This window comes from Nerophis lumbriciformis, linkage group LG30, assembly GCF_033978685.3.
Source record: "Nerophis lumbriciformis linkage group LG30, RoL_Nlum_v2.1, whole genome shotgun sequence".
NCBI lineage: Eukaryota > Metazoa > Chordata > Actinopteri > Syngnathiformes > Syngnathidae > Nerophis > Nerophis lumbriciformis.
The window spans coordinates 3,311,778-3,455,956 of NC_084577.2; the positions used below are offsets into that span (position 1 = coordinate 3,311,778).

Below are 144,179 nucleotides of genomic sequence, written 5' to 3' on the forward strand. Positions count from 1 at the left end.
TGTAATGGTGGTTCTTTGGTGAAAGTGTTGCATAGATTGTGTTTTACAGATCATCTTCAAGCCGCTTTCTGAGCATCTCTTAAGGATGCGCTGTTTTGTGGGCGGTCTTATTTACGTGGCTAGCCTTTCGACAGCGTCTTCTCCCCGTCATCTTTGTTGTAGCGGTGTAGCGTGCAAGGACAAGAGTGGAAGAAGTGTAAAAAGATGGAGCTAACTGTTTTAAATGACATTTAGACTTTACTTAAATCAATAACGGAGCAGCATCTCCTCATCCGTGGCTATGTATCATGTTGTATGCATGCATGTTCGAAATAAACTCAACTTAATAATGCAACATCAACTCCGGAAATGTGTCCCGTGACAAAACCGTCCGACCGGAACCCTCTAATAACTAAGGTCCTTTGGGTGAATTACAAACTACAGTTTTTAGCGCTTTTATAGCGAGTTTACTGACAGATATGAGTAAGAACTTTACGCTACTTTATATTAGAAATGGCAACAGCGGAAGATGAATGCCACATAACAAGAAGATAGAGAAAAAGAAGAAGCTTATGACTACGGCGTCGGCACGGACTACAATGGCGGATGCACTGTGGAGACTGCCAAACACCAGGACGCTGAGAAGGCTTCTGTGCTCAAGAAAAAAAGGGTAGGGACGGCGTGGCGCAGTGGAAGAGTGGCCGTGCGCGACCCGAGGGTCCCTGGTTCAATCCCCACCTAGTACCAACCTCGTCATGTCCGTTGTGTCCTGAGCAAGACACTTCACCCTTGCTCCTGATGGGTGCTGGTTAGCGCCTTGCATGGCAGCTCCCTCCATCAGTGTGTGAATGTGTGTGTGAATGGGTAAATGTGGAAGTAGTGTCAAAGCGCTTTGAGTACCTTGAAGGTAGAAAAGCGCTATACAAGTACAACCCATTATTTATTTAACAAAAGGCGGGGGCGGGGAGAATAAATGTAGGGGGTTAATCATTCTCCCGGTTGGGGTACTTTTCATCAGGTATATCATTGCACTAGTTTTGTCCAACACTGGTTGCCTGATCTTCTCTTCTCTTTGTGTTTTTCATTGGGGGTATCGTAACCCTTATGTGGGGGGCATTCGGGTGCTACACCTTGCCCAAGGGTGACCCGGAACTATGTAAGGCAGGGGCGTTCAACTCCCTGAGGCTTAATACAAGCCCACATATTGGAGGGCCATCCAATCTCTGTACAACCAAAGCGAGAGTTGTGTCCGGGTGCTTGGATGTAAGTCGGATCCGTTTCCAGTGGGGGTTGGTCTCCGCCAGGGCTGCGCTCTGTCACCTATCCTGTTTGTGATTTTCATGGACAGGATTTCTAGGCAGAGTCGTGGCCATGGCGGAGAGGGTATACGTCTCGGGGGGCTAAAGGTTGCATCACTGCTGTTTGCAGATGATGTGGTCCTGATGGCACCTTCGGTTCGTGACCTTCAGCTCTCACTGGATCGGTTCGCAGAACGAGTGTTCAGCGGCTGGAATGAGGATGAGCATCTCCAAATCTGAGGCCATGGTTCTCAGCAGGAAACCGATGGATTGTACAGTCCAGGTAGAGGACGAGACTCTGTACCAGGTGGAGGAGTTTAAGTATCTTGGGGTCTTGTTCACGAGTGAGGGAAAGATGGAGAAGGAAATCAGCCGGAGAATCGCAGCAGCTGGGGCAGTTTTGCAGCCTCTCTGCCGCACTGTTGTGACGAAACGAGAGCTGAGGCAGAAGGCAAAGCTCTCGGTCTACCGAGCTATCTACATTCCTACTCTCACCTATGGTCATGAAGTGTGGGTCATGACCGAAAGAATAAGATCGCGGATACAAGTGGCCAAAATGAGTTTCCTCAGAAGGGTGGCTGGCATCTCCCTTAGAGATAGGGTGAGAAGTTCAGTCATCCGAGAGAGACTCGGAGTAGAGCCGCTGCTCCTTCGCTTGGAAAGGAGCCAGCTTAGGTGGTTCGGGCATCTCGTGCGGATGCCTCACGAGCGTCTCCCTAGGGAGGTCCTCGTTGCATGTCTCACTGGGAGGAGACCCCGCGGCAGGACCAGATGGGGGGGGATTACATCTCCTCTCTGGCCTGGGAACGCTTCGGGATTCTCCAGGAGGAAGTCGCTAATGTTGCTCTGGAGAGGGAAGTCTGAGGGTCTCTGCTGTAGCTGTTGTCCCCGCGACCCGATTCCGGATAAGCGGTTGAAGATGGATGGATGGATGGTTGCCTGATAACAGACATCAATCAGTCCACACAGTCTATACATCAAGCATTCTGTTAGAGAGTGCGCATCTTACCGCCCGACAGCGCCCCATGCAGAGGTAGAGTGAGCTCAGGTTCAAGCTGCTGCATTTATGGCCCAGGCTGATCAGAACCTAGGTGTCTTCCATTAGTGAGGAAACACAGCTGTCATCATCTCGAGCTGATTGAGGGGGAATGCAGGTAGGTACCGCCCCTCAACCACTCTGCCTAAAGCCACATGTCTGCTGAGCTGAACCTGGGCACACCTCTTACCTCCGATAGGATGCTGGTCAGCCCGGCACCATAGAGATATGCAGATCCCAAATATATACACATACAAATACAAATCAGCAGGTACCAGAAGGTAACAAAAGTTGATTTTGCATAATATTGCGAAAGAAAACGCCAGATAATATGTCTAATAGGTGCTATTTGCGGTTCTTATACACACGCCATAATATAACTTGTATGTTTAATGCGCCGACAATCCAGCAAGCAGTGCGGCTTCATAACTTACCGAAGTCGTACTAAAAATATTTTGACAGATTTTTGAGCGCCATGTGTAATGTTCTATATTCTCAATGGAACATTTAAAGTTTTGGTGTTTACTGGCGTCATCTTACAGTTTACACGTACAGTACCTCTTATGTATGACTGCCATCTACTGGTCACACTTATCATTACACAAAAACCATCCATCCATCTTCTTCCGCTTATCAGAGGTCGGGTCGCGGGGGCAGCAGCCTAAGCTGAGAAGTCCAGACTTCCCTCTCCCCAGCCACTTCGTCCAGCTCTTCCCGGGCGATCCCGAGGCGTTCCCAGGCCAGCCGGGAGACATAGTCTTCCCAACGTGTCCTGGGTCTTCCCTGTGGCCTCTTACCGGTCGGACGTGCCCTAAACACCTCCCTAGGGAGGCGTTCGGGTGGAATCCTGACCAGATGCCTGAACCACCTCATCTGGCTCCTCTCGATGTGGAGGAGCAGAGGCTTTACTTTGAGTTCCTCCCGGATGGCAGAGCTTACGATGTACCAAATAAAATTGCTTCGAGGTCGGTAAGCACAACCAGAATTATGCCCTACATTAAGCTCACTGGGTTATAAGGCGCACTGTCGATTTTTGAGAAAATGAAAGGATTTTAAGTGCGCCTTATAGTCCGAAAAATACGGTGCATTATTATTATTACAATACTTCATAAAACTACTGTTGCTGTTAGTAGTACAGTCTATTGTATTGTTTTTAAATACCATGTTCTTTATCTAAAAGTTAGTTGTCCTTTTTAAAATGGTGCAGTTTTTTTCCAAATAGTGATTGTATTCATGTATGTTTTAACCCACATTAGAGCTAAATCGTCAACACATATTTGTTGTTATTTCTAAGGCTGCTGTTACATACGACAAGGGGGAAGGATACGGCACGACTAGCTCAATGGGTTTCATTTGAGCTTGATGAGTATGTAGGGTGTGTATGCTACAATGCGTGTGGATGCAAGGCTATAAGTGGAAGTTAACCAAATATGAATTACCACAGGTTGTTGTAAGTGCGTGTTGGTTGTGGCAGCAAACAAGTCCAGAGGGGCTGATCCGAGCGAGGTCCGTGGGGCAGGAGAGAGGCGTCCAGAAGTCCAGGTCCGAGCGCGGGGGGTCGAGGATCGAGGAAGGCAGTCAGAGTCCAGGGTAAAACAACGGAAGACTCGGGAAGGAAGGTACACAAAGGGTTCCCGCATGGATCCTTGGGTCCACTGGTCCTTTATACAGCTCCCTCTCATCAGGTCCAGGTGCGCAGATTGCTGATCGCCCACAGCCTTGCCAGCATGCGGGCGTGACGCGGCTGTGCGCACGTCCCGAGGCGCGGCAAGCAGAGCACAAAGATGAGGGCGCATTGGAATGCGCCCTGGCCGTGACAGCTGCCAAATTATTATTTTTTCCTTAGTCTTAATTATGAGATATCTCATGATGTCGACTTCTTATTACGTAATTTTGACTTTTCACCTTTTAATTTCGATTTACTAATTTATAATTATGACCTTTTTATTAATCTCATAATTAGGACTTTTTATCTCGTAATTTTTAATTCCTAGCTCACAGTTATAACTTCTTATCTCCCAATTTTGACTTTCAATCTCATAATTACCTGTATGACATTGTATTTCATGACTTTAAATTCTTATTTCATAAATTAAACGTTCTTAGTTCTAATTTCGATTTTCAATCGCAAAATTATGACTTTCTCCCTCATGATTTCGACTTTTTGTGTCAATATTTCGACTCTTATTTCCACTTTGTATCTCATAATTTCAACTTCATAGCTTATAATTATTACTTTCATTTCACTGAAATTAATATTATACACAACATCATCACATCCTAAAATACATGGGAATATTTTTATTAAATAATTATTTGAATATTATTTTATTATTTTAAAAATGTGTTTTCTTATTGTATTATTTAATTTGCTGATCAATATCAAATCAAATATAATTTAAATAAATATTTCGAGTAGGGGTTAAAGTATTTCTACTCCTTTTGAGATATGATCAATTGTGCAAGTGTAATCATATCCCAATATTTGTACACAACTGCAATTTTACTGTCAGAATTGTTTAATTTTGTTGGACTGACAGGCTGTGTTATCCCGATTGCGGGAGCACCAAGGTGGCGGAACAAAGAGACGCTGCAGGCTTACACACACATGCAAAATACAGCCACATAAAATACACTCCGCACACACACGTACCCCCCCCACACACACACACACATCCCTCGCCTCCGTCACTTCACCCCCCGCGATATGGCAGAAAACAGAGCCGCGCCCCTGGTGGCAGCTGCCCGCCTCCTTCCACCTCCATGCAAGTCTTGTGTGGTATGTCTTATTATGTAAGTATATGTGCTTTGCTTGAGGTTTTTTCCTGGTCTCAAACTAAGCCCCTCCCCTTTTTTTATCCTCCTGTACCCCCCCATATGTACTATTTTCACTACCTTTTTTAAGGGGCGCCGCCCATGTGGTGATCCAATCAGAGTTCCCGTTCTGTCCACCCTGTAAATTTGTCTGTTCTCAGACGAGTTTGTACTGAAAGTGTAATTTTATTGCATTTTTTAAGAGCAATGACAAAAACGTTGCATCAATGCAATGTCGTCTACGAACATTTTTAAATATTTTACTTAAATGCGCGTCATTTATTTGCACACAACTTGTTAACATTTTTATCGAAAGTTCTTTCAGGCTGTATTTTGGAGTAAAAGTTGCTACTTAGCGAGCACACCAGTTGACGTCTCCTCACATTGATCTGATAACTTATCACACAAAATATCTTGTATGGTCCAAAATAGATTGCATGATTAATTTAAATGTGCTCATGAATGTATGTATCGGACACCTCGGTCTCCTTGGACGCATCCTCGCTTATCCATGCAGACTTGACACTGCCTGAGAGTTAGTGGGCGGCCGAGGGTGGAGTCGGCTCTCTTGGTTGCTTTGTTGGGTCTGCTCCTTTCTCAGGCCATGCTCCCCCCACCCCAGCAGACGATGGCGTGGAACACCGCAGAGGGCACCGCAGTGTATATGTTTTTTTTTTTTTTGTTTTTTTTTGTTTTACTTTTGTAGCTGTATGTGAAAATGGCTGGTTGCATCAGCTCTGCTCTTTTAATGTATTTAATGTCCTTGGATTTATTTGATCTTTGATGTTTCCCTCTTACACACTTGCTTATGTGTGCTATGGCTATGAGGTGTTTTTCCCTTGGCCTCAGTCTGGACCCCCTCTCCAGGGGCCCAGGCTTAGACTGATTTTTTTTTTTCCAGCCGTAGTTATTTCTCTTTAGCATTCAGAGTCTAGTACTAGTACTTTAAACATAAACCTGCATGTGTGTATGAAAAATATGCTATGTAGTTTAAAAACAATAGAACCTATTGGCTAAATGTCTTTTTTTTATTCCAAACAGCCTTTAAAACAGAAAAGATAAGCTAAGAATTTCGGAAAAGTTCATATCAAATATCAATTACAAAAATTATCTGGTTTGAAGTGCAAGCAATCCATCGCTTGCACTTCCACATGGTGAAAAATCTACTCCCAAGTGGGCCAGACTGGTAAAATCACGGCACGATAACTTACAGATAAAGACAACTTCAGATTGTTTTCTTTGCTTAAAAAACACATTCTGAAAATGTACAAATCATAATTGCGGTTAATAATTTATTTGTCGTTATTTATATTTTCTGAATAAATTATGTGATAATGTTCATCAGTCAACTCATTGGTGTTAATTTTCAATCTATTAAGATAAAAAAAAATATATCAAAATCAAATTACAGGATGTTATTTATGTAGTTTGATAATTTGCCTTGACTAAAATACTAACATCATGTGGTTTATTTTGTACTAATGTAGCATAATTTACAAAGATAGAAATAATTGCTATTGCGACATAAAGTGGACACATTTAGAGCAGCTGTTTCTTTCATTCAAAAATTCCAGGTTAAATTTTATACTTAGCAAACTCATACCGCGGGCCTGATTCGGCCCCTGGGCCGTACATTTAACACCCCTGCATTAAAAGCCTATCTAATAACTCTGACTGCAAAGCTTCTTGGGGTTTGTCCTCAGACTGCTTCAACCTTTGCTCAGGTTCTTGGTCAGGTCTCGGGGAAAAAGTTGTTTCTTACTTTTTCAACGATGAGGTAAAAGATGTGATCAATATGTGGAAGAATTTCATAAATGTTGTAAACACACGTGCGTCCATCACAACTGCCACCTGATCTGCTGGCTTCCTGCCAATCAGTGCATTTTCATTTTCAGAACACTTGACAAGAGGGTCAACACTTGAGATGACGACTTTGTCTGCCTCCTTTGCACAAAGACGCTGATTTTTTCCAGTGACGACTTCCTGCAAACATAGTATGGCAGGACGTGTGCAAATCTGCAATTACTACTTAAAAGATAATAATTCACGATCTGTTAGGTACGGCGGGGGAAGGAGACGACGCCGCGACAGGGATTAGTTCAACAGGTTTATTGAACTTAATTATGTGTTGGAGTGTGTATGTTACTGCTAGTGTGTGGTGTAAGCTGACGTGACGAATTAACAACGTAAATGTTACCAGAGGGTGTTGTTCGTGCGTGTTGGATGAATTGTCCACAAATCCAGAGGGGCAAGGCAAAAAGGAAGTCCGTGAGAAAGCAAGAGGTTGAGGGCTGGAGAGAGGCGTCGAGGTACGTGTCCGAGCGGGGGTCGAGGATCGAGAGAAGCAGTCCAAAGTCCGGAGGGAAGTCCAAGGAAATGAGGCGCACAGCTCGATCACTGGATACGGAGGGAACACTGATGGGAACACAGAGGACATATAAGACACGGGCAGAGGGATAGCACAGAGGAGGGAAGCCAGAGACGGGATGCTTACTACGAGGATTGAACTACGTTCCGGCACTGGATCTTCGGGTTCGCTGGTCTTTATGTCGTCTGCCCTCATCAGATCCAGGTGCGCGGAATGATGATTGCCTGCAGCCTTGCAGGCGCGTGGCCGCGATGCAGGAAGAGCGAGCAGGGGCCAGACTACACTTTATTCACCTAAACACGTGACACATCGACTAACTAATAATAAGAGGGACAAGCGGTAGAAAATGGATGGGTAGATGAATTATAACCATAAGCTGTAAAGATGTGATGTTTAGGAACGAATCGAGTCTTTTGAACAGCTCTTTTAAGTGAACAATGAGAACCGATTCCAAGTTGTGTGTTTGGGAGCAGATTTTTTTTATACACATGCAAATTTAGCGTCTGCAATTTCCCACTGTGCACATGTGTGCCATCTGACTGGCAACGGAATTAAAATGAGTCAGTTTAAAAAAACAGCAACAACCTTTTATTAAAAAATAAATAAATAAATAAATATATATATATATATATATATATATATGTATATATATATATATATATATATATATATATATATATATATGAAATACTTGACTTGGTGAATTCTAGCTGTAAATATACTCCTCCCCTCTTAACCACGTCCCCAACCACGCCCCCGCCCCACCTCCCGAAATCGGAGGTCTCAAGGTTGGCAAGTATGACTTACTACTAAAAGACAAGTTGTCTTGTATGCAGGGGCGCCGCTAGGGATTTTGGGCCCCATGAAAAGAATCTTTACAGGGCCCCCAACACAGTGTCATTATTTTTTTTGTATTATAATTTCATCATCATTAGGGGCCTCTCTGGGCCCCCCTCCATCATGGGCCCCTAGAATCCGTCTCCTTCACCCCCCCTTTTTCGGAGCCCCTGCTTGTATGTTCACTATTTTATTTAAGGACAAACTTAAGAAACATATGTTTAATGTACCCTAAGATTTTTTTGTTAAAATAAAGCCAATAATGACATTTTTTGTGGTTCCCTTTATTTAGAAATGTACCGTAAAGTACCGAAATACTTTTGGTACCGTACCGGTATCAAAATATTGCTATCGGGACAACACACACCGAGCACCCACCTGGCAGAAATGTAAATCGGCCCCTATGCGCCCTATGGTCCGAAATACACGGTAAGAACTTTTTGAGCGCCTTCAATTTTGTCAAAGTTTGGAGAGGTTTTAGCTTACTCTGTTCCGCTGCATTAGGTTGCCGCCCACTGGGGGCGTGTCTTGTAGTGGGCGTGTTTTGCAGTGTATTAAGTCTGCAGTTAGACCCATTTTCTCACGGGCGCCCTTACCGCCGCTCTCCGTCAAGGTTTTGTTTCATTTTATTTTCCACCGTGGAAACCAAACGAGACAACGGAACAAAGTAGTTCGCCGTTTTCCGTGCGGAAAAGACGTCCAGTTCCTTCAGGTAAGATTTGCCCGCGATGTACGAGTGACGTCAGCGTGTGTGTTCTTTGTAAGTGGGCACGACTGTGTGGATGTGGCATTATGTGTCCAATATTGAGCGGTTGCAACTTTACCGTGCATGACATAATAATGTCTCCAGTTTTATGTTGTGCCGTTTAAAAATGCTGTTTGTGTGTACTTCCACGCAGGATTAGTGCGTGTACCGTTAAGTAGCTAGCCAACATTGTCGCTATGCTCTAGTCTAGACGCGTACACACGAGCACCGGGGCAATGTCCACAGTGGGAACGATTTCAGTCCAGTGTTAGTTAGGAAGGAAAAACACTCTAAAACCACATCAAATATATGACATTGCTTGTCAAACGTCCAATCAAATTGCAATAATTGGTGCATGGTACTGGCCCTCACCTTATACATGAGGCTCCTATCTTGCATAATTGTTGTGTTTGTCAGTGTGAGACTGCTAGAAAGTCATAAATATTCCATGTGTTCTGCATTTCACTTCAGCAATGATGTTTGTTTCATTTGGTGGATTAATTGGCAGTCATCCTGACAACATAACCAATTTTTCCAGACAAAGTATACATTTTTTTTCCCAATAATTGCATTTGACAATACATGGTGTTTACGTGACGTCACACATCCGGGTTATCCCGGGTCATCCGCCATCTTGGGAGGCAAACAAAACACACCTGGCCTAGTTGACACGCTTCACGATTATTGACAATAGCTTCGAGCAAACACTGGTGAAAGGCGCATAATGGTTATTTCCTGTTGGGTGAATGGATGTACAAATCGACGGGATGGATCAGTGCAGCGAGGATTTTTCAGTATTCCTAAAATTAGACACAACGAAGGAGAACAGACAAGGAAAATCAGCGAGGAGAGACGACGCTTGTGGTTGGCAAGCATCAACAGGAAAGAGGAGCCATCTCAACATTCCAAAATATGTTCTGATCACTTTGTAACAGGTAGGATTACGTCTCAATCTGTTTATTAAACATTTTAGAACGATGTATTGTTTATTTTTTTGTCAATTTGCTATTCTCGAAGCCCTTTATGGGATGGACCACGAAAGCGAAAGCCCCCCCCCCCCTCAGGATATATAGCGCCCATCTCAGCCCAGGTTGCTTGTACACGAAATGAGTTGTGTGGTTACATTGCATTTTATTACAATAAATACGAGACAAACGAATAAGTCTATGAGCCTACGTTCCTGGGAACATTACAGAACGATAATGGAATCAGCCGGAGAAAAATCGCAAACGAGTCTTAAACCGAAAAGAAAACTGCAGTCATTCCGTGAAGAATATTCAAAAGCCTATCCGGGAATAATTATTCGTTCCAAAAAGGGTGAAAACTACGTGAATTGCACCTTGTGCAGACAAGATTTTTCGATCGGACACGGAGGAAATAGCGATGTAAAAGACCACGTTGGGACAAAAAAACACAAGTCTAATGCCGTTGCTAGCGATACAAGTGGAAAACTTTCAACGTTGTCATACTCGTGAATTATATTTTATACTCTTCAGTTGGGCATTATCAAAACTAACAAATTGAATAAATTAACAAATTTATCACATATATAAATAAATATAAGTGGATGGGAGAGGACAGGCTTGGGCAGACTCCCCTTATCCTAAGGAGTCCGACGTGTCCTCGCTAAACACATGGTTTTAATGTACGTTATATATACATACCCTGCCCACTACAAGCACTTTCTCGTTTGCAGTCATGCTTTTAACGTCGCTGACCCATCCGTTAATAAACTGGTTGTACGCCTCCAGAGACTTGAATGCCCTCAATTCCTCCATTGTATAGGCACTGGTGTAATTGACGAGGTAGTTCAAAATGTATATGTACGTTATGGCCTGGAGGCATTTGTGGTCATACGTGAAACTTTGTTTCGGCACTTCGTACGGGTCAACGCCTATGCATTGTGTCTTCTGGTTGTATCTTTCCAACGTCTGGTTGTCCAAGCCTTCTTTATACTTCTTTTTTGCTGGTTTCTCGGCCATTATGCATACGTTTGTGAACGGGTTCGTATATATGAATTTGCTGATGTTGTACCGGTGCGCTTGCCTTTCAAAATGGCGGATCGCGCGGAGCATCATGGGAAATCAGTCGGGCGTGAAAACTATGTATACAATTCATCCATGCATCCATTTTCTACCGCTTGTCCCTATCGGGGTCGCTGGGGGTGCCGGAGCCTATCTCAGCTGCACTCGGGCGGTAGGTAGGCGGGATACACCCTGGACATGTCGCCAACTCATCGTTTATTCGGTGACCACAGTTGAGGCGCTAGCTGTCCAAAGTCGGGACCCAGGGTGGACCACTCATCTGTGCATCAGTTGGGGACGTCTCTGCGCTGCTGACTTGCAGGCATGTGATTTTTCCGTCAAAAGTCGGAATTCTGTCTTTTTTAATCTCGAAAAAAAAAAAAAAATTATCTCCCGTTTTCCCGTTTTTTTTCCCGACCCTAAATCAAGATTCGAGACGTAGTTTATATTACGGCGTAGTTGATTGGTCGATATGTTCCTTGTGACCAACCAGAACATCTGTTATGAATGATCCTATTAAGTGTGTTGTCTGTCTAATTATAAATAATGCAGACGAGGCGTGTTAACTGAGTTCTCAACGTTTACTCACAGCGTGCTCATAACCACATTCTAACTGCCAGCATACAACGCTTCTCAGGGCTACCGCGCATGCTCGTAACTATCGTTGCATGCTGGGTAGTGTAGTTGTTATATTTGCTAGCTCATAACAGCACATTGAGAGACACGCTTACGCGCTTAATTCAATACTCGCCGTCATTCCGGGTGGATTGACAAAAGACCTCCAGCCGCTAGATATTGGTGTCAACAGGGCATTCGAAGCTAGACTGCTAACTGCGTGGGAACAATGGATGACGAAGAAGCGCGCGGTGCATGCTGGGATATGTGACGTTTCATTTCCATTTGTGTGTTTATGTAAAGACCCCAAAATGGCTCCTATTAAGTGTGTTGTCTGTCTAATTATAAATAATGCAGACGAGGCGTGTTAACTGAGTTCTCAACGTTTACTCACAGCGTGCTAACTGCCAGCATACAACGCTTCTCAGGGCTACCGCGCATGCTCGTAACTATCGTTGCATGCTGGGTAGTGTAGTTGTTATATTTGCTAGCTCATAACAGCACATTGAGAGACACGCTTACGCGCTTAATTCAATACTCGCCGTCATTCCGGGTGGATTGACAAAAGACCTCCAGCCGCTAGATATTGGTGTCAACAGGGCATTCGAAGCTAGACTGCTAACTGCGTGGGAACAATGGATGACAGAAGGCGAACACACCTTCACTAAGACGAGGAGGCAGCGCCAGACGACGCCAACATCTGCCAGTGAATCGTAAATTTGCCCAACTTTTCACTTCGGACACCGAAGACGAAGGATTTACGAATGAAGAATAACTTCAGAAAGTGAGCGCTATGTTTATTTTGTGTGTTGTGACATTAACGTTCGAGCAACATTATGTTGCTATTGCTCTGCACTATTTTGAATTTTACTATGTTTGTGATTGCACATTTGCGTACATTTTGGGAGTGAACAGAGTTGTTAGAACGCTGGTTTTTAATATATTATTAAAGTTTGACTGACCTATCTGACTGTTTTTTTGACATTCCCTTTAGCGCAGCGTAGGCGCGGCTTATAGTCCGGGGCGGCTTATTGGTGGACAAAGTTATGAAATATGCCATTCATTGAAGGTGCGGCTAATAATCCGGTGCGCCTTATAGTGCGGAAAATACGGTACACATTTTTTTCCAATAATTGCATTTGACAATACAATTCATCCATGCATCCATTTTCTACCGCTTGTCCCTATCGGGGTCGCTGGGGGTGCCGGAGCCTATCTCAGCTGCACTCGGGCGGTAGGTAGGCGGGATACACCCTGGACATGTCGCCAACTCATCGTTTATTCGGTGACCACAGTTGAGGCGCTAGCTGTCCAAAGTCGGGACCCAGGGTGGACCACTCATCTGTGCATCAGTTGGGGACGTCTCTGCGCTGCTGACTTGTAGGCATGTGATTTTTCCGTCAAAAGTCGGAATTCTGTCTTTTTTAATCTCGAAAAAAAAAAAAAAATTATCTCCCGTTTTCCCGTTTTTTTCCCCGACCCTAAATCAAGATTCGAGACGTAGTTTATATTACGGCGTAGTTGATTGGTCGATATGTTCCTTGTGACCAACCAGAACATCTGTTATGAATGATGATGTTAAGAACGTCATCATTCATATAGGTTATTACCGCCATTTTCCATATGTAAACGATGTCGGTTCTCGAGAGAAAGGACGCTTTACGAGTAAAAGAAATTGATAAACATGTCAAAAATAAGTTTCGATGGGACTGGATGGAAAGGGAAATCACTGATATTGTTGGGAAGAAGGAAGTTACGACTTTGTTCGGTGATTTTATTCGGAAAATCGATCGTCCCGGAAAGGTTTTGTGCACGTGGTGTCATGATAATATTGACTATGGATCACAAGGTTTCAAGGCTTTGGAAGTACATGCGAAACGCCAAAAACATATGAAACAACTTGAAGCAAGGTATGTTCTATTAATGATGTTTTCATGTCTTTAAACACTAAAATGTTTTCTTCAAATGGTGCTGTCTTTGTTAATTTTAGCATGTTAAATTGGTGAAAAACCAGGAGCTTCGGGGGGCCTTCGTCCCCCAGATCCCCGGAAATTTTTTCAGTCTTTTTCATTGTGGTCAAATCACATGCCTGGACTTGTCTCCACTCAAGATTATCTCCTGCTGCCCCCACTATAGACTAGACCAGACCTGGGCATTCTGCGACCCGCGGGCCACATCCGTCCCTGTCCGGCCCGCGTGAGGCCAATCATAAATTACAAAATACATTTAAAAAAGTATCTATGTCGAGTGTGCAATACAACGGTGCTGCTTTTGTTTTGAAAAGCGTTATTTGTATTACTTCCGTGTGGACGTACTGTATGCGCGTTCGTGATTGTGAGTGATTGTGAACAGCTGCAATCACAAATTACAAAATAAAGTTGAAAAAACATACATGTCGTGCGCGCAATACAACTGTGCTGCTTTTATTTTGAAAAGTGTTATTTATGGACGTATGTCCGTGTGTAACCTGTGAGTGAAGGTGCACAGCGACAAGTGATGCACGGTTACTCCCGAGACGCTAAAAAGAGAAAAGTTGATAATGAATGGCGTGTTTTCAACAAGACCATGGACTGCCAAGCAACGTTCCTTCTAAGGTGCGCGCCTGCGCAATTGCGCACTGCTCAAGCGTCCTCTGCGCACAGCAAATATATGCCGTGCACCAAATCAAATCCCATCTGAATTTTAAACAATATAAACACATTTATTCTGTATAATGTTGCAATGCAACTCTGAGTGACAGTGACAACAAGCGGCCTAACGGCGTTCGTCAACACCGTTCAATTATTGTAACGTCTATCGAAATGCTTCGAGGCCAGGAATTATATCGATCACTTTATTGAGCAAAACTGTTTATATTCGGCCATAACCACACCAAAAACACGAGTAAAAAACTTCTATCTCGAAAAACTAGTCATTTTCTGCCGTACAAACCAGGCCAAAACCAACTTGTCATGTCACAAACACGCATACTACTAAACCACTGGTGCGTTTATGGCCACACAAAAAGTCGGACAACTCAAACACCACACAAAGTTACACTATGACTCCTCAGTCATACGTGTGCTTATTTTACTGAAATTTATTATTAATGTTAATTAATTTATATTAATCATGGAATGCTGATACGAGAGAAAGTTACAGGAATGCACACTTCATCCTATGCTTACATTTCATTGTGCAACATGAGGATGTTTAAGGGGAACTAAATGTGATCTCTGAAAGGGGTACAAATGATTTCCAAAGTGGTGCTTTTGGTATAAAGTTAAGTTAGGTTAAATGAAAGTTATTATTATTATTATTTATCTTACGGTATATATCAAAAATAATATTGAGCAAAATTTAATTGAAATATTGTCGATGTGGCCCTCCAGCAGTGCTCGGGTTGCTCATGCGGCCCCCGGTAAAAATTAATTGCCCACCCCTGGACTAGACTCTAACACTATTATGTTAGATCCACTATGGACTGGACTCTCACAGTATTATGCTAGATCCACTCGATGTCTATTGTACCGGTCACCTGGGGGGGTGCAGGTCCCCACATCTGCAAGGTTTCTCATTGTCATCCCATTGGGTTGAGTTTTTTCTTGCCCTGATGTGGGGATCTGAGCCGAGGATGCCGTTGTGGCTTGTGCAGCCCTTTGAGACACTCATGATTTAGGGCTATGTAAGTAAACATTGATTGATTGATTGATTGATTATATAGACCTTAAGTCAAGGTAAAAAACATACCAATGCTGACGCTCTGTCCAGTGGTCGTAGCATAGGCAACCATCAGTACAAAGCTGATTGTAGCCGTCACTGACACAGACAAAAACCCTAACCCTGACCCTTATCAACGCTGGCATTGGCAACACGCTGTCTGTTGACCTCTTGCAAACACCGCAACCCAATGGTGAGTGCCTTAGTACCATCATTTCATGGCTATATAACAGTGCAAGCAGGCCATATTGGTAAATTATGACATTGTTCCTCCTCACACAAAAAATGTGGCAAGAGTGTCCCCACTTAATTATCAGATGGGAGATTCTCTGTAGAAAGTAAGCCTATAGACTTCAAGTTGTTTTCCAATCCGCTTTCATTCCCACGGCTTTGGCAGCTTTACACGGGAATCAATTTAGTGGACATTTAAATGCTGACCACACACTTAAGAGAGCCAGACGTTTCTGTTACTGCCCGCAAAAAATCTAAAAATAGATTGTGGGACAAGAAAAAATTAAAAAGTAGCATTCGTGGGAATATGGATTTCTAACCTTTCATTCTGATTTTGCTCCTAAAATAAAGCCATAACAAGTGGATCAAATAGTGACATTTGGGGAAAAGAAACATTGGTGTCAACAGACCATAAACGCCACCATATCAACCATCTGCTCAGCGCATATGTGCGTGTACACTGTATTGCCGGTCTCATGACATGCTAGCTTAGCCGCCACTAAAACAAATAGTTAGTTACCACGGGTTTCATTTCAACAACTAAAGACATGAACTTGATAGTAAATAAACCCACGTTCACACTGCTCGATAATGTGCCCATTCCTGTCGATGGTGTTTTAACATTGAGGATGTGCTGTAATGAAATAAGCAAACATAGTCTGTTGGCGGAAATGCCAAAATGCCACTAAAGAAAAAGATAAAAGCTATCATTGCTGGTCAGCAGACGATTGCAGGTATATTTTGTGCTTCCACTGGTAATGATCAGACTAGCGATAGTATTTCAATGTGGTCTCTGTCTCTTCCTGTCTCCAGTGGTGGCACATCAACACCACACATGTCTGCACTTTTCACATGGCAATTGCATGTTCTTTAACATTTGCACTACTGTTAACAAAACAGGCACAGATATTGCGGTTAAGAATTTATTTTGGTGTTAAAATCAGCACTTCTCTTGATATTTTTCTTTCATTTGAATGTTACCAATTTGTTTAAGTGTTATTTTTGTTGTTACAAATGCTATATTATTAGAATTATGTGCGTCATTCCCCTGTCAACGTTTAATTTAATTTCAGATACATTTTCTGCATAAATTAATCCATCTGTTATAATAACCATATCATACCATACCACTACAAAAGAATTCAATACAACATTTTTCTAAAAAAATAAGAATAAAAGAACTAGAAATAAATACATTATTTTTAAAGAGGCTCAGCTGTTTGCAACTTTCTCTGTTACATTTTTCAAACAAAAACAATGACAAGAACACCACAGGCTAGCTTATGTTACCTTTAGTGGTTTAACAGAACATATTTTTAAATGTGTGTATACTTTACAATTACTAATTATACTGAATAAAAATTGCTCATCGGTTAATGCTTTTCATAGACCACTGTCTCATACACTCGTACACACAGGGAGTGTGTGCACTTACACAAAAACAGTCCAAAAGAAGCAACTAACAATTTGCAGTGATGTTGTTGTTATTATTATTATTATTTTATATATATATATATATATATATATATATATATATATATATATATATATATCCATCCATCCATCTTCTTCCGCTTATCCGAGGTCGGGTCGCGGGGGCAGCAGCCTAAGCAGGGAAGCCCAGACTTCCCTCTCCCCAGCCACTTCGTCCAGCTCTTCCCGGGGGATCCCGAGGCGTTCCCAGGCCAGCCGGGAGACATAGTCTTCCCAACGTGTCCTGGGTCTTCCCCGGGGCCTCCTACCGGTCGGACGTGCCCTAAACACCTCCCGAGGGAGGCGATCGGGTGGCATCCTGACTAGATGCCCGAACCACCACATCTGGCTCCTCTCGATGTGGAGGAGCAGCGGCTTTACTTTGAGCTCCCCGCGGATGACAGAGCTTCTCACCCTATCTCTAAGGGAGAGCCCTGCCACCTGGCGGAGGAAACCCATTTCGGCCGCTTGTACCCGTGATCTTGTCCTTTCGGTCATAACCCAAAGCTCATGACCATAGGTGAGGATGGGAACGTAGATCGACCGGTAAATTGAGAGCTTTGCCTTCCGGCTCAGCTCCTTCTTCACCACAACGGATCGATACAGCGTCCGCATTACTGAAGATGCCGCACCGATCCGCCTGTCGATCTCACGATCCACTCTTCCCTCACTCGTGAACAAGACTCAGAGGTACTTGAACTCCTCCACTTGGGGCAGGGTCTCCTCCCCAACCCGGAGATGGCACTCCACCCTTTTCCGGGCGAGAACCATGGACTCGGACTTGGAGGTGCTGATTCTCATCCCAGTCGCTTCACACTCGGCTGCGAACCGATCCAGTGAGAGCTGAAGATCGAGACAGATGAAGCCATCAGGACCACATCATCTGCAAAAAGCAGAGACCTAATCCTGCAGCCACCAAACCGGATCCCCTCAACGCCTTGACTGCACCTAGAAATTCTGTCCATAAAAGTTAAGAACAGAATCGGTGACAAAGGGCAGCCTTGGCGGAGTCCAACCCTCACTGGAAACGTGTCCGACTTACTGCCGGCAATGCGGACCAAGCTCTGACACTGATCATACAGGGAGCGGACCGCCAAAATCAGACAGTCCGATACCCCATGCTCTCTGAGCACTCCCCACAGGACTTCCCGAGGGACGCGGTCGAATGCCTTCTCCAAGTCCACAAAGCACATGTAGACTGGTTGGGCAAACTCCCATGCACCCTCAAGGACCCTGCCGAGAGTATAGAGCTGGTCCACAGTTCCACGACCGGGACGAAAACCACACTGTTCCTCCTGAATCCGAGGTTCGACTATCCGGCGTAGCCTCCTCTCCAGTACACCTGAATAGACCTTACCGGGAAGGCTGAGGAGTGTGATCCCACAATAGTTAGAACACACCCTCCGGTTCCCCTTCTTAAAGAGAGGAACCACCACCCCGGTCTGCCAATCCAGAGGTACCGCCCCCGATGTCCACGCGATGCTGCAGAGTCTTGTCAACCAAGACAGCCCCACAGCATCCAGAGCCTTAAGGAACTCCGGGCGGCTCTCATCCACCCCCGGGGCCTTGCCACCAAGGAGCTTTTTAACTACCTCAGCAACCTCAGCCCCAGAAATAGAAGAGCCCACCACAGATTCCCCAGGCACTGCTTCCTCATAGGAAGACGTGTTGGTGGGATTGAGGAGGTCTTCGAAGTATTCTCTCCACCGATCCACAACATCCGCAGTCGAGGTCAGCAGAACACCATCCTCACCATACACGGTGTTGATAGTGCACTGCTTCCCCTGCCGGGCCGGAGCAGGAGGGGATAGAAAGAGAAAAAAAAGAAGACAGAGGGGAAAATTGTGGGGACAAGAGGGGGATTAGACAGAGAGACAAAAACAACAACATCATACAACAACAACAACAACAACAACAATAGAGCAACATCAGCAAATATGATGGTAAAAGTAATAGCAAATAAGCAGTTAGCGAAAAATAAAAATTAATACAGAAATGACAATGAGCATTACACTACAAATGGATCAATAGAAATAGCGCTATTGATAAAGAACACTACCAATACTTTACCTTTATTATCAACAATACAATTGTTCAAATGCAACAATACATATACGTAATGATAACTTGAGATACGAAAGAATGCAGAAAAATGGAGGGAGTAGAAAGAAAAGAAACCTACATTAACCTTGTAGATTGTTATAGTAACAATAGGTTAAGCTTTGTCAGTGTGCCATGTGTTATACCCAGTTTACCCTAGGGCAACAACTTTAATATATGTTTGACGAAACGTGATTATGTGCATGAGTGTAAGTATGCATACGCAAAAATCGATTATAAAAATAGTTGGCGATTAATTTAGTCATCGATTCGTAAATAATAGGGTTGTAACGGTACGTGTATTTGTATCGAACCGTTTCGGTACGGGGGTTTCGTTTCGGTGCGGAAGTGCACCGAACGAGTTTCCACACAGACATATTAAGTAGCGTACTGCACGTTGTGTAAACAATACTCAAAATGCCGGACATTTGAGGCATTTAAGAAACTCTGCCCTGACAGCTCCGCAAAAGAGGACATGTGTGGTGAAAAGAGGACGTATGGTCAGTCTATCCTAGCCCGTTAGCTGCTAGCATGATAGCAAAAGAGGACATGTCCGGTGATAGCATGCTAGCAGCGACCGAGCTCGGTCCTGACCATACGTCCTCTTTTCACCGGACATGTCCTCTTTTGCGGGGCTGTCGGACAGTGTTTCTTAAATGCCTGAAATGTCCGGCATTTTGAGTTAGGGTTGCGTGTATTTTCAATGTACGTTCAGGGTTAAGAAGGTTAAAAACACAACAAGTTGTGCGCACAGCAGCATTGGTGAGGGAGGGGGAGAGACAGAGAGAGTTGTGATATATGCGCATGCGTCGTCAGGCTCTGCTTTTCATCCATAGATTTATCGATTTAATGTGTTATTATCTATAGCAGGGGTGTCAAAAGTGTGCATTTTTGTAACATTTTCCTTGTTTTATTTGGCAAGTTGAAAGAGCATGGCGGCAGTATGCTGTTTTTTGTTCCAATAAAATACTGGAAAGGATAGAAATGTAGTTTGTCTCTTTTATCCGATTATTAATCGATTAATCGAAGCAATAATCCACAGATTAATCGATTATCAAATTAATCGTTAGTTGCAGCCCTAATATGTGTGTATATATATATATATATATGTATGTATGTATGTATGTGTGTATATGTGTATATATATATATATATATATATATATATATATATATATATATATGTGTGTTTATATATATATATGTGTATATATAGTGTGTGTGTGTGTATGTGTATGTATATATATATATATATATATATATATATACAGACACATCATATATACATATATATATGATGTGTGTGTGTGTGTGTGTGTATATATATATATATATAGATATAGATAGATAGAGAGAGAGAGGTGTACCGAACGAGTTTCCACACGGACATATTAAGTAGTGTACCGCACGTTGTGTAAACAATGCACACCGAGGCACAACACCCGGCATGCTAGCAGCGACCGGGCTACGACAACATGTAAAAGCCAGATCTGGAAGACCCTCTTGCCTCGTTAAGATCACCCGTTTGGGAACACGTCGGCTTCGCGGTGCGATACAACAATGGAGGACGGAGGTTTGCCGACATTGTTCAGCAGCGGTAGGGTATGCTTCTGACAACACGTCAAACATGCTAACCCATTTGAAGCGTCACCACCCCCAAGTGAACATCGCTTCAACGAAGAGAAAGACGAGCGTCGTGCAAACACCGCATTCAAGCAGCCTCTCCTCGGCGAGTCAGACGGGGCTAAAGCAATAACAAATGGCGTTGGTGTTTTTATAGCAGCAGATTTAAGACCATATTGCATTAAAAACTAGATTTTGACCCACTTCTATGGTGGAAGAACAATGAGCCCATATATCCTCTTACTACCAAGTTAGCCAGGGACTACCTGGAGACATTGTAACTGCAAGCAGGTCTGCTCTTTCTGCAGACAATGTGGATAAACTGATTTTTCTGGCAAAAAACATGAGGATTGAGTGAAAGTCACCAGGGTTAAAGGCAGGGGGGGGGAGAAAAGTTAATCTGAGGCTGAGTTGACTTGAAACTGTTTATGTTGCACTTTTTATATGAGAAGAAAAGTTGTTGCTCAGATTAAATAAAATGACAAATTTGATGTAATCTGAGCAACAACTTGAGGCAGTTTAATGTTGGTTAACGTGGACCCCGACTTAAACAAGTTGAGAAACGTATTGGGGTGTTACCATTTAGTGGTCAATTGTACGGAATATGTACTGTACTGTACAATCTACTAATAAAAGTCTCAATCAATCAATCAATCAATCAAAAAAAGCACTTTATATGTAGAAAGGTTTTGTTAAGAAACAATTCTGAGCCTTATCTTAGTTAGTTTTTATTTTATATATGTTGACCACATTAACCCTGGCAATGGACCCTGTGTGTATATGTATGTTATTGTTATGCTTAGCATTCATGACTGCCTGCTGTTGCACTGATCAGCCTAGTGGTGGCTCACATCCATCACACACAGAGCTATTTCTATTTTTGGGCAGAATAATTATAGTGTTCCCAATGTTAAAAGGATAAAGCCATTGTTTACAAATTTGGTATATAAATAACCAAAACAATTATATTTTGTTGTTTTCTTACTGTACCGAAAATGAACCGAACCGTGACCTCTAAACCGAGGTACGTACCAAACCGAAATGTTTATATAGTATGTATCTATATGTATATGTATGTATATGTATGTATATACATATATGTACATACATATGTATAGCAAGTTAAATTAGTTTTTATTTGTAAAGCTCGGTGTTGCAAAAACCTGCTTGGTGCCGTGTGCAGAACTTAGCACCAGTTGTGTTGGACAAGAAAACAGGAGTGGTGCAGGATTAGTGAAGAGAGTGCCATTCAATGCTTAACCCAGAATTGCACAACAAGCAGAGGGTTGATTCATAACCAACAGAGCAGGTAAAACCATCAATTAAATTAATACAATTAATTAGTTAAATTAAAGTACCAATGATTGTCACACACACTAGGTGTGGTGAAATGTGTCCTCTGCATTTGACCCATCCCCTTGTTCACCTCCTGGGAGGTGAGCAGTGGGCATCAGCGGTGCCGCCCCGGGAATCATTTTTGATGATTTAACCCCCAATTACAACCCTTGATACTGAGTGCCAAGCAGGGAGGTAATGGGTCTCATTATTATAGTCTTTGGTATGACTAGGCTGGGGTTTGAACTCACAACCTACCGATCTCAGGGCGGACACTCTAACCACTAGGCCACTGAGTAGGTGGCCTAGTGTTCTGAAGCAGGGATGCCCGCGTGCCGGATCAGGTTGTGTTAGTTAGTTTACTAAGTTTAAAATTGAGCTGCATTTTTAAATTAACGAAACTGCTGTTCTTAAAGTGTCTATTGGATGCCACAATAGCAGTTATGTTAGGCAAGCAAATAGTTTATATTGGGGTGAGCAGGTATTCCAAGCAATAGGTACACGGTAAAGCAGGGCTGCGACTCCTCCCCCTCGACCTAATGTAAAATAAACAGGAGTAAAATAAACAATTGGTAACCGCACTTAAAATGCTGGATGAGACGCTGCACATACAGTGTTTCCCACACATTAATTTATTTGTGGCGGCCCGCCACGAAAGAATTACGTCCGCCACAAATGGATTTTTCGGCTTTTGACTCGCTCGACCGCTCATAAAAGCAATGGGACTGTCTGTGAATGTTGCTTGTAGTTACACCTCCGGTGCAGTAGGTGGCGGTAGCCTACTATGCATTGTAGCTCCGCCAATAGCGCTTAATTCACCTGGTGGGCCTGAAGAAGAAGAAGAAGAAGAAGAAGAGGGAGGGACGGACGGACGGACGGACGGAATCAAAATACTCGCCGGCTACTTTTCATAATGATGGCGCTTCCTACGTTTCTACCTCAAACGTCCAAAAGCTGCTGAAAGCCTTGATCCAGGATGCCATGGGGAAAAAAACTTAAATGGTGCCTTTTGGCGACAGTTAGCAGCTTGGTGGCTCATAGCCGGCTAGCTAACGCTTGCTAGCGTGGTAGCATTGCTTCATTTTTACAGTTGTTATAGGTAGATAATAGTGATGGGTCCGGCAACACCGATCATTGGTGCATGCGTCGAGCTCATAGAGCGAAACCCTGTGTCGGTGCGCGTACCGCTTTTAGAAAGTCACGTGACCGATCATGAGCTGTTTTGGTCACGTGACCAATACGTGAACTGTGTCGCACTGACGCCTCCTCTGTGCCCTGTGAGCGGGTCTTTTCTACAGCCGGAGAAATAATAACTAAGAAGAGAAAGCGTCTAAAATTGAATACGTTGGAAAAACGTTTTTTTTTTTTAATAAAAATGTGTAAAAATAAATAAATAATAATTTCCAGGTCCACAAGCATCCTCATTCACAACACGTTCTCTTAGATTTCCATGTTATGATACATGTTCACATTATTTATTGACTGTATCTAAAAAAAGACAAAAAATATATTTTTATTTAAATGAAGTTATGAAATAATCCTAAATGAAATACAATGACTTGGTTTATATTATTGTATATACTAGGTCAGTGGTTCTCAACCTTTTTTCAGCAATGTACCCCCTAATCAGAGCAAAGCATTTTTGGTTGAAAAAAAAAGATAAAGAAGTAAAATACAGCACTATGTCATCAGTTTCTGATTTATTAAATTGTATAACAGTGCAAAATATTGCTCATTTGTAGTGGTCTTTCTTGAACTATTTGGAAAAAAAGATATAAAAATATCTAAAAACTTGTTGAAAAATAAACAAGTGATTCAATTATAAATAAAGATTTCTACACATAGAAGTAATCATCAACTTAAAGTGCCCTCTTTGGGGATTGTATTAGAGATCCATCTGGATTCATGAACTTAATTCTAAACATTTCTTCACACAAAAAAAAAATCTTTAACATCAATATTTATGGAACATGTCCACAAAAAATCTAGCTGTCAACACTGAATATTGCATTGTTACATTTCTTTTCACAGTTCTTTTTGACAGACATTTTAGTGACAAACCTGAGCTTGTGCTTCACTGAGTTTATGAACTTACATTCATATTTTGTTGAAGTATTATTCAATAAATATATTTATAAAGGATTTTTGAATTGTTGCTATTTTTAGAATATTTTAAAAAAATCTCACGTACCCCTTGGCATACCTTCAAGTACCCCCAGGGGTTCGCGTACCCCCATTTGAGAACCACTGTACTAGGTCATAAAATCAGTGTCAGTTGAGTCGGTCCATAGGTTGCCTGTAGGGATTTTTAATGTCCAGCAGATGTCAGTATTTAGTGACACAGTATCGACACAGTATCAATACAGTTTTGCAATGTGTCGAAACGCTTCATGACGCCTCATCAACCCATCACTAGTAGATAGGTTATAGCTGCATCGCTCGCGGCCCGTCATATATTTAACGTTAATCCGTGATTTCACCGAGCGTTTCACTGACGGTGAGCAGCCTGACGCTGCTTCATTAACACCGCCGCTGTTTGACTCGTGGCCCGGGGCAGACGCACGTAGTAACAGTCACGTGTTACAATACCGACGAGCTAACGTGTCCAGGTTATAACCATGTTGTCAATAAACACACGTGGACTGAAGCTAAATTGTCCACTGTCCACTGTAGCATGTGAATGCAATGAAAAGAATAAAATCTGAGCCAACCAGCTGTTAAAATGTTGTCCAGGTTAATGTTTTGGCCATTAAAGGCCCTTCATTTCAAGATTTCAACTGTGATCGGGCTTTAAACAGGTGGCTGACCTGTTCAGATGAGTGTAACTGCTACTGGTCAAATAATGTGAAATAGCATTTAATTTTACATGTATGCAATGCCATTTAAATGTAATTATAGATAATAATAATAATAAATACTGTGTAGTGTTGTAAATAGTCAACGGGAAGGATTTTAGTAAGATATAAGCCATGAGCACTACACAGCCAGAAAAAAACCTAGGCAGGACAAGTAAAAATATTGGGGCAAGTAGATTTGAGAAGTCGGGCAAGTAGAAAAAACCTTAACGTTGAACCCTGCATGTGTTGAGCTGCTGCCGCTTAAGGTTAGACGGCACTGTACATAGAGCGGTTCTGCTCGTTAGTAATAAATTCTTATGTTGGATGTTCACTCCTTCACACAGATGAGTATAGAAAAATATTTTCAACGGCCGAAAAGGGCTCGACTTGGAGAGGAGGTAGGCCTACAGTCCGGACCACAGGTGCGACCTGTTCAGCAGCAGGAGGAGGAGGAGGTTGACTGACTGTGGCAGGACACCTCTGCCTCTGTTTCACTTCATGTTGCTGGTAAATAATATGGTTGTAGTAGTAGGCTAAAGTTAAATTATTTAGTATTCGCCCCCCGACCACACCACCACAAATAGATGCCTGTCCTGTGGGAAACACTGACATTGATATAGTTATGTGCAAATTCAAAGAAAGTCAACAATGGAAATGACAAATGAGGTACTTGATACATAGAAGCATTTTTATTTATGCTTCATTTTGTTTTTGTTCAATCATAGATGGGTTGTGACTTAAAGTTTAATTGGTTTGTAGAAACACTGAGATTAAGTCTAATTTCATTGTGTTCTTAATAGTGTTTTTGAAACTGCACCATTTTTTGTTTTGTCAAGAGGATTATTTGTGATATGTACATTTTCAGAATGTCCTTGTTCTATTTTGGGCCAAAGTAAATCAAAGAAAACAATCTGAAGTTGACGTAGTTGTATTTTTAAGTTATTATGCCATGATTTTACCCGTCGAGCCCACATGGGAATATGTTTTCCTTCATGCGACCCTTGAGCTAAAATTAGTTTGACACCCCTGCTCTAAAGTTATCCATTTATTAATTTTCTTTTTAGTTTCTTATTTTAGTAGATAAACAGTATGAAATTAGCAACTGATGTATCCACAGATCCTTTGTCAGTTCTTTAGTTTCACTTTTGGGATCAGTTACCTAGAATGTACAATTCGCTACAGTAGTTCGAGGGCCAGTGTTTTCCAACTGCGTGAGAAACCACTATTCTTTGTTCACCATGAGCTTGCTTGTTTCTTTCATTGCAAGCAAACAATGACTATTAAAATAGATAGAGGAGTTTTCATACGTTGAGTCTTATTGCAAAAGTTGATCTAAAATCAGGGGAAAAGGCTTTCGCCAACTGGGCTGAGTGACTTTACGGTTAATACCGTTGATTACGTTTTTGAGACGCACATGAAGCGACGCAGCAGGATTCGGAGCGGGCTGAGCGAGCCTGCGTAGCATACACTACAGCAGGGCTATTTAACTACATAACGAAGAGGGCTGCAGTTTCTAGAGCGAAAGGGCTCAGGGGCCGGACATCAAAATTTGGATGTTTCGTCAGAAAGTTCATCCAAAGGTTATACTCCTTTGAGACTGCGTTTACTTAATTGCAAAGTAAACATATCGACTTTCACACTTCACTGTCAATAAATTAATTATTCTGCCGTGTGCAGCGAGACTGATAGTTAACAGCATGAAGAAACAGAAGCTCCAGAAGTTTTGTTGACAACTGATAGTCCTTCTTTTGAATCATTTTCCTTTGTCAGTTTTATATTTTTACACTTCTTACTTCATTTAGATTTGTAAGACTGAATATATAAACAGAAAATAAACATTACAAAAGTATAACTGCATACAAGAGCAAACATAGTTTAAATGTTTTTTTCAGGCCTATTTGGGTGATTGGGCCAAATGAGTTTGTGATCTGCAGTTTGTGGGGCGCTAAATATTGTCATGGATAATTTGCAAAAATGACCATGACGCAAACGCAGTGTTTGCTTGTGGTGGTTTTGAACTGAGCTTTTTGGTTTGTGTCAGTAGAAATGTGCAACATAATAAGAAGCTATTGACTTGGGGTCGGTTTCATTTTGTGCAGCAGTGGAAACCAGTGTTCTTTGTCTAGCCATGATCATCATGACCATGAGCTCAAGCTGCTGTTTAACAACATGCATTATTACTGTGTCCAGGCTACAAGTAAGGCATGGGCTGACGGAAAAGGACCAATCACATGACGTGATGTTGGCCCGTAACTGCTTCCTCCTCCTGGTGGTGGCGAGTGGGACAGTACTGACCATCGTCAGTTTCAGCCTCCAGTTCTGTAAGTACATGTTTATTTGGGATGTACAAAATGTTGGTCATCATATTTATGCATATTTTTTACAGTACAGTAATCCCTTGTTTATCGCGTCTAATTGGTTCCAGACCTCACTGCGGTAAATAAAATTTCGGGAAGTAGAATTCATAATCAAATATTTTTATACAGTATAAAAACACTGTCTACAACCTTCTAAATATGTTTTAGCATTATAAAAATGCTCTAGACATACACCCATTTAGTCACGTTTACCCTCGCTTTACCCAATATAGTTGCCTTGAGAGTGTTCAGTACAGTACTCAACAGTAGCCCGCGGGATCGTCCAAGTGTCATTGATCTGCCCGACGTTGAGGTTTCAAGCACGAAAGTACTTTGCCACATCCCAAATAATTATTCTCGGTTGGTCACCTCAAATCTGTGGATGATAGCGCCATCATTAAAGGTTGCCAAGTACCGTCGAATGTTGTCGTACGACATTGTTCACGTCAAAGGCTTACCGATGTGAAGATGTGATGTTGATGAGGTAGGAGTCACAAATGAAAGTGCATCAACAGTTATACTGTCCACTTAACATGAAAAACAGCTCGTAAACAATGGCTTCTTTGGCATGGAAGGAAGTTCACCCCTAACCCTGACCCAGACGTCCGGCCTGGTGAATATATATTGCGATCACCACAACATAATACATAATACAGATTGAAGCTGCAAAATTTGAAGCAGGAAGTGGCGAGTGCTTACAGTACAGGCAATTACATGTTTTAATAATACATTGATTGTTACTTTAAATGTAAGGTTTTTTTTTGTAAAATAATAGTGAGGCATTATTTAAAAAATCCAGAAAATGCATCTCTATCTCTGATAAATAATCATAATTATTAGTTGTAGTGGTTATTATTAATTATTTTAGATTGCAGAAACCTAATCATGTTTTTTTTGTTATAACAGATGTAGTATTGATTCTGTATTCTAAAAGTTGTTCTTTGTAAAAGTCTGCTAGTGTCTGATATAATTTATTCCAAAACCCAAGTCCCCAATAGAGACCCTAAAAGTACCCATGGGAGTCTTTCTGGCCGGTAATCCAAAAAACACATGGAAAGTTTGTGGCAACTTAACACATCTGTCGGGACTACCTTTTTCTTATACAATAGTAGGTTTTCCGCATTGAGCCAATGTTCCCTATTTTGTGTACAGTAGCTATTGTTTTGACTATGTATCCCTGACAGCTACAGTGAATGCAAGGAAACAGTTGTGGAAAAAATTGTACACACTAAGGTGTTGCAACCTTTTAACGTGCCTGTAAATGACATTTGTGGCACCACAATGGGCGGTGATTAAATGCTTTGGGAGACATGCCTCAAGTTGTTTAATCATTATACAAGTGACTTGCCAATGACTGATAAACAATGTGTTTTACGTTGTATGAAAATGTGTATGTCTGCCAAGTTTTTCAGCCAATTACAATACATTTTTACAGACTTGTGAGTAGTGAAATTGTCCCATACCGAACACATGTCCATCCCATCCATCCATCTTCTTCCGCTTATCCGAGGTCGGGTCGCGGGGGCAGCAGCCTAAGCAGGGAAGCCCAGAGACTTCCCTCTCCCCAGCCACTTCGTCCAGCTCTTCCTGTGGGACCCCGAGGCGTTCCCAGGCCAGCCGGGAGACATAGTCTTCCCAACGTGTCCTGGGTCTTCCCCGCGGCCTCCTACCGGTCGGACGTGCCCTAAACACCTCTCTAGGGAGGCGTTCGGGTGGCATCCTGACCAGATGCCCGAACCACCTCATCTGGCTCCTCTCGATGTGGAGGAGCAGCGGCTTTACTTTGAGCTCCTCCCGGATGGCAGAGCTTCTCACCCTATCTCTAAGGGAGAGCCCCGCCACCCGGCGGAGGAAACTCATTTCGGCCGCTTGTACCTGTGATCTTGTCCTTTCGGTCATAACCCAAAGCTCATGACCATAGGTGAGGATGGGAACGTAGATCGACCGGTAAATTGAGAGCTTTGCCTTCCGGCTCAGCTCCTTCTTCACCACAACGGATCGATACAGCGTCCGCATTACTGAAGACGCCGCACCGATCCGCCTGTCGATCTCACGATCCACTCTTCCCTCACTCGTGAACAAGACTCCGAGGTACTTGAACTCCTCCACTTGGGGCAAGATCTCCTCCCCAACCCGGAGATGGCACTCCACCCTTTTCCGGGCGAGAACCATGGACTCGGACTTGGAGGTGCTGATTCTCATCCCAGTCGCTTCACACTCAGCTGCGAACCGATCCAGTGAGAGCTGAAGATCCTGGACAGATGAAGCCATCAGGACCACATCATCTGCAAAAAGCAGAGACCTAATCCTGCAGCCACCAAACAAGATCCCCTCAACGCCATCACTGCGCCTAGAAATTCTGTCCATAAAAGTTATGAACAGAATCGGTGACAAAGGGCAGCCTTGGCGGAGTCCAACCCTCACTGGAAACGTGTCCGACTTACTACCGGCAATGCGGACCAAGCTCTGGCACTGATCATACAGGGAGCGGACTGCCACAATCAGACAGTCCGATACCCCGTACTCTCTGAGCACTCCCCACAGGACTTCCCGAGGGACACGGTCGAATGCCTTCTCCAAGTCCACAAAACACATGTAGACTGGTTGGGCAAACTCCCATGCACCCTCAAGGACCCTGCCGAGAGTATAGAGCTGGTCCACAGTTCCACGACCAGGACGAAAACCACACTGTTCCTCCTGAATCCGAGGTTCGACTATCCGGCGTAGCCTCCTCTCCAGTACACCTGAATAGACCTTACCGGGAAGGCTGAGGAGTGTGATCCCACGATAGTTAGAACACACCCTCCGGTTCCCCTTCTTAAAGAGAGGAACCACCACCCCGGTCTGCCAATCCAGAGGTACCGCCCCCGATGTCCACGCGATGCTGCAGAGTCTTGTCAACCAAGACAGCCCCACAGCATCCAGAGCCTTAAGGAGAGGGCGGATCTCATCTACCCCCGGGGGCCTTGCCACCAAGGAGCTTTTTAACTACCTCAGCAACCTCAGCCCCAGAAATAGGAGAGCCCACCACAGACTCCCCAGGCACTGCTTCCTCATAGGAAGATGTGTTGGTGGGATTGAGGAGGTCTTCGAAGTATTCCCTCCACCGATCCACAACATCCGCAGTCGAGGTCAGCAGAACACCATCCTCGCCATACACGGTGTTGATAGTGCACTGCTTTCCCTTCCTGAGGCGGCGGATGGTGGTCCAGAATTGCTTCGAAGCCGTCCGAAAGTCGTTTTCCATGGCCTCACCGAACTCCTCCCATGTCCGAGTTTTTGCCTCTGCGACCGTTGAAGCCGCACACCGCTTGGCCTGTCGGTACTTGTCCGCTGCCTCAGGAGTCCTATGAGCCAAAAGAACCCGATAGGACTCCTTCTTCAGCTTGACGGCATCCCTCACCGCCGGTGTCCACCAACGGGTTCTAGGACTACCGCCACGACAAGCACCAACTACCTTGCGGTCACAGCTCCAATCAGCCGCCTCGACAATAGAGGCGCGGAACATGGTCCATTCGGACTCAATGTCCAGCACCTCCCTCGTGACATGTTCAAAGTTCTTCCGGAGGTGGGAATTGAAACTCTCTCTGACAGGAGACTCTGCCAGACGTTCCCAGCAAACCCTCACAATGCGTTTGGGCCTGCCAGGTCTGTCCGGCATCCTCCCCCACCATCGCAGCCAACTCACCACCAGGTGGTGATCGGTAGAAAGCTCCGCCCCTCTCTTCACCCGAGTGTCCAAAACATGAGGCCGCAAATCCGATGACACAACTACAATGTCGATCATGGAACTGCGGCCTAGGGTGTCCTGGTGCCAAGTGCACATATGGACACCCTTATGTTTGAACATGGTGTTCGTTATGGACAATCTGTGACGGGCACAAAAGTCCAATAACATAATACCGCTCGGGTTCAGATCCGGGCAGCCATTCTTCCCAATCACGCCTCTCCAGGTTTCACTGTCGCTGCCAACATGAGCATTGAAGTTCCCCAGTAGAACGAGGGAATCACCCGGGGGAGCACTCTCAAGTACTCCCTCGAGTGAATCCAAAAAGGGTGGGTACTCTGAGCTGCGGTTTGGCGCGTAAGCGCAAACCACAGTCAGGACCCGTCCCCCACCCGAAGGCGGAGGGAAGCTACCCTCTCGTCCACCGGGTTGAACTCCAACGTACAGGCTCTGAGCCGGGGGGAAACAAGAATTGCCACCCCAGCCCGTCGCCTCTCACTGCCGGCAACGCCAGAGTGGAAGAGAGTCCAGCCCCTCTCGAGAGAACTGGTTCCAGAGCCCTTGCTGTGCGTCGAAGTGAGTCCGATTATATCTAGCCGGAACTTCTCCACCTTGCGCACTAGCTCAGGCTCCTTCCCCCCCAGCGAGGTGATGTTCCACGTCCCAAGAGCTCGCTTCTGTAGCCGAGGATCGGACCGCCAAGTGCCCTGCCCTCGGCTGCCGCCCAGCTCACATCGCACCCGACCTCTATGACCCCTACTATGGGTGGTGAGCCCATTGGAGGGGGGACCCACGTTGCCTCTTCGGGCTGTGCCCGGCCGGGCCCCATGGGGACAGGCCCGGCCACCAGGCGCTCGCCATCGTGCCCCACCTCCGGGCCTGGCTCCAGAGGGGGGCCCCGGTGACCTGCGTCCGGGCAAGGGAAATCTGGGTTCCTTGCTTGTTTTCTTCATAGAGGTCTTCGAGCTGCTCTTTGTCTGATCCCTCACCTAGGACCAGTTTGTCTTGGGAGACCCTACCAGGGGCCATAAAGCCCCCGGACAACATAGCTCCTAGGATCATTGGGACACGCAAACTCCTCTACCACGTTAAGGTGGCAGCTCAGAGAGAACACATGTATTAACTGTAATTTCTTTAATTAGTACATGGTGAGTCCGATCTGCTAGTTTAGGGATTATTATTCCTGCTCCTGGCTCGCTCTTACTCAGTGTGTAACATGTTTAGCCTCGTCATCCAGTCCTCCAGTGATAACGATTCATAACTTGGGATCTTTCTGTGTGGAGTTTGCATGTTCTCCCCGTGACTGCGTGGGTTCCCTCCGGGTACTCCGGCTTCCTCCCACCGCCAAAAACATGCACCTGGGGATTGGTTGATTAGCAACACTAAATTGGCCCTAGTGTGTGAATGTGAGTGTGAATGTTGTCTATCTGTGTTGGCCCTGTGATGAGGTGGCGACTTGTCCAGGGTGTACACCGCCTTCCGCCCGAATGCAGCTGAGATAGGCTCCAGCACCCCCCGTAACCCTGAAAAAGACACATGGTAGAAAATGGATGGATGGAAGATATTAATCAATGTCAATCAATCAATGTTTATTTATATAGCCCTAAATCACAAGTGTCTCAAAGGGCTGCACAAGCCACAACGACATCCTCAGTACAGAGCCCACATAAGGGCAAGGAAAAACTCACCCCAGTGGGACGTCGATGTGAATGACTATGAGAAACCTTGGAAAGGACCGCATATGTGGGTAACCCCCCCCCCCCTCTAGGGGAGACCGAATGCAATGGATGTCGAGTGGGTCTGACATAATATTGTGATAGTCCAGTCCATAGTGGATCCAACATAATAGTAAGAGTCCAGTCCATAGTGGGGCCAGCAGGAAACCATCCCAAGCGGAGACGGGTCAGCAGCGCAGAGATGTTCCCAATCGATTCACAGGCAAGCGGTCCACCCCGGGTCCCGACTCTGGACAGCCAGCACTTCATCCATGGCCACCGTACCTGTGTGTCTCCCCCTCCACAAGGGAGAGGGGAGCAGAGGAAAAAAGAAGAACGCGGAGAAGATGACCAAGAAGAACGCGGAGTTGGAATATAATTACAACACTTTATGTACATTTTTATATACAGATTTGAACAATTAGTTATTCACTGAAATATATTAATTGTGGTTCTTACAAAAAATATATCTTATAAAATATAAAAGCTAAAATGTCTCTTAAAGCTCTGCCCCTTTAATTAGTGCATACTAAATAATTTAACTTTAGCCTACTCATTATTTTATTTTCAAATTTACTAGCCTGTGGAAAAAGTTAATGTTGATATTTACCTCAGAAGGCTGCAAATAGAAAAGAGGCATTCAATTTTTATTTAAATTGTATTTGATATGCCATTGATATTTTTTAATTATTATTATTATTATTTGAAACTCAATTTTGCATTCCGCCCGATTGTAGCTGAGATAGGCTCCAGCGCCCCCCGCGACCCAAAGGGAATAAGCGGTAGAAAATAGATGGATGGATGGAGTTTGCATGTCACTATAAAGTTATATAAGCCTTGCTTGTTCAATATTTAATGCAAAACTTGTTTGGGTCCCTATTAAAAGGTTAATTTGTTCAACCTTGGCCCGCGGCTTTGTTCAATTTTAAATTTTGGCTCACTCTGTATTTGAGTTTGACACCCCTGGTATACACCGTTTTGATAATACCTCCTGTGGTCTGGACTGCAGGCCTACCTCCTCTCCAAGTCGAGCCCTTTTCGGCCGTTGGAAATATTTTTCTATACTCATCTGTGTGAAGGAGTGAACATCCAACATTAGAATTTATTACTAACAACAGAACCGCTCTATGTACAGTGCCGTCTAACCTTAAGCGGCAGCAGCTCAACACATGCAGGAGCCAGTGCTCATGGCTTATATCTTACTAAAATCCTTCCCGTTGACTATTTACAACACTACACAGTATTTATTATTATTATTATTATCTATAATTACATTTAAATGGCATTGCATACATGCAAAATTAAATGCTATTTCACATTATTTGACCAGTAGCAGTTACACTCATCTGAACAGGTCAGCCACCTGTTTAAAGCCTAATCACAGTTGACATCTTGAAATGAAGGGCCTTTAATGGCCAAAACATTAACCTGGACAGCTTTTTAAGAGCTGCTTGGCTCAGATTTTATTCTTTTCATTGCATTCACATGCTGCAATGGACAGTGGACAATTTAGCTCCAGTATTAATGCAATATCTGAAGCACCGTCTCCACGTGTATATATTGACAACAGGGTTATAACCTGGACACGTTAGCTCGTCGAATGAAAACACCTGACTGTTACTACGTGCGTCTGCCCCGCCCCCCGAGCAAACAGCGGCGATGTTAATAAAGCAGCGTCAGGCTGCTCACGTCGGTGAAACGCCAAGACGTCTTACCCTCGTATTTTCATCCGGTCGGTCCGTTCCGTCCTCTTCTTCTTCTTCTTCTTCTTCTGGCGCACTAGGTGAATGAATTGCTATTGGCGAGTTACAATGCATAGTAGGCTACCGCCACCTACTGCACCGGTGTTGTAACTACAAGCTCCATTCACAGAGTCTCATTGCTTTTATGAGCGGTAGAGCGAGTCAAAAGCCGAAAAATCCATTTGTGGCGGACGTAATTCTATCGTGGCGGGCCGCCACAAATAAATGAATGTGTGGGAAACCCTGATATATATATATATATATATATATATATAAATATGAATTGCCTGTAACTGCTGGAGTAAGTTTGCTTTTATTTTGAAATGTTTGCTTGGGCAGCAATTAGCCACAATTATTTTTAATTATCTATCTGTAATAAAATCCGTACATTTTACAGTAATAAAACCGGACAGCTTAGTTACCAAAATGTACCACTGTTTTTACTGTAAAAGGTACGGTTGTTGTTTTTACGGTGTATTACTGTAAATGCAAAAGTGATACCACAGTTTTTTTGTTTGGCGACTGATCTACCAGGTTTTTTTTTTTTACGAGGTTTTTATCGTCACTTTTCCAGTGCACAATTTGAATGGATAACTTCCTTAAAAATGATAAGCCAAGCCGATTTTTAGGTATTTATTTTTATTTGAACAAAAAAAATGTTTTGCATTGTATGATAATATAATATTTGTTGCAATATAAAGCTTAAAAGATCCCTGGTCTCAGCCATGAACCAAAGCAAGATCTACCCCTGCACCAACTATGATATATATATTTTTTTGTTTTGTTGTTATTGGCTGATGTTTAACATTTTGGCGTTTTTGCATTGTGCTTCTTGCTGTTTTTCCAATTTTTGCAGGTGTTTTTGCTGGAGTCAAAGAGTCATGGGCCACATATGGCCCCTGTTCGGCACTTTGGGCATCCCTGCTGTAGAAGCTAATTGTTTATGGCCACTATTGTCTTAGTACTGTAGTATATTTGTTCACCTTATGGTCACATATGGGACGTGAGTCACATGGTTGTCTAAAGTCAGCGCTGGAAGTAGTAAAATCAGCTGTTTAACTGGCGGGTTTTCCTGTGTGATAAAGGGGATAAACAGGGAAGTCCTTCTTTGTTGCTGCCTTGTTTTTATCATATATCACTGCCTTTGCAGTTTGCACATGTCAATGTCTACCTCTAGTATGTATGCACAATAAATCCACACTAAACCCGTACTTTGGAGCAATGTTTGCAGACTTAAGTATTTGGCTTGTTAGCTTCCTGTCGCAGGCGAGCGATGATTGTTGTGGTTGAGGAAAGAGATGTTGGATGCTGGAAAATGTCCGATGCGTTGCAACAGTCAGCCGGAATGCATTGTTGCAGCATGCCATGCAACGCGCGCTTGTGAGACAAGTGGATGACGTGTGCGATGGTGCTTGGCTGAAGAGAGGCGAGGCATGCCGGTGTGTTCAGGGGTAAACATGCTTGCCTGTTGGTCACTCTACGGTTGAGGGTGTCACTGATGTCATTAATAAGTTTGTTTTTTTCTAATAATTTCGCAATCGACCGTCAATGCAGTCAATGCATTTTTTTCTGTCAAAATGGAAAGTTGAATACATTTAGTAAGGAAATATGCATATTAAATCCAGGTTTTTGCGGACCTCATAAAATGATTTGGCGGCCCAGATGTGGTCCCCGCGCCTTGAGTTTTACACCCGTGCCCTGCTGTTTCTGGAAATGGTTATCAATATGTTAAATAGTCTTTTCAGGCAGGTGTGCAAGTTTGCAAAGGCCAAACCTGCTTTACTGTCGGAAAATAATGGTTTGGCTCACTTTAAAACTTGCTCTTTTTTCACATTTTTAAAGGGGAACATTATCACAATTTCAGAATGGTTAAAACCATTAAAAAATCAGTTCCCAGTGGCTTATTATATTTTTCGAAGTTTTTTTCAAAATTTTACCCATCACGCAATATCCCTTAAAAAGGCTTCAAAGTGCCTGCTTTTAACCGTTATAAACACCCGTCCATTTTCCTGTGACGTCACATAGTGAAGCCAACACAAACGAACATGGCGGAAAGAACAGCAAGCTATAGCGACATTAGCTCGGATTCAGACTCGGATTTCAGCGGCTTAAGCGATTCAACAGATTACGAATGTATTGAAACGGATGGTTGTAGTGTGGAGGCAGGTAGCGAAAACGAAATTGAAGAAGAAACTGTAGCTATTGAGCCATATCGGTTTGAACCGTATGCAAGCGAAAACGACACGACAGCCAGCGACACGGGAGAAAGCGAGGACGAATTCGGCGATCGCCTTCTAACCAACGATTGGTATGTGTTTGTTTGGCATTAAAGGAAACTAACAACTATGAACTAGGTTTACAGCATATTAAATACATTTGGCAACAACATGCACTTTGAGAGTGCAGACAGCCCAATTTTCATCAATTAATATATTCTGTAGACATACCCTCATGTCAGCAGGCCAGGGAAGCTAGGGTCGATATTCTTCTCTTGATCATCTTTGGGACGGTGTGAGCCAAGACATCCAGGGGGTTTAGCTCGCTCGTCTGCGGGAACAAACTGGCGCCATTGCTTGCCGTGCTACCGAGGTCCTTTGTCCCTGAATTGCTCACACACTCCGGCAGATTCAATGGGGGTCTGGCGGCAGATTTCTTTGACTTTATCGTTGGAAATGCATCTGCTTTGAGTGTCGCAGGATATCCACACATTCTTACCATCTCTGTCGTAGCATAGCTTTCGTCGGTAAAGTGTGCGGAACAAACGTCCAATTTCTTGCCACTTTCGCATCTTTGGGCCACTGGTGCAACTTGAATCCGTCCCTGTTCGTGTTGTTACACCCTGCGACAACACACCGACGAGGCATGATGTCTCCAAGGTACGGAAAACAGTTGAAAAAATGGAAAATAACAGAGCTGATTTGACTCGGTGTTTGAGAAAATGGCGGATTGCTTCCTGTTGTGACGTCACGTTGTGACGTCATCGCTCCGAGAGCGAATATTAGAAAGGCGTTTAATTCGCCAAAATTCACCCATTTAGAGTTCGGAAATCGGTTAAAAAAATATATGGTCTTTGTTCTGCAACATCAAGGTATCTATTGACGCTTACATAGGTCTGGTGATAATGTTCCCCTTTAATCTTTTGCTTTTCCGCTATAATTTATTCATCATTCGTGGAGGAGGATTTCAGGCATTATCCTGGAGAAGCATGCACTTCAATCGCCTGGCATTTCTCCTCATTTTTTATAGATTGCCTCCATCTGTGTCTGTTCCACTTTTTAAGTTGTGCTTAGTGCTCTGTTTTAATTTGCATCACAGACACACATACACACGTAATGACTTGTATGCCCATTCATGTGTTAAGAATTGTTTGTTGTTAAGAAAGTCTGTCATGTATGACCATCCTCTAGTTTCAGTCTGCTTGGTTTGCAGGGCGACAGCATTAAAACTTGATTAGAACACCCCCAGTTAAAATGAAAAATTAACGCGTAGGGGAATCGTGGACTTATCGGAACATCCTAAGCTCTTCTTGAATTGTCAGGCATTAGTACTTAATTAAATGTGCTGAAGAAGATGTCAATCTCTTTTCAGATAAGGGGCTGTCCCTTTGGATTAAGGCCACATGGGAGTCTGGGACAAGAAAACAATGTTGATTTTATGTCATTTTTTTTGGTGGTTGGTGTCCAGTAGGTAATTTCGGTAATTATGCACACTCACTGGCTGTATGGAAACTGCAGAACATTTACTGTATTTAGCACTATAAAATCAAAATCATCTCTCACATCGGATATTTTCCCTTTTCTAAGTTCCATTTAGATCAATGGTGGCAAGGAATATCAATGTCAAACACTCCCCGCCACTAATCTGACTTTTCAGTAGCTCACTCGTGAGCCGAAAGAAGCGCCTCCTGATAAACACAGTTGGGGTTTCTCAGTCAAACGTCACAGCAGTTGTATCGTTCACATGTTTTTTCTTAAAGTGACAAACACATCTAGGCATCGGGAGATTGTATCACACTTTGTGTTTGATTATGTGTCAATGCTTGAGTATTGTTTGACCCACTACTCCTGAGCACTAGAAATCACATGAAATAGGAATATTGCAAGAAGGTTTGAAATGGGATTCAAAAAGTATTTCGACAAACCAATCTTTAGTCAGGGAGTTTTCTTTTCTGAAGTTGGATAGCCGAGTGCTGTTTTGTTTGTGGTACTTGCACGGGCGACACACACACACACACACACACACACACACACACACACACACACACACACACACACACACACACACACACACACACACACACACACACACACACACAATTTTTAGCACAATATGCAATGACAAAGTTATTCTGCGTCATCAGTGTATCCAATGACAGGTCAGAGCTGAGCGCTGATGTGTTGACAACAAAACCAGTCTGATTACTTGCAACTGACAATAGTACTTCAAATGTTCGATTTAATCAGAAAATCTGCATGTGAACATAGCTTTAGAGTCTTCATTATTTTGGTGTGGAAGGAAAGCATTTCACAAAGGTCAGCTTGAAGGCTTAAGTTCCTAGTTGTCACCTCCATCAAACTAACTGACGTTCATGGTCGACTTTTGCTATTAATTTTTACATGACAGCAGGGAAACAGCAGATCTACATTGTCTACTATGACTTTTGGACACTTCACATTTGTTAGTCATTCCATTACAAGGTCTTCTTGTTAATGTTAAATTGTTGTAAATATACCATCATTTTTTCATGACAGTGTTATTCCTCAGACAGGTAAGTTTTTCTACGTTCATTGTCATGGCTTCTTGAGCCTGCTGTGTTACAGTGTGATGGTGCCTCTTCCTATTTGATATCAAGTTAACTTGGTGCAATGCTGCTTGTTGCTTCCTCTAGTAAAAATATATTTCCTACATTGAATTTGCCGCACTAATGACGCTATCTTGTTGACATGAAATCATTTCAAAAGTAGCGTGCCACGTTACATCAATCTTTTGCTAAAGGCGTTGTAACAGATCTGAAAGTTATTAATTACAATACTCGTTACTAGTAAAAGTAACAGCATTATTCTATTACGCCGTTATTACGAACACTGGTTGCGATGCTGTGTACAGGTGATGCAGTGGCGTGCGGGGCCTCACCTGCCATCATGGAAAGAAAAAAAATGTAAAAAGATTACATTTATTAAATATTAAATATTAAATTGTAATATGTATCCAGTGATTATACTATAAAGTTATTTTCCATTTAACTTCACCAGTTTTAGATTATTTTTATTCAAAATCGCTGAATTTTCACATTTGCCGTTCAAATACTGAGAAGAGACGGTGTGGTGATCAGCAGCCAGTTGAGGCACGTCACTCAATTGTGCCCCACCATGGATTGCGGACTCGGCTAACTGCTGGCCTGCTGTGCAGTGAGACCGTATTGCTATATGAATTATATTATACATTTCCATAGTTTAGTTAGCTGAGGTATATAATGTACAGTGTATTTTGTCAACAACTGTATGTGTGTAACGTATTTCTTGTGCTGAGCGATCATAAAACTGCTGCGAAGACGCACTGGCTGAGGCTTGCGTATATACGCACCTCCGCCGCAGACTGCACCCCCCGACCGGAGCGCCACACTAACCAAAGCCCACACCCAAACCCTCCACGTGCAAGACCGAATCCACCCAAAAAAAGTCACTTAACAAGAAGCCAAAAAGTGCAAAAACAACATTGCTCGAGCCGGAGGAGCCGCGAACGACTGCAGAGACACAACATTAGGTAAACCTGCAGACTGCAGCACGGATTTCATATTTCATTCATTCACAACTCCTCCAACACGAACACCACTGTTCCCGCACTTATAAGTAAAGGTAAGACCATAATAACTTTTTTTTAATTAAATGTACTTTTTTGTGTGCTACAGTTTGTATGTGTAAAGTTAAAGTTAAGTTAAAGTACCAATGATTGTCACACACACACTAGGTGTGGTGAAATTTGTCCTCTGCATTTGACCCATCCCCTTGATCACCCCCTGGGAGGTGAGGGGAGCAGTGGGCAGCAGCAGTGACTTCCAACCCTTGATGCTGAGTGCCAAGCAGGGAAGAATGCTGGTATGAGCTTTTAAACACAACCCGTTAACTGCTGTCAATCAAATGGTGAATAAGATACTCTTTAGGGTTCATATGTTTGTAAATCTGACTGTGATGAAGTCAGTGCCTCACCAGCCATGAACCTCACCGCACGTCACTGAGGTGATGACGTCTGCTGATAAGAGGTGTTTATTTTGCTAGTAATTAGGACTGCAACTATTTAGATGGTCGAAGAGTCATCGACTATCTTAAAAATTAGTCGACTAATTGGATTATGGAGCATACACCTATTCAGTGGCAGTGATTTAAATATCAGCTTTTGTATACAGATATTTGTTTGTACTAACAATTTAAAATTACTACTTAATTTAGAAATATGTATTCATACTGTCACTGTGCAGCTCATTAAACAGCTACAAAAACAAGTATTAAAATGTTGTCCATTTAAAAGCAAGGACAGTAAAAGTACTGATAAAAAACAAATCATTTTTTTTATTCAAACAAAGGACAGTCAAAACAGCATCGATAACATCAAAACGCCACCAAATCTTTCTAGCTTCCTTAAAAAGAAAAGACAATTTTGTGATGATGACGATGAGTTCAGAAAGATGCACACAGGGATATAGACAGGTGTATTGTTCCTGAAAGACGATTTGTTTTCGATCCACTAGTTTCGATTTTGCCAATATCTTTCTAACTTTACCTGCCTGGCACCCTTTAGCTTGCGAACTTTCGCTCAAATGATGGATAAAAATATTTTTCACAAAACTCAGTCCCTCTGTTTTTAGTAAGCTAGCCAACTATCTTATGGAGGAGAGTCGGAAACCGTATCCTCCAGATGTCCGACATGCATTTGCTTTACATGCTTCTGCATCACAGATGTGCTGTCATGAAAAACAAGGTTTACTTTGCAAATTGAGGAAGTTATTCATGTCTTCAACGTGTTTTGTTTTTACTCGTGATGTTTTTTCTCTTCCTGTTGTTTGGCAGTCACTGCTCGCACAGACCCGCACGCACAAGTTTGTTTATGTCCGGAAAAACACAAGCCCGGACGTCAGTGACTATTATCGGTAAATGAATTTGTCGGCAACAAATATTATTCGTTTTGAATTAAATTTTGATTGAATTTCTTGTCGACAACGTCAACTAATGGTTGCATCACTACCAATACTGTGATTATAAACACAGTTTTTTGTGGGAAAAATGAGGCGCGTCCATGGGACCTAAGCAGCTGGAGTTGACAGCATCTTTTTAGAAAATAATGCGTCAGTGACGTAGGAAGCGTACCTGGCAACATCACTTACTACGTTTACACTGCAAGCCAAAGTGGATCAATCTAGATTTTTTCAAAAACAGATTTTTCCAGCTGACTTTTTAGTTAACAAGTAAAATGTGATCTTTATAAGATTCCACTATAAATGCGCTTAGGCCCCAAGGTGGCCCCAATGTGGCCTCGACGTCACTTGCATGCGCAGTTCGATAAAGTGAAAAGAAAGGAAGTTGACCGGATTCCGTAAATGAGCAAGGAAATCGCTACTACACAAGAAAACATGGACGCCACAGATTTGCGTGTTAGTGGGTTTTTGTCGTGGCTTTTGTGTAGAGGAAGTAGGCAGATGATGGAAAACAACTGCATGAGGAGGAAGAAAATAATTGCAATACTTATAATAATAATAATTATTGTACACGAATGACGTTGCTCGACCAAAGACGACGTAAACTGTGTTGGACTTCCTCCCGATGTGGCCCAAATCAGATGCACAATTATCAGATTTTAAGCACTTTGAAGCATTTAGACCAGGGGTGGGCAATTATTTTTTTCCATGGGGCCACATGAGAAACAAACTATTGTGGAGGACTGGGCCAAAAGGCTTAACTCAATTCTGCATGATATTTATCGTATTTCTTTATAAAAAGCAGTAAATTGCATTGTTTTGACAAGCTGGTAAGAGTATATGTTATGACAAAGCACTGAAAAAGTGAGGTTGCCTTACAAAAATGTCATTTATTCAATCAAAATTCCCAAAACAGTGGTAAACAAAATGTGAATGTTTTTTTTAACATTTGTGACTCATTATATATGTTGTCACATTCACCCCAAAACACATTTTGAGTTTCATATACTGTTGGAAAAGGGTTCTCAGCTTTCTAAAAACGGTGTGCATATTTGTCTTTGTACTCCAAATATTAAGCAAGATACAACATATTATAATAATGAACTGAATCACTGAACTGTGACTTTGAGAAAAAGGCCTCCAAAGAAAGTGTTCCAGTTCACTGCTATTTGGTGCCTTTGGATTCCTACATTTGTAGTATAACCACCTCATCGTGTTTTTCTTTTTTTTTTTTCTTTTTCAGTGAAAGAACTCTAGTCTCTGTTGGGCTTTAACAAGTGCATCAAAGTCAGGTTGAATGTCTGAGGTGGAGATACGAAGCAAAGCTGACAGATGATCATCAGTAAGAGAGGATCTATACCTGGATTTGGTAAACTTCATCACTGAGAATGTTTGTTTACATATGTAGGTAGCTCTCATGCTCCTCCAAAAGTGTAACAAACTGCCTGTGATTCAATGCCCGTGCCCTGATGAAGTTCACTAATTTAGTTATAACATCAATAACATGGTTAATTTTAGCACTGACTTGCACAACACATGTTGGTGTATCATACAATGCAAAAATACCAATTTCTGATCTGTCACTTTATCTTGCATACGTTTCAAAAGTCTGACATTTTTCTCCGTAAGATTTGGACAACCGTCCGTTGTCACACCTGCCAGTCTGTCCCATTTCAGTCCCAGTGTGTCTATGCATGCATTTACCTCCGTGGACAGATCACTCCCTATCGTCGTCCCTTTCATTGACCGCATTGCAGCCAGCTCCTCCGTAATCTTGAAGTTCGTTATCCCACGGACAAATGCGAGTAACTGGGCTGTGTCCCGGACATCACAGCTCTCGTCCAAAGCCGAGGAGAAAAAGTCCACACTTGCCACTACACGTTGCAACTGAAGCTCCAGATTCCTAGCTACAGTGTGTCCTTGATTCTGCTCGTCCGGGTTCACCTGGACAGCGGGACTTACCGTATTTTCCGCACCATAAGGCGCCCTGGGTTATAAGCCGCGCCTTCAATGAACGGCATATTTCAAAACTTTGTCCACCTATAAGCCGCCCCGTGTTGTAAGCCGCATCTAACTGCGCTAAAGGAATGTCAAAAAAACAGTCAAATAGGTCAGTCAAACTTTAATAATATATTAAAACCAGCGTGATGTGGGCGCGCATGGAATCGTATATCAACATGGACGAAGCTGCGTGAAAAAAGCCACACGGCCTCTTCGCGTAAACTTAAACTTACCTTAACCACTCGCTCATCTTTTCTTCATCCATCCCTTCGAGTTAGCTTTTATGATGACGCCGGCTGGAAAGGTCTCTTTTGGCAAGGTCTTCCTTTTGAATATCACCATGGGTGGAAGTTTCTGGCCATTAGCATGGCAAGCTAGAACCACAGTGAAGGATGACTTCTCATTCCCTGTGGTGCGAATATTCACCGTACGTGCTCCCGTTGTATCCACAGTGCGGTTCACAGGAATATCAGTTGCTGTGAAATAGTAATCCGTGTGCGGATGGAGAGATTGCGTCTTTTCATGAACCGGATCCCTGTCGTTTAGTAGGAGCCATTTTGTGGTCTTTACAGATGTAAACACACAAAGGAAATGAAACGTACGTAATATCCGCGCGCTTTTTCTTCTTCTACGCGGGCGGGTGGTTGCTTACAGTAGAAGAAGAAGCGCTTCCTGTTCTATGGGGGCGGGTGCTTACCTTGGCGGTTGCTTGCGTAGAAGAAGAAGCGCTTCCTGTTCTACCGGGAAAAAAGATGGCGGCTGTTTACCGTAGTTACGAGGCCGAAACTTTATGAAAATGAATCTTAATATTTATCCATATATAAAGCGCACCGGGTTATAAGGCGCACTGTCAGCTTTTGAGAAAATTTGTGGTTTTTAGGTGCGCCTTATAGTGCGGAAAATACGGTACTCAAATGCTTCTTTTGTTTCAGGGCATATTAGTGCTGCAGAGTCCACCAGGCAATCTTTGACAAACTCCCCCTGAGAATGGCTTACTTTTTTCTGTAGGATATCACAAAGTTAGTCTTGCTTGCTTCATCCCTGGATGTGTGAAGCTTGGTAAAAAAGCCTTGCTGCTTTTGTAGCTTACCTAGCAAAGCTTCTGATGTCCGCGCCCTTTCCTCATCAGTCAAGTTTTTTGTATTTCTCCGCGTGTTTCGTCTTGTAATGCCAACTCAAATTGTAATCCTTAAACACGGCGATCTGCTCTCTGTAAACTAAACACACGGCTTTACCTCCAAATTCAGTAAATAAATACTTAACAGTCCATTTTTTTTAAAACCCTGGATTCAGCATCTACCTTTCTTTTTTTAGCATGGGCGGACATTTTAAAGGGGAACATTATCACAATTTCAGAAGGGTTAAAACCATTAAAAATCAGTTCCCAGTGGCTTATTTTATTTTTCGAAGTTTTTTTCAAAATTTTACCCATCACGCAATATCCCTAAAAAAAGCTTCAAAGTGCCTGATTTTAACCATCGTTATATACACCCGTCCATTTTCCTGTGACGTCACATAGTGATGCCAACACAAACAAACATGGCGCACAGAACAGCAAGCTATAGCGACATTAGCTCGGATTCAGACTCGGATTTCAGCGGCTTAAGCGATTCAACAGATTACGAATGTATTGAAACTGATGGTTGTAGTGTGGAGGCAGGTAGCGAAAACAAAATTGAAGAAGAAACTGAAGCTATTGAGCCATATCGGTTTGAACCGTATGCAAGCGAAACCGACGAAAACGACACGACAGCCAGCGACACGGGAGAAAGCGAGGACGAATTTGGCGATTGCCTTTTAACCAACGATTGGTATGTGTTTGTTTGGCATTAAAGGAAACTAACAACTATGAACTAGGTTTACAGCATATGAAATACATTTGGCAACAACATGCACTTTGAGAGTGCATCCATCCATCCATCCATTTCTACCGCTTATTCCCTTAGGCTCCAGCGCCCCCCCCGACCCCGATCTCAGCTACAATCGGGCGGAAGGCGGGGTACACCCTGGACAAGTCGCCACCTCATCACAGGGCCAACACAGCTAGACAGACAACATTCACACTCACATTCACACACTAGGGCCAATTTAGTGTTGCCAATCAACCTATCCCCAGGTGCATGTCTTTGGAGAGTGCAGACAGCCCAATTTTCATCAATTAATATATTCTGTAGACATACCCTCATCCGCTATCTTTTCCTGAAAGCTGATCTGTCCAGTTTTGGAGTTGATGTCAGCATGCCAGGGAAGCTAGGGTCGATATTCTTCTCTTGATCATCTTCGGTGAGCCAAGACATCCAGGGGGTTTAGCTCGCTCGTCTGCGGGAACAAACTGCCGCCATTGCTTGCCGTGCTACCGAGGTCTTTTGTCCCTGAATTGCTCACACACTTCGGCAGATTCAATGGGGGTCTGGCGGCAGATTTCTTTGACTTTATCGTTGGAAATGCATCTGCTTTGAGTGTCGCAGGATATCCACACATTCTTGCCATCTCTGTCGTAGCATAGCTTTCGTCGGTAAAGTGTGCTGAACAAACGTCCAATTTCTTGCCACTTTCGCATCTTTGGGCCACTGGTGCAACTTGAATCCGTCCTGGTTCGTGTTGTTACACCCTGCGACAACACACCGACGAGGCATGATGTCTCCAAAGTACGGAAAACAGTCGAAAAAACGGAAAATAACAGAGCTGATTTGACTCGGTGTTTGTAATGTGTTTGAGAAAATGGCGGATTGCTTCCCGATGTGACGTCACTTTGTGACGTCATCGCTCCGAGAGCGAATAATAGAAAGGCGTTTAATTCGCCAAAATTCACTCATTTAGAGTTCAGAAATCGGTTAAAAAAAAAAAAAGGTCTTTTTTCTGCAACATCAAGGTATATATTGACGCTTACATAGGTCTGGTGATAATGTTCCCCTTTAAGGGCTAAAGACGTCTTGCGACCTGCTTGTGACAATGATTCAATCACGCACACGTCTTGAGTATAGCGTCATTTTGTACGTGATTAAAAAAACACCTTCAAAATAAAAGCAATGCAGCTTTAGTCCATGGATGAAGTGAAATTATTAAATATGTTTATTTTGTAATTCCGAATGATCTTAAACGGGCCGTACAATGCCCAGGTTTAATTTAGTCTGGCAAAAAATGTCCAAACTGTGTGACTTGAGGGCAAAAAAAAACCAGATGTGGTGGCCAGTGTAAAACTGATCCCCTGTTGCTGGCCCTGCATTATCAACTGACATTTTGCATTACGTCATGATGCCGAAAAAATTTAAACACTTCAGCTTCATGTGAAAACATTAGCAACATCTAGGGCTAGACAACCATGGACCAAAACTGATATCGCTGTATTTTCAGGCCGAATGGGGATATACGGCATACACCAGTATCTTAAAAAAAACTAGCATAGTGCGGTTGCCCAAGTGTTTTATGGCTAGATAACCAGTGTTGAAAGTACTCAGATTATTTTTGTTGTAGATAGTAACATAGCGTATTGTTTATTATTATAAAATAATTAGTTAACCATTACTATGTCAAAGCAGGTTTTGGTAATTTCATTCATTACTGTTAGGTTTATAGCCTCACGCTTGTGCGCGGGGATAGATGGAGCTTCTACTTGCTCACTGTGGTGAAGGCTGCTGACTGTTCAGTTTGAAACTACTCTTCAGCCACCCAGCCGCTATACTACAGTAAAGGCAACTCATATTGTTGATGTAGATGCACAAATTTAATTTACAAAAGAGAAGTGCGGGATACTTCTCTTGTTGCCTTATTTGTATTTGACTTTATTAAATGGATTTATATTATTATTTGGTGCAGCTGGGCTGGAGCAGGAGGGGATAGAAAGAGAAAAAAAGGAAGACAGAGGGGGAAATTGTGGGGATAAGACAGACAGACAAAAACAACAACAGCAAACACAACAATAACAACTACAACAACAACAATAGAACAACATCAGCAAATACGATATGTACAAATGTGATAGTAAAAAGTATAGCAAAGAAGCAGTTAGTGAAATAAATAATATTACAGAAATGACAATGAACATTATTACACTACACATGGAGCAATACAAATACCAATAGAAATAGCACTATTGATAATGAATAATAACAATACTTTACCTCTATTGTCAACAATACAATTGTTCAAATGCAACAATACATATATGTAATGATAACTTGAAATACATAAGAAAGTAGATAAATAGAGGGAAAGAAAGAGAAGCCAGCCATATTAACCTTGTAGATTGTTATAGTAATAATAAGTTAGGCTTTGTCAGTGTGTCATGTGTTACCCAGTTTACCCGAGGGTAACAACGTTAATATATGTTTGATGAAACATGATTATATGCATGTGTGTATGTGTATATGTACAGTATGTATATACAGTATGTATGTTTGTACAGTGAATGTATATGTATAGTATGTGTACAGGAGGAGGCACTTTTAAGACTTTTAAGTAACTAAACATTTGACACACCGAGCAAGCAGAAGGGAGGCGCTATCGCTAGCTGCTATGCTATATCATTAACAGAAGTGAACAACATAAACAGATGATATTTTTGCTGGAGTTGCTACAAGGAGAGATATAGGGTTTCAAGCAAATTGGTTTATGTGTAAATAAAGAGTCACTCACCAATAGCCAAGTGCAGTGGATGACCAAAGCATATTACATCACTCTGTCGTCGAGAAATCATCATCGCAGCCGCCATATTCTTTTGAAAAGTTTGTTGTGTTGCATCATTGTTATCAGAGAAGTAAACACCCATGGGGCGAGGTTGATCTGAAGGAAATGCCTTGTGCTTCGCCCGTCATGCGCAAAGAAGAGCAAACGGCTGTAATAAAGGTACATCAAAAGATACCAGCATGGCGGTATTGTCTCAAATATAGCGGTGGGAGAAATAATAGATTTTTAGATGCATCGCAATTCGGACATGGACGATTATAAAATCGATTAGTAAACGTCAATAATCGATAATCAATTTATTGATTGTAAATAAAGTAATGCAGACAGTTCTAAAATTTGGCTCACTGCAACGAGCCACCTCACTGAGAGATCCGACCATCTCCTTTGTTATAGTGCACTTACTGTATGTTCAAGTAGTGCACACATTGCCATGAATTTAATAAATGTGATGGGAATTTCTGATTACAAATGCACTGTTTTTAAAAGTTGCAAGTGATAAAAGCTTATTTAGTTAAACGAAAATAAATGTAAAACTGCATCAATATACATATATTACAGATGCATCAATAATCGATATTTAATTGAATCATAGCTCCTGAATCATAATCGAATCGTAAGGTGGCCAAACATTCCCACCTCTACTCAAATATATATGTCTTTGTAAAATATACTGGTATTATAGTTAATACCGGGATACTGTCCAGCACTAGCAACATCAAAGCTAGCTAACTAATATTATCAGTGTGCGGGACCCCCCCACCTTGTAGAAACAATACAATACGAAGGCCGTTACCTAACAAACAATACGTGCAGCAAGTAAGTAGAGGGATGGCTTGAAAAACTTATTTTTCAAAATTAATTCTTGAATCATTAACAAATAAGAATCGGGATTCAAACTAATAAATGTTTTTCCGGCACCCCAGTTCTGCATTGTACGACCTTAGGAATATTTGACTAGAGAGGTTCCAATGTATGCCTTCTGCTCTGAAGTATTTTTTCAGCAATAGACTCTACCCTGCTGTGTTTGTGAATTTATAGGTGGATGGAGATTTTCTAAATGCATTTTTTCAACACAAGTGCTGAGTATGATTTAGTGTACCTTAAAACAAACACGCATACGGAAACATCACCTTTATGTGCCAGTCATTTGCATGCATCCACAATGTTTAGCTGCCCTTTTCAATAGCCCCTTTGTGCATTTGCCTGGATGGAGCTCGTTCCAAAAGTTTGGTTAGCTCAGGCAGGCGTGTGTCAATTGGCTGGCGGGGGTGACAGTGTAGGGAGCACAGAATGTAGGGAGAGACTAGTTGTGGTCCTGAATGGACTACAGTGTGTTTTACTGGATCTCACAAGGCTCTATGCAGTCGACAAAATGGTCTCTACTGTTCTAGCACACTTTTTCTTCTCCCTCGTCATAGGTAAGTGTCTGGAGAAACCTCCGCACAGATTTGAGTAACTTGTTTTTATCGACAATTTCAGTGCTGCTTTAGTTTTAACGGTACTGTACTTAAAACAGCAATACTGTATGTAAACTTTAAGAAACACATTTTTTGGAAAGGACTTGCTCGACATCTTTTCTGATTTGACTATGGAGTCATAATGAAGTTTCCAATCAAATATTTTAGATGAAATGAATAGCGTGGCTGCAAGCTATTTTAGTGGAATATTTATAATAATCACAGTTTCAGTTCTTTTAACTGTTGCAACGCTACTACTTTATTAGTAATGAAAGTTGTCAAAAAGCATTCACCACTTGAGATTTAGAGTATCACTAAATTTTAAAAAGTATTTGAACACCACTGGATGTGAATTAAACTGGTATTCAGGAAACTATTGTTACCTAAATTAGCATTGGAAGTAAGGGGCTTTATTATGCAAAATCAACTTTTCTTACCTATATACCTGCTGTTGTGTATTTGCGATTTGCAAAAGTTCCGGAAATTTTAAATTAAACCGTGGCAGTATTGCAGAGATATTTATGAAATAATCGTGCCTTCCTGCATACTTCTGCCACTCGAGCCAGTTAAAATGTGCAAAACCTGTAACGTTTTTTGCACCAGCGACGTCACCGGATTATTCATACATGGTATGCATTTCTGATACAAAATAGCATATTGTTCTTAACTTATATTTGTCAGTAGACTGGCTATAGAAACACTAAAAACCACAACAAAGATGACGGGCAAAAGACGCTGTCAAAGTGGAGGCACATAAATAAGACCAAAACGGCACATCCTGAAGAGACAGTCAGAAAGTGGTTTGAAGATAGTCTTTAAAATATAATCTATGCAACATTTTGACCAAAGAACCACCATTACATGTTATGTAGACCACAAGGAAGTGTTTGAATTGTAGAAAAAAACCAAGTCTATCGACCACCCAAGTACCACAAAGACTTTATAACTGACTTTTCTGAATTTCTGGCTGAAATCCTGCCCAAATATGATCGTGTCCTTATTGTGGGTGATTTTAATATTCACACCTGCTGCCCAGATGAGCCGCTTTCCAGGAGCTTCCTGAATATAATCGACTCATTTAACTTTGTACAGTCTGTGTGTGGTTCTACACATGAACGCGGGCATACACTCGATTTAGTGCTCTCGTATGGTTTGTGTGTTTTTAATTTGGACATTTGCGACGCTGTGTTCTCTGATCACATGCCGATCCTGTTTGATATTGCCACGCAGTGTCCAGTTAAATTGTGCGCACCGCCCCAACGCTCTCGCATGTTTAATTCTTCGTCTCCTGCTCGGTTCTCCTCTATTTTTTTGACTCTTTGTGATGATAATTCTGCAGCATCTGTGTGTCTGAATACTGAAGAGTTGGTTTCTGGGTTCAACTCTATCTGTTCACAAACACTGGACACGATCGCGCCTTTCAAATGCCGCCGCGCTAAAACCACGCCTCAACCCTGGTTGAATGACGTCACTCGGGCTGCCAGGCGCGTATGTAGAAGAGCAGAGAGAAAATGGAAAAAAGACAGGCTGCATGTGTCCTTTGCCATTTTTAAAGAAAGCCTGTTTTCCTTTCAGATGACTGTAAAAGCAGAAATGAATATATATCTATCTCAGATTATATCTTCTAACTGTAACAACCCCAGAGTTCTGTTTAAAACTATTAACACTGTCATTGATGCTCCCAAATCTGCTGGTTTTGATGCTTCTTTTGAATTCTGTGAAAATTGTCTCCATTTTTTCACTGACAAAATTGTGTCAACTAGAGCCAGTCTATCTCAGCCTTCATATGACCCTTCTGTTCCCCTGCATTTCTCTTCTGTTTTCCATCAGTTTGAGCCGGTGTCCTTTTCTTTTTTAAGTGACACAGTTAGTCATATGAAGCCCTCTGGTTCTCCTGCAGATGCCCTCCCACCTCGCCTGTTTAAGGAGGTACTTGCTACTATTGGATCAAGTGTCCTTAACATTATCAATAGTAGCCTCTCTTCTGGAATAGTTCCAGTAGAGTTTAAACATGCAGTGGTACGACCTCTACTTAAAAAACCCAGCCTCGACCCCTCTCTCCTCTCTAACTTCAGACCTATCTCTAATCTTCCATACATTTCCAAAATATTAGAGAAGGTTGTCTACAGTCAGTTGCTGCCCTTCTTAGAGGATAATGGTATCACTGAGCTGTTCCAGTCCGGTTTTAAAGCCCTCCACAGCACAGAGTCAGCGCTTCTAAAAGTTTTTAACGATATCCTCCTGTCCACTGATTCTGGTAAATATGTTGTCCTGGTGCTTTTAGATCTGTCTGCTGCGTTCGACACCGTCGACCACGCCACCTTAATCACTCGTCTTGAGAACTGTGTGGGCATTAAGGGCGCCGCCCTCAACTGGTTCCGGTCGTACCTAACCGACAGGAGTTTTTGTGTAAAAGTAGACAGTTTTATGTCGTCCACAGCTCCTTTACCACATGGGGTCCCCCAGGGTTCAATCCTTGCCCCAATTTTATTTGCGCTTTACCTTCTCCCCCTTGGTTCTATTTTTAGGAAGTACAGTATTGCATTTCATTTTTATGCCGATGATTGCCAGATTTATTTTCCCATGGCACAAAATAACACGGTTCAAAGTCTTATTGACTGCCTGCACGACATCAAAGTCTGGCTTTCAGCTAACTTCCTGAGCCTAAATGAAGACAAAACAGAAGTTATGTTGTTCGGTCCAAGTCGCTCTCCCTCCCCCAACGTTGACCTCGGCACTCTGACCCCGTATCTCAGCGACTCTGTCACAAACCTGGGGGTAAAGTTTGACTCAGATTTTAAATTCGAAAAACAAATCAGCAGCGTCGTTCAAAAAAGCTTTTATCAATTACGCCAAATAGCGAAAGTGAAACCGCTTTTATCAAGACATGATCTTGAGAAATTAATCCACGCTTTTATCTCGACTCGTCTTGATTACTGTAATGCCCTGTATGTTGGCATTAGCCAGGCCTCCCTCGCCCGCCTGCAGCTCGTACAGAACTCTGCTGCTCGTCTGCTAACACAGACCCGCAGACGTGAGCACATCACCCCTATTTTAGCGTCCCTTCACTGGCTCCCTGTGCGTTACCGAATACATTTTAAACTCCTTTTATTTGTTTTTAAATGTCTAAACAACCTCGCGCCAACCTATCTCTCCGACCTCCTTCAGCCTTACTGCCCCACCCGATCCTTAAGATCAGCCGATCAGCTGCTGTTGACGGTCCCTGACACAAGGTTGAAGCTTAGAGGTGACAGAGCTTTCGCCGTTGCTGCTCCCAAGCTCTGGAACGACCTACCCCTGAGTGTTAGACAAGCCTCCTCTCTTCCTGTTTTTAAATCTCTCTTAAAAACATACTTTTATTCCATGGCTTTTAACACTGAGTGATATCCATCCTGCAATGGCGCCCCATAATACACCTGCTGTGATCCTGTTTTTATGTTTTTATGTTTTTATTAATTCTATTTTAATTATTTATTTTTTATCATGTTCTGTTTGTGTTGTGTTGTGTTTGCTCGGTACTCGTTTTATCTTTTAACCTGCTCATTGTACAGCACTTTGGCTACCCCTGTGGTAAATTTTAAATGTGCTTTATAAATAAAGTTGATTTGATTTGATTTGATAATATTCAGAGCTGCCAAGCCTAAAGTTTTGAGCGTGACAGTCACACAATTTATCCCATTCTCACGTCACACTTGACATTTCTCCATTGAATACTGTATATTTATTTTCTTCATAATAATAAACTTAGGGCCTCGCAGCTTGCGTAGGTCAAGTAACTCTGATTGATTGACCGAGATAACCAAGCCTTAATCTAACCAACCACGGAAGGCACCACGCAATGTAAACCAATCAGAAGCAATGTAAGGCGGGTCTGGGCGTCTGTATTTTTCACACTCCTCAACGGAGTGTTGCCAATTCGGCAACTTTCTTGCTGAATCTAGTGACTTTCCAACTCCTCTTGGTGACTTTCTTTCTTCAAAGCGATTAGCCACAAATCTAGTGACTTTTTGTGATGTTTTGGAGACATGAAAGCACATATCACTGCAGTTAATGTCTTCAACAAACAGCAGGTGCCGCCGTGAGCTCCTCCTCACATCCCTAACTGTATATACTGTATAACAGAACTTTCCTACGGAAGGTCTTATCTTTGTCCATGTGATCAGCAGCAAACTTTAGACAAGTGTTAAGGTGTCGCTTCTGGAGCAAGGGCTTCCTTCTTGCATGGTAGCCTCTCAGTTCATGGCGATGCAAAACACGCTTGACTGTGGACACTGACACCTGTGTTCCAGCAGCTTCCAATTCATTGCAGACCTGCTTTTTGGCTGTTCTCGGTTGACTCTTGATCATCCTGACCTATTTTTTTCTCAGCAGCAGGTGATAGCTTGCGTTTTCTTCCTGATCGTGGCAGTGACAAAACTGTGCCATGCACTTTATACTTACGAACAATTGTTTGCACAGTTGCTCTTGGAACCTTAAGCTGCTTTGAAATGGCTCAAAGTAATTTTCCTGACTTGTTCAAGTCAATAATTTGTTTTTTCAGATCTGTGCTGAGTTCCTTTGACTTTCCCATTGTCGCGTTTGTAATCGAGTCTAATGACTGCATCACATGAGCCCTATGTAAATGGGTTCAGAGAAGTCAATAGGTGTCGTCAATCATAATCACTCACATGAAGTTAAGAGGCTATGCCATGAAGCTATTTTGATTTGATTGTAACTTTTCTACATCACCAACATTGATAATGTATGTTGCTGTATGTATACTTTTGACTGAGCAGATTTGGTCACCTTTTCAGTAGACCCATAATAAATTCATAAAAGAACCAACCTTCATGAATGTTTTGTGACAAACAAGTATGTGCTCCAATCACTCTATCACAAAAAAATAAGAGTTGTAGAAATGATTGGAAACTCAAGACAGCTATGACACTATGTCCTTCACAAGTGTATGTATGTGTATTAATTAGTTCTGTGTCAAAGCTTGGAACCCTAAATACTCACTCATATCCATGTTTCCCATTAAAATGTATTGAAATTCAGTTATTCAATCAACACCACAATTTTAACACGTATTATATTTTTAATAGGAAAAAATAACTTCTAGATGACAGATGGTGTATCAAAAACATCCATCCATCCATTTTCTACCGCTTATCCCTTTCTGGGTCGCGGGGGATGAGCCTATTTCAGCTACAATCGGGCGGAAGGCGGGTTACACCCTGGACAAGTCGCCATCTCATCACAGGGCCAACACAGATAGACAGACAACATTCACACTCACATTCACACACTAGGGCCAAATTAGTGTTGCCAATCAACCTATCCCCAGGTGCATGTCTTTGGAGGTGGGAGGAAGCTGGAGTGCCCGGAGGGAACCCACGCAGTCACGGGGAGAACATGCAAACTCCACACAGAAAGATCCGAGCGCAGGATCGAACCCAGGACCTTCGTATTGTGAGGCAGACGCACTAAAAACAATACAATATAATGTTCTACAAATAACTGCAGTAGTTTTAGGAGTACTGTAATAATAATTACCTTGGAGAGCATATTTCTACCGTATCTCCTGTGAGCTGCTTCTCCGTCGGTCATGTTTTTCAACAACTTCTTTCTTTAATTCAATGTATTTAATTTGCCTGTTTTTCTTAGAACTGCCCTTCACACTCACTTTCTTAGTTTTCATGGTTGGAAAAACAAATGTCTCGCTAATGCTGGCGAGCGACAGACTGGATGTTTGCTATGCCAACTAGCAGGGGAGGCTCATAACCGGAATTTTTGCTCACGACTTAAAGCATAACAATTAGCCGGGTGACTGCTCAAATCCCAAAAGTACCTTGTGAGCTGTACATTTAACAATGACAGAGCCCTGCATGGTCAGACTGATTGGGGTCTATCGCTAGCAGAGTTATCCATCCATCCATCCATCCATCCATCCATTTTCTACCGCTTATTCCCTTCGGGGTCGCGGGGGGCGCTGGAGCCTATCTCAGCTACAATCGGGCGGAAGGCGGGGTACACCCTGGACAAGTCGCCACCTCATCGCAGGGCCAACACAGATAGACAGACAACATTCACACTCACATTCACACACTAGGGCCAATTTAGTGTTGCCAATCAACCTAGCAGAGTTATGTATTCATGTATTTATATTTAATTATATACAGTTCAAGTTTCCAGTCATGTGTCTGCCGTAAGTTGGATTTGGACATTTGAGAGCCAAAGGAGCATGTGAGTTCCTTTTTTGGGGGTCATAGAGTTGGTTCCTTTTGAAAAGCTCTCCCTGTTTCTACAGCCTCTACAACAACCTATTGGAGTTTCTCACGGTGATCCTGTCAATGCTGGTGTCTAGGCAACTTTCTACTTGCCATTGAGTGTTTTAATTTGCTCAGCTGTTGATATGGTGATGAGGTGAACTGTGAATTCCCTTTTTTTTTTAAGTTTTTTACTTTACTCACATTTAGGACTACTAAAAATGTAAATTTCATTTTGCACAAGGATCACTCAACTTAATTGTCTCAAGTTAATGTTATTTAACAAATCTGAGATGGGGTTTTCTGGTGCTGTTCTGTAGTGGTTTACTTCTTATATAAATGGAAGAACTTTTAATGTGTCCAACCTGTCACGTGGTGTGGCCCAGGGTTCTGTTCTGGGGCCTGTTTTATTTTTGTTGGATCTGATGCCGATTGGGAGGTTGATCAGTAGTTTTAAAATTTTTTCTAATCATTTCTATGCAGATTATATTCAACTGTTATGCTCCTTCAATGATTCAGAGTTTCACTTTTTATCTGAGTTCTTGGAGTGCGTATTCTGTATTAAAAACTGGTTGTCCTCAAATTTCCTCCAGATACATTTTAGCAAAACGGAAACTCTGATAATTGCTCCCGATAAAAAGATCCCCCTGATCAAGAACTCCCTTGCATCTGTGCATCTGTTAAAAGCAGCCTCAGAAACCTTGGGGCTGTGTTTGATCAGTCCATGTCTTTGGAGGGTCACTGCCATCAACTGACCAAAAACTGTTCTTATCATCTCAGAAATATTTCTAAAGTGAAAATTGGATCTCGAAATTATCATTCACGCGTTCATTTCGTCTCGTATTGACTATTGCAATTCTCTTTTCATTATTTTCAACAAGTCAACGCTAAAGAGACTTCAGACTGTACAAAATGCAGCTGCCAACTTTTGACCGGTGCACCCAGAACAGCCCATATTACCCCCATTTTATCCAGTCTTCATTGGCTTCCAGTTAAATTCCTCATTGACTTTAAAAATGTTTAGTCCTGACATTCCGTGCATTGCATGATGGGGCCCCTCAGTACATCAGTGACTTGCTATGCCCCTACTCTTCAGGGTGCAGCCTCGGGTCTTCAGGTCAGGGTCTTCTAAAGATCCCAAAAACTTGTTTTAAAACCCGTGGGGATCTGGCTTTCCAGGCTATAGCTCCCAGACTCTGGAACAATTTGCACCAGTCCCTCTGTGATCTTGACTGTGTTGAAATTTTTAAGAAACATTTGAAAACTTCTCTTTTTAATAAAGCTTCTACTTAATGCACCTTTTAACTATCAATTTTAATCCCCTTTGTATCCTTTTTATGATATTGCCCCTGTTGTTTTAATTGAATTGTTTTACTTTACCTATGTTTTGTACAGCGCTTTGTGATTTTATCTGGGAAAAGCGCTTTATGAATACAATTTACTTACTAACTTACTTACTTACTTATTTGGCATCTTTTGTTCTATTTTCTGCAGTCAGTGAAATCACTACGACTCCTGTTGTGGAGGAGAAACGTCTCCAGGCTGCAAATGGAGCTGTCGGTGTGTCTCAAGTCAAGAGCAGAAAGCGATTGTTTCCGGTGCCTCAAACTCAGAAGCCCAACCTCATACGTGAAGCTTTTGGCTACTGCAACATTCCAAATCGCACTGAACAAGCATGGGAAGGTGAGACCATAAGAAGAGTGTGATCGCCCTTCTTTTTCAAAACCTATTTATTTGCATAAACGTCAAAATGTATCACTGAGGAAAAAAGAATCATATTTGAATATTTTTTTAAATCATATTTATTAATTCATAACATTATATTAATGTTTTTAACTTTAAAATTAGCATCATAACGCCTCTTCACACTTATCATGTCAGTTTGCACTGATTAATGGTAATATAATATTTGAAATTAGGGATCAGTATGAAACTATTCTTGCGAAAAGTATGTGAACGCCATTGCTGATTAGTGTCTTTTAAACAATGATCCCCTCTGGCTAACACTGTACTTACTCTAAGTCCCCCGGCTGACAAGGCCCTAGCACAGACCTGGGCAAATTAAGGCCCGGGGGCCACATGCGGCCCGTTGAGCTTTTCATTCTGGCCCGCCGGACATTCCCAAATAATTTTTTTAGATCTTTAAGATGTAAAGTGTAGCTGCCATTATGATGTGCAGTGATGTTTTCTAATGACCGTAAGTCTTGAACTATACAAAGTATTTCAATGGTTGGAATCTGCGCTTATGGATGATATACCAGTTACTATGGTAATCTAATTAGTTACTATGGTACCGTAATCTAATTAGTTACTATGGTCATCTAATTAGTTGCTATGGTAATCTACGTCACAGCAGCTCAGACGAGGCACCAAGTAGTGTGGGTGGGAAGCATTTTCACAGACGCGGAAGGAGATTTCACAACAAAGTTCTAAAGCTTAGTGATGTATAGAATAGAATAGAATAGAAAGTACTTTATTGATCCCTGGGGGAAATTCAGCAAATATCAGATGTATCAGATTGCAGGTGGGTTTATTTTGTACCCTTCGCGTTCATATTTCACTGTTTGTTGCGTTTGACTTGATTTTAAAATATATCGATCAAAAGGAGGTGTGACATTCATATTTTGTCAATATTCAGTGTTTTATCGTTCATAGACAGATGTAAAATTCCATTACGTTTTTTAAGGCGGTCTGTCATAACATTTTTAGCATTCAATCAGACATTATTGTGAGGTTTTGTATTAGTTTCCCTAAAAATTGATATATCGGCCCCCAGACACATTTTGTTCTCTAAATGTGGCCCCCGATTCAAAATAATTGCCCAGGCCTGCCCTCGCAGCTAATTATGTAAGTCCATACATAGTGTGGAGCTGCTCCCTTAGCTAATAATAATCACCTCCGTTACGGAAAATAATCTGCATTTTTTAGTATCTTAAAGCTGGGGTACCTAAGTTGTATTATATTTATTTAAAAAAAAATCATATCAGTATATCGTTACAGTAATAATTTCTGAAAAAATAGTACATCTGTGTCCCTTATAATTAAATATTTTAGTAAATAAAACCTCGTAAGACAAAATAATTTGTCTTTGTAGTGGTGAACCTCTCAAGATCCAACTACAAGATTTAGAGAAAGGAGCGGTGAGCAGAGCTCATGAAGGAGCATGCAAACTTGTTTTCAGTTAAGCATGGCTGCTGAACACCCACCTGGAAAGATCGCAATACATGCGCTTTCTGTCACAGCATATACTGCTAAAAACCCCAAAAAGAAGAAATCAGAGGAAGAAAAGAAAGAGGCTGTAAGTTTAAAAAAACAAAACAAAGAAGAGCCAATACTCTTCTTTAGTCTGCCTTTAACAAGGAGTGTTAACATCTTGGAGAGCTGTTGCACCAGGTGAATTGACATGAATCATGGCTCTAACACGAGATGTCAATTGAAACAAAGGAGACGGTTATCAAACTTCCTCACAAATTTAAATCATCAGGCAATCTTGCAAAATATGTTCATTGTTCAGTCAGCTGTGTTTAAAATCTGGACCACGTATAAACAACATGGGAAGGTTGAAAAAGGCAAGTATACCAGTACACCAAGGAAACCATCAAAGTGTCATGACAGAAAACTTAAAGAAATATGTTATGAAAAGCAAAACAAATGAAGAACAAATGGGTGAAAACTGGCGTCACCGTCTGTGACCGAACTGTAAGAAACCGTCTAAAGTAAATGGGATTTAAATACAGAAAAGCTAAACGAAAGCCGTCATTAACAATTTAAACACAGTTACGATGAGCTAAGGAAAACAAGGGTGGACTATGGATGACTAGATACCAGTCATATTCAGTTAATAATCTTGAATCTGCATTGGGCAAGGTGATAATGCTGGAACTTTTGTTTGAAATCTGTGAAGGAAGAAAACATGTATATTTACATTGATTTTCTTATTCCATCAATGGAAAGATGTTTGGGGATGATGCCATTGTTTTAGGGCAGCACGGTGGAAGAGGGGTTAGTGCGTCTGCCTCACAATACGAAGGTCCTGAGTAGTCCTGGGTTCAATCCCGGGCTCGGGATCTTTCTGTGTGGAGTTTGCATGTTCTCCCCGTGACTGCGTGGGTTCCCTCCGGGTACTCCGGCTTCCTCCTACCTCCAAAGACATGCACCTGAGGATAGGTTGATTGGCAACACTAAATTGGCCCGAGTGTGTGAATGTGAGTGTGAATGTTGTCTGTCTATCTGTGTTGGCCCTGCGATGAGGTGGCGACTTGTCCAGGGTGTACCCCGCCTTCCGCCCGATTTTAGCTGAGATAAACTGCAGCGGCCCCCGCGACCCCGAAGGGAATAAGCGGTAGAAAATGGATGGATGGATGGATGGACATTGTTTTAAAGATGTTAATGCATCTTGCCATCAGCAAAAACTAAAAACCTTGAAGGAAAATACATAAGGTACATGTCAAGTCCTGCAAATAGTCCGGCTCTCAATCCAATTGAAAACATCTGTGCAATTGAAGAACATGGTCCATGACAACCTGCAAAGCTGATTTGAAAACAGCAATCAGACAAAGTTTGAACACGATTGATGAAGAGTAGTGTTGGTCACTCGTTCATGCCTCAGAGACTGCAAGATGTTATAAAAGATTCCAATTCTCTTTTTAGAATTGAGTGATTCCATTATTCTTTCTACTCTGCTTGATCTATAAATGCAACTGTTACTGCCTACCACATTTTATTGACTTGATTTATTTTATTGTTTCTTAAAGCCTGAAAGTTGCCGTTTGAAATGACTCCAGTTTTGCGTCATTCCTTGCCTGTTAATATCTTTTTCTCTACACAATCAAAAACTGATTTAATATCCTCCAAGTCTGGCGATTTCATTATTTTTGCCAGGGATTGTGTTAGTAGACTATTTTAAGACACCCCCATTTGTGAGAAAATCGGTTGTAGAAAATCGAACAATGCGAGGGGATATTGATGAAGAGTTTTGGTATATGCTAAACAGTATTTGGCCCTTAAATCTAGCATTTACCCACTTGGTAAGTAAAAATACTAAAAGTTATGCAATATATTTGAAGCGTAGCAAGTGTAAATGATTTAAAACCTGTATATTTCATACTGTAACTTTCATGCAACTGGTGATACTCACTTGTTTAAATGTAATGTACTGTATAATGATAATGACTGTCCCTCTTCTAGGTCACAGTCCGGCAGACTATACGCTGCTGTCTGTCCAGATAATGATTCGCCATGGGGACCGTTACCCTCTCTACTCTATTCCCAAGACCAAGCGGCCAGCCATCAACTGTACCCTGTCAATTACCAGGTATGATTATGACTGGCATGCTGTAAGTGAAATAATTTTCATTGGCTGGAATGTGTCAATGAATGTGCAAAAAGCATGTCACATATGCTTTTTTTACTTTCATGTTATTTTTTGTCACGTAATTTGCTTTTGTTTTACTTTGCGATATCGTTCATTTAAGATGGCACATCAGAAAAAACTTGCTTTTATAAAAACATGTTCATTTCATAATTAAGGTTTTAATAGTGTAGCGTGTTGGGAAACAGTACTGTGGGTTACCCAGCGTGCCTTGTGGTATGTAGATGGGGCTGTAATTTTGCATGTATATTGGTATGTGTATTGGCGTTTATTTTGATGTGCAGTCGATAATGTCTCATCCAGTGTTAACTTTGTGTTATGATTGTTGCCCTATAAGTGAGGTAGGTGTTTGGGTTACAACATGTTCTTTTGTGCAGTGTAACAGAGTATTTGCAAAACTGATAGCTGTAAATAAAGGCCATTTCCTTGAAGTACCAGTAGAATGGAAAAAAAAAGGTGACTTTATATGCTTGATTGTGTTTCATTGTATCCATTAAAGGGGAACATTATAACAATTTCAGAAGGGTTAAAACCATTAAAAATCAGTTCCCAGTGGCTTATTTTATTTTTCAAAGTCATTTTCAAAATTTTACCCATCACGCAATATCCCTAAAAAAAGCTTCAAAGTGCCTGATTTTAACCATCGTCATATACACCCGTCCATTTTCCTGTGACGTCACACAGTGATGCCAATACAAACAAACATGGCGGATAGCACAGCAAGGTATAGCGACATTAGCTTGGATTCAGACTCGGATTTCAGCGGCTTAAGCGATTCAACAGATTACGCATGTATTGAAACGGATGGTTGTAGTGTGGAGGCAGGTAGCGAAAACGAAATTGAAGAAGAAACTGAAGCTATTGAGCCCCATCGGTTTGAACCGTATGCAAGCGAAACCGACAAAAACGACACGACAGCCAGCGACACGGGAGAAAGCGAGGACAAATTCGGCGATCGCCTTCTAACCAACGATTGGTATGTGTTTGTTTGGCATTAAAGGAAACTAACAACTATGAACTAGGTTTACAGCATATGAAATACATTTGGCAACAACATGCACTTTGAGAGTGCAAACAGCCCATTTCAGGCGTGCTAAGAACATATATTTTTCCACGATTTCAGCACTCACGTTAACCATACCTAAATAGACACAAAATACTGCATTACACAAGACTACCCGAATGTACTCGAATGATTGAAAAAAATAAATGTTTTTAAGCTAAATTATTGGTAAACACAGTTTATGTATAATAATTTACGCAAAACCGCGACTAATGAATACAATTTTCATCAATTAATATATTCTGTAGACATACCCTCATCCGCTCTCTTTTCCTGAAAGCTGATCTGTCCAGTTTTGGAGTTGATGTCAGCATCTGCTTTGAGTGTCGCAGGATATCCACACATTCTTGCCATCTCTGTCGTAGCATAGCTTTCGGCGGTAAAGTGTGGGGAACAAATGACTGACCATTTCGTCGGCTTTCCCCACAGCCTCGTATTTTGAACAAATTTCATCCAATTTCTTGCCACTTTCGCATCTTTGGGCCACTGGTGCAACTTGAACCCGTCCCTGTTTGTGTTGTTACACCCTCCGACAACACACCGACGAAAGTGAGAAAATGGCGGATTGCTTCCCGATGTGACGTCACGTCGTGACGTCATCGCTCCGAGAGCGAATAATAGAAAGGCGTTTAATTCGCCAAAATTCACCCATTTAGAGTTCGGAAATCGGTTAAAAAAATATATGGTCTTTTTTCTGCAACATCAAGGTATATATTGACGCTTACATAGGTCTGGTGATAATGTTCCCCTTTAAACCAATCCAATCTAATCCACTTTATTTATATAGCACATTTCAAAAAACAATGACAGTTTTGCAAAGTACTGCACAGGAGTTAAATTACACATTTAGAAGCAGGATAAAACTAAGGAAAGTCAATTGTAAAACAAACATTTAACTAAAAAGAGAATACATTCATAAAATACATAAAAATAAAATAAAACACACTACAATCGCACAACTCTCATGCTGGTTTAAAAGCCAAGGGGTAAAATTATGTTTTGAGTCGTGATTTAAAACTTACTAAAGAGGGAGCCGTCCGAATAGCAAGAGGGATATTGTTCCAAAGTTTTGGATCCACAGCAGAAAATGCTCGACGCCCACTGGATTTTAACCGGGTTTTTGGGACGTCAAGAAGAAATTAATCAGCTGACCGCAGTGACCTTGTGGGGGTGTACATTTTTAAAAGGTCTGAAATATATTGTGGCGCTAATCCATTAAAAGATTTAAGAACAAACAATACAATTTTAAAATGAACTGGGAGCCGGTGAATGGATGCTAAAATGGGGGTACTGTTCTCATGTTTTTTGTGCCAGTTACAACTACAAGTACGATGCATGTTACAAAGTTCAAACAGCTTTTGCCCAATAAGTACAATCCTCAAAGTATAATTACTTTTTAGTGTGCAATAAAGACTTGATCTTCATTATAATAACAAAGACTACTTTACTTCTTGATTAGGCATCACACCGTAGTCTATACACTACTACCATCTAAAGTCTTGGAATTGCAACTGCATGTCATGTACTTGCAAATGAAACTCAGAAGTGTAAGAAATCAATATATAACAACTGGACACCACAGTTATTATAAAAGAATAGCGTCTTGGTTCAAATATAAAAGATACCCATCCCTAAATAAAAGAGAACAAGGATTTAGATTAAATATTGTGTTTGTATTGTTGAACTTTCAATAGCATTTCCCGTATTGAACAGTTTTCAGTGATCAATATCTGTATTGGTATCGGAAGAGCTTACTCATGGATGATTGGAACCAGCAGCATGACACCCTGATACCCTGATTGGAAGATCATGGAACATCATGGAAAATACTGGGCTTTTCTTCAGACAGTTGCAGAATGTCATTGATTAATGTCTACATAGAGTGGATGGGTTATTGAGGCTGTTACAGTAAGTGCTGCACATATGATATTATAGTCTAGCAGACACTATGCATAGTGATCCGTCCGCAGGCGCCTTGTCCGCTACACAGATTTTTTGCTAAAAGAACACAGATCACTGTTTCGTTCCAATCCATTTTGTAACATTACATAAGCTTTCATGATGTTTATGACCTCCGTCTCTCTCTACAGCTCTATTTCTTTATTCTTATACTGGCTCCAGCTTGCTAAACCACTGACTGCGGTTTATTGAACTTTCCTCATTTGTTAAGCACACTTCCCTCTTGTAAGTCCTGCTTTCTCAGTCTCTTGTTCTTTTCCTTCCTCTCATTATGCCTTCATATGGTTCCTGATCTCACCGTCCCACTGTTCTTTGTAATCTTTTCCCTCTGCCCTGCAAGTACAAATAATCCCTTCTTATTAAGATAGTCCTCAACTATCTTGGATTGGCAACAGACAGCCTGGCTACTCTTGTCTTTATTATGACATTACCCTCAATTCAATCTATATTGTCCCTAAAAGCCGGCTGATTACGGTATGTGGATTTTAGCACTCTAGTGGGAATCTTGTTGCACCAATTCCATTTGGCGTTTCAACAAATACATTCATTTACTAATTTGTTAGATACAACTACAATATATTCAAATGTTGCGCAATAGAACATTGCAGAACATGTTTTGTTACACTTAGTCCTAATATTTAGATTGAGGCCTCTTGTGGGGTTGGAATTTTGCATGATTTGGACTTGCTTTAAGCTATTCACACTAAAGGCATCATGGCAAGTTTAATAATGCTGCATGGAAACAAAGGACAATGAAACATGAAAAAAGTACCATACTTTGAAGATGGTCTTGATTGTTTTTTGGTATCTGCAAACCACATGTTTGTTCTGTTTTTGTTTATGATTGTTATTGTATTGCAAATGTTGCACCCTTTTTCCATAGTATGTCCTCATCCAGACTATGATCACTGTGGAAGCAAGTGTGTGTTTGTGCTGTCACAGACCCCCCCCACCACTGTTTTTTAATCTGAGGGCTGAGCTGCTGCTCCTGCGGATTTGTCAAATTGAACTGTAATCTGCAATCATTTCCCATATCAGCTCACCGACTGCTCTTCTCGCTGCCCTCATTCTTGTGTGTTTTTGTGCATGTGTGGTCTGTTTTCAAAGCATGGGTGTCCAAACTGTGGCCCGGGGTGCATTTGCAGCCTACAGCTCGTTTTTTATTGTCCTGCGACCAGTGTTGGGACTATCACGTTACAAAGTAACGCCGTTACTTTCGGCGGTAAATAGTAATCTAACGCGTTATTTTTTATATTCAGTAACTCGGTTACCGTTACTACATGATGCGTTACTGCGTTATTTTACGTTATTTTTTATGTAGTATCGGCTATAAACTGAGAAGATCTGAGTGTGTTTTATTGCAGCGCTGCGGAAGAGGCGACAAAAAAGAGGCGCGCCACGCGCTCTCTGTGTGTATATGTGTGTATGTGTGGTAGGGGGCGTGTCTGTGTTTACTAACAACAAGACATCATGGCGAAGCCCGAAGCCGAGTTCCTTAACATGGAGATATTCTCAATACTTTTCTTTTGTCGACCACAAAGAAAATAACATTTTAGTTGGATGTAAGTTGTGTCTTGGATCAAAGATCCTATCCTAGCAATTCAAATCTGCTGAAAAAGCTACGAAAGCACCATGCTTTGACGAAGCTAGTAAAGAGAGACACACTTCACCTCCGAGGCACTGCGCACTGAAGGTACACACACTCTGTCAATTCTCTTATATATTCTTTCATTCTAGACTTCTAGAATGTTTGATTATCACATCACTCTAAATGTATAGACTATAAAGTTCACAAACATAAAGAGGCATCCTAGTGGGCCAGGCCAATCTTTCCTTATCTCTAAACTAAAACTGGGGAAATGTGTAGTGTTCTGGGCTTCAGACATGATTTTATTTCAGAATTCCTTGAGATAAAAAAAACGCCTGGTTAGGCTTTGTGTATGTAGTGTGTGCCTTTCTTGGTTTACAGCTATGTTGTTATTATGCTGGTTGTTACTTATGTATGTTATGTTGCAGCTATTTAAAATAGTTTTGTCAATTTGTTCTGGCCCGAAACAAATTGGTCCTTTGAAACATATCTTTGTCTTTGTGTGTTGTATGTAGACCACATTGCTTAGCAGAGTTCAGTGATGCAAATGCATGTCAAGTTGATCAACAGGTTGTATTATTCTCCAGTGCAATAAAAGTACTGAAATGAAGGCAAAAAGGGCATTAAATGGGGCCTTAAAAAAAAAACAATATATATATATATATATATATATATATATTAGAGATGCGCGGATAGGCAATTATTTCATCCGCAACCGCATCAGAAAGTCGTCAACCATCCGCAATCCACCCGATCTAACATTTGATCAGAACTGCATCCGCCCGCACCCGCCCGTTGTTATATATCTAATATAGACGATGCAAGGCATTAGTGAGGTTATAAAGCTTTTGCCTGTTAAAGAAAGGAGACTGATCCAATGCAGCACAGACATTCGCTTGCCACGCTGTCACGACCCAGACGCACACCAGTGCGCAATCATATGGGAGCCGCGCTGAGCGCACCTCCAAGCGCGTCTCGCTGCCGGCGACGGCCGGGTATATGGGCCCGACGCTCCAGCGCCATCCATTTTCAGGGCTAGTTGATTCGGCAGGTGGGTTGTTACACACTCCTTAGCGGGTTCCAACTTCCATGGCCACCGTCCTAGCTGCTGTCTATATCAACCAGGGTGAGCCCCAACCCTTTCGTGAGCGCACTGCGCGCGGAGTGACCCCTGTTACGCGCCCCCGGCAACAGGGGTGGCGGGCAGGTAAGCTGCTTACCTGCTGCGCGTGACGCCGGCCGCGGCGAAAGCGGACGAGGCGGGGTGTCGGTGCGGTGGGCGCGGTGGTGACCCTGGACGTGCGTCGAGCCCTTCTCGCGGATCGCCTCAGCTACGGCTCCCGGTGGGGCCCTCTCGGGGGAAGGGGCCTCGGTCCCGGACCCCGGCGAGGCGTCGGGGGCCTTCTCCGCTCCGTAAAAGTGTCCATCTCTTTTTTTTTTTTTCTTCTGTTGTGGCATATGCAGCAGGTGCCTGCTCGTTTTTCGTATGTGGGTAACAACATGTATGTATGTATGTATATATATTTCCGAATTGGTTTAACTGCCACCTGCCTGAATCTATTTAAAATCTAATTTTTTTTAATTTCAATCGCCCGACCCGACCCGACCCGCTGATAAAATCTAATTTTTTTAAATTTCATCCGCCCGATCCGCGGATAATCCGCGGACTCCGCGGTTGTGCCCGCAAACCGCGCATCTCTAATATATATATATATATATATATATATATATATATATATATATATATATATATATATATATATATATATAAGTAACTATATATATATATAAGTAACTAAATAGGTACTTTTCACAGTAACACATTACTTCTTGGTGTAAGTAACTGAGTTAGTAACTGAGTTACTTTTGAAATAAAGTAACTAGTAACTGTAACTAGTTACTGGTTTTCAGTAACTAACCCAACACTGGCCGCGACACATTCTACAGACAAAATAAACACGTCCTTGAATAAAACATCACTCAAAACACTCAACCAAATAGCCCCAAAAATGACACCCCCAAACCAAATTGGCCGACGACTTGTGTGTCTTACTGCAGAGGTTCATAACCAAATATCTGAATAGGAAGGGACTCATAAATAACTGGCGAAACGTTTATATACAATTATGTTGTGCAAAAGTAAATACATTAACAATGAATAGGTTTCTTTTACTAAATGGTCAATAAAAATTAAAGTGCAAAAGAAAACACAGCTTCAGAATCAGAATCAGTAGTACTTTATTAATCCCCGAGGGGAAATTAAGATTTTCAGTACAATCCCATTCAAGAGCAGACAAACATTACAAGGAGACAGAACAGGATCGCTGACGGGTCTGCCAACTTCCGGCGCCCCTTACAAAAAAGGTGAGAAACAGGTCAAAACTGGGGAGGGGAAAAAAATATTCAGTTTAAGCCTGGGCCCCTGGAGAGAGGGTCTAGACTGAGGCCAAGGAACAAAAAAACCTCATAGCCATAGCACACATAAACATGTGTGTGTAAGAGGGAAACATCAAAGAACACAAAGGACTTTAGAGACATTAAAAGAGCAGAGCTGATGTAACCAGCTGCCACACCAGCAGTGCCACTTCTACACACAGCCACAAAAGTACAACAACAAAAACCAAAACAATAATCAACCAATAATATACATTGCGCACACGAGATTGCACCATGCATAGACAAGCAACCAAACAAAAACATAATTTCAACACCCACACACATTGTGGTGGCCTCTGCGGTGTTGCACGCCATCGTCCACTGGGGAGGGGGGAGCATGGCCAGAGACAGGAGCAGACCCAACAAAGCAGCAAGAGAGCCAACTCCACCCTCGGCTGCCCACCAACTCTCGACCAGTGTCCAGTCCGCATGGATGAGCGAGAATACGTCCAAGGAGACCGAGGCGTCAATACACGATCATTTAGCCAAGACACTGTGAAGCTTGTCCGTCCCGGCGCCCAGCGTCAGTTCCGCAGCCCTGTTTCTTCATCCGCATCTCCTCCAGTCTCTCCAAGCGAACTCCGGTGTGGAAGAGATCCAGCAGCTGGTCCCCACGGCCAGAAGGCTCCCGGGAGGCAGATCCAGAACCCCACAAAAAAGCACAGCAGAAGTCACGAAAGTGCCACCCCTTGTCGCACAGCCCCAAAGGGTCCCGAACCAAGAAGCAAAAACAAAAACAAAAACAAAAAACAAAAACACATGAAAACAAGAGGGGGAAACACCAGGAACACAAAAGGATGACTTTAGCCCTAGACTTTTGTTTGTTTGGGATTGCCATTACTGCAACAAGTGGTGGAACAGTGTATTACAACTGAGTACCGCTGTGGCCCATACAGACCAAATATTAGAAGCAGATATTTTTTGGCGGCCATCTTGAGGGTGCTCGCGGCCCAACAGCCATTTGATTAACACCGACTTTCTAAAGCCTGGTCTATACTCTCGAGTAGGGATGTCCCGATTCGATATTTGGATCGGATCGGCCGCCGATATTTGCAAAAAAATGCAAATCGGCAAGGCATGGGAAAATGCCGATCCAGATCCAGTTTAAAAAAAACAACTCTGGTCCGTGTTTTCCAACGCACCGATTTAAATAATACATTCCACTTTTCTGCTGCTCCCTAATTTCCGTTCCGCATTTTCCAGCACACCTTCAACACATCCACAGGTCTGTGGATTCTCACGCAGTTACTTTTAGCTGCTGGCATTACACGACAGGCTCTTCTCACTCTTTCCTGTGTCTCCCTCTCACAGACAGCAAGCGCACCTTTTTACACACGTCACATACTGTCACGACATACGTCACATACGTATACGCCCTCTCCCAGCAGAGACGTAGCAGCATGGCTAACGTTAGCTGTGATGCTAGCGCAGCCGTGCACGCCTGTGAAAATCTATGCCACGCACAAAATCAAATAAAAAAATAAGCGCATAACAATTTTCGACACACGGGCACGACAGAGAAAACAGTTTTCGTCATCATTGTTCAAATATTGTAACGTCTGTCGAGACGCTTATCTCCATTCGGTGCCACACGCCCACACCATCAAATCATCCAACCATGCAAATTTTGCATTTCCTTTGGAAATCGAGGTCCCAGAGTCTGGAGGAAGACAGGAGAGGCACAGGATCCACGTTGCCTGAAGTCTAGTGTAAAGTTTCCACCATCAGTGATGGTTTGGGGTGCCATGTCATCTGCTGGTGTCGGTCCACTCTGTTTCCTGAGATCCAGGGTCAACGCAGCCGTCTACCAGCAAGTTTTAGAGCACTTCATGCTTCCTACTGCTGACCTGCTCTATGGAGATGGAGATTTCAAGTTCCAACAGGACTTGGCGCCTGCACACAGCGCAAAATCTACCCGTGCCTGGTTTACGGACCATGGTATTTCTGTTCTAAATTGGCCCGCCAACTCCCCTGACCTTAGCCCCATAGAAAATCTGTGGGGTATTGTGAAAAGGAAGATGCAGAATGCCAGACCCAAAAACGCAGAAGAGTTGAAGGCCACTATCAGAGCAACCTGGGCTCTCATAACACCTGAGCAGTGCCAGAAACTCATCGACTCCATGCCACGCCGCATTAACGCAGTAATTGAGGCAAAAGGAGCTCCAACCAAGTATTGAGTATTGTACATGCTCATATTTTTCATTTTCATACTTTTCAGTTGGCCAACATTTCTAAAAATCCCTTTTTTGTATTAGCCTTAAGTAATATTCTAATTTTGTGACACACGGAATTTTGGATTTTCATTTGTTGCCACTTCAAATCATTAAAATTAAATGAAATAAACATTTGAATGCATCAGTCTGTGTGCAATGAATAAATATAATGTACAAGTTACACCTTTTGAATGCAATTACTGAAATAAATCAAGTTTTTCAAAATATTCTAATTTACTGGCTTTTACCTGTGTGTGTGTGTGTGTGTGTGTGTGTGTGTGTGTGTGTATATATATATATATATATATACTGTGTGTATATATATATATATATATATATATATATATATATATACTGTATATATATACGTATATACATGTGTATATATATATATATATGTGTGTATATATATAGAAAATGTGAAAATTGTCTGTCTATCTGTGTTTGCCCTGCGATGAGGTGGCGACTTGTCCATGGTGTACCCCGCCTTCCGCCCGATTGTGGCTGAGATAGGCTCCAGAGCGTCTCGCAACCCCGAAGGGAATAAGCGGTAGAAAATGGATGGATGGATGTGGATAAAAGAAGAAAAGTCACCCCGACAATATTGTAGTTTTTTTTTTTTTTTAACGGACCGTAGTCCTTTGCCACGCTCAGATTTTCTTTTCAACCCATGTCTGTTCCCTATTCGGATGTGTGGAAACAACAGGGAGGAACTTAAGTGCAGGACTGTAAAAATTAAATACAAAAAATATAAAACAATTATAATTTTCTCCCAATAATATTTAAATGATAATTATTGCATAACATTAATTCATTTCTATACCTTAATATGAATAACAGCCCAAATTAATTGTTACACACACGACGGAACTTCCTGGAAGTAAACCTGCAAATACAAGTTATTCTCAGATTTACATTTACACACTTTGCACAAGTTAGTTACACTTTCTTAAGCATTTCTTACATATTCCTTATTTTGCACTTTAATTTAAAGAGGTTTTCAAGAGTTTAATGTGTATTTTAGAATTTTGTTTACATTGATGTAGTGTTTTACATGGTTGTGTTGACATTTTTATTTCCTTTCTGCCTTGATAGCAGAGGGGATTATAATCAGAGGAAGGTTACATTTTAAATAAAAATGTTAACATTTAATATGTTTTTCTCTTGGTCATACTGTCCATAGGTCATAATTTTTTTGTACATGCATACAGTTACAATATGTTACATCACATATTTCCAGTTTCTCATGTCGGAAAAAGAGTAGGTAAAAGCAAAGCTCATTTAATCTTATCCCTTATCCTTTCATAGTAATTTCTTACAGATTTGTACAACAAAGTTCTCATGAATAAATATCACATAATGAGATGCATAAGATGATCTAATTTTTTATCAGTATTCTTCTTTTTTTTGTTAGGAGAGTAATATTCTAAGTTAAGAATATTAATAATAAAAACATTTATAAAGGAGTTTAGATTAGATTTTAAGATACTTTGCTTTTTTAGCATCTATAACACAAAGCTAAGATGTTGATGTTTTGTTCAGATAGCATATATTGATAAACCTACATTGCTTTTATTTTCTTTAATTTTGCAAAATGTATCAAAGGGTCCCCCACATCCTCAATTTTTCTGTATGGGGCCCCTGCTGGAAAACAGTTTTGTACACCCCTGATTTAGGGTTTACATTACCACCCACAGCAATGTTAACGCCCAGCAGTATTAGAGAGACATCTAGTGGTAAATGAAGGTAATACACTCCACATATCCTTTGTCATTGGTCCCCAACCATTTTGAGCCTATGGACAGGCTTACTTTACCAAACCTTTGAGTGTGATAAAACAATAAACAACAGTAGTCTGTTTGAGACCTTAAAGCATATGCTTTTGTCAACACTGCAAAACACAAAAATAAATACTATGTTACTAACTGAATCACTATCAGTGCAAGCCTAATGTTTCCAGTGGTCTGATTTTGATCGTGATCACTGGTAATGAAGTCTTCTCAAAGGAACTGGATGAGATTAGTAACAATATCCAGAACTTTTCCAAAATGCATGACAAGCAGCGGGTGCGAGTCGGAGGGGAGGACTTCTCCTTTATTATAATTGACTATGTATAGCGGTGTGGAAAACTGCCAATCATGACTGACAATTGGATTTCTATATTGTGTATTTTCCCAGGAATCCTTCGCACCCTCTGTTGAGCGCCTTCATTAGACACATGGGCCAAGGAGGCCGTGGGCACTGGGAGTCTTCTTTGGCTTCTGTCCCTCGCCTACCCAACCACAGCGCTTGCGAGATGGGAGAGCTCACACAAACAGGTGGGTAGGACGTTTTTTGCCCCCCTCATTTTTATCAAAATGTAAAAATACTGTAGACGGCTGTCTCGGGGAATAGGCCCTTCGCAAATCTATATTGTGATTAATGATACTTGGAAAATCAGTTTTCTATCCTACATATTATTAGATAACATTACAAGGCAACATTCTTATTGTTGTGATTACTTCAAATAAACTTAAAGGCTACTGAAATGCGATTTTCTTATTTAAACGGGGATAGCAGTTCCATTCTATGTGTCATACTTGATCATTTCGCGATATTGCCATATTTTTGCTGAAAGGATTTAGTAGAGAACATCGACGATAAAGTTCGCAACTTTTGGTCGCTGATAAAAAAAAGCCTTGCCTGTACCGGAAGTAGCAGACGAGTAGCGTGACGTCACAGGTTGCGGAGCTCCTCACATCTGCACATTGTTTACAATCATGGCCACCAGCAGCGAGAGCGATTCGGACCGAGAAAGTGACGATTTCCCCATTAATTTGAGCGAGGATGAAAGATTTGTGGATGAGGAAAGTGAGAGTGAAGGACTAGAGGGCAGTGGGAGCGATTCAGATAGGGAAGATGCTGTGATTCAGCTGGGAATGACTAAAACAGTAAATAAACACAAGACATATATATACTCTATTAGCCACAACACAACCAGGCTTATATTTAATATGCCACAAATTAATCCCGCATAACAAACACCTCCAAAATCAATCAATCAATTTCCCCTCCCGTCCATATAACCCGCCAATACAACTCAAACACCTGCACAACACACTCAATCACACAGCCCAAAGTACCGTTCACCTCCCCAAAGTTCATACAGCACATATATTTCCCCAAAGTCCCCAAAGTTACGTACGTGACACGCACATAGCGGCACGCACGTACGGGAAAGTGATCAAATGTTTGGAAGCCGCAGCTGCATGCGTACTCACGGTACCGTGTCTGCGTATCCAACTCAAAGTCCTCCTGGTAAGAGTCTCTGTTGTCCCAGTTCTCCACAGGCCAATGGTAAAGCTTGACTGTCATCTTCCGGGAATGTAAACAATGTGTTTGTGTTGCTGCAGCCGCCCGCAATACACCGCTTCCCACCTACAGCTTTCTTCTTTGCTGTCTCCATTGTTCATTGAACAAATTGCAAAAGATTCACCAACACAGATGTCCAGAATACTGTGGAATTTTACGATGACAACAGACGACTTAATAGCTGGCCACCATGCTGTCCCAAAATGTCCTCTACAATCCGTGACGTCACGCGCAGACGTCATCATACAGAGACGTTTTCAGCAGGATAGTACGCGCGAAATTTAAAATTGCACTTTAGTAAGCTAACCCGGCCGTATTGGCATGTGTTGTAATGTTAAGATTTCATCATTGATATATAAACTATCAGACTGCGTGGTCGGTAGTAGTGGGTTTCAGTAGGCCTTTAAAATGTATAAAAACAACAACTATACTTCAGTAAAATGTATACATACAATACCAGGTAAAATTTTCACTTGTATTGTATTTTATAGTTCTTCTTTAGCATTGTTTTTCTTTGCCGTGTAGCGAGGAAAAATCTTGCAATTGTACTTCCTCATTCTTAGGGTCAATATTGGGTTGCAAAATAAACAAAATAATGTTATCTACATATTTTGTCTTTTGCAATTCATTGAAATTACCTGATCATTTAGAGCAGGGATCCCCAAAAGGGAGTCCGGGGGACAAATTTGGCCCATCGAGTCGTTTCAAGCTCACTAGAAGAGTCATGATCCAATATTGATTTGGATATCAATCCAATATCTGCATATTATACAGTATTTGCTTGCACTTAAACTTTTCGATATAAGCTCTGCACAAGGAGTGTTTACTTGTAAGTAAATGTAAGTACATTTTATTTATATAGCACTCCTCACAGAGAGAGCTCAGAGTGCTTTACATGGTTAGCATACAAATAGTACAAAAACACAAGCATACATCATGATGCAACAACAGAAACATTGCAAGATAAAAGAATAAATATGATAATAAAAAATATATGAAATAATAAAAAACTGCAATTGAATATTACAGGAATGCACACTTAAACAAATGTGCAATATTTTACGGCAAAGCAAAGCTGGTCAGCCAGTTAACATCTAAATGTCCTTCAATAAGCACACAAGGTTGGTCTTTTCTTGTATTTTAGTCAAGTGATTTACAAAAGGTAAACATGGTAAGCAAAAGTCTACTAAGAGCTAGCAGCTACACAATAGCTAAGCACTTAATAGCACACAAGCGAGACATGCGTAATAATTAATTGAACAATATTGCAGTCTAAAACATTGTATGTGTCAATATTAACAAGTATTAAACAATTATAGTTTCATATTACTTACAAAGTCTCCAAGGCAGAAGCGTATTAGAAAGTATCCAGTAACGAACGTCTCTGCATTTTCAACTTACTGCGTCATGAGCTTATTTTAATTCATACTTGCCAACCCTCCCGGATTTTCCGGGAGACTCCCGAAATTCAGCGCCTCTCCCGAAAACCTCCCGGGACAAATTTTCTCCCGAAAATCTCCCGAAATTCAGGCGGACCTGGAGGCCACGCTCCCTCCAGCTCCATGCGGACCTGGAGGGTCCGCATGGAGCAATGTTGTTGTAATATATTGAGTTGGAGGCAATAAACAGGCGAGGGATGAAGTACTGTACGTCTCTTTACTGTAGACTTCAGAATAGACTCACACACTTGACGTCAGGTGCGCAACACCACGTAAATCGTTGGCCAACCAAAAAGTAACCCCAGTACGCTATAGCCAACATTCACCAGGAGATGGCAACAGACAAACATAGATCACTATTACATTCCTCCCCTTTTATAAATGTAGAAGTTACTCAAAAGAAATACCGTATTTTCCGCACTATAAGGCGCACCTAAAAACCACAAATTTTCTCAAAAGCTGACAGTGCGCCTTATAACCCGGTGCGCTTTATATATGGATAAATATTAAGATTCATTTTCATAAAGTTTAGGTCTCGCAACTACGGTAAACAGCCGCCATCTTTTTTCCCCGTAGAAGAGGCGCGCGGTGCATGCTGGGATATGTGACGTTTCATTTCCATTTGTGTGTTTATGTAAAGACCCCAAAATGGCTCCTATTAAGTGTGTTGTCTGTCTAATTATAAATAATGCAGACGAGGCGTGTTAACTGAGTTCTCAACGTTTTCTCACAGCGTGCTCATAACCACATTCTAACTGCCAGCATACAACGCTTCTCAGGGCTACCGCGCATGCTCGTAACTATCGTTGCATGCTGGGTAGTGTAGTTGTTATATTTGCTAGCTCATAACAGCACATTGAGAGACACGCTTACGCGCTTAATTCAATACTCGCCGTCATTCCGGGTGGATTGACAAAAGACCTCCAGCCGCTAGATATTGGTGTCAACAGGGCATTCGAAGCTAGACTGCTAACTGCGTGGGAACAATGGCTGACAGAAGGCGAACACACCTTCACTAAGACGAGGAGGCAGCGCCAGACGACGCCAACATCTGCCAGTGGATCGTAAATTTGCCCAACTTTTCATTTCGGACACCGAAGACGAAGGATTTACGAATGAAGAATAACTTCAGAAAGTGAGCGCTATGTTTATTTTGTGTGTTGTGACATTAACGTTCGAGCAACATTATGTTGCTATTGCTCTGCACTATTTTGAATTTTACTATGTTTGTGATTGCACATTTGCGTACATTTTGGGAGTGAACAGAGTTGTTAGAACGCTGGTTTTTAATATATTATTAAAGTTTGACTGACTTATCTGACTGTTTTTTTGACATTCCCTTTAGCGCAGCGTAGGCGCGGCTTATAGTCCGGGGCGGCTTATTGGTGGACAAAGTTATGAAATATGCCATTCATTGAAGGTGCGGCTAATAATCCGGTGCGCCTTATAGTGCGGAAAATACGGTAAACAACCCAACCAAAAAATGCAGCAGCTCAATTAAAAAACTGTACTTAAGCCACATTCTTTTTTTTTTTTAGTACTGAACTCTTAACCCTCATTTGTAAACAACAACATGCTTATTATACAAACAGTAGTTGTACATCTTTAACACAAATTTTTATACTGTCTTCAGAGATTCTGTTTTTTTGGTGGTACTCTAAACCTTTCTGGGTACCTGCGGATCACTGGTGGGGTTTTTGTTGTGGGTGATCTGGGTTCTGATGATGGCAACTCAGCAGCCCTTGAATCTGGTTCAATAATTAGACTAGTTTGTGTCTGACTCACTGATGGAACTGATGATGGAACTGAAACAGCACTGTCCAGTTGTACTGATGGCACATTTTCTGCAACTGGTGGAGACGAGATAACTGGCAGTCTCTCCATGTTTTCTCGCCATGGTAACATGTGATCCACATGCACTGTGCGCTGTCTCTGTCCCTTTTGATATGTATATATATATATACATATATGAAAATACTTCACTTTCAGTGAATTCTAGCTATATATATATATATATATATATAAATATATATACTGTATATATATATGAAATACTTGACTTGGTGAATTCTAGCTGTAAATATACTCCTCCCCTCTTAGCCACGCCCCCAACCACGCCCCCGCCCCACCCCGACCACGCCCCCCCACCCCCCACCTCCCGAAATCGGAGGTCTCAAGGTTGGCAAGTATGTTTTAATTAATTATTGTGGCCACCATATTACCACTCCACTTCAATTGAAAGATAGAATAAGTCAATTCCATAGTGTTAATAATGAATTGGTTAGTATTTTTCATACCTACCATTATTCTCCGAGTAATTCCATGTGTTTAAGCATTTTCTAGCATTACACACTACAAAAACCTACTTGTGGTTAGAGTGTCCGCCCTGAGACTGGAAGGTTGTGAGTTCAAACCCCTGCCGAGTCATACCAAAGTCTATAAAAATGGGACTCATTGCCTCCCTGCTTGGCACTCAACATCAAGGGTTAGAATTGGGGGTTAAATCACCAAATGATTCCCGAGCGCAGCCACCGCTGCTGCTCACTGCTCCCCTCACCTCCCAGCGTTTGAACATGGGGATGGGTCAAATGCAGAGGATAATTTCACCACACATAGTGTGTGTGTGTGACTATCATTGGGACTTTAACTTTAACTTTAAAGAGTGGGGAAAAAAGTAGTCCAGTAAATACGGTATTTAAAATTTTGTGAGTACATATTTAAATGGTAACACTTTATTATGGGGAACATATTCACCATTAACTAGTTCCTTATTAAAGTAAAAAAGACTTCATTTAGAGTTATTTGGACACTAAGGGAACATATAAGGGTTAGGATTACTAATAAGCAATAAGAGTTAGGGTTAGTTAACTCTTAGTTAATGGCTTACTGGTTGTATAATAAGGCCATGCAGAATAAGGCATTAATAAGTACTTAATAATGACTAATTAAGAGCCAATATGTTACTAATTTGCATGTTAATAAGCAACTAATTAATGGTGAATATGTGTTTCCCATAATAAAGTGTTACCCATTAAAGGAGTTGTTTTGATCAACAAAAACCTTTTGAATTGGAATATAGTTTTCTCGGTTGTTTACTCTTTGCAGGTTTAATTATAAGTGCATGTAGAAAAGCAACTATTGAGAGTGTTTGACCTCAAAAAGTCACGCAGGAAGATACGTGCTGCCTACGTCCATGGGACTAAGGATACGCAGTGTAGGATAGAAATTGAGCTCAGTTTTTATTTACATTTGGTTTTCTGCGATGAATTTCTTTTTCAAATTTCCGTGAAAAGTGCTAATGTGAATGTAGAAAATTGACTTAGTCACGCAAACCTTCGATATTTTACTTGCAGGTGTGGTGCAGCACTTACGTAACGGACAACTCCTCCACCAAGCCTACCAGCACCACCGCCTTGTCCCCTCCAACTGGTCACCTCGCCAGGTGTGGGTAGAAACTACAGGCAAGAGCCGCACTCTTCAGAGCGCACTTGCCTTCCTCTACGGCTTCATCCCAGAATTCGACTGGAAGAAACTGACCGTGCGTCACCAGTGGAGCACTCTGTTCTGCGGCTCCGCCTGCGACTGCCCCGCCAGGAGCCGATACCTGGAGGAGGAGCAGAGAAGGCAGTATCGTCTCCGGGTGGCCGATGCAGAACTCGACAGAACCTACGCCGACATGGCACGCGCTTTGGGTATTCCCACACGCAATCTCAGAGCCGCAAACCCGATAGACCCCCTGCTGTGCCACCTGTGCCACAACCTTCCTTTCCCATGCGCGTCCGTGGAAGACGGTAGCGCAGGCGGGTGTCTAACAACAACTCAGTTCGCCGTGATTCGACGGCAACAGCTGGATGACGAGGTGGATCGGAGAAGAGCGGGACTCTATCGTAAGTACGCCATCCTGGCTATGTACCCCTACCTCAACAAAACCGCCGCCAAAATGGAGCGCCTTGCCAAGGCAGGTAAACAAGCGGCGAAAGCGGGAGGAGACGACGTGTTCACCCTCTCCTCCGCCCACGACGTGACCATGGCGCCTTTGCTGAGCGCCCTCGGTCTGGAGGAAGCCAGGTTCCCGCCATTTGCCGCAAGACTGGTGTTTGAATTGTGGAAGAGCCCCTTAGGGACTCAGGCAGAGAAGAAGAGGGTTCTCAGAGGTGAGAAGCTAAAAGTAAGAAACGGAGGATATTTCATCAGGTTGCTGTACAATGGAGAGGATGTGACTTTCCACACCGCTTTCTGCAGCTCCATAGTCCGCCGCGCCAGCCAGCCACTCTGTCCTCTGAAGAACTTCCTGTCTTTCGTCAGGAAAGACGTGTTCGTTGTTGTCAATGCTACGTCCTACCAGGAGGCCTGCTTTAGGCACTGAAAGATAGCCTGTCTTTACACTTTTGTTTTGTTGTCTGCTAGTGTGGTGTCATATGAATACAGTGCTACCTTGGTTCTCGTACGCCCCCGTTTTGACAAAATGGTAAATGGGGTATACTTGTATAGCGCTTTTCTACCTTCAAGGTACTCAAAAGCGCTTTGACACTATTTCCACATTCACCCATTCACTCACACATTCACGCACTGATGGCGGGAGCTGCCATGCAAGGCCCTAACCACGACCCATCAGGAGCAAGGGTGAAGTATCTTGCTCAAGGACACAACAGACATGACGAGGTTGGCTGAAGGTGGGTATCGAACCAGGAACCTTCAGGTTGCTGGCACGGCCATTTTCCCAACACCGCCACGCCGTCCCCCTAAGTACCCAAACAAAGAATCTTACGCGTCTGTGACTCGGTCTGTGTACGTTTTTACAAGTACGACAGCAAAATAAGCTACAGTGGGTCATAAAAAAGGTTGCAAATAGCAGCACTTTGATAAAAAAAAAAGTTAGAAACATGGAGTGGAAGAAAAAACATGTAGTGTCATCCCTTCCTCTCAATTCAATGAAGGTAAAAAATGATGTACAGTCATGGTCAAAAGTTTACATACACTTGTTAAGAACATAATGTCATAGCTGTCTTGAGTTTCCAATAATTTCTACAACTCTTATTTTTTTGTGATAGAGTGATTGGAGCACATACTTGTTGGTCACAAAAAACATTCATGAAGTTTGGTTCTTTTATGAATTTATTATGGGTCTGCTGACCAAATCTGCCAGGTCAAAAGTATACATACAGCAATGTTAATATTTGGTTACATGTCCCTTGGCAAGTTTCATTGCAATAAGGCGCTTTTGGTAGCCATCCACAAGTTTTTGACCATTCCTCTTGACCAAATTGGTGCAGTTCAGCTAAATTTGTTTGGTTTTCTGACATGGACTTTGTTTCTTCAGCATTGTCCACACGTTTAAGTCAGGACTTTGGGAAGGCCATTCTAAAACCTTAATTCTAGCCTGATTAGTGCTGAAGAATTTGGAGGTAATCCTCCTTTTTCATTGTCCCACTTAAAGCACCAGTTCCATTGTCAGCAAAACAGGCCCAGAGCATAACACTACCACCACCATGCTTTACGGTAGGAATGGTGTCCCTGGGATTAAAGGCCTCACCTTTTCTCCTCCAAACATTGTTGGGTATTGTGGCCAAACAGCTCAATTTTTGTTTCATCTGATATCACATGGACAAAGATAAGACCTTCTGGAGGAAAGTTCTGTGGTCAGATGAAAAAAAAATAAAAATAATAATAATTAATATATTATTATATTATAGAACTGATAATGTTTTTTTAGTGACCAAAGTGACACACTTTTATAAAACTCATCATACTCAATTTATAATTTTCTAGTATTATCATAAATCTGATGTATTGAATTTTTGGTATTGAATGCTACATACGATATTTTTAAACAAAATAAAGTGGCTAGTGCACAATAACCAAACAAAAACAACAACTACTATTGGCTTATCCAGAGACTTACTCCCAGACTTTGTAAACAGTAACAAAACCGATCAAAAAAACATAAAATAAAAAAAAGATTTAGAAATAATACAAATAATAAAAAGAAAAAAATCAATCTAATTACTTTAGTATGTTTTATATACTGATACTATACTAGGTATCGGTGGTATTTACATCTGAATCAATCACCTCTGCTGCACATTGAAGCTTTAGCAGTTAGCTTCTTGTGTTGTCCTGCTTGGTGTGTGTTTGTATCATGCTTAGCCATTCATTTTTCAAAAGTCCTCCAGTGATAATGGTACGTGGAAGAAAATGTGTTTATTTTCTGCCATAGTAGTGAGGATTAATGTCTTGTGGACAGGCGATGCGTCCGTTGCAGCTTGCTTTCAAATTCCAGCAAGTGTCCTGGATAGGCAGGCGCAGGCACCCCCTGGAATTAACATTTAACATCTAACCTCTTGCATGATCGGGATTGAAAACTATAATTCTCTATCAAATGTTCACATTATTTCTTACAGGTAAAATTGATTGGTACCATTTAAAACCTTTTGGAACAGATTCCTAACTGAAACCGAGGTACCACTGTATGTATTTCCACTCAGATATCTAGTGGTAAACGCTTCAAACATGTCAATGGGTATATTGTTTACAATCAATTCACTAACAACTCTACTTTGTTTTTACTTGTGACATTGTTATGGAGCTGCAGGTGTTATTACCAAGAAGGTTGAGTTTCTTAAATACAGTAATATACATTACAGTGTCAGTTGTCAAACATAAATGTAACATAGAACATCAAGGTAGTCGCACTAAGACACTTTATTCTTACATTGTACCAGTCATTCTGTACATTCTAGGAAATTGTCATTTTACAAATATTCTTGCAAAAAAGTCAAAACTATGCTGGATTAAACAGTTTGTCAAATTTTTGTGTGCATTTTTGTAGACATTTTCAGTCCTGGTTGCAATTCTGCTCACTGAACTGTGCGGATATGACAAACATCGTCATATAACCGTAAAAAAACTAACTTTTACATCCATCACAAGGGATGGTGGGAAAAATGCAGAACACTTTCCACACTTATCCATGTTTGGCACATTTTAGCTGCTTGATATTTCTGATTGATTACAAAACTTTAGGAAGGTCTTCGTGGAAGTAAACAAGGTAGGAGTTGAAGTTTCCCATACTCCTGATAACCAATTATAATATATATGAATTATATATCCATCCATTATATATCTATTATATTATTATATGTGCACATGTATAGCCTTTATATATTTGTGTGTGTATATATATATATATGTATATATATGCACAATAAGGAGGCACTTGAAGAAAAATGGGCTGCATGGTCGAGTGGCCAAAAAGTTCAATTTTGGTCTCATCATTCCAAATTACTTTGTTCCAGAAGTTTTGAGGCTTGTCTCTGTGCTGTTTGGCGTAATGTAAGCGGGATACTTTGTGACATTTGCGCAGAAATTGCTTTCTTCTGGCGACTCGACCATGCAGCACATTTTTCTTCAAATGCCTCCTTATTGTGCATCTTGAAACAGCCACACCACAATTTTTCAGAGAGTCCTGTATTTCAGCTGAACTTATTTGTGGATTTTTCTTTGCATCTCGAACAATTTTCCTGGCAGTTGTGGCTGAAATCTTTGCTGGTCTACCTGAATTCCTCATTTTCCACTTCTTAATCAGCGTTTGAACACTGCTGGTTGGCATTCTCAATTCCTTGGATATCTTTTTATACCCCTTTCCTGTTTTATGCAGTTCAATTACCTTTTCTCGCAGATCCATTGACAATTCGTTTGCATTCCCCATGACTCAGAATCCAGAAACATCTGTGCAGCACTGGATGAAAGATGCAATGGTCTGTCAGAAGCCCAGAAACTCACTGACCTTTTATACCCACACATTAATTACAAACAAACAGGTCACAGGTGAGGATTGGAACCTTGATTAGCCATTCAAACCTGTTTGTGTCAACTTTTCAGATCAAAGTCACTGGGGTATGTAAACTTTTGATCAGGGTCATTTGGGTACTTTCTTTTGTCATTTTGATTTAAAAAGAGACAGTTGTTTGCCAATAAATAGCTTCACACAACCATTAAGCATGAGTGGAAGAAAGGTTGTGTTATCATTCATATTTGTTTATATTTATATAGTATGAAAGAGATTCATTTGGCCCCATTCATTGCGGTTTACCTGACATGTGAAACATGACGAATTGGGGGGTGCACTATCCACTTTAGGTGCCAGAGTGTTGATTAAGCACTTTGAGTAAAACACTATAAATATAATCCATCATCATCATCATACTTTAAAATGTGTTTTGTGGCAATTCCAACTTTGACCACAGCGTCAGTTGCTATGAAGAGTGGCGCTTTCCATCATTTTCAGCAGACTGCATTGCAAAATGATGAACGGCCATCTTCCTCTCATGTGAGATCCACCCAGAAATGGGGCCATATGAACACTTCCCTACTGTAAAATTAAAATCAAACGCAATTTTATTTTATTTTTTAAATATATATTTATTCCTTCATTTGATAGGAAACATACAGGCAATAAGAAACAAGACCCTTTTTTCCTTTTAATTAAAAAAAAAAATTAGAAAATGGAGCCCATTTTAAAAAGTTGAAATACTTCATTTCGACATAAACAATAATAACACAAATGTGTCTTGAAAGATACATAACATTTACAAAATACATAAAAAGAATGCATGTTTATAAACATTTGGACACCCCTGCCTCAATGCATCTGTTAAATGTCCACCAGATGGCACTCGAGGTCCATTTTATTCCAAGCTCATCTATCTATCAGCTCTGCTACAGCAAAGTTTCACTGTAAATCTCCTGTAGATTTTAACCAAATTGTGAGATGCCAATTGACCAAGGGAGCTTTCAAAAAAAAATAAAAAAAATTAATGTGTATTTGCATGACTGGATTTTTTTTTCGGGACCAAAATGAGACCGAAGTTGCAGAGCTAAAGCTGCGAAACTACTTGAACCAGAAGATGTTTGCACAGTTGACAGCTTCAGTGCATCGACCCAGACTTCATGCAAACTTGTTAAGTATGCAAATATATTCCAGAAACTTTCTCCCAGGCCTTTCCCAGTTTTTATCCTCTAACGCCAGCGTTGTTAATGATAGGAGCGGTCATTTTTCCGCTTGACAAAACTCATCCCACTGTCGTCCCGGCCTCCCTGACCAACGCCTCTCCCTCCAGGCCCCTGACCCCCTTCTGCCACCCACGGCTCTGATGTCATCCTAAAGCAGAGCGCCATCCTTTCACCGCAACTCGCTTAATCTTTTGATGTTGTCACAGCGCCTCTGGCTTTGGCTCATGCACCGGGACACATGAAGGTGAACGTGTTGGGCGTGTCTGCTGTTTGTTTGACTGCAAAACCACAAATACAAATTCCCAAATATACACTATATTGCCAAAAGTATTTGGCCACCCATCCAAATGAAGAGAATCAGGTGTCCTAATCACTTGGCCCGGTGTATAAAATCAAGCACTTAGGCATGGAGACTGTTTCTACAAACATTTGTGAAAGAATGGGCCGCTCTCAGTGATTTCCAGCGTGGAACTGTCATAGGATGCCACCTGTGCAACAAATCCAGTCGTGAAATTTCCTCGCTCCTAAATATTCCAAAGTCAACTTTATTATAAGAAAAGTGAAAAGTTTGGGAACAACAGCAACTCAGCCACCAAGTGGTAGGCCACGTAAACTGACAGAGAGGGGTCAGCGGATGCTGAAGCGCATAGTGCAAAGACTTTCTGCACGGTCAGTTGCTACAGAGCTCCAAACTTCATGTGACCTTCCAATTAGCCCACGTGCAGTACGCAGAGAGCTTCGTGGAATGGGTTTCCATGGCCGAGCAGCTGCATCTAAGCCATACATTACCAAGTCCAATGCAAAGCGGGGGATGCAGTGGTGTAAAGCACGTCGCCACTGAACTCTAGAGCAGTGGAGACGCCTTCTCTGGACTGATGAGTTATGCTTTTCCATCTGGCAAACTGATGGACCAGTCTGGATTTGGATGTTGCCAGGAGAACGGTACATTTTGGACTGCATTGTGCCCATCCATCCATCCATCCATCCATCTTCTTCCGCTTATCCGAGGTCGGGTCGCGGGGGCAGCAGCCTAAGCAGGGAAGCCCAGACTTCCCTCTCCCCAGCCACTTCGTCCAGCTCTTCCTGTGGGACCCCGAGGCGTTCCCAGGCCAGCCGGGAGACATAGTCTTCCCAATGTGTCCTGGGTCTTCCCCGCGGCCTCCTACCAGTCGGACGTGCCCTAAACACCTCCCTAGGGAGGCGTTCGGGTGGCATCCTGACCAGATGCCCGAACCACCTCATCTGGCTCCTCTCGATGTGGAGGAGCAGCGGCTTTACTTTGAGCTCCTCCCGGATGGCAGAGCTTCTCACCCTATCTCTAAGGGAGAGCCCCGCCACCCGGCGGAGGAAACTCATTTCGGCCGCTTGTACCCGTGATCTTGTCCTTTCGGTCATAACCCAAAGCTCATGACCATAGGTGAGGATGGGAACGTAGATCGACCGGTAAATTGAGAGCTTTGCCTTCCGGCTCAGCTCCTTCTTCACCACAACGGATCGATACAGCGTCCGCATTACTGAAGACGCCGCACCGATCCGCCTGTCAATCTCACGATCCACTCTTCTCTCACTCGTGAACAAGACTCCGAGGTACTTGAACTCCTCCACTTGGGGCAAGATCTCTTCCCCAACCCGGAGATGGCACTCCACCCTTTTCCGGGCGAGAACCATGGACTCGGACTTGGAGGTGCTGATTCTCATCCCAGTCGCTTCACACTCAGCTGCGAACCGATCCAGTGAGAGCTGAAGATCCTGGCCAGATGAAGCCATCAGGACCACATCATCTGCAAAAAGCAGAGACCTAATCCTGCAGCCACCAAACCAGATCCCCTCAACGCCTTGACTGCGCCTAGAAATTCTGTCCATAAAAGTTATGAACAGCATTGTGCCGAGTGTGAAATTTGGTAGAGGAGGAATTATGGTGTGGGGTTGTTTTTCAGGAGTTAGTTCCAGTGAAAGGAACTTTGAATGCTCCAGGATACCAAAACATTTTGGACAATTCCATGGGATGGCACTTCAACTTCATATGTGAGTGAAGGCAGGTGGGCAAATACTTTTGTCAATATAGTGTATGTCCCTGAGGTCTCTGGAAAATAAACACTGGTAGGGCGTATATTTTCGACAATATTAGGTACACTGCTGCACAAGTTGTCAAGACCAGTGGTTCTCAAACCGTGTAACCATATTGGTACACCAAATAAGCACTTAACCGTTGGAGGGACCGGGGACCCTTAAGGGTCCCATTATTGTCTTTAAAGATGACATCATCCAACGGAATGCTTATTTTAAAGGTTAGCAGGATTAAATATGGCCACAGGAGTTGTTAAGAAATTAATCTGAAAATTTGCACTGCCCGTTATTTTTAGCATGAGTATACCTTGGAGTTCCCCGGGACCCTTTAGTCCCCCATTGACTCCCTTTTATGATGGACATTTTTGAATCTAAGCATGTACAGTCGTGGTCAAAAGTTTACATACACTTGTAAAGAACATAATGTCACAGCTGTCTTGAGTTTCCAATAATTTCTATAACTCTTATTTTTTTGTGATTGGAGCACATACTTGTTGGTCACAAAAAACATTCATGAAGTTTGGTTCTTTTATGAATGTATTATGGGTCTACTGAAAATGTGACCAAATCTGCTGGGTCAAAAGTATACATACAGCAATGTTAATATTTGGTTACATGTCCCTTGGCAAGTTTCACTGCAATAAGGCACTTTTGGTAGCCATCCACAAGCTTCTGGCAAGCTTCTGGTCGAGTTTTTGACCACTCCTCTTGACAAAATTGGTGCAGTTCAGCTAAATTTTTTGGTTTTCTGACATGGACTTGTTTCTTCAGCATTGTCCTCCCGTTTAAGTCAGGACTTTGAAAAGGCCATTCTAAAACCTTAATTCTAGCCTGATTTAGTCATTCCTTTACCACTTTTGACGTGTGTTTGGGGTCATTGTCCTGTTGGAACGCCCAACTGCGCCTAAGACCCAACCTCCGGGCTGATGATTTTAGGTTGTCCTGAAGAATTTAGAGGTAATCCTCCTTTTTCATTGACTCCTTTACTCTCTGTAAAGCACCAGTTCCATTGGCAGCAAAACAGGCCCAGAGCGTAATACTACCACCACCATGCTTGACGGTAGGAATGGTGTCCTTGGGATTAAAGGCCTCATCCTTTCTCCTCCAAACATATTGCTGGGTATTGTGGCCAAACAGCTCAATTTTTGTTTCATCTGACCACTTCACTTTCCTCCAGAAGGTCATACCTCTGTCCATGTGATGTCAGATCACTGGAGGACTGGAGGAATAGGCAAACATTTGACTCAAGGACCAAGAGAGCAGCAGGAGAAGCGCGATGTACGGTCGCCCCTCGCCACATCATGCTTTGAATATTGCGGTTTCACCTCAGTGTGGAATTTTTTTGTTAAAATTAGTTTTCAAGCATATTGAACAACATTTTAAGCCTAAATTGAGCTTTTTCAAGCATAAAAAAACCGGTTCCATAAACTAAAAATAGTAATACTACAGTCGTATTATCGTATTATTGTATTATCAGAATCAGAATCAGAATCAGCTTTATTGTCATTACGCAAGGTAACGAGATTGAGGCCATTCCATACAGTGCGATGTGTGCATGCTAGAAAAACAATGTGCAAATATATAAAAATTTAAAAAATGTAGAAGTGCAATGAATATGGTGTGAAATGAATATATACATGAAAAAACAAAACAAAAACAGGGTGGTTGGTGGAATGGGTTATTGCACCGAAGAGAAGGCAGTTATGAGGGACAATGGGGCAGTCCGTTCAGGATGGTTATGGCCCTGGGGAAGAAGCTGTTCTTTAGCCTGTTTGTTTTGGTTTTAATGCACCTGTAGCGCTTCCCAGAGGGCAGCAGGTGGAACAGGTCAGAGCCAGGGTGGGTGCTGTCCTTGATGATGGCACTGGCTCTGTTGAGGCAGCGGGAGGTGTAGATGTCCGTCAGAGAGGGGAGAGGGCGGCCGATGATCTTCTGAGCCGTCTTGACCACTCTTTGCAGCCTCTCCCTGTCTGCTGCAGTGCAGCTGCCGTACCATACCGTAATACAGTAGGTCAGCAGGCTCTCGATGGACGAGCGGTAGAAGGTCAGCAGCAGGTCAGGCTTCAGGTTGTACTTCCCGAGGACTCTAAGGAAGTGTAGCCGCTGCTGAGCCTTCTTGATGATTGATGTGGTGTTGACTGTCCAGGAGAAGTCATTAGAGATGTGGACTCCAAGGTACCTGAAGGTGTGGACCCTCTCTACACGCTCGCCGTTGATGTAGAGGGGGGCAGGGTCGGTGCTGCTCCTCCTGAAGTCGACGATGATCTCTCTGGTCTTGCTGGTGTTGAGAGCGAGGTTGTTCTCCGAAGACCAGGCCGTCAGCTTCAGGACCTCCTCTCTGTAGGCAGCCTCGTCACCCCTGGAGATGAGCCCGACCACTGTGGTATCGTCGGCAAACTTGACGGTAAGGTTGTCACTGTGGGCCGGACTGCAGTCATGGGTGTAAAGGCAGTAGAGGAGGGGGCTCAGCACACAGCCCTGTGGGGAGCCGATGCTCAGCGTGCGGGAGGATGAGAGGTGCGGGCCAAGTCTCACATTCTGGGGTCGGTCCGTTAGGAAGTCCCTTATCCAGGCGTTTGTGAGAGGGGGGAGGCCAAGAGTGTCCAGTTTATTGCAGAGTCTGTCCGGGATTATTGTATTGAAGGCAGAGCTATAGTCCACAGAGAGCATCCGGACGTAGCTCTGCTGCTGCTCCAGGTGGTTCAGAGCAGAGTGGAGAGCAACAGCGATGGCGTCCTCTGTGGACCTGTTCGCCCGGTATGCGAACTGGTGGGGGTCGAAGTCTGGAGGGATATGGTCCTTGATGTGCTGGAGAACAAGTCGCTCGAAGCACTTCATGATTACCGGAGTGAGGGCCACTGGTCGGTAATCATTCAGGCTGGTGATGGGAGACTTCTTCGGCACCGGGATTATTGTAGATGACTTCAGGCAGGATGGGCTGACTGCCTGAGCCAGGGAGAGGTTGAAGATCCTGGTGAGGGGGGGAGCGAGCTGGTGGGCGCACGTCCTGAGCACCTTTCCAGGTACTCCGTCTGGTCCGGTAGCCTTCCTGGGGTTCACAGCCAGGAGCACTCGTCTGACACTGTGCTCCTGTACAGTGAGTGGAGTGGCGCCGGAGCCCGGTGGGGGCGGGGGCAGGGCTTGTGATTTAGGGCTATATAAATAAACATTGATTGATTGATTGATCGTATTGGCCAGTGAAGAAGACTAAACCAATGACAACGCACTGGTCAGTATTGTGGCCACTGATTGGCTCAGACTCAGGCACTTATTTCATGTCTAAAAGGGCTGAAACATGTATTTAAAGCGCTCATAAACAGTTTTTTATGCTTTAGGTATGAAACTATTTGAATATTAATTAGTGATTCTTACTTCATGGCAGTTTGTTTATTGCGGTCAATTAACAGCAAAAAGCAAATATCTAAAAGCTAATATCCATGAATTGAATAGCTCACATTTTCCTGCATTATGGATTTATTTTTGGAGGGTAAAATCCCTTAATCCAAAGTTTGAGTTTAAATTCAAATTAGTATTGTTTGGGACATGATGCAACACCCTACAACATTTTAGACAACACTCCTGTTTAATATTTTTGTCCATTTATTATGTAAAAAGCATCAGCTGTTTGTGCAAAGTGAAATAAATGTTACAAACACAAGCAGTCAAAACGAGAAAACATAAATCCACTCTGACATTCCATGCAAGGTATGAACTAAAAGTGTGAAAACTGCCATGCAAGGTAAAATATAATATCCTATAAAATGTAAACTATTCGGCATATGAGGAGCTTTTAAAAAGCGATGATGAGGCGCTTTAAGCTTAAATAGTGTGTGTGGATATGCAAGATGTGGGTCAGCTAATTGGGGTCTACAATACGTGTGTGTGTGTGTGTGTGTGTGTGTGTGTGTGTGTGTGTGTGTGTGTGTGTGTGTGTGTGTTCTGGCAACTTAATGGGGACATCGCTCTGTTTACACAGTCACCTTTAGGGGACCTCTGACGGTATGGGGACAACAAAAACAGGTCCCCTAAAGGGAAACCTTTTTAAATGATGGTCAGATCCATTCTGAAGATACCTAAGTGATTTTTAAGTTTTGGTCCATAAAACATGTTTACTGGTTAGTTTGAGTGTGAGACATTTGCACAGCAGCCCCCTCATCGGGCTGTAGCTGGTACATGTAAGTGGTGAAACTTCCTGTAAGAGAACAGCTGTAGTGCTGTATTCTGAGGACCATGTCATATTTAATTTTTTTTTTTTTTTTTTTAAATGGTCCTCAGTAGTCACGTACAAATTTGTGTGAATTATGCAAAATTATTGAAATTTGGTCCCCATGAACCATAATAACTCTTTTTCCGCAGGGTCCCCGGTAAGAATGATCAGCACATTACTTCATCAATCCAGAGATTTAAAGACGTGTATGAGCTAACTGGGCACTGGCCATTTTACCCAATTTTTTTTTATGCCTCCACAACCTGTAGAAAGGGTGGTCCCCACAAGTGATGATCAAAAACTTGGTCCCCATTCCAAATGATAACCAGTATGTATGTGTGTGTGACTGTGTTGCTGATGTGCTTTTCAGATGTCAGACTTTTATTAAGCCCTTCACTTGAGGGAACAATCACATTGACCGGAATGTGTGTAGTGTAATTAGCCTACTTACATTATCTAATCAAGATCTGATCCAATACAAAAATTGGATTAAAATGTCTTCCAATATTTATTTTTTTAAAACTTTTTTATTGATGTATTAATGACACAAATGCACTGCAACCAATTAAGGCGGTTTCTCTGATACATTAGGAAGGGGATTCATATGGCCCCATTAGTCGCGGTTTACCTAACACGTGAAACGTGACAATTTGGGTGGTGCACTATCCACTTGAGCCGCCAGATTTCTTAAAATGTGTTTCCCGTCAATTCCAACTTTGTCCACAGCGTCAGTTCCTATGTAGGGTGGCACTTTCCATCATTTTCAGCATACTGCATTGCAAAATGATTACCCCCTTCCTCTCACGCGAGATCCACCCAGAATGGGACCATATATATCCCTTCCCTACTCTCTGATGCAAGGCAGTTGTAAATCACTGCACATTTCATTTACAATATAAATGCCATCATTTTACAGAACACAGCGTCAACAGATGTCAACTGTGGAGGTTGAAGATGATGATGAGAGAGCACCAAAACATGAACGGAGGATCAAGTGGGACAATCCGGCCTCAGTCGCTGTGCTTGAAATAAAAGCTCCACTGATTGCAGAGAGGTTGCAGGTGTGCCTCGTTGCCCCGCCCTGCATTGGAAGCGGAAACACATGGGCCTGATCTACAAACATCCAAATACCAAGCGCTAAACAGCATGTGCAAACTATGACATTGCATGTATTATTAGTGGGCGTGTTGTGTGTGATCTACTAAGACAGTCTGCGCAATTAATAAGTGCAAAAGTGGTGCAAACCTCCTTATTTAAATGTGGATTTTACGTGCACTGCTATTGTGTCCAGGGAAACACTCATTTCCTTCCACATTTATGGCATCGTATAGTCCAACGGTCCAACAGGTGCTGTTTTGTCATGTTGTGGAATACCCAGCACACAAATACAAACCCCGTTTCCACATGAGTTGGGAAATTGTGTTAGATGTAAATATAAACGGAATACAATGATTTGCAATTCATTTTCAACCCCTATTCAGTTGAATATGCTACAAAGACAACATATTTGATGTTCAAACTCATAAACATTTTTTTTTTTGCAAATAATCATCCATCCATCCATCCATCCATCCATCTTCTTCCGCTTATCCGAGGTCGGGTCGCGGGGGCAGCAGCCTAAGCAGGGAAGCCCAGACTTCCCTCTCCCCAGCCACTTCGTCCAGCTCCTCCCGGGGGATCCCGAGGCGTTCCCAGGCCAGCCGGGAGACATAGTCTTCCCAACGTGTCCTGGGTCTTCCTCGTGGCCTCCTACCGGTCGGACATGCCCTAAACACCTCCTTAGGGAGGCGCTCGGGTGGCATCCTGACCAGATGCCCGAACCACCTCATCTGGCTCCTCTCGATGCGGAGGAGCAGCGGCTTTACTTTGAGCTCCCCCCGGATGACAGAGCTTCTCACCCTATCTCTAAGGGAGAGCCCCGCCACCCGGCGGAGGAAACTCATTTCGGCCGCTTGTACCCGTGATCTTGTCCTTTCGGTCATAACCCAAAGCTCATGACCATAGGTGAGGATGGGAACGTAGATCGACCGGTAAATTGAGAGCTTTGCCTTCCGGCTCAGCTCCTTCTTCACCACAACGGATCGATACAGCGTCCGCATTACTGAAGACGCCGCACCGATTCGCCTGTCGATCTCACGATCCACTCTTCCCTCACTCGTGAACAAGACTCCAAGGTACTTGAACTCCTCCACTTGGGGCAAGATCTCCTCCCCAACCCGGAGATGGCACTCCACCCTTTTCCGGGCGAGAACCATGGACTCGGACTTGGAGGTGCTGATTCTCATCCCAGTCGCTTCACACTCAGCTGCGAAGCGATCCAGTGAGAGCTGAAGATCCTGGCCAGATGAAGCCATCAGGACCAAATCATCTGCAAAAAGCAGAGACCTAATCCTGCAGCCACCAAACCGGATCCCCTCAACGCCTTGACTGCGCCTAGAAATTCTGTCCATAAAAGTTATGAACAGAATCGGTGACAAAGGGCAGCCTTGGCGGAGTCCAACCCTCACCGGAAACGTGTCCGACTTACTGCCGGCAATGCGAACCAAGCTCTGACACTGATCATACAGGGAGCGGACCGCCACAATCAGACAGTCCGAAACCCCATACTCTCTGAGCACTCCCCACAGGACTTCCCGAGGGACACGGTCGAATGCCTTCTCCAAGTCCACAAAGCACATGTAGACTGGTTGGGCAAACTCCCATGCACCCTCAAGGACCCTGCCGAGAGTATAGAGCTGGTCCACAGTTCCACGACCAGGACGAAAACCACACTGTTCCTCCTGAATCCGAGGTTCGACTATCCGGCGTAGCCTCCTCTCCAGTACACCTGAATAGACCTTACCGGGAAGGCTGAGGAGTGTGATCCCACGATAGTTAGAACACACCCTCCGGTTCCCCTTTTTAAAGAGAGGAACCACCACCCCGGTCTGCCAATCCAGAGGTACTGCCCCCGATGTCCACGCGATGCTGCAGAGTCTTGTCAACCAAGACAGCCCTACAGCATCCAGAGCCTTAAGGAACTCCGGGCGGATCTCATCCACCCCCGGGGCCTTGCCACCGAGGAGCTTTTTAACTACCTCAGCAACCTCAGCCCCAGAAATAGGAGAGCCCACCACAGATTCCCCAGGCACTGCTTCCTCATAGGAAGCAGTGCCTGGGGAATCTGAGGTGCAAACCTCCTTATTTAAATGTGGATTTTACGTGCACTGCTATTGTGTCCAGGGAAACACTCATTTCCTTCCACATTTATGGCATCGTATAGTCCAACGGTCCAACAGGTGCTGTTTTGTCATGTTGTGGAATACCCAGCACACAAATACAAACCCCGTTTCCACATGAGTTGGGAAATTGTGTTAGATGTAAATATAAACGGAATACAATGATTTGCAATTCATTTTCAACCCCTATTCAGTTGAATATGCTACAAAGACAACATATTTGATGTTCAAACTCATAAACATTTTTTTTTTTGCAAATAATCATCCATCCATCCATCCATCCATCCATCTTCTTCCGCTTATCCGAGGTCGGGTCGCGGGGGCAGCAGCCTAAGCAGGGAAGCCCAGACTTCCCTCTCCCCAGCCACTTCGTCCAGCTCCTCCCGGGGGATCCCGAGGCGTTCCCAGGCCAGCCGGGAGACATAGTCTTCCCAACGTGTCCTGGGTCTTCCTCGTGGCCTCCTACCGGTCGGACATGCCCTAAACATTTGATGTTCAAACTGATAAACATTTTTTTTTTTGCAAATAATCATTAACTTTAGAATTTGATGCCAGCAACACGTGACAAAGAAGTTGGGAAAGGTGGCAATAAATACTGATATAGTTGAGGACTGCTCATCAAACACTTATTTGGAACATCCCACAGGTGTGCAGACTAAATGGGAACAGGTGGGTGGCATGATTGGGTATAAAAACAGCTTCCCAAAAAATGCTCAGTCTTTCACAAGAAAGGATGGGGCGAGGTACACCCCTTTGTCCACAACTCCGTGAGCAAATAGTCAAACAGTTTAAGAACAACGTTTCTCAAAGTGCAATTGCAAGACATTTAGGGATTTCAACATCTACGGTCCATAATATCATCAAAAGGTTCAGAGAATCTGGACAAATCACTCCACGTAAGCGGCATGGCCGGAAACCAACATTGAATGACTGTGACCTTCGATCCCTCAGACAGCACTGTATCAAAAACCGACATCAATCTCTAAAGGATATCACCACATGGGCTCAGGAACACTTCAGAAAACCACTGTCACTAAATACAGTTCGTCCTCATCTGTAAGTGCAAGTTAAAGCTCTACTCTGCAAAGCGAAAGCCATTTATCAACAACACCCAGAAACTACGCCGGCTTCTCTGGGCCCGAGATCATCTAAGATGGACTCATGCAAAGTGGAAAAGTGTTCTGTGGTCTGACGAGTTCACATTTCAAATTGTTTTTGGAAATATTCGACATCGTGTCATCCGGACCAAAGGGGAAGCGAACCATCCAGACTGTTGTCGACGCAAAGTTCAAAAGCCAGCATCTGTGATGGTATGGGGGTGTATTAGTGCCCAAGGCATGGGTAACTTACACATCTGTGAAGGCACCATTAATGCTGAAAGGTACATACAGGTTTTGGAACAACATATGCTGCCATCTAAGCGCCGTCTTTTTCATGTACGCCCCTGCTTATTTCAGCAAGACAATGCCAAGCCACATTCAGCACGTGTTACAACAGCGAGGCTTCGTAAAAAAAGTTTGCGGGTACTTTCCTGGCTCGCCTGCAGTCCAGACCTGTCTCCCATCGAAAATGTGTGGCGCGTTATGAAGCGTAAAATACGACAGCGGAGACCCCGGACTGTTGAACGACTGAAGATCTACATAAAACAAGAATGGGAAAGAATTCCACTTTCAAAGCTTCAACAGTTAGTTTCCTCAGTTCCCAATCGTTTATTGAGTGTTGTTAAAAGGAAAGGCCATGTAACACAGTGGTGAACATGCCCTTTCCCAACTACTTTGGCATGTGTTGCAGCCATGAAATTCTAAGTTAATTATTATTTGCAAAAAAAAAAATAAAGTTAATGAGTTTGAACATCAAATATCTTGTCTTTGTAGTGCATTCAATTGAATATGGGTTGAAAAGGATTTGCAAATCATTGTATTCCGTTTATATTTACATCTAACACAATTTACCAACTCATATGTAAACGGGGTTTGTATATAAACCACTTTTTCTGGGCGATACTGTAGAAATGCAGCACAGAGTCAGCGCTTCTAAAAGTTTTTAACGATATCCTCCTGTCCACTGATTCTGGTAAATATGTTGTCCTGGTGCTTTTAGATCTGTCTGCTGCGTTCGACACCGTCGACCACGCCACCTTAATCACTCGTCTTGAGAACTGTGTGGGCATTAAGGGCGCCGCCCTCAACTGGTTCCGGTCGTACCTAACCGACAGGAGTTTTTGTGTAAAAGTAGACAGTTTTATGTCGTCCACAGCTCCTTTACCACATGGGGTCCCCCAGGGCTCAATCCTTGCCCCAATTTTATTTGCGCTTTACCTTCTCCCCCTTGGTTCTATTTTTAGGAAGTACAGTATTGCATTTCATTTTTATGCCGATGATTGCCAGATTTATTTTCCCAAGCACAAAATAACACGGTTCAAAGTCTTATTGACTGCCTGCACGACATCAAAGTCTGGCTTTCAGCTAACTTCCTGAGCCTAAATGAAGACAAAACAGAAGTTATGTTGTTCGGTCCAAGTCGCTCTCCCTCCCCCAACGTTGACCTCGGCACTCTGACCCCGTATCTCAGCGACTCTGTCACAAACCTGGGGGTAAAGTTTGACTCAGATTTTAAATTCGAAAAACAAATCAGCAGCGTCGTTCAAAAAAGCTTTTATCAATTACGCCAAATAGCGAAAGTGAAACCGCTTCTATCAAGACATGATCTTGAGAAATTAATCCACGCTTTTATCTCGACTCGTCTTGATTATTGTAATGCCCTGTATGTTGGCATTAGCCAGGCCTCCCTCGCCCGCCTGCAGCTCGTGCAGAACTCTGCTGCTCGTCTGCTAACACAGACCCGCAGACGTGAGCACATCACCCCTATTTTAGCGTCCCTTCACTGGCTCCCTGTGCGTTACCGAATACATTTTAAACTCCTTTTATTTGTTTTTAAATGTCTAAACAACCTCGCGCCAACCTATCTCTCCGACCTCCTTCAGCCTTACTGCCCCACCCGATCCTTAAGATCAGCCGATCAGCTGCTGTTGACGGTCCCCGACACAAGGCTGAAGCTTAGAGGTGACAGAGCTTTCGCCGTTGCTGCTCCCAAGCTCTGGAACGACCTACCCCTGAGAGTTAGACAAGCCTCCTCTCTTCCTGTTTTTAAATCTCTCTTAAAAACATACTTTTATTCCATGGCTTTTAACACTGAGTGATATCCATCCTGCAATGGCGCCCCATAATACACCTGCTGTGATCCTGTTTTTATGTTTTTATTAATTCTATTTTAATTATTTATTTTTTTATCATGTTCTGTTTGTGTTGTGTTGTGTTTGCTCGGTACTCGTTTTATCTTTTAACCTGCTCATTGTACAGCACTTTGGCTACCCCTGTGGTAAATTTTAAATGTGCTTTATAAATAAAGTTGATTTGATTTGATTTGAAATGCGATTTATACAAGAGCACCTAATTTTTGTACGCCAAAAGGTGCTCTTCAGAAATGCATACAAGAATGCATGAAAATCCATATTGCAAGAAGTGTTTTCACATTGGAGATGAAATGAAAACAATTACACACTCACAGCAGTTTGTGCACAACAGTTCCAGTCTTGATGAATCACATATACATAATACGGACAGCTCTCAATTGTACTCATTTAAGAGACACAATGCTCTGCGCACGAGCTTAGTAGATCAGCACTGCTTGCGCTATCAAGCTTTCACGTGTTTTAGTGCGGTGTGTTTGATGCACTGCAGGACGAGGAATAGCTAAACATGCTTCACGACACACCGTAGCTCACCGGCGTCAAAATGTAAACAAAGCCATTGGTGGATCTACACCTAACATCCACTGTAATGATACCAAGTATAGGAGCGTATCTAGTCGATACTACTAGGATTATTTTTTGGCATCACAACATCTTCTTTCGTTTTTTTTTATATGTATATTATGCACCCAAAAATGCAAATAGGCCTTAACCATTATTTACTCTACTTAAGAGACAAAATAAAGATAACAAACATAAATTCACTCTTCGTAGTTTTGAACTTTAATGAGTTTGACTTGATTAAGTACCAGAGGTGGGACCAAGTCATTGTTTTGCAAGTCACAAGTAAGTCTCAAGTCTTTGCCCTCAAGTCCGAGTCAAGTCCCGAGTCAAGACAGGCAAGCCCCGAGTCAAGTCCAAAGTCAAGACTGGAAAGTCTCAAGTCAAGTCCTAAGTCCTGCATTTTGAGTTTCGAGTCCTTTCAAGTCCTTTTAACCACAGACTAATATATTAACACAGATTGTGTATGCTTTTCAAACGCTGTATTTATTTATTAAAACAAGTGCATTTTAAATTGCAGGAAAGAAAATTGTGCTGACATTGCACTTTATAATAGCACTATTAACCAGTCATTTTAAACATTAACTCATTCCTTTACAGAACAAACACATTGAAAAATAAAGTGCAAATGTACTTATTTGTACAAAAGTGTTAACATTGAAAAAACATGACATATACGTGAACATAACAAAAAAGTTTTACTTTTTATATGTCAGGGCCCTATGCTGCATTGCATTTGCAAAAGACCAAATTAGCCAAGAGTCTGTCAGTCATTTGTGCACGATGGGGGCGTAGTATGATGCCACCATGGCTGAAAACTCGCTCCACTGGAGCACTGGAGGCAGGCACTGCCAAGACTCTCATGGCCACTCGGAACAGTGAAGGAAGAGTCTTCATGTTCAATGCCCAGAACAAAAGGGGGGAGAGAGTTGTTTTGGGTTGGTGCACTACTTGTAAGTGTATCTTGTGTTTTTTATGTTGATTTAATTAAAAAAAGAAAAAATTATTTCTTGTGCGGCCCGATACCAATCGATCCACGGACCAGTACCGGGCCGCGGCCCGGTGGTTGGGGACCACTGAGGTAAACAACCAACAGTATGTCAGAAAGCTAGCTAAAACGGTACACATATTCATAATATAGTATACATTTTAACTGACCTTTATTTGACTATTTTTGTCTTTTTTTAGGTGGCTAAAATACGCGGTGCTGCTGACCGCCGTCTAACGTTACGTGTGATATATTGACTAACGTAACCCTGCTTAAAAAAAATCACTGAACAAAAAGTATGAATAAGGTAGTGAACTGCAACAGATTCCCGTGTTTGCAATAACGTTATAACGTTAGCAGTGAGTTTACAGCCTCACTGATTTAACTACACAGCAAATAAAAGTCACGTTACTTAGCCAATAAACGTTATCTTACATTCAAAACTTACCGTTCTTTGTGCAACTTCAAATGCCGGACGAAGTTGGAAGTTGTTGCCTCTCCATCAGTAATTTTGGAACCGCATGTGTTGCATACTGCAAACCGTTTTGTGTTGACCACCTCGTAATTTTTATACCCAAAACAAAATTATTTTAGGTATCATTTTTTGTTCACTGGCGTGTGGTTTGGACATGTCTTCTTCGTTGGTTGTCCTGCAATTTGATTGGATGAATGCTGTGTGATGAAAACAAAGTAGATCTAATTTGATTGGCTGTTGTACTGAGAGCACACCAGCTGACACACGCAACGCTGATAGACAAGTACACAATGAAAAATACGGAGCGCTCCCGAATAACTTTTTCATCTTTGGGTTTTGGGGAAAGTAGCAAGTCATGTCAAGTCATGTCAATTCAAAAGGCTCAAGTCCAAGTGAAGTCACAAGTCATTGATGTTAAAGTCTAAGTCGAGTTGCAAGTCTTTTTACATTTTGTCAAGTCGAGTCTAAAGTCATCAAATTCATGACTCGAGTCTGACTCGAGTCCAAGTCATGTGACTCGAGTCCACACCTCTGTTAAGTACACACACTTTCACACTGCCCCAACTGCTATCACTATTTATTGTTTTGGAGACACTGATGTGTGTTTTGGAACGATGACTATGTAACCTCCAAACAGTACAGATATACAAATTCTTAGCTAGAAGGAACTGGCCTCAGATATCATTATATTTCAATCATAATAACTGTGATTAGCTTTGACACAAATTCCCCTCACAGATAGCTTTAGACTGGCCCCCATCCTTGGGAACTCTTGTTGCTTCTTTTTCTCCGGGCTCGCCTCCACCCTCGAGAAAGTTAAAGTTAAGTTAAGGTTAAGTTAAAGTAGTGAAGTGAATTATATTTATATAGCACTTTTCTCTAGTGACTCAAAGCACTTGACATAGTGAAACCCAATATCTAAGTTACATTTAAACCAGTGTGGGTGGCACAGGGAGCAGGTGGGTAAAGTGTCTTGCCCAAGGACACAACGGCAGTAACTAGGATGCCGGAAGCGGGGATCGAACCCGGAACCCTCAAGTTGCTGGCACGGCCACTCTACCAACCGAGCTATGCCAAAGTACCACTGATAGTCACACACACTAGGCGTGGTGAAATTACCCTCTGCATTTGACCCATCCCCTTGTTCCAGCCCCTGGGAGGTGAGGGGAGCAGTGAGCAGCAGCGGTAGCTGCGCTCGGGAATCATTTTGGTGATTTAACCCCCAATTCCAACCCTTGATGCTCAGTGCCAATCAGGGAAGTAATGGGTCCCATTTTTATAGTCTTTGGTATGACATGGACACTTCGACCGATCGGACTTGTCTGCTATTTTACTATAAAGTGTGAGTGACGAGTTCTCGATCGGGGCTCACCTTTGGCAGCGACTTGCTTGTGGAGGCACCCGCTTAAGTACACAAGCGGCAGACTTTTGCGTGAGTGAGACCAACGCTGCAACGTTTGCCTGGACCTGGATTTAACTCATGCTTGTGAAAACTTCCAGAAGACCCGACCTGTAACTGTTCAACAAAGGAATGCGGCTAGAGTCCATAACACAGATGGCGCAGATGGTAGAGCAGCCGTGCCAGTAACTTGAGGGGTTCTAGATTCGATTCCAGCTTCCGCCATCCTAGTCACGGCCGTTGTGTCCTTGGGCAAGGCACTTCACCTATGTTTTGGGTATAATTCCATGTACAGTATATAAATACAGACCATTTACCATTGACTGTGATGCAATAGAAATGCATACTAATGTACAGACAACTACAATAAGTGAGACCCCGCTAAGGAGGGAGGTGATAAATGCGTGTGGTGAGTAGGTCAGGACTGCCTGTGTCCTCCCAAAAATACGGGGGGGGGGGGGGGGGATAAAAGGAACTGCAGTAGGGAAGAGATTCATATGACCCCATTCCTGGACGGATCTCACATGAGAGGAAGAGGGGGTTAATCATTTTGCAATGCAGTTTTCTGAAAATAACAGAAATTGCCACTCTATATACATTAGGAATTGCCACAAAACACATTTGACGATATTTAACACTCTACTGCCATCAGGTGGATAAAGTGGCTAGTGCACCCCCTCAATTCGTCCCGTTTCACGTGTCAGGTAAATCGTGACGAATGGGGCCATATGAATTTATTGTAGGGTTATACGGTATACCGGTATTACTATAGAATTGTGATACTAATGAATCATATTCGGTACTATACCGCCTCTGAAAAGTACCATGCTTCACTACACACCCTTGCTCACCGGCGTCAAAATGTAAACAAACGCCATTGGTGGATCCACCCTGAACATCCACTGTATTAATACCAAGTACAGGAGCGTATCGAGTCGATACTACTATGATTACTTCGATATTTTTTGGCATCATAACACCTTCTTTTAATTTAAAAAAATGTATATTATGTTTATAAACTCAAGAAATATGTCCCTGGACACATGAGGACTTGATTGATTAATATATGACCCTGTAACGACTTGGTATCGGATTGATACCCAAATTTGTGGTATCATTCAAAACTAATGTAAAGCATCCAAACAACAGAAGAATAAAGGATTATTACATTTTAACACAAGTGTAGATAGAACATGTTAAAAGAGAAAGTAAGCAGATATTAACAGTAAATCAACAAGTAGATTAATAATTCATTTTCCACCACTTGTCCTTAATAATTTTGAGAAAATAATAGAATAGAAAATGACACAATATGTTACTGGCAGACTAAATTAGAAGCTTTTGTTTGTTTACTTACTATTAAAAGACAAGTTGTCTTGAATGTTCTCTATTTTATTTAAGGACAAACTTGCAATAAGAAACATATGTTTAATGTACCCTAAGTTTTTTTGTTACAATAAAGCCGATAACGCATTTTTTTGTGGTCCCCTTTATTTAGAAAAGTATCGAAATAATATTGGTATCGGGACTGTAACGTACGGGTGCATGGTGATACGGAGGTCGTTCTCCCAAGATGCAGACGGAACACTCCGGACGAAGCGTGCAGGTAGAAAATGATTTATTTAGGGATGTCCGATAATGGCTTTTTGCCATTATCCCGATATTGTCCAACTCTTTAATTACCGATACCGATAGCAACCGATACCGCTATCAACAGATATATGCAGTCGTGGAATTAACACATTATTATGCCTAATTTGGACAACCAGCTATGGTGAAGATAAGGTACTTTTTAATAAAATTAATAAAATAAGATAAGTAAATTAAAAACATTTTCTTGAATAAAAAAGAAAGTAAAACAATATAAAACAGTTACATAGAAACTAGTAATTAATGAAAATGAGTAAAATTAACTGTTAAAGGTTAGTACTATTAGTGGACCAGCAGCACGCACAATCATGTGTGCTTACGGACTGTATCCCTTGCAGACTGTATTGATATATATTGATATATAATGTAGGAACCAGAATATTAATAACAGAAAGAAACAACCCTTTTGTGTGAATGAGTGTAAATGGGGGAGGGAGGTTTTTTGGGTTGGTGCACTAATTGTAAGTGTATCTTGTGTTTTTTATGTTGATTTAATTAAAAAAACAAATAAAAACAAACAAACAAAAAAAATGATACCGATAAAAAAAAAAAACGATACCGATAATTTCCGATATTACACTTTAATGCATTTATCGGCCGATAATATCGGCCTGCCGATATTATCGGACATCCCTAGATTTATTGGTATAAATCATGCAGGAACAAACAAAAGCGTGACAATAGCACGGCAGGCAAAGACTAAGGAGGCTAGCACGGGATCGAGCATATAAACAGGAATCAATATAATCGTCGTCAGGGGCGCCGAAAAGGGGGGTAAAGGAGACGGATTCTAGGGGCCCATGATGGAGGCGGGCCCAGAGAGGCCCCTAATGATGATGAAATTATAATACAGAAAAAATAATGACACTGTGTTGGGGGCCCTGAAAAGATTCTTTTCATGGGGCCCAAAATCCCTAGCGGCGCCCCTGATCGTCGTTAGCTGTTGCGTGATGCAAACTAGGAAGCCAGACTGAGTGTGGAAAGAAACGGGAATAAATAGGACTCTGATTAGTGCCTGGCAGCAGGTGAGCATCCCAGACATACTTGCCAACCCTCCTGGATTTTCCGGGAGACTCCCGAATTTCAGTGCCTTTCCCAAAAATCTCCCGGGACAACCATTCTCCCGAATTTCTCCCAATTTCCAGCCGGACTTAAGGCACGTCCGTGCGGACCTGAGTGAAGACAGCCTGTCGTCACATCCACTCTTTACTTCATACTTCAGAACCGACTCCCACACTTGCCGTCAGGGTGCGCAATACAACGTAAACCGTTGGCCAACCAAAAAGTTACTTTTTGGTTGGCCCAAAAAGTAACTTTTTGGTTGGCCAACGGTTTACGTTGTATTGCGCACCCTGACGGCAAGTGTGGGAGTCGGTTCTGAAGTATGAAGTAAAGAGACGTAACTTCATCACCTCGCCTGGTTATTGACTCAAACCCAGAATATTACACTGCCCATACCTATGCTCCTTCAAAGGCTGTGCTACTGGCTGCAAAGCATTGCACTTTCAAATACAACAATGAGTAAAGGAGTGTTGTGTGTGTATGTGTGAATAAATAAACACTGAAAATTAAGGATTTATTTTATTTATATGTATATATATATAAATAATAAAATACATATTTATACATAGCTAGAATTCACTGAAAGTGAAGTATTTATTTAATTTATATATATATATATATATATATATATATATATATATACACAGGTAAAAGCCAGTAAATTAGAATATTTTGAAAAACTTGATTTATTTCAGTAATTGCATTCAAAAGGTGTAACTTGTACATTATATTTATTCATTGCACACAGACCGATGCATTCAAATGTTTATTTCATTTAATTTGGATGATTTGAAGTGGCAAATGAAAATCCAAAATTCCGTGTGTCACAAAATTAGAATATTGTGTAAGGCTAATACAAAAAAGGGATTTTTAGAAATGTTGGCCAACTGAAAAGTATGAAAATGAAAAATATGAGCATGTACAATACTCAATACTTGGTTGGAGCTCCTTTTGCCTCAATTACTGCGTTAATGCGGCGTGGCATGGAGTCGATGAGTTTCTGGCACTGCTCAGGTGTTATGAGAGCCCAGGTTGCTCTGATAGTGGCCTTCAACTCTTCTGCGTTTTTGGGTCTGGCATTCTGCATCTTCCTTTTCACAATACCCCACAGATTTTCTATGGGGCTAAGGTCAGGGGAGTTGGCGGGCCAATTTAGAACAGAAATACCATGGTCCGTAAACCAGGCACGGGTAGATTTTGCGCTGTGTGCAGGCGCCAAGTCCTGTTGGAACTTGAAATCTCCATCTCCATAGAGCAGGTCAGCAGCAGGAAGCATGAAGTGCTCTAAAACTTGCTGGTAGACGGCTGCGTTGACCCTGGATCTCAGGAAACAGAGTGGACCGACACCAGCAGATGACATGGCACCCCAAACCATCACTGATGGTGGAAACTTTACACTAGACTTCAGGCAACGTTGATCCTGTGCCTCTCCTGTCTTCCTCCAGGCTCTGGGACCTCGATTTCCAAAGGAAATGCAAAATTTGCATGGTTGGGTGATGGTTTGGGGTGCCATGTCATCTGCTGGTGTCGGTCCACTCTGTTTCCTGAGATCCAGGGTCAACGCAGCCGTCTACCAGCAAGTTTTAGAGCACTTCATGCTTCCTGCTGCTGACCTGCTCTATGGAGATGGAGATTTCAAGTTCCAACAGGACTTGGCGCCTGCACACAGCGCAAAATCTACCCGTGCCTGGTTTACGGACCATGGTATTTCTGTTCTAAATTGGCCCGCCAACTCCCCTGACCTTAGCCCCATAGAAAATCTGTGGGGTATTGTGAAAAGGAAGATGCAGAATGCCAGACCCAAAAACGCAGAAGAGTTGAAGGCCACTATCAGAGCAACCTGGGCTCTCATAACACCTGAGCAGTGCCAGAAACTCATGGACTCCATGCCACGCCGCATTAACGCAGTAATTGAGGCAAAAGGAGCTCCAACCAAGTATTGAGTATTGTACATGCTCATATTTTTCATTTTCATACTTTTCAGTTGGCCAACATTTCTAAAAATCCCTTTTTTGTATTAGCCTTAAGTAATATTCTAATTTTGTGACACACGGAATTTTGGATTTTCATTTGTTGCCACTTCAAATCGTCAAAATTAAATGAAATAAACATTTGAATGCATCAGTCTGTGTGCAATGAATAAATATAATGTACAAGTTACACCTTTTGAATGCAATTACTGAAATAAATCAAGTTTTTCAAAATATTCTAATTTACTGGCTTTTACCTGTATATAAGAAATACTTGAATTTAAGTGAATTCTAGCTATAAATATACTCCTCCCCCTTAACCCCGCCCCCTGGCCCCCCCTCCACCCGACCCCACCTCCCCTCCCCCCCAAATCTCCCAAATTTAGAGGTCTCAAGGTTGGCAAGTATGATCCCAGACACTAATCAGGGGCAGCTGCAACCAATCATCACCCATGGTAACTGAAAACACAAACCCAGAGGTGCAGAAAACAGAACTGAGGTAGTCAAAAACTAAACAACGAAAACATGATCCGGGCAACGGATCATAACAGGGACAACACTAATTCCTAGTAGATGGTTGCAGATAGAAAGCAATGAGGTGAGAAGGAAATCACACGTTAGATTTTCAGGTGTCCTTGATCCGTAGGAACGCACAGTTTTCAAACACAGTATGTGCACAGTGATTGACTGGCGACCATGAGGGTGTATCTTACTTACCCTTGACCCTAATGGGGAGCAGCAGTATAGAACATGAATAGATGGATGTCCTTTGACACAACACAGCATGTGTTGCAGCATTGATACGATAAATCAATTGCATGCCGACGGTTTTGTTTCTCAGAGCTTGTATAAAAGGGTCGAAGAGTTCCGAGCTGAAATCTCAATCGTGTTTCAGCTCCTGTGCGGGTCACTCCACTCATTTTTCTCCTGCCTGATGAAAGGACACGGCCAGTTTGTTCTGCACGAAAGAGAGAAGAAAGGCGAAATAAGACAGACTGTCACCGAGGTGAGAACTTCTCCACGGCTGCTTGGCTAGAACAGATGAAAGGGTTAATCTCCTTTGACAAGACACAACAATGAGTAATGACTCCAAATTCCACGTCTTTGCTGTCTGCTGCAACAGTTTGCGGCGTGGCCTTATTTGCTCTACCACCTCAGCGAGTCTGACTATGATTGCCTCCATTGTGTACGGAAGTCTGCTGCTCGCCTTCTGTGTGTGCCTAAGTAAACACGTGTCGGGAATAGAAGCTAATCCATCATTGGCGTCACATACTCGGTTTCCCCCCGAGGCATTGCCGTGCTGCGGTATCAGGTGGAAGGGTTCCACTTCCTGTCTTTGTCAGCAGGTTCCTGGCCCCAAAAGGGACAATCACATTATTGGTCCCTAGTGGGCCTGGCGTACAGTAAAAACCCAGTGGGTGGTACCAAGTTTTTGACTCTATAGCACTGATTGGCGCCATCATGTCGTAATTTGTATGCATGGTATCATAAAAGGGGGTCTGGGCAATTATTTTGACTCAGGGAGCCAAAAGTAGAGAAAAAAATGTGTCTAGGGGCCAGTATATCTAGCTATCTACAAACCCCGTTTCCATATGAGTTGGGAAATTGTGTTAGATGTAAATATAAACGGAATACAATGATTTGCAAATCATTTTCAACCCATATTCAATTGAATGCACTACAAAGACAAGATATTTCATGTTCAAACTCATAAACTTTATTTTTTTTTTGCAAATAATAATTAACTTGGAATTTCATGGCTGCAACACATGCCAAAGTTGTTGGGAAAGGGCATGTTCACCACTGTGTTACATGGCTTTTCCTTTTAACAACACTCAGAAACGTTTGGGAACTGAGGAGACACATTTTTTAAGCTTCTCAGGTGGAATTCTTTCCCATTCTTGCTTGATGTACAGCTTAAGTTGTTCAACAGTCCGGGGGTCTCCGTTGTGGTATTTTAGGCTTCATAATGCGCCACACATTTTCAATGGGAGACAGGTCTGGACTACAGGCAGGCCAGTCTAGTACCCGCACTCTTTTACTAAGAAGCCACGTTGATGCAACACGTGGCTTGACATTGTCTTGCTGAAAAAAGCAGGGGCGTCCATGGTCACGTTGCTTGGATGGCAGCATATGTTGCTCCAAAACCTGTATGTACCTTTCAGCATTAATGGCGCCTTCACAGATGTGTAAGTTACCCATGTCTTGGGCACTAATACACCCCCATACCATCACAGATGCTGGCTTTTCAACTTTGTGCCTATAACAATCCGGATGGTTCTTTTCCTCTTTGGTCCGGAAGACACAACGTCCACAGTTTCCAAAAACAATTTCAAATGTGGACTCGTCAGACCACAGAACACTTTTCCACTTTGTATCAGTCCATCTTAGATGAGCTCAGGCCCAGCGAAGCCGACGGCATTTCTGGGTGTTGTTGATAAACGGTTTTCGCCTTGCATAGGAGAGTTTAACTTGCACTTACAGATGTAGCGACCAACTGTAGTTACTGACAGTGGGTTTCTGAAGTGTTCTTGAGTCCATGTGGTGATATCCTTTACACACTGATGTCGCTTGTTGATGCAGTACAGCCTGAGGGATCGAAGGTCACGGGCTTAGCTGCTTACGTGCAGTGATTTCTCCAGATTCTCTGAACCCTTTGATGATATTACGGACCGTAGATGGTGACATCTCTAAATTCCTTGCAATAGCTGTTTGAGAAAGGTTTTTCTTAAACTGTTCAACAATTTGCTCACGCATTTGTTGACAAAGTGGTGACCCTCGCCCCATCCTTGTTTGTGAATGACTGAGCATTTCATGGAATCTACTTTTATACCCAATCATGGCACCCACCTGTTCCCAATTTGCCTGTTCACCTGTGGGATGTTCCAAATAAGTGTTTGATGAGCATTCCTCAACTTTATCAGTATTTATTGCCACCTTTCCCAACTTCTTTGTCACGTGTTGCTGGCATCAAATTCTAAAGTTAATGATTATTTGCAGAAAAAAAAAAGTTTATCAGTTTGAACATCAAATATGTTGTCTTTGTAGCATATGCAACAGAATATGGGTTGAAAATGATTTGCAAATCATTGTATTCCGTTTATATTTACATCTAGCACCATTTCCCAACTCATATTGAAACGGGGTTTGTATGTGCTGTAGTCTATAAAATCCACTACACCTTTCTGATACCGAAGTACATGTCAAACTACTTCCATAACGTAAATGACCGCCATAACCACAACACCAGGGGGAGCTCCACTAACCACGTTAAACCCAGATTCCGATCTAACAAAGGTCTTTACTCATTCTCTTTCTATGCCACATCAATATGGAATGCACTCCCAACAGGTGTAAAAGAAAGGGCATCTCTATCCTCCTTCAAAACTGTACTAAAACAACACCTCCAGGCAACTTCAACCCTAAACTAACACCCTTTCTTCCACTTCCTACATCCCCGGATTGTAAATAATCAAATGTAAATAATCAAATGTAAATAATCAAATGTAGATACTTTTTCTTATGCTTTCTGATCTCTCTCTCTCTCTCTCTCTCTCTCTCTCTCTCTCTCTCTCTCTCTCTCTCTCTCTCTATGTCCACTACTTGCTGTACATATCCTACCAAGTCAGTCCTACACTGTTCCAATGTGTCCATTTCTCTGATGATGCAATTGTTGATGACTGCAGTGTTGATATCAACCAAACCTAACCCCCCCCCCCCCCCTCCACATACCACACCCCGGATTGCAAATAATGTAAATAATTCAATGTATATACTCTGATGATTATCTTGTGTGATGACTGTATTATGATGATAATATATATCTGTATCATGAATCAATTTAAGTGGACCCCGACTCAAACAAGTTGAAAAACTTATTCGGGTGTTACCATTTAGTGGCCAATTGTACGGAATATGTACTTCACTGTGCAATCTACTAATAAAAGTCTCAATCAATCAAATAAAATAAAACTGTATATATATTTATATATATATATGACACTCACACACACACACACACACACACACACACACACACACATATGTAAGCTGTGAAAATCTGCTATACAGTATGTGTGCGTGGGTCCTATTTTTAGGAACACTAACACAAAACCTCACAGTAATTTTTCATTGAATGCTAAAAACGTTATGACAGACTGCCTTAATTAACATAATGGAATTTTTATTTATTTTTTTACTTAATGAGACACCCAGAATGTACATGAAAATAAAGAATGTGGGTGTGGAAGTCGCTTCCTAGCAGCTCCACTGTAGACACGGCACAAGAGCCAAGCGTGCAGGTTTTAACAAGGTTTTAATGATCAAGATTAGATTAGATTAGATTAGATTTATTGGTCCCCTTGGGGAAATTCATTGTCACTGCCGTACATTTAAACACTAGACATTACACATCACACAAAAAAAAAAATAACAAAAAGACATCATACATGACTAACACACATTTACAGGCTTGTCAGACAGGTCGGCCGGGCCTGCTGTTAAGGGCGGCTATAGCTGCAGGGATCAGGCTTTTCCTGAAGCGGGCCCTCCGGAATTTGATTGTTCTGTACCTGCGCCCTGATGGTAGTGGGATGATGTATTGGTGTAGTGGGTGAGTGATATCCTGAACTATTGTTTTTGCCAGTCGGGTGATGGACCTGTGGTTTATGTCTGAAATGTTGGGTGTGGGTAGGCCGATGATTTTAGCTGCTATGTTTGTAATGCGTGTGAGTTTGGTCCGGTTGGTTACAGAAAGCATGGTGAAAAAACATGTGGAACAGTACAGAAGGATGGGTTGAACAATGCTTTGGTAAAGTAATAACAGGAGATGAGGTGCAACGTATAGTCCTTTAAGTTTCCGGATGGCTGACAGTCTTTGTTGACTTCTTTTTTGAATGTCCGTGGTGTGTTGATCAAAGGTGAGTTTATTGTCCAACTGTTTTAACAAAGTCTTTCTTCAGCAGAACGTGACTTTTCGGTCACGTCCGTATCCTCTCTCTCTCTCTGCTCCCGACCGCTTACTGTTAAAGACAACAGATGATTAGATTAACACGTACCGCCCGTGAAATCTAATCACCTGCCTCCCATTTAAATAGTTTTGGCTTTTGCCCTCAAAACCTTCCTTTATCCAGAAACTTACTCCCTGAGTGTGTAAACAATGACAAAAATGACCTAAAAAATATTTTGTAATAACAAAAACAAGAAACAAATACCGATACTACGTAGGTATCGATAGTATCGACATCTGGATCGATTACACCACTTTACAATGACACTTAAGTGGCTAGCTTCTTGTGTCGTCCTGCTCAGTGTGTGTATTGTATGCTGGGCCAATCCTTTTTCCTCTAGTCCTCCAGTGATAATGTTACGTGGAGGAAAGTTGGTTTATTTTCCGCCATGGTGGTGAGGATTCGTATTGTGTATAGACGCGTTAGTTGCAGCTTCCTCTGAAATATGTGCCCGTGTTTTAGCAGGAAACACAGCCTGCTCGAATTTGTGTAACAAGGGATGTTGAAATGTGATTGTGTCGTCCTGAGCGTGCATCCCCTGTGAAGGAATCTTTCACGTGAGTGCAATCTTTAGCCATGTATCTTTAGCCTGTGCTCATCAGCCGATCAATTTAAAAGGGCAAATATTGGCCGCGATTAGAGATGTCCGATAATATCTCTAATTGCGTGCCGATAAATGCGTTAAAATGTAATATCGGAAATTATCGGTATCGTTTTTTTTATTGTCGGCATCGTTTTTTTTAATTATTTTTTTTATTTTTATTATTATTATTTTCTTATTAAATCAACTTAAAAAACACAAGATACACATACAATTAGTGCACCAACTCAAAAAACCTCTTTCACACAAAAGGGTTGTTTCTTTCTGTTATTAATATTCTGGTTCCTACATTATATGTCAATATATATCAATACAGTCTGCAAGGGATACAGTCCGTAAGCACACATGATTGTGCGTGCTGCTGGTCCACTAATAGTACTAACCTTTAACAGTTAATTTTACTCATTTTCATTAATATCTAGTTTCTATGTAACTGTTTTTATATTGTTTTACTTTCTTTTTTATTCAAGAAAATGTTTTTATTTTATATATCTTATTTTATTTTATAAATTTTCTTAAAAAGTACCTTATCTTCACCATACCTTGTTGTCCAAATTAGGCATATTAATGTGTTACCGTATTTTCCGCACTATAAGGCGCACCTAAAAACCACAAATTTTCTCAAAAGCTGACAGTGCGCCTTATAACCCGGTGCGCTTTATATATGGATAAATATTAAGATTCATTTTCATAAAGTTTAGGTCTCGCAACTACGGTAAACAGCCGCCATCTTTTTTCCCCGTAGAAGAAGCGCGCGGTGCATGCTGGGATATGTGACGTTTCATTTCCATTTGTGTGTTTATGTAAAGACCCCAAAATGGCTCCTATTAAGTGTGTTGTCTGTCTAATTATAAATAATGCAGACGAGGCGTGTTGGATGAGTTCTCAACGTTTACTCACAGCGTGCTCATAACCACATTCTAACTGCCAGCATACAACGCTTCTCAGGGCTACCGCGCATGCTCGTAACTATCGTTGCATGCTGGGTAGTGTAGTTGTTATATTTGCTAGCTCATAACAGCACATTGAGAGACACGCTTACGCGCTTAATTCAATACTCGCCGTCATTCCGGGTGGATTGACAAAAGACCTCCAGCCGCTAGATATTGGTGTCAACAGGGCATTCGAAGCTAGACTGCTAACTGCGTGGGAACAATGGATGACAGAAGGCGAACACACCTTCACTAAGACGAGGAGGCAGCGCCAGACGACGCCAACATCTGCCAGTGGATCGTAAATTTGCCCAACTTTTCACTTCGGACACCGAAGACGAAGGATTTACGAATGAAGAATAACTTCAGAAAGTGAGCGCTATGTTTATTTTGTGTGTTGTGACATTAACGTTCGAGCAACATTATGTTGCTATTGCTCTGCACTATTTTGAATTTTACTATGTTTGTGATTGCACATTTGCGTACATTTTGGGAGTGAACAGAGTTGTTAGAACGCTGGTTTTTAATATATTATTAAAGTTTGACTGACCTATCTGACTGTTTTTTTGACATTCCCTTTAGCGCAGCGTAGGCGCGGCTTATAGTCCGGGGCGGCTTATTGGTGGACAAAGTTATGAAATATGCCATTCATTGAAGGTGCGGCTAATAATCCGGTGCGCCTTATAGTGCGGAAAATACGGTAATTCTACGACTGTATATATCGGTTTATATCGGTATCGGTTGATATCGGTATAGGTAATTAAAGAGTTGGACAATATCGGAATATCGGATATCGGCAAAAAGCCATTATCGGACATCCCTAGCCGCGATTCAATCCTAAAATCGGGACCGGGACGTCTCTAGTCCACAGTACACAACATTAGCCTGATAAAAGACAATGTTGGATGAGCTTAGTGAGACAGAAATGTACACATGTACTTGAATGTATACTCTTGGAAAGGCATTGTTTGACCAACATTAGCTCTCCAAAATCAACATTTTGTCAGTAAGACTGACAGCATTGACTGACTGTGTGTGTGTGTGTGTGAGTCAAAAAAAGGACACACGCACGGACACACACATCCAGTATGTATGCTCCTCTCTGTAAGCTGCACAAGTTTTTAAATTGAATCTCTGTTGTCCACGCCGTGGGTGACCTTCCCTTTCAGGGCTGATGAGTGCACTCCAAAGGCAATGCAGCGACTGTGAATTCATCCTTTCGGAGCCAGACAGTGACAGGCGAGGAGAGATATCCAAAGAGACAGAGAGGGGGAGTGCAATACCTTGCTGGGATTCTTGGTGCGTTTCCATTGTCATGCACGCTTCTTTGGGAATTAGATATATTTTGGATTAGAAATACGTGGTCAATGTCTGTGATGTCATTGTACAATGTTCAATTGTATGCAGTATTTATTGCAGTAAAAACATACACTGTAAAACATCCATCTATCCATCCATTTTCTACCGCTTGTCCCGTTCGGGGTCGCGGGGGTGCTGAAGCCTATCTCAGCTGCATTCGAGCGGAAGGCGGGGTACACCCTGGACAAGTCGCCACCTCATCGCAGGGCCAACACAGATAGACAGACAACATTCACACTCACATTCACACACTCGGGCCAATTTAGTGTTGCCAATCAACATCTGTCTGATATATCTGTGGTTCTAAATGTTTTTTTTTTTTTTTGCACTACACTGTAAAAATGTATTTTTACTAGCAGCTCAGTCATCAGAATTTTACTGTAAAAATAAAAGTGGCACCGTTTTTTCATTTACAGAACTGTAGTGTGAAAACAGTAAAAAAACGGAATTATTGGTGTTAAACTAGTGGTCCCCAAACCACGGCCCGTTCGCTTAAAAATGTTTTTTTAATTTTTTTATTATTATTTAAAAAAATCTGTCCTTTATAATGCATTTTCTACCGCTGGTTAGTCTCGGGGTCTCCTAGTCGCTCAGGCAAATCATATTGTCTAAAAGTGCATTTTCCCATCGATAACGTGACATCATCGCGCCGCAGTGTCGGGCGAGCGCGCGGCAAGTGCGCACTCTTTCAGTCAATTGCAATATATATATATATCCAATCCAATCCAATCCACTTTATTTATATAGCACATTTAAACAACAAAATGTTTCCAAAGTGCTGCACAACAATATTAAACACAATTAAAAACAATATAAAATAAATGTGATTAAAAACAATTTCAAAGGGTAAAACCAATTAAAACAGTAAATAGAAAGCAAAAGCAAAATTTTAAAAACACAGAGGACAACAGAGGACCACACAACTCACGTAGTGTTAAAAGCCAGAGAATAAAAGTGGGTCTTAAGACGAGACTTAAAACACTCCACTGTGGGAGCAGTTCGAACATGGAGGGGCAGAGTGTTCCAGAGCTTAGGGCCGACCACAGAGAAGGCCCTGTCTCCCCTGGTTTTAAGTCTCGTCTTGGACACCACGAGCTGGAGCTGGCTCTCGGACCTCAGAGCGCGCGCAGGATTGTAAGTTTGGATGAGGTCCGAGATATACTGAGGTGCCAGTCCATGTAAAGCTTTAAAAACAAACAGCAAGGTTTTAAAATCAATTCTAAAATGAACAGGGAGCCAGTGCAAACTCTCAAGGATTGGGGTTATATGCTGGCGTCTCCTGGCCCCTGTTAAAAGTCGTGCTGCCGCATTCTGGACTAACTGCAACCGGGAGAGAGCTTTTTGGCTAATGCCAGCATAAAGTGCATTGCAGTAGTCCAGGCGACTTGAAATAAAAGCATGCACGACTTGTTCAAAAAGGTTAAAAGATAAAAACGGTTTTACCTTTGCTAAAAGACGAAGATGATAAAAACACGATTTTAAAACGCCATTGACTTGTTTGTCAAGTTTAAAATCGCTGTCTATAGTGACGCCAAGGCTGGTGACTTTGGGACGCACATAATTTTGCAATGGTCCCAAGTCAGTGAGGGCCGGACCAAACACTAAAATTTCCGTTTTTCCCTCATTCATTATTAAAAAATTCTGGGCTAACCAAGCCTTGACGTCGCATAGACAGTTGAGAAGGAGTGTCAGGGGGCCGTGGCCTTTTGAAATAGGCATATAAATTTGGCAGTCGTCTGCATAAAAGTGATAAAACACTCCATGCCTCTTAAAAATCTCTCCAAGAGGAAGAAGGTACAGTGCAAACAGGATGGGGCCTAGAATAGATCCCTGGGGGACACCACAGTAAAGCGGAGCAGAAGAAGAAGTGGCGTCCCCCAGCCTGACAGAGAAAGACCTTTCTGACAGGTAGGATCTAAACCACTCTAATGCAGTCCCCCTGACACCCACACAGTCTCTCAGGCGATCTAAAAGAATTGTGTGGTCGACTGTGTCAAAGGCAGCTGTAAGATCTAAAAGCACTAAAATGGCAGAGCTGCCAGAATCAGATATTAAAAGCAAATCATTAAAAACCTTTAAAAGTGCAGATTCAGTACTGTGCAAAGCTTTGTATCCAGACTGAAATGGATCTAAAGTGCTATTTTCATCTAAAAAAGGTTGTAGTTGCGCCAAAACACATTTCTCCAAAATTTTTGACACAAAAGGTAATTTATATATATATATATATATATATATATATATATATATATATATATATATATATATATATATATATATATATATATATATATATATACGTTAGGTCAGGAAAAAACACAGAGGCTATTTAATCCCTACAAGCCTGTTTCACAGGTTTCCCTATTCTTCAGGGGATTATAACACAAATCCCCTGAAGAGCAGGGAAACCTACGAAACAGACTTGTAGGGATGAAATAGCCTGTGTGTGTTTTTCTGACCTAACGTATATTCCGCTCTACTCCTGTATTGAGAACTGTATAACGGATAAACCACAGTAACCTCAACTGTATATATATACACCGCCCGGTCCCTGGCAACATTTTTTTTAACACAATTCGGCCCCCGAGTCAAAAAGGTTGGGGACCCCTGGTGTAAACATTTTCATTGAGAAACACTTTGTGGAAGGGAAAGCAAACATCCCAACAACTACCATCCAGCCTGCAGTAGAGCTATTGCAATAAAGCTGATGTATTTAGCTGGAACCTGAACAAGTCGGAGAGGACACTGTGCCGCTCGTACAAAAGAGTCTCACCTTGAACTCACCATAACGTCATCATCAATGATTATCGTCTTTCTGGGATTCTCCAAATATTGAAGACCTTGTGTTCCTGATGTAAATATGAGCGACAAAAAAACATCCGTCTAAAAACATGATTATTTTTATGTATGTTTGTTATTTTTATTATATAAAATAGGGTATTGTTGAACTAATGTTTGCAATATTTCTATTGGACTTTCTATCCCGGTTTTTATGTTTGTATTTATGTCTTTCTGACTATTTTTATGAACATTCTTTGTTTTATTTCTACTGCTGACTTTTTTCTCTTCTTTTTTCATTGAGCTGTGTATTTACATATTTATTGTTATTATGCAGCGCTTCAAAGAAGGCAGTTTACAGTGATGGAATGTTGCAATACAAGCACACTTTCACTTGCAATTCATTTCTTATTTCAAAATTACACCTTTGAGTCTTAAACAAAGGTTATAATGTACAGAGGCTTTTATAGTGAAGAGAAAACAAAGTACATAAGATATTTAAGGGTTGATCGAACTAAACTTAATTATGATTAATGGAATTACAACCTTATGAGCCGAATCAAACTGATTTGGGAAATTGGCCATGATACCAAGCCCTAATCACACCACCGCTCTCATGCACCATCTATTGCAACAGATATGTACATGTATTAAAAGTTACAGGCACTACATGCGGTCGGGTTCTGATACATTTAAACTCATTAAACGATTAATCAAAGCAACAGAATATAAATGGAAGCTTTTTTCCTAATTGACTTACCGTATTTTCCGGACCATAGGGCATACCGTATTATAAGGAGCACTGCCGATGAATGGTCTATTTTTGATCTTTTTTCATATATCAGGCGCACTAGATTATAGGGCGCATTAAAGGAGTCATGTTATTATAATTTTTTTCTAAATGTAAAACATTTCCTTGTGGTCTACACAACGTGTAATGGTGGTTCTTTGGCCAAAATGTTGCATAGATTATGTTTTACAGATCATCTTCAAACTGCTTTCTGACAGTCACTTCCGGATGCGCCGTTTTGTGGGCTAACCTTCCGCAGCGTCTTCTCCCCGTCATCTTTGTTGTAGCGGTGTAGCGTGCAAGGACAGGGGTGGAAGAAGTGTCAAAAGATGGAACTAACTGTTTTAATGATATTCAGACTTTACTTAAATCAATAACGGAGCAGCATCTCTTCATCCGGAAGCAACAACACCGGAAATGTTTCCCGTGAAAAACCGTCCGACCGGAACTCTAATAATTAAAGTTCCTTGGGTGAATAATGTAAACTCACTACACCGGTATGTTTTAGCGCTTTCATGGTGAGTTTACTGACAGATAAAAGTAAGAACTTTAGACTAAATTATATTAGAAATGGCAATAGCGGAGGATGCATGTCCCATAACAAGAAGATAGAGGAAAAGAAGAAGCTTATCAACTATGGCATCAGTGCGGACGTGCGCAATTTTTCAGGATTTATGCAGATCCCAAATACAGATCAGCAGGTACCAGAAGGAAAAAAAAGTTGCCTTTGCATAATATTGCGAAACAAAACGGCAGATAATATGTCTTACCTTATACACACACCATAATAATACTCGTTTGTTTAATGCGCCGACAATCCTTCAAGCAGTGCGGCTTCATAGCTTACCAAAGTCGTACTAAAACATTTTGATAGATTTTTGAGCGCCGTGTGTAATGTTCTATATTTTCAATGGAACATTTAAAATGTTGGTGTAACTTACTTGAGACCTGTCATAGTCCAGGCTACACTTAACTCTTATGTTTGACTGCCATCTACTGGTCACACTTATCATTACACCATGTACCAAATAAAATAGCTTTCGAGGTGGGTAAGCTCAACCAAAATTATTCCTTACATTAGGCGCAACAGGTTATAAGGCACACTTTAAAAAAAAGGATTTTAAGTGCGCCTTATAGTCCGTAAAATACGAAAATCGATTTATGGTTGCAGCCCGAATGTTTTTGTCATTTCCAAACAGCGCTCAAATTTTCTTTGAACACTTCGACATGGTCAATCGTGACGATTACAGGTTTGACGATTACATTCACAAATTAATACCTCGCACTTAAAAAAAGACAAGCAGAATGAGGACAACAATCTAAATATGCATAGAGTAAAGATTAATGGAAAAAAAAATATGTGCAATGTAGCAACACTTGTTTATCCACCTGAAATACATTTTGATGCTCTTTTTCTGCATCCAGTGAGAAACCCTGTGGGTATCAGATCAATACGTCTCAATTCTACCAGTGAGCCTGCTGTTACAGTAAAAATCTATAATGTTTTGAATCATTACAAATCCATTGCTGTGGTTTTGCCTTGGCTCTGCAAAAGTGGTGGCAAAGTTGTTTCAACAATGAGAGGAAATCAATGACTACGGCAAACAAAGCACACCCTGTAGAGCCCTCAGCATAGGTCAAGTCATGCCATATACTATTATGATTAGTGCCATTCAATATTTTCTCCTTTTGTTTAGTCTTCTGAGAAGTTGACACTCTTCCTGGAGTGTTGGGTGAGGTTGAAAAGTTGTATATCTCACTTTCAAGGGGTAATGAAGTTAGAGATAAAAGCATTCCCATGTCTTCTCCTCATCCACAACCTGCCACAACTCATCTGTATCCACCACAGTTTACATACTTCTCAAAACACTTCATTAACACTCTTCAGAAAGACGTGCCGCAGTCAAATATGATTGATATGTTATGAATAGTTGGGGTCTGGGTAGAAAGAGCAAGATCGTGGATCCAATCGGCCAAGTGAGTTTCTTCCTTGGGATGAAGAACTCAGACTAGGTCATCTTGACTAGATGGATTCTTCCCTAGTGAAGTGTTCCAGGCATACCCAGCCAGAGGAAGGCCCAAGGGTATAGACCTAGGACACATTCGAGGGATCATGTCTTTCAGCTCGGGATGGGTTTAAAATTCTGTACTTTTATAGGTACAGACCGAAGTCTGTTGTTACGACCTGGTACCGATTTACGTAAAATCAAACGGTGCCATTATTCGCTATATTTGTTGCGTTTGATGTCACGTCCGGTTGAGGACTCGTCACTGGCTCAAGCAGTTTTTCTTGCCAATAATAAAGCAAAAAGAATGCGCTCAAAAGCACAGTAGAGCTCCGCTTTTCAGAATGCGCTAGCTCGATGCTCATTTACAAACCCTGTTTCCATATGAGTTGGGAAATTGTGTTAGATGTAAATAAAAACGGAATACAAGGATTTGCAAATCATTTTCAACCCATATTCAGTTGAATATGCTACAAAGACAACATATTTGATGTTCAAACTGATAAACATTTATTTTTTTTGCAAATAATCATTAACTTTAGAATTTGATGCCAGCAACACGTGACAAATAAGTTGGAAAAGGTGGCAATAAATACTGATAAAGTTGAGGAATGCTCATCAAACACTTATTTGGAACATCCCACAGGTGAACAGGCAAATTGGGAACAGGTGGGTGCCATGATTGGGTATAAAAGTAGATTCCATGAATTGCTCAGTCATTCACAAACAAGGATGGGGCGAGCGTCACCACTTTGTCAACAAATGCATGAGCAAATTGTTGAACAGTTTAAGAAAAACCTTTCTCAACCAGCTATTGCAAGGAATTTAGGGATTTCACCATCTACGGTCCGTAATATCATCAAAGGGTTCAGAGAATCTGGAGAAATCACTGCACGTAAGCAGCTAAGCCGGTGACCTTCGATCCCTCAGGCTGTACTGCATCAACAAGCGACATCAGTGTGTAAAGGATATCACCACATGGGCTCAGAAACACTTCAGAAACCCACTGTCAGTAACTACAGTTGGTCGCTACATCTGTAAGTGCAAGTTTAAACTCTCCTATGCAAGGCGAAAACCGTTTATCAACAACACCCAGAAACGCCGTCGGCTTCGCTGCGCCTGAGCTCATCTAAGATGGACTGATACAAAGTGGAAAAGAGTTCTATGGTCTGACAAGTCCACGTTTCAAATTGTATTTGGAAACTGTGGACCTCGACCAAAGAGGAAAAGAACCATCCGGATTGTTATAGGCACAAAGTTGAAAAGCCAGCATCTGTGATGGTATGGGGGTGTATTAGTGCCCAAGACATGGGTAACTTACACATCTGTGAAGGCGCCATTAATGCTGAAAGGTACATACAGGTTTTGGAGCAACATATGTTGCCATCCAAGCAACGTTACCATGGACGCCCCTGCTTATTTCAGCAAGACAATGCCAAGCCGCGTGTTACATCAACGTGGTTTCATAGTAAAAGAGTGCGGGTACTAGACTGGCCTGCCTGTAGTCCAGATTTGTCTCCCATTGAAAATGTGTGGCGCATTATGAAGCCTAAAATACCACAATGGAGACCCCCGGACTGTTGAACAACTTAAGCTGCACATCAAGCAAGAATGGGAATGAATTTCACCTGAGAAGCTTAAAAAATGTGTCTCCTCAGTTCCCAAACGTTTACTGAGTGTTGTTAAAAGGAAAGGCCAACTAACACAGTGGTGAACATGCCCTTTCCCAACTACTTTGGCACATGTTGCAGCCATGAAATTCTAAGTTAATTATTATTTGCAAAAAAAATTAAGTTTATGAGTTTGAACATGAAATATCTTGTCTTTGTAGTGCATTCAATTGAATATGGGTTGAAAAGGATTTGCAAATCATTGTATTCCGTTTATACTTACATCTAACACAATTTCCTAACTCATATGGAAACGGGGTTTGTACATTGGATTACCTATAGTTTTCTTATATGGTACTTGGTTAAAAAAAAAAAAAAAGTTTGAGAACCACTGATGTAGAAAACACAGAAAAAGGAAGAAAAGAAGTGTGTTGTTGTCTCACTTAGGGATTGTGGATGATGGACAAAAGTGCAGTTTTTCTTTAGTGACTGCAACATTTTTTAAATGGTAGCATTTTCCTGTCTGTCATGGGTTTAAAAAACAAAAATAAACGATACCGAAGCAACAGTAAACATACAGTGGTGGAGACTTTAAAGGTCGACAGATGAATCATAGATGAGTCACTGAAACATTTAAAGTATCATTGCCCAACACGGACTATAACTAACAGAAAGGGAGGATCTTGGGAATGCTTGAAAAATAAACTGCAGCTGACATCTTTGTTAGACAGATGCCAACGCTCTCGGAGGAAGAGAATCAAATAGATGAAATAGTTTGGGATGGGGATTTTCACACCCATCTGTCTCACTTGTTCCACACACACACACACACACACACACACACACACACACACACACACACACACACACACACACACACACACACACACACACACACACACACACACACACACACACACACACACACACACACACACACACACACAACAAGCTGTTGGACAGAACATGCACATGTATCATTTTACCTCCACATTTAATGGCGCAGCAACAGGCGTAACAAAGTTGTTTGGCAGCCTACACTGAAGTTCATAGTTGGTACTGACTTTAAAAAAAAAAAAATTTTTTTTGTGTAATTAATGTTAATACTCAATGTGCATTAGGAACATAAAATAATAAGGAAATAATAAACATGTTAAATGTGAGGTTAAAATGTTTTCAAATAATTTATATTCACACGTTTGTATTGATAAAATTGAAAACCATTTGTGGCCTCACCTTAATTTGTATAAGTCCGGGGTCAGCAACCTGTGCCGCTTTTTGAAAAATGTATGAAAATTTAAAAAAGATGGGGGTAAATGTATATTTTTTTATTTGGTTTCTGTAGGAGGACAAATATGACACAAAACTTCCTAATTGTTAAAAAAGCCCACTGTTTAATTTGTCTGTGTTTATGCTTCATTGATGAGAGAGTATTTGGCGAGCGCCGTTTTGTCCTACCAATTTCAGCGGCCCTTGAACTCACCGTTGCGTGGACTGTGACTCAATAGTTTTTTTTTACATGTATGACTTTCTCCAACGCTGCCACAGAAAGACGTGTTTTATGCCACTCCTTCTTTCTCTCATTTTGTCCACCAAAGGTTTTATACTGTGCGTGAATGCGCAAAGGTGCGCTTTGGTGACGTTATTGACTTGTTGGAATGCTAATCAGGCATATTTGGTCAGTGCATGACTGCAAGCTAATCGATGCTAACATGCTATTTAGGCTAGCTGTATGTACATATTGCATCATTATGTCTCATTTGTAGGTATATTTGAGTTCATTTAATTTTCCTTACTTATGTCCTCTGTGTGTTGAATTTATATTTACATCATCTGCCATGTTGTTCCGAACCACAGCTAACGTTACCCAGCTTGCAAAGATCGTAATAAATCCATTAGAAGAGGACAGCCTGCCATTTCCTTTAACTTGGACACACACATCTCTACCTTTAGCCATTCTAAGACAATCATTTCCAGGAGTGATCGCACCCTCTGAGAAGTTTTACAAATGTTGTCCAATGTTGTAAACATGTGTAGAATAAATATAACATTTCAACATTTTGAAGATTTGCGTCAGCCTGCGACACATATTCATTTCGATAGTAGGCTGATATAGCTACATCATGTGTTGCCATCATTATAACACTTATATAAGTTTTTTTCTTTTTTTTTTGCGGCTCCAGACCGATTACTTTTTTGTATTTGTGGTCCAATATGGCTCTTTCAACATATTGGGTTGCTGACCCCAGGTATAAGTAGTTCAAGCGCCTACTTGCCTTCTCCAGGAAGTGTTGTTAGTTTGTTTGCAAAAGCCCCTCTTATTTTCAGGTAGTTTTAAAAGCCTCTCAGCTGCTTTGTTAATTATTTTTTGCACTTCCTTTAGCTGCGCCTCGTTGTAGAGAGATTGCAGCAACAAGCACCTGCTAGTTCACATACTCCCCCGTCTCTTCACAGTGAGGAAAGGAAACTGTGTGCCTCACTGTCACAGAGCAGTCATGAATTAGCAAGAGTAGTGATATCACACTTACCGTATTTTTCAGACTATAAGTCGCAGTTTTTTTCATAGTTTGGCCGGGCTCCAGTGCGATTTATAAATGTTTTTTTCCTTCTTTATTATGCATTTTTGGCAGGTGCGACTTACCGTATTTTCCGCACTATAAGGCGCACCGGATTATTAGCCGCACCTTCAATGAATGGCATATTTCATAACTTTGTCCACCAATAAGCCGCCCCGGACTATAACCCGCGCCTACGCTGCGCTAAAGGGAATGTCAAAAAAACAGTCAGATAGGTCAGTCAAACTTTAATAATATATTAAAAACCAGCGTTCTAACAACTCTGTTCACTCCCAAAATGTACGCAAATGTGCAATCACAAACATAGTAAAATTCAAAATAGTGCAGAGCAATAGCAACATAATGTTGCTCGAACGTTAATGTCACAACACACAAAATAAACATAGCGCTCACTTTCTGAAGTTATTCTTCATTCGTAAATCCTTCGTCTTCGGTGTCCGAAGTGAAAAGTTGGGCAAATTTACGATCCACTGGCAGATGTTGGCGTCGTCTGGCGCTGCCTCCTCGTCTTAGTGAAGGTGTGTTCGCCTTCTGTCATCCATTGTTCCCACGCAGTTAGCAGTCTAGCTTCGAATGCCCTGTTGACACCAATATCTAGCGGCTGGAGGTCTTTTGTCAATCCACCCGGAATGACGGCGAGTATTGAATTAAGCACGTAAGCGTGTCTCTCAATGTGCTGTTATGAGCTAGCAAATATAACAACTACACTACCCAGCATGCAACGATAGTTACGAGCATGCGCGGTAGCCCTGAGAAGCGTTGTTGTATGCTGGGAGTTAGAATGTGGTTATGAGCACGCTGTGAGTAAACGTTGAGAACTCAGTTAACACGCCTCGTCTGCATTATTTATAATTAGACAGACAACACACTTAATAGGAGCCATTTTGGGGTCTTTACATAAACACACAAATGGAAATGAAACGTCACATATCCCAGCATGCACCGCGCGCTTCTTCGTCATCCACTGTTCCCACGCAGTTAGCAGTCTAGCTTCGAATGCCCTGTTGACACCAATATCTAGCGGCTGGAGGTCTTTTGTCAATCCACCCGGAATGACGGCGAGTATTGAATTAAGCGCGTAAGCGTGTCTCTCAATGTGCTGTTATGAGCTAGCAAATATAACAACTACACTACCCAGCATGCAACGATAGTTACGAGCATGCGCGGTAGCCCTGAGAAGCGTTGTATGCTGGCAGTTAGAATGTGGTTATGAGCACGCTGCGAGTAAACGTTGAGAACTCAGTTAACACGCCTCGTCTGCATTATTTATAATTAGACAGACAACACACTTAATAGGAGCCATTTTGGGGTCTTTACATAAACACACAAATGGAAATGAAACGTCACATATCCCAGCATGCACCGCGCGCTTCTTCTACGGGGAAAAAAGATGGCGGCTGTTTACCGTAGTTGCGAGACCTAAACTTTAGGAAAATGAATCTTAATATTTATCCATATATAAAGCGCACCGGGTTATAAGGCGCACTGTCAGCTTTTGAGAAAATTTGTGGTTTTTAGGTGTGCCTTATAGTGCGGAAAATACGGTATACTCCGGTGCGACTTATACTCCAAAAAATACTGTACGTTAAAGACCTTACACAACATTATAAAGTCATGTAATAAATGTTCTCGCAAATATATTGGCGACGAAAACAGGTACGTGCCTTCCACTAACTACAGTAGATTCGCTTCCACGCTCAGTTGAGAGGAGACACTTTCCATAGCCTCATTTCTGGTTTCTGCCCTGTATTTGATCAGGAAATGTTCACATTTCTTGACTTATTTTTGCCTTAAATTAAGTTGTATATGTATTATAGAGGGCAGCATGGTGGAACAGGGGTTACTGCGTGTGCCTCACATTACGAAGGTCCTGGGTTTGATCCTGTGTGGAGTTTGCATGACTGTGTGGGTTCCCTCCGGGTACTCCGGCTTCCTCCCACCTCCAAAGACATGCACCTGGGGATAGGTTGATTGGCAACACTAAATTGTGTGAATGTTGTCTGTCTATCTGTGTTGGCCCTGTGATGAGGTAGCGACTTGTCCAGGGTGTACCCCGCCTTTCGCCCGAATGCAGCTGAGATAGGCGCCAGCACCCCCCGCTACTCCATAAAGGACAAGCGGTACAAAATGGATGGATGGATGTATTACAGAGCAGTGAAATACATATAGGGACAGGCCAGGTGTCCTTGCAGTCACATGGCGGTGGCAAATGGATTGGCACTGGGGCTGGCAATAAAAAAGACGAATGTGTGGTCCAGTCAGCTGCAGGTGTGGAAGACTGGCATGTGGTGCTCCAGCGCTCACCTTCCGCGCTGGAGCAGACGCGCGTCTGCCGCCAGCGTTATCCGAGGTGTGCGACTCTGCAGCCGATGTGGAGGTTGAGCGCAGGGGGCGAGCTTTGGGAGCCCTCCTGCAAGGGACGGATTCCAGTCCGCCCAAGCATGGCTGAGAGAGGAGGAGGTAACTGGGGGATCTCACGCCTTGCCGACTCTGACCGCCCCACTGAAACAGACGACAAGGCGCTGAGGAACCAGTCCGAGCAGCAATCAAGTCACAGAACTTATCCACCATGGAGAGTATGCGGGTACATTTATTTTTACCCCAATCCCTGGGGGTCCATAGTTGGCGGGATCATTCTGTTACGTTGTGTTGGTCTGGAACCCCAAGATGTAGAAACGGCAGGGGTAGCACAGGTAAACATGTATTTAATGACAAGCACAAGCAAAACAAAGAATGAATGAAAGCAAAATATCTGGAGCAGGCAAAACAAAGTGGTCACAAACAATGATCCCACCCCGTCCTACTGATGAGGCTGGCCTACGAGGCTTAACGAATGGCAACCAGGGACAGGTGCCAATCATAGAGAGGTGACGCAGCCAGTGCTCAAACCAGAGTAGTACAGGCAAACAGGAATTACAACTGAAAAGCGCACAAAAGGAAACAATATTAAACACATTAGAATAAGTAAACAAAGTCCAAACCTATAATGACAAAAAACATCATTATAATATATCACCTTTGCCAAGAGGTACCGTATTTTTCAGACTATAAGTCGCAGTTGTTTTCATAGATTGGTCGGGCTCCAGTGCGATTTATATATGTTTTTTTCCTTCTTTATTATGCATTTTCGGCAGGTGCGACTTATACTTCGGTGCGACTTATACTCCGAAAAATGTGGTATATTTAATCGCTGGGGTCTGTTTGTCTGTCTGACTGGCAGTTCGTAACTTAACTCAAAAAGTTACGGACGGATTTTGAGGAAACTTTCTGTAGTATGTCCGAAACGGGATAACAAACAAATGATTCGATTTTCGGGGGAATTGGAATACTATTTACAACTTTACCTTATGTCTAAGGTACGAGGCTGAACTTCTGTGTGTTATGGTACAGTGGGAGAAGAAAACGGCACAGAGGCTGGGATGTCGTTTAGCTCTAGGTGTATCTATTAATATAATAAAATGACGTGTGTAATAAATCAAGATACGTATGGTGTGACTATGTGTTGTGTTGCGCCTGAGTGTTACCAGGAGTTGTTGAAGGTGCGTGTTGAGTGAGATGCGGAAGTCAGGGAGGGCAAGGCAGTCTTGGAGGTCCGTGGGCAAGCAAGGGGTCAGGGGCAAGAGCGAGGCGTCAAGGTCCGTGTCCAGGCGAGAGGTCGAGATCCAGGAAGGCAGCCAGAGAATCAGAGGGAAATTCTGGGAGACGAGACGCAAAGCTCGAAACCAGGAAACGGAGGAACGCTACGGGATGATGACATTGGACACAAGACGATGAGCACAGAGGAGGAGAAACACAAAGGGAGCGAATGCACATAGGGAGAGAGCTAGAGACGTGTAGGCTTACTGTACCATACAGGGGGCTACATTCTGGCCCTGGAATGCAGGTTGCCCTGGCTTAAGAAGCGTGGAGCCTCATCAGCGTCAGGTGTGTAGATTGCAGATTGATTGCAGAGGCGCGGCTGCAGGAGGAACGCCCGTGGGCGTGTCCCGAGGCGCGCTCAGGTATGCGCGGTGACCTACGCTCGCGCCATAACACTGTGTGTGTGTTTGCTGGTAGGCATGCCTCCACCCACAGAGACAAAGAAAGTGGATGACTGACGAGATGGTTCACTTCGTTTACTATAGAACAAAATGCGGTATAGCTCGGTTGGTAGAGCGGCAGGTTCGATCCCCGCTTCCACCATCCTAGTCACTGCTGTTGTGTCCTTGGTCAAGACACTTTACCCACCTGCTCCCAGTGCCACCCACACTGGTTTAAATGCAACTTAGATATTGGATTTTACTATGTAAAGCGCTTTGAGTCACTAGAGAAAAGCGCTATATAAATATAATTCACTTCACTTCACTTCAATACATCCAAATGCTGAGACCGATGCAACGGATGAACAGAACGAACATATACATTCATTTATCCTTTGTCATGTCTGTGTTGATCATGTTTTTGTTTGGCCATGTGCTGTTTGTTTTTTGGACACTTTCTTAGTTCCTGGTTGTTCACTCCCTTGTTTTGTTTCCATAGCAACCCATTAGTTTTCACCTGTCATGTCACGCACCTGTTTCACGTTTTGAGTCACGCACCTGTTGTTAATCATGTCTGTGTTATTTAAGCTTTTCATTTTCTGTTGGTCAGTCTGGCAACATCACACTTTATCATCACTCTGCTTCATGCCATGTTCATAGTCCATGCCAAGTAAGTTTTTTGAATATTAATGCCACAGTTAGTGTTTTTGTTTCATTGTTCATAGTTTCTGCCTTTGTGCAAGTTTTGTGTTTATAGCCAAGTTTTGCACCTCCACTGTGAGTGCCTTTTGTTTGTTCCTTTTCATTGTCATTATATTAAATCATGTACTCCCCTTCACGCCACGTACAGTCCAAATCATTTGCACCACAGGAGAACAAATCACGCCATAGTCTTGACATCCTTTGATTTGCTGGGGTTTGTTTGTCATCTCTCTGTTCTTCAGTTAGAAACACAGCTAAAATACTAATGGGGGAATTCACTAAAACGTTCAGGAAATTTCAGAAATATGATAAGGAAGTAAGGAAGGAAGGAGTCTTGTTCACGAGTGAGGGAAGAGTGGATCGTGAGATCGACAGGCGGATCGGTGCGGCATCTTCAGTAATGCGGACGCTGTATCGATCCGTTGTGGTGAAGAAGGAGCTGAGCCAGAAGGCAAAGCTCTCGATTTACCGGTCGATCTACGTTCCCATCCTCACCTATGGTCATGACCTTTGGGTCATGACCGAAAGGACAAGATCACGGGTACAAGCGGCCGAAATGAGTTTCCTCCGCCGGGTGGCGGGGCTCTCCCTTAGAGATAGGGTGAGAAGCTCTGCCATCCGGGGGGAGCTCAAAGTAAAGCCGCTGCTCCTCCATATCGAGAGGAGCCAGATGAGGTGGTTCGGGCATCTGGTCAGGATGCCACCCGAACGCCTCCCTCGGGAGGTGTTTCGGGCACGTCCGACCGGTAGGAGGCCACGGGGAAGACCCAGGACACGTTGGGAAGACTATGTCTCCCGGCTGGCCTGGGAACGCCTCGGGATCCACCGGGAGGAGCTGGACGAAGTGGCTGGGGAGAGGGAAGTCTGGGCTTCCCTGCTTAGGCTGCTGCCCCCGCGACCCGACCTCGGATAAGCGGAAGAAGATGGATGGATGGATGGATGGATGATAAGGAACAAGGGATTAGATTTTGGAGTTGCCGTCACCGTCTGTATTCAGGAATTTAGTTTGTGCTTTTCTAATTTTTACTATTATAAATCGTTATTGTTTTGCTCATGACAGCTGTAAATAGTACAGGCTACTGGTGAATGTGACTACACTTTGACTAAAGATGCAGCGTAATTCCAAATGGCATGTGCACATGTGAAAAAAAAATCTCTCTAATCCTATTTCCTCTTCACCGCAGCGCCTGTGTAATTGTGCAGTAACACAAGCAGGAAGACAAGGCTTCATAAGTTTAGAACACAGAGGTTACACACATGCCTGCACTCCCACTGCCAATGGCTGAATAATCTTTGGCACTGGTGTCTGAGCACCTTAATAAGCGCATGACACAGCATCACAGGGTTTATGGACGTGTGCCCATTTAACTGGATCAAAAGGCTTTATCAAGCGTTGTTTCCCCACTAAGAAGAACAGCTCCTTCTTCCATTGGGGCGCCGACAGCAGCAGTTTGGTACTTTAAAGATCAAGACAGACGTTTTGTTTGTAGATTGGTTAAGATCCGTCAAATGCGCTCCAGGAATGCGATGGGAGGACCACACTGCAAAAACTGAAATCTAACTAAGATTAAATATCTCAAATAAGAGTGATATTTGCTTATTTTCTGTCTGAAAATGTTAGAGTGTTTTACTTCTTTTACCGTATTTTCCGCACTATAAGGCGCACCGGATTATTAGCCGCACCTTCAATGAATTACATATTTCATAACTTTGTCCACCAATAAGCCGCCCCGGATTATAAGCCGCGCCTACGCTGCGCTAAAGGGAATGTCAAAAAAACAGTCAGATAGTTCAGTCAAACTTTAATAATATATTGAAAACCAGCGTTCTAACAACTCTGTCCCAAAATGTACGCAAATGTGCAATCACAAACATAGTAAAATTCAAAATGGTGTAGAGCAATAGCAACATAATGTTGCTCGAACGTTAATGTCACAACACACAAAATAAACATAGCGCTCACCTTCTGAAGTTATTCTTCATTCGTAAATCCTTCGAATTCTTCGTCTTCGGTGTCCGAATTGAAAAGTTGCGCAAGCGTGGGATCCAAAAATGGCCGGCTCCGTCTCGTCGAAGTCATCGGATTCAGTGTCGCTGTTGTTGTGCAGCAGTTCTGTGAATCCTGCCTTCCGGAAAGCTCGGACCACAGTTGTGACCGAAATATCTGCCCAGGCATTTACGATCCACTGGCAAATGTTGGCGTATGTCGTCCGGCGCTGTCTGCCCGTCTTAGTGAAGGTGTGTTCGCCTTCGGAGCTGTGTGAAAAAAGCCACCCGGCCTCTTCGCGTAAACTTCCCTTAACCACTCGCTCATCTTTTCTTCATCCATCCATCCCTTCGAGTTAGCTTTTATGATGACGCCGGCTGGAAAGGTCTCTTTTGGCAAGGTCTTCCTTTTGAATATCACCATGGGTGGAAGTTAGCATGGCAAGCTAGAACCACAGTGAAGGATGACTTCTCATTCCCTGTGGTGCGAATATTCACCGTACGTGCTCCCGTTCCACAGTGCGGTTCACAGGAATATCAGTTGCTGTGAAATACGGTAGTAATCCGTGTGCGGATGGAGAGATTGCGTCTTTTTATGAACCGGATCCTTTTCGCTTAGTAGGAGCCATTTTGTGGTCTTTACAGATGTAAACAGGAAATGAAACGTACGGTGATATCCGCGCGTTTTTTCTTCTTCTTCCGGGGGCGGGCGGTAGCTTACAGTAGAAGAAGAAGCGCTTCCTGTTCTATGGGGGCGGGTGCTTACCTTGGCGGTTGCTTGCGTAGAAGAAGAAGCGCTTCCTGTTCTACCGGGAAAAAAGATGGCGGCTGTTTACCGAAGTTGCGAGATCGAAACTTTATGAAAATGAATCGTAATAAAGCGCACCGGGTTATAAGGCGCACTGTTAGCTTTTGAGAAAATTTGTGGTTTTTAGGTGCGCCTTATAGTGCGGAAAATACGGTAAGTGTTTTGGTCCTAAATGATCTCAGTAAGATATTACAGCTTGTTGCTGATATTTTATGACTTATATTGAGTAAAACATGCTTGGAACTAGAATATCAACTGTTGTAAAGCTGTGTCATCAACACTCACAAGTATAAAACTACTTTTTTAAAGTAATAATTTCTTATTTCAAGCATGAAAAAAAAAATCATGACTTTGACACAATAGTGTCTCATATTAAAACAGATGTCAGCCAAATTGACTTTGCTGTTTTATTTTCAATGAAACAATAGAAAATACGTACTCATACAGTAGTACAGTTGTTATTAGTGAGAATATACTTATTTTAAGGTATTTTGGGGTTCATTGAGGTTAGCTGATTTTACTTGTTTTGGAAAGTCTTGACAAGCCAAACTTTCTTGTTGTATTGGCAGATAATTTTGCTTAATTCAAATAAAATACCCCTCATTTTTTTTTATTTTTTTTTAAATTGTTTTTGAACACTGACTTTTTGCAGTGCACAAATCCATTATTGTCCTGTGTTAATTATGTTTTAATTTTATTAATTAGGAAAATGGTATGATCTCTTTATGCAGATGGTTATTGATTGAATTTAAATGTTCAACTTCAAAAAGACCATATCCTACATTACAAGTCAGGTACGCCATAATCACAGTTTTGGTATATGCTTTGGTTATAAGGTTATGGTTGGACTAATTTTCGGTACAGAAAGACAACAAAATGCAAAACACAACACTGCTCAGCTTTTGACGTAAACTATTTAAAAAAAATGAACAACCTGCTGACAGCTAATTGTCAGGCTTGTCCCTGACAGTTTGACTGTGTTTTAGTTTTTTCTCTGCGTTTGTCTTAGTTTTCTGTCAGCGCTTTTATTTTGTCTTCATTTCCTGATTGTCTCCCTGAGTGCTGCTTCCCCTCAGCTGTGGCTGATTGGCACCTGGCCACACCTGGTGTCAATCAGCCAGCTGCTATTTATACCTGCCCTACCCTCCAGTCACTGCTGGATTATTGTCATTGTCATTGTCACCACTAACTGTCTTAATACTTGTCGTTGTAGCTCTGTCTACTTTTGTTTCACTCTGCTCATGTCCTAGTTCCTTCGTGTCACAGTAAGTGTTTTTGTTTCTTGTCCACAGTTAGCCTCTGTGCTATTTTAGTTCATAGCCAAGTTTGTTCTCCGCCTTTTGTTGTTATCCTTTTGTTTGTTTTTTTGCCATAGTGTTTAATTAAATCATGTTTTCTCGCACAATGCCTTCCGCCTTCTCTGCATCTTGGGGTTCGGCACCTACAAACTCTGACACTAATTCTCGAATTAACATCGTTTTCAGATATAAATATGGGTGTAGCTGCATGTCTGGCTCGAAATACAGAGCAAGCTGCTTCAAAGATTCTAATCGTTACCACCATGGCAGAAAATAAACTAATTTATTCCGAGTTATAACTGGAGGGCTAGGAATGGCTAAGTATGCTACACACAGGACGACACAAGAAGTTAGCAAAGGCTAAAGCTTCAATGTAAAGTAAGGGTGATCGATCCACATGTTGATACTATCGATACCTACACTGCAAAAAGTCAGTGTTCAAAAACAAGAAAAAAAAATACAAAAATGAGGGGTATTTTATTTGAACTAAGCAAAATTATCTGCCAATAGAACAAGAAAATTTGGCTTGTCAAGACTTTCCAAAACAAGTGAAATTAGCTAACCTCAATGAACCCCAAAATACCTTAAAATAAGTATATTCTCACTAATAACTGTACTACTATATGAGTATGTATTTTCTATTGTTTCATTGAAAATAAAACAGCAAAGTCCATTTGGCTGTCATCTGTTTTATTTATGAGACACAATTGTGTCAAAGTCATGATTTTTTTTTCATGCTTGAAATGAGAAATGATTACTTTAACAAATAGTTTTATACTTGTGAGTGTTAATGACACAGCTTTGCAACAGTTGATATTGTAGTTTCAAGCATGTTTTACTCAATATAGGTCATAAAATCTCAGCAACAAGCTGTAATATCTTACTGAGATCATTTAGGACCAAAACACTTAAAACAAGTAAAACACTCTAAAAATCTGCTTAGTGAGAAGAAATATCTTATCAGAAAGAAAATAAGAAAATATCACACTTATTTGAGATATTTAATCTTACTTAGATTTCAGTTTTTGCAGTGTAGTATAGTGTAAATATATAAACGATACTAAAGTGATTAGATATATGTTTTTCTGTTATGATCCGCTGCCCGGATCATATTTTTGTTTTTGTTTTCAAGTCACTTGTGTTTTCAGCACCTCTTGAGTTTGTTTCTGTTGCCATGACGGCAGATTATAGTCACCTGCCTCTGGTTAGTGTCCCGGACGCGCACCTGTTGCCCGGGCACTAATCAGAGGGCTATTTAGTTTACGCGCTGGCCTCATTCGGTCTGTTGGTTTTGTTTGCTCCTACGCAACAAGTTACGCTCCTAGTTTCGCTCATAGTTTACATTTTTGATATTAGCATCTTTGCTACCCTCTTGTTTTCCGTGCCGTGGTGCACCGCGCAGCATTTTGTTCTGCAATCAGAATAAATCATTTATTCTCACCTGCAAGCCGCTTCCTGACATCCCTCTGCATCTTGAAAAGACGACCTCCGGCATCACAATGCCTCGAAGGCGTAACAGAAAACAAAACCAACAGACCGAATGAGGCCAGCGCGTAAACTAAATAGCCCTCTGATTAGTGCCCGGGCAACAGGTGCGCGTCCGGGACACTAACCAGAGGCAGGTGACTATAATCTGCCGTCATGGCAACAGAAACAAACTCAAGAGGTGCTGAAAACACAAGTGACTTGAAAACAAAAACAAAAATATGATCCGGGCAGCGGATCATAACATTTTCTTTTTCTCATTCTTATTAAATCAAAAATACTTTTTTGGTCGTGTTTGTTTTTGTTTGCAAACTCAGGAAGTAAGGCCATGGATACAGGAAGAAATTATCTAAATGGAAGCAAATAGTTGTTTTTGCTTGTATTTGATTATTTTTGCACTGGCCACCTTATTTTGATTTAAAACAAAGAGTATGTTGCATTCAATACCACAAATGTAACACATCATCTTGTAACCCTGGTTAACAGAATGCTTAAAGTAGCAACAGTTACTTTGAATCAAAAAGCCAATACATAAATTAAAATAGTCTTCAAAACCTTATTGTTTAAGTGCTGAAAAATGTGTAAATTCATTCATTGATATTGATTGAAACTATTTGTTGGGCTTTTATTTTGAAAGGTATGCACTGTAAGCCATGTGACTAGCAACAGCCAACCGAGTTGTTCTACAATCTCTGGAAGTGTAAGGCCATGTCTACACGAACACGGGTACTAAATAAACGCATACTTATTTACTTCAATCAATAACGGGGCAGCATCTCTTCATCCGTGGCTCACTAGTGCAACAACGCCGGAAATGTGTCCTGTGAAAAACCATCAAACCGGAACTCTCTAATGACTAAAGTTCCGTAGGTGAATGATGTAAACCTACTACACAGGTATATATTAGCGCTTTCATAGAGAGATATCAGTTAGAATTTTATGCTACTTTATATTAGAAATGTCAACAGCGGAAAATTAATGCCCCATAACAAGAAGATAGAGAAAAAGAAGAAGCTTATTGACTATGGAATCGGCACAGACTACAGTGGCGGATGTGCGCACATTTTCAGGACTTATGCAGATCTCGAATACACATCAGCAGGTACCAGAAGGTAAGAATAATATTGTCAAACAAAACGCCAGATAATATGTCTGCTAGTAGCATACTTGCCAACCTTGAGACCTCCGATTTCGGGAGGTGGGTGGCTGGGCGTGGTTAGGGCGGGGGGCGTGGTTGGGGGCGGGGTTAAGAGAGGTGGAGTATATTTACAGCTAGAATTCACCAACTCGAGTATTTCATATATATATATATATATATATATATATATATATATATATATATATATATATATATATATATATATATATATGTATGAAATACTTGACTTTCAGTGAATTCTAGCTGTATATATATTTATTTATTTTATTATATATATAAATAAAAGAAATACTTGAATTTCAGTGTTCATTTATTTACACATATACACACATAACACTCATCTACTCATTGTTGTACTTGAAAACACAATGCAATACAATTCTGGGGCAATGGCTCCTATCAAATACACAGTAATGAAAACACAGTTGTTCTGTGTGTTGGAGAGTAGCGTATGTGTGTGTGTGGCCCTTTAATAGGTGACAGCATGTGAGGTGAGTGACATCAGTGAGTGTGTGGGCGAGAGAAGAGAGGGAGCGGGGTAGCGTGAGTGCGGGGAGGGACTAGTTGGTTTTGTGTTGGATTGGCTGTGTAAGCAATCAATAAAGCAAGATTTGCTACTAATCGCTGGACTCATCATTCACCCTAAAGTCGTCCGCTGTGGAGACCCACTGCCGGGTAAGGTGAAGGGTGTTGCCCCGAGCATACATCGGCCCTGGAGAAGTGTCTCCCCTGCGCTCTTCGACTACGGTCTCGTTCTTCTGCTTCGTCTCCTTGTGTGCGCACACTGGACTCAGGTCCAAATGGAGTTGGAGGGGGCGTGGCCTCCAGCTCCGGCTGAATTCCGGGAGATTTTTGGGAGAAAATTTCTTCCAGGAGGTTTTCGGGAGAGGCGCTGAATTTCGGGAGTCTCTCGGAAAATCCCGGGAGGGTTGGCAAGTATGGCTAGTAGGTTCCATTTTGTGGTCCTTATACACACACCGTAGTAATATTTGTATCTCTGACTACGGTAGTCGTAATGGACCGATAATCCATCAAGCGATGCGGTAAGCCGCATACATGCTCTATGCAATTCTGCTGTCTCTGTGTTTTCTCCTCCGTGTGTTATGGTTGAAGGGAGTTGACGGCACAGACACAAGGGGGAAGTATAGCTCTATGTATTTTATTATATATATATTATAACATAGATAATAATCAACAATATTACTATAAATAAACTAGGCTAGAGAATGGAGTGTGACCAAAATCCTAGAGTGTGTGGTGTTAGACTAGGTGTGAGTGTTTTACCTAGTGTTGACTGGAGAGGAGGGACAAGACATGAAGGCAGTCCGTGGGGGCAGGCAGATGGTTAGGACGAATGGCGAGGCGTAGGAGGTCTGTGTCCAAGCGGGGGTCGAGGATCGAAGAGGCAGTCTGGGAAGCAAAGAAAGATATGACGGACGAGACGCACAGCTCGTCGACGAAGGCAGACTGCTGGGGAGGACGACAAGGAAGAACAATGACAACACGGAGGGGAGAGAGAGGGAGAGAGAGAGAGAGAGCATAAAGCTGGAGTCGGCTTACGGTACACGATAGAAGATGAAGTTCCTGCGAGAATCCTTGGGTCCACTGGTCCTTAAACCGTTCGCCCTCATCAGTCCCAGGTGTGCAGATTGCTGATCGCCCACAGCCTTGCCGGCATGTGGGTATGACGCGGCAGGGACGTGTCTCGCCGCGCTGCCAGCGGAGGTGCTGGCAGACCCAGCTGCCGGGGAAAAGCGGGTTCGAGCTCGCGCCGTGACACCGTGTTTCATTGTGCGTTGTCCTGTGTCGTGTCAATCCTGCAGCAAACCTCCGTTCCCGCGTGACGAGCAGTGTGTCTCGTCTTCCCTGTTGTTCCTCTCCGGTTCTCTGGCTGCCTCTCTTGGATCTCGACCTCCCGCCTGGACACGGACCTCTGACGCCTCGCTATCGGCCCGACTACCTGCTTGTCTCACGGATCTTCAAGCCTGCCCTGCCCCTTTTGGACTTGCCTCTCGCTCAACACTCCGGTAACATTCTACAGCTAATCTCCACACATAGACGCACACACCATACACTGTTGGATTTAGTCACACTCCATTCCCTTGTTTATTTAATATTATTATTTGTTATTTATATATATATATAGAGCATACATATAATAAATAGAGCTTAATGCTACGCCCCTGTTGTCTGTGCCGTCTCCTTTTCCCGCCGTACGTAACAAGATCACGGGTACAAGCGGCTGAGATAGGGTGAGAAGCTCTGTCATTCGAGAGGAGCTGAAAGTAAAGCCGCTGTTCCTCCACATTGGGAAAAGCCAGATGAGGTGGTGAGGGCATCTAGTCAGGATGCCCCCCGAATGCCTCCCTGGGGAGTTGCTTCGGGCACGTCCGGCTGGTAGGAGGCCACGGGGAAGACCCAGGACACGTTGGGGAGACTATGTTGCCCGGCTGGCCTGGGAACACTGTGGGATAAATCCGGGAGAAGCTGGACGAAGGAGCTGGGGAGAAGGAAGTCTGGGCTTCTCTGCTTAGGCTGCTGCCCCCGCCACCAGACAACAATACTAGCAAATTCAAAATGTTATAATCGTTATGAGAATGTGTTGTTGTTTTACTTTATTTACTTGCTCATTTTCAGTTCTATAATCTAAATGTCAAAGTATCGGAGTGGGATTTAAAATCAAATTAAATGCTAAAAAATCTGATGGGGATCAAAGGCCATAAATAATGATTCGGCACCTCCCTAATTTTATTCAGATAATTATGGCTGTGTGTTATGTTGTTTTCAGTGCAGGAAGATAAATGTTTGTAATTAGTTTACGCACGGGTCGATGAGGACAATCCCTGATTTATATAGTAGGAGCAAACTATTAATAAAAAAGCCATAAAAACATGAAATAAAGGCCATGCATTTATTTGTATTTGTACATTTCCTTGGAGATTAAGTATTCTCACTAATCCAATTCTTTCCTTCTCCAAGTGTCCGCTCAGACATGTTCCTGTTCTATTCTGCATCCCTCTGTGAAGGCCGCCCTCACTTCCATCCTTAGCTGGAATTCATTGAGTCATCACAGCTTCATTAGTATTCCCCCCTGTTCACCTCGGCTGATGCCCCTGCGGGCGGCACTCCAGCTGCAGTCTGGAAAGAGACATGCTCTGGTTACATGTCGGCTCTTCATAAATTAGATTTTTAGCTGACTTACTTTCGCTTATCTGCTCGTACCAGGCTGCAGTGAGTGTGCTTCAAGCATGGTCCTACATCACCTCCATTCGCAGCTTTTACTTTTATGATGATGTCTCAAAGGGGAACTTGAGGTGAAGACTTAATTTAGGAGCATGTATGAGCGTGTCAGTGTGCTGTAAATGGTTCTTTTCTAATGAGGGAAGACTTTTGGCCATTGCCGAAGGTAATTTTATTTAAGTTTAACTCCATAGGACTGTGCTTTTGAAATTAGCAGATGTGGATTACCATCAATTCTGCTTAGTTTCTAAGAAACATGAGTGTACACACCCAACAGTGAGGTCTTGAGAGGCTCACATCCTCGATTGGGTACCAGGGGGTGTCCAGAAAAAAAGTGTTTGTTTTGAAAATAACAAATTCATTAAGAAGAAACATTATACTGTATGAATAAACTCAACACAACACATTATATATGCAAAATATATGCTGATCATCAATATGCCCACAATACTGGGAGGAGAAGATACAAATATCAATCAATCAATCAATCAATCTTTATTTATATAGCCCTAAATCACAAGTGTCTCAAAGGGCTGCACAAGCCACAACGACATCCTCGGTACAAAGCCCACATACGGGCAAGGAAAAACTCACCCCAGTGGGACGTCGATGTGAATGACTATGAGAAACCTTGGAGAGGACCGCATATGTGGGTAACCCCCCCCTCTAGGGGAGACCGAAAGCAATGGATGTCGAGTGGGTCTGACATAATATTGTGAGAGTCCAGTCCATAGTGGATCCAACATAATAGTAAGAGTCCAGTCCATAGTGGGGCCAGCAGGACACCATCCCGAGCGGAGACGGGTCAGCAGCGTAGAGATGTTCCCAGCCGATGCACAGGCGAGCGGTCCACCCCGGGTCCCGACTCTGGACAGCCAGCACTTCATCCATGGCCACCGGACCTGTGCCCCCCCCCCCCCCTCAAGGAAAAGGGGAGCAGAGGAGAAAAGAAAAGAAACGGCAGATCAACTGGTCTAACAGGGGGGCTATTTAAAGGCTAGAGTATACAAATGAGTTTTAAGATGGGACTTAAATGCTTCTACTGAGGTAGCATCTCTAATTGTTACCGGGAGGGCATTCCATAGTACTGGAGCCCGAATAGAAAACGCTCTATAGCCCGCAGACTTTTTTTGGGCTCTGGGAATCACTAATAAGCCGGAGTTCTTTGAACGCAGATTTCTTGCCGGGACATATGGTACAATGCAATCGACAAGATAGGACGGAGCTAGACCGTGTAGTATTTTATACGTAAGTAGTAAAACCTTAAAGTCACTTCTTAAGTGCACAGGAAGCCAGTGCAGGTGAGCCAGTATAGGCGTAATATGATCAAACTTTCTTGTTCTTGTCAAAAGTCTAGCAGCCGCATTTTGTACCAACTGTAATTTTTTAATGCTAGACATAGGGAGACCCGAAAATAATACGTTACAGTAGTCGAGACGAGACGTAACGAACGCATGAATAATGATCTCAGCGTCGCTAGTGGATAAAATAGAACGAATTTTAGCGATATTACGGAGATGAAAGAAGGCCGTTTTAGTAACACTCTTAATGTGTGATTCAAACGAGAGAGTTGGGTCGAAGATAATACCCAGATTCTTTACTGATTCGCCTTGTGTAATTGTTTGGTTGTCAAATGTTAAGGTGGTATTATTAAATAAATGTCGGTGTTTAGCAGGACCGATAATCAGCATTTCCGTTTTCTTGGCGTTGAGTTGCAAGAAGTTAGCGGACATCCATTGTTTAATTTCATTAAGACACGCCTCCAGCTGACTACAATCCGGCGTGTTGGTCAGCTTTAGGGGCATGTAGAGTTGGCTGTCATCAGCATAGCAATGAAAGCTAACACCGTATTTGCGTATGATGTCGCCTAGCGGCAGCATGTAAGTACTAAAGAGTGCAGGGCCAAGAACCGAACCCTGAGGAACTCCGCACGTTACCTTAACATAGTCCGAGGTCACATTATTATGGGAGACGCATTGCATCCTGTCAGTAAGATAAGAGTTAAACCACGACAAAGCTAAGTCTGACATACCAATACGTGTTTTGATACGCTCTAATAAAATATTATGATCGACGGTATCGAAAGCAGCGCTAAGATCAAGAAGCAGCAACATAGATGACGCATCAGAATCCATCGTTAGCAGTAGATCATTAGTCATTTTTGCGAGGGCTGTCTCCGTAGAGTGATTTATAATTTATAATTATGTAACATGCGCAATGTGACTTAACAACACCATTTTGGAGGCACTATTTTGCGATATAGCACGTTTGTAAAGGACGGACAAACTGACAAGCGTTACGCACACGGCTGTAGGAGATGAGTGACACACGATGGACAGAGACTCCTTCGTCCCACGTGTACCTTTCAACATACACAACCCAAAACCAGTGAAGTTGGCACTTTGTGTAAATCAACATTGCAAATCCTTTTCAACCTATATTCAATTGTATACACTGCAAAGACAAGATGATAAATGTTCGAACTGGAAAACTTTGTTATTTTTTGCAAATATTTGCTCATTTGGAATTTGATGCCTGCGACATGTTTCAAAAAAGCTGGCACACGTGGCAAAAAAGACTGAGAAAGTTGAGGAATGCCCATCAAACACTTATTTGTAACATCCAATAGGTGAACAGTAGGGGTGTGGGGAAAAATGTATTCGAATTCGAACCGCGATTCTCACGTTGTGCGATTCAGAATCGATTCTCATTTTTAACAAATCGATTTTTTTTATTAATTTTTTTTTTTTTTTTTTTTTAATTAATCAATCCAACAAAACAATACACAGCAATATCATAACAATTCAATCCAATTCCAAAACCAAACCCGACCCAGCAACATTCAGAACTGCAATAAACAGAGCAATTGAGAGGAGACACAAACACGACACAGAACAAACCAAAAGTAGTGAAACAAAAATGAATATTATCAACAACCGTATCAATATTAGTAACAATTTCAACATAGCAGTGATTAAAAATCCCTCATTGACATTATCATTAGACATTTATAAAAAAAACAACAAAAAACAATAGTGTCACAGTGGCTTACACTTGCATCGCATCTCATAAGCTTGACAACACACTATGGCCAATATTTTCACAAAGATAAAATAAGTCATATTTTTGGTTCATTTAATAGTTAAAACAAATTTACATTATTGCAATCAGTTAATAAAACATTGTCCTTTACAATTATAAAAGCTTTTTACAAAAATCTACTACTCTGCTTGCATGTCAGCAGACTGAGGTAGATCCTGCTGAAATCCTATGTATTGAATGAATAGAGAATTGTTTTGAATCGGGAAAAAATCGTTTTTGAATCGAGAATCGTGTTCAATTGAAAAAAAAAATCGATATTGAATCGAATCGTGGGACACCCAAAGATTCACAGCCCGAGTGAACAGGCTAATTGGGAACAGGTTGGGAATAAAAACAGCTTCCATGAAATGCTCAGTCATTCACAAACAAGGATGGGAAAAGGGTCACCACTTTGTGAACAAATGCGTGAGCAAATTGTCGAACAGTTTGGGAACAACATTTACCAACAAGCTATTGCAAGGAATTTAGGGATTTCACCATCTACGGTCCGTAATATCATCAAAAGTTTCAGAGAATCTGGAGAAATCACTGCAAACCCAAAAACCAACATAAAATGCCCATGACCTTCGATCCCTCAGGCGGTACTGCATCAAAAACCGGCATCAGTGTGTAAAAGATATCACCACATGGGATCAGGAACACTTCAGAAAACCACTGTCAGTAACTACAGTTGGTCGCTACGTCTGTTAAGTGCAAGTTAAAACTCTACTATGCAAAGCCAAAGCTATTTATCAACAACACCCAGAAATGCCGCCAGATTTGCTGGGCCCAAGCTCATCAAAGATGGACTGATGCAAATTGTAAAAGTGTTCTGTGGTCTGAAGAGTCCACATTTCAAATTGTTTTAGAAATCTGTGGACGTCGTGTCCTCCGGAACAAAGAGGTAAAGAACCATCCGGACTGTTAAAACCTACTCAGTGGCCTTGTGGTTAGAGTGTCCGCCCTGAGATCGGTAGGTCGTGAGTTCAAACCCGGCCGAGTCATACCAAAGACTATAAAAATGGGACCCATTATCTCCCTGCTTGGCAGTCAGCATCAAGGGTTGGAATTGGAGGTTAAATCACCAAAATGATTCCAGAGCGCAGGCACTGCTGCTGCTCACTGCTCCCCTCACCTCCCAGGGGGTGGAAAAAGGGGATGGGTCAAATGCAGAGGGTAATTTCACCACACCTAGTGTGTGTGTGACTATCAGTGGTATTTTAACTTTATAGGCGCACAGTTGAAAAGCCAGCATCTGTGATGGTATGGGGGTGTATTAGTGCCCAAGGCATGGGTAACTTACACATCTGTGAAGGCACCATTAATGCTGAAAGGTACAAACAGATTTTGGAGCAACTTATGTTGCCAACCAAGCAATGTTATCATGGACGCCCCTGCTTATTTCAGCAAGACAATGCCAAGCCATGTGTTACAACAGCGTGGCTTCATAGTAATAGAGTGCGGGTACTAGACTGGCCTGCCTGTAGTCCAGACCTGTCACCCATTGAAAATGTGTGGCGCATTATGAAGCCTAAAATACCACAACCGAGACCCTGGACTGTTGAACAACTTATGCTGTACATCAAGCAAGAATGGGAAAGAATTCCACCTGAGAAGCTTAAAAAATTGGTCTCCTCAGTTCCCAAACATTTACTGAGTATTGTTAAAAGGAAAGGCCATGTAACACAGTGGTAAAAATGCCCCTGTGCCAACTTTTTTGCAATGTGTTGCTGCCATTAAATTCTAAGTTAATGATTATTTGCAAAAAAAAATGGAAGTTTCTCAATTCGAACATTAAATATCTTGTCTTTGCAGTCTATTCAATTAAATATAAGTTCACTGGTTTTGGGGTTTGCATTTGGACATTCAGATATAAAAAAATATTAGACACGTCGTCCATTCAGGAACATCCTTTTATAATTTCATAACTGCTAAATGACTTAAGAGGATGATTAAAATGGATTCAATTGATGCATTTTGGTGCCCTGTAGTATTTTTTTAATGACTTTTGCTTTTTTACATAGAATATACATTACTAACAAATATCCTAAATGATAAAAACTTCTTATAGTATGCACCTTCAGCAGATAAAAAAAATAGGCAAATAAATCCGTGGTGATGCCCCATATAGTACATGCAAAATCCTCATTCAAACAAGGCGGTCTGCACCACTTTTAATAGTACACGTTTTTTTATAGATTGCACAAGCTATTTAGCGCGGGGGGTATTTCGAAGTAAATCAGGCACTCAGTATGTCAGCAAGCTGCAAGACACAAAGCAGAAACACAGTGTGTAGCGTGGGAGGTACTGGCGAGAAAGTAGAGACCCGATGACCGCAACATGATAACACACTGATAACCTGTGCTATCAAATGTACACACAAATGCATTAAGACATTAACACAAACATAGGGGTTGTGTGTACTTGATAACGAGTTGACATGTTCCCACATAAAAGCATTGTTACTCTGTGCTTTTTTTCTCCCTGCAAAATTTCAATCATTGGCTAAAGACTTTACACAGACCCTGTCTTCGACGTGTGCGTTTTTATCTATGCGTGTGTGTGTTTTCTTGAGGAAGCTGTCAATTATACGATGATGTAGAAAGATACCGGTGCATCTGAGTGGAGCAGTCACTAAAACACACACACAATATTAAAATACTATTCTCCAAATAGCAGTATACTTCTCCAAATAGCAACTAAACAGTTGATTAGTGGGCGAGCATGTGTGATGATGTACATTCAATGTAAAAGTAAAAACACATTTCCCCAAAACAATAAACACAGAGCAGAAATACAGTAGCCATATATAGTCGTGGTCAAAAGTTTACATACATATATATGAAGGACATAATGTCATGGCTGTCTTGAGTTTCCAATAATTTATATAACCATTTTTTTTTTGTGATAGGGTGACTGGAGCACATACTTGTTGGTCAACGAAAAACATTCATGAAGTTTGGTTCTTGTATGAATTTATTATGGGTCTACTGAAAATGTGACCAAATCTGCTGGGTCAAAAGTATACATAGAGCAATGTTAATATTCGGTTACATGTTCCTTGGCAAGTTTCACTGCAATAAGGCACTTTTGGTAGCCATCTACAAGCTTCTGGCAAGCTTCTGGTTGAATGTTTGACCACTCCTCTTGACAAAATTGGTGCAGTTCAGCTAAATGTGTTGGTTTTCTGACATGGACTTGTTTCTTCAACATTGTCCACAAGTTTAAGTCAGGATTTTGGGAAGACCATTCTAAAACCATAATTCTAGCCTGATTTAGCCATTCCTTTACCACTTTCGATGTGTGTTTGGGGTCATTGTCTTGTTGGA

At 42.1% G+C, this 144,179-nt stretch overlaps 1 protein-coding gene across 2 annotated transcripts; it reads left to right on the top strand.

The window, feature by feature from the left end:
• The first annotated feature begins 8,895 nt into the window (after positions 1–8,895).
• pxylp1 (2-phosphoxylose phosphatase 1) lies at positions 8,896–82,363 on the top strand. 2 transcript variants are annotated; one of them, XM_061925379.2, is made up of 6 exons: positions 8,896–9,044; positions 27,204–27,334; positions 57,630–57,818; positions 61,323–61,449; positions 72,944–73,083; positions 78,909–82,363. In XM_061925379.2, the coding sequence occupies exons 2-6, from the start codon at positions 27,253–27,255 to the stop codon at positions 79,919–79,921; spliced, it is 1,551 nt and encodes a 516-aa protein (XP_061781363.1). In that variant the 5' UTR covers positions 8,896–9,044; positions 27,204–27,252; the 3' UTR covers positions 79,922–82,363. The 2 variants fall into 2 exon arrangements, with proteins under 2 accessions (XP_061781363.1, XP_072768044.1); XM_072911943.1 differs by lacking the exons at positions 8,896–9,044; positions 27,204–27,334 and adding an exon at positions 49,706–49,848.
• The last annotated feature ends 61,816 nt before the right edge of the window (positions 82,364–144,179 follow it).

Coding starts and splice junctions, on each gene's coding strand:
- pxylp1 (XM_061925379.2), top strand. CDS start 27,253: ATGTTGGCCCGTAACTGCTTCCTCCTCCTGGTGGTGGCGAGTGGGACA. Junction 27,335..57,629: donor CAGTTTCAGCCTCCAGTTCT/GTAAGTACATGT, acceptor TATTTTCTGCAG/TCAGTGAAATCACTACGACT. Junction 73,084..78,908: donor GGGAGAGCTCACACAAACAG/GTGGGTAGGACG, acceptor TTTTACTTGCAG/GTGTGGTGCAGCACTTACGT.